This window comes from Strongylocentrotus purpuratus, unplaced genomic scaffold, assembly GCF_000002235.5.
Source record: "Strongylocentrotus purpuratus isolate Spur 01 unplaced genomic scaffold, Spur_5.0 spur5_scaffold_19, whole genome shotgun sequence".
Classification (NCBI taxonomy): Eukaryota; Metazoa; Echinodermata; class Echinoidea; order Camarodonta; family Strongylocentrotidae; genus Strongylocentrotus; species Strongylocentrotus purpuratus.
Window position 1 is genome coordinate 5,584,907 of NW_022145604.1, and position 144,179 is coordinate 5,729,085.

Genomic DNA, 144,179 nt, shown 5'->3' on the forward strand with positions numbered 1-144,179 from the left:
TATTTTGAACCCTTTGGGGCTCTTTTTTTTTTCTTTTACAGGAAGAGAACCGTACATCTTTTGCACACAAGTTTATACAACAGAACCACATATGAAACTGACAATGTGGCAATGTGGCAATGTGGCAATGTGGCAATTAATGAATTATAAGGCATGATAACTCCTACTACTACTACAAAACAATCTTTTTTAATGTACATGATTATATCGTATACTGGCATGTACATGGTACATGTACTATTCAAAGAAAAACATAAAAGGCAAAGTTACCAACTATGAAATTTCAAATTGACACCATCAGTGCTTTAATTTCACATTCATATTTTCCATAAAAGTTAGAGATAAAAAGACACCTACATGTAGGAGTAAGGAAATTAAACAGAAGAAACTAATCATACATAATAAATAGACAAAGAGGACATCTTTAAAGGGGAAGTCCATCCTGAAATTAAGTTAGTTTTAATAGGAGTAGAAAAATGAGAGAAACAAGTCAGTGAAAGTTTGAGCAAATTCCGATTAAAAATAAGGAAGTTAGGATTTTTGAAGTTGTGATCAATCAAACACAAATTGGCAACTCTATGACGTATCATGCGAGCTCAACTTCCATTTGCTCAGTACTAAAAAAATCTGAAATTTTCATTTTCCCTCAAGAAAAATTTCAACCATACATGCACCCTAAATATAATAATTGCAAATATGTTTCTATACTCCCCCTGCAAGGAACAAATATATATTCCGTCATCAATAACGAAGAAAACATGATTTTATGGAATATTATGCACAAAGCAAATGAAGGAGAGCTCGTATGATAAGTCACAGAGTTGCCAATTTGTATTTGATTGATCACAACTTTAATAATTCATAACTTTCTTATTTTCATTCAGAATTTGCTCAAACTTTCACTCACCTGATTTTCTTATTATTCTGCCTCTATCGAAACAAACTTATTTTGGGGGTGGACTTTCCCTTTAAGAAACACATCAGAAAATATACAAAAGCATGATGAAGTACATAATATATCAAGCCGGTGATTGAATATAACACAATAAAAATGTTTGTAAAACAGTTTTAAATTCTGCAGTTCAAGAAAATTCAAATACAGACATGGCTAAGGCACTAAAATCATGTATCATTGAGTTGATTAGTTTAACAGAAGCATTCATCAACGTCTTTGGTCCAACTGCGCAAAGGCCGACACAAGAAAGTTTAAATCTGGGCCCCATTTCACAAACATCATCATCAGTGACAAATGATAGTTTTTGTTATGAGCTAGTGAAATCCTTGCTTCTGATTGGTTATCAGCAGATTTGTCACTGATTTTTGTCATTTGTCATTGAATAAAGGCTTTGTGAAACGGGTCCCTGTTCACTCCTTAAGCATGCAACAACAGTTTGCAAACCACTAAACAGGTTAACAGTACTTACTCCAAACATGAAATAAATAAGACTACTTTCAATGCAAGCTTTACCACATAAAAATGATATCAAAGACAAATATGTTTAAAACATTGCAGCTCGGATGCCATTTGACAAATGGAAACAACATGTGAGCAGCCATTGTGCATATGGACCCAAAGGCATATCATCCTAATCAAAATATACAAAAGCAAATACAAAGCAGTACCAAGTCCTAAACGAGGTATAGTTTGGTTTACCGCACATACTTCTGTGACAACTGCTCCAGAGGCAAGTTTGTACACTAAGCGATATATCCTAACTTCTACTCTGGACCAAACACAACATGTACACATTTATTTTCTTGCAGCATACAAGATTGTGTAATGCCAAGAATATTCAAAAGAGGTGAAAATATTTTGAATTTTCAAATTGGCAACAATGATAAAATCAAAATGTTTACTATCTTTAATAAAACAAACCATAATCTTCGTTCCTATCTCTCCCAGGTAAACAGGTGAAATTTTTCTGTCACACTCGTCACTTAGGGAAAAATACAGCAGTGTTGCCAATTTGATGAAGAAAGGATTATTTATTTAGTCCTTTACAAAATTGGCCACTATGGGACAATAGTTATTTATCAGTTCAAACATTCACAGTGACTTGGTGTGGGACCCCCACTTTTTGCTTAAAATCTTCTAATAAGAAATGAAGAAATACTGTACATAACTAATAGCCTGCAACCTCAAAATACAAATCAAAGTACAGGAGCAGATGTTTGATTGCATATCTTACAGGCATAATGCACTTGAAATGATAAACAATACTAGAATAGCAAATGTACTAATGTGAAGTATGAGTTTTAGGTCAATAAAGCAATTTAGTAACATAAATATAATGGGGAAAAAATATGGCAAAAATGGAAACACAAACTACATGTAAATGGAGAATTACAAATCGCAGAATACAATAATTACAATATAATTGCAATTTAGCATGATCATGAACATGTGTATAAATTGACATATAACTGTACTAATATTTTCCAAACACAGAGATAGAAAAAGAGTATAAAAATACAAGATGAATCTGTGATATATGTTCAAGTTTGATTTGAGTGCTACTCATTAAAAAATGCTATGCAAATTATCAATGTATGGAGATGGCACTAAAGTAATGTTGGACTGAGGTTAAGATGTTTAGGCTAGAAAGAAAAAGATCAGAAAAAATATACAAATTGTGTACATACTGTGTAGAATAAGACCTATCTAGAGCTATTAAAAGAGTCTACCACTGCCCTTTCTTCACCATTACCAGTTTAGCAGGCCAATAATAACCATGTAATTGTAGCATTTTTTGAGAGTCACATTCTTGTATTGGGTGAAAAAAGAAAAGGAGATCTGGCACAGGGCGGCGAAACAGCATTGCGTGTTTGATTTTTAATACCGGTAATCAATAAAAAATAAAATATTAAAAAAAAACCTACCACATCACAACCATCATCTCTTTTCTTCCACCACGCACACACTGCCACACTAATGTTCAACACCAGAAACATACTGTACAATGTACATCTAACTGTATATGTATCTACCAATTTAAGAAAGACATTAAATAATTTTCTTTGAATAAAATCAATGTAAAGCACAAGAAATCATCCTTCTACACGTACATCTACATCTAGAAAGACCAGTGTGCATTCATACACCTCTCCTCTACATCTTATGTCTTAGTTCTACCCATTTTGATTTTTGATGTTTGAAATTTGCTCACACTGGTATAATCTAGTTCATAATACTAGTGACTAAAGAAAGCGTGATAGACTCTATACGTTTTGAATGATATGAAATCTCCCGAACATTGTCAAAAAAATGATATCAAACATCATTAACATAAGAAACAGAAAAGGTGGCCACTGCAGACAGGTGGCCTTTCTAGACAGGTTCTATGACACACACTTCGTTCTCAAGGGAGACAAACTGCATGACCATTCTAAGAAGGTGGCCTTTATGAAGAGGTGGTAACTACGACAGGTATGTACAATCATAAATTCTTCTGAACTTGCTACAATAAATTTTGAAACAAGTTGACGACGGATGATCAAACACATGACAAAAAACGAATATCAAAGACAGAGAAATCGCCCAATAGAAATGGAAATCAAATACCTTAAAACCAAGAAATCTGGCATGCATGAAACTTTCGCAAATTTTACAAGTGGTTTGAATTCAAGAAAGTATCACGCGGTGAAATATCAAAATTAGATCGAGTCACAATGATTGCAACATGCATTCACAGAAGAAGAAAAATTGTGAAAATGGCAATCATTATTCAACGTGGTACAGTTTGATGTTGCAAAACATTCTTGTTTTACAGTTACCCCTGACTAAAGACAAAACAACATAAATTGGAACTTTCTCAAAATGGATGGATAAAGAGCATTCATATTCTATTCATAATCTAAAAAAATACAAAAAAGAATACTACAAAAAATTTAAGTCACATCAGCTGATCATTTGTTGTCTAAAACGAAACCTTATTGCTCTTCTTTACCTTGCCGCGACGACATTCGACAAGTCTAATAAACTAGAATCCATAAAAAGACATCACATGTGCTTGTTTTAGGGTAAATCAAAGGTAGAGATTTATCCCATTGTTCAAGACAACATAAACATCAAATAATTTGATTTATTTGCGGGTTAAATTGATTGTATACATGTACAGTAGCTCTACTAGAGCATCTAAGAACAAATATTACCAAAAGATGATACTCATAAAATAGATTGTTTTTCATAACTCGATGATGTTTGGTAAAATATGGGACACAAAATTACCAAATACCTTCGATTTTGCCAGTTCAACCTCACAGGAAAAAACTTATCGCATAATTGTTAATTGAAAACTCCAAATCGATTAAAAATCATAAAATGCTTTTGTATTGTCTACCTCAGATAGAAACAAAATTGATATATTTATATCCTTGTATTTAGATATCTCATTAAAAGTTTGGGTGCCTCCTTGAGTGTGAAGTCCTGTGTTGATTTTAGGAGGTATTCACAATCAGTTGTCAGAAGCAGCATGTCATACTGTTTCTCATTCAAAACCTTTCACACGTTCTTCAATCAACATTTGGAAAAGGCTATCACTAAAAAAAAATACCACCTCTGCTTTGCCTTAGGTACTCTTAACTTATCAAGTCGAGCGTCTTAAGGTCCCATTTTTGTGACTTCTTTCCGTTGCAAGCCTGAACGCTAGGCTCCTCCTTTGACTTGTCGCTCAGATCAAGGCACAGGCCACTGCTGTGTTTCATCTCTTTCGACTGCAAAACAAAACATTCAGAGAAGAAGAGAAAAGAAATATAAGTGTTATTATTTCAAAGATGCTTAGGAGTGGGCTCTGGAGAATTTGACACCGTTTGGGTTTTTACCCCCAAACGGGTGTTGTCAATAACCAGGATTAGCTATCCACTCCCCCATATGGTAAAAGTTAATATCTTACTTTTCTCTCACCTTAAGACTCTCTGAGAGACTAGGGGTTATTTCTTGAACGGACTAGGGGTTTGCTGTGTGCAGACTTGTAGACCCATTACTGGTATTTCCACCAAGTCTGGTGTCAGCGAATTATAGACTGCTACACATGGCATCTGACAACCATTTCCCTTTTAAAGTTAATCCAAGAATCTTAGAAAGTCCTGACAAAGAATCCTGTGACTGATTCCTTTTGCCTGGCTCGCTCATGATAGGGATTCAAAACGCATGGCTCCAAAAAGAAATGGACAATCGCAATATCTTGCAGGACCACAATGAGAATAACTTTCACCCTAAAATTAATCTCTAAAACCCCACCCCTGAACGATTAATTGTAAACAGGATTGGTGTAAAGACCTATAGTGTTTTACTTGAAACCCAAATAAAGAAATAGGGATTTTTTTTAGCCCTGCTTCATTTGTTTTTAAAGAAAGTCATCTTTGATGCTAACACGTACAGAAGAACCTTGATATAATGGCTTTGGAGATAGTTTAGCCCTTCTATTGGCCTAATTGTCCTTATACATGTTTCTTAAGTTCTTTGAAATGTACATGTAAGGTTAAACCTTTCTGCAGCAGATGCTAATCTCAAAGATTAACACTTTCAATACCAGATCATGCTCTGGTCCTGCTTTTTACGAAACACACAAACAAGTTAATTAATTTTCTTAACACGGTATTACTAAATCATTGGCACATACACAAATACGTTTTTAATAAAGACATTTGAATAAACACGTGGTTACACACTGGATGACAAAATGATAGGGAGGTATTCTAATACATTAACACTTACACATGAACATGTAGAGGAAAAAGTAGTCCGAGGAACATAAAGGAAACATTTTTTAAAACCCATTGTTGATAGAATAAGCACATCTGCATACGTAAGGCTCGTCCAGACATGATGCGGTAAATAAAACCTCCACCAAAAAAAAAAAATTGGTTGAATGTGTGAATATATGGCAAGTACACACAACAAAGGTCCTGCAAGTATTCAGTTAGCTCTGTGTTATAAGGCATGAAGCGTATTATACTTCACGTCATCATTTAAAAAACAAACGCCACGGTTTACAGCTACACATCTAAACAAGGCTTGATAAAGGAAAATGAAGCTTTGGGAGTGAGAGAAAGGAAAATAAACCATTGCAGAGAGAATATATACATGTACCTGTGCATGCTTAGAGAAGGGGGAGGTAGGGGGGGGGGGGGGGTAAAGGCCCTTCTTTTAAACCAAAGACTCCAGATATACTGACAAAAAGAGTAGCAGAAAGCTCAAAAACTATGTTCCCATATAGCGATGTTTCTCATCATATCTAAGCAATGACAGAGTAGGGTTCCAAACTCTGATATTAGACAGTACACCCATGCATCTCTAATGTACAGTGTTTTGTGAATAATACTGTTTTGACAATTACTATCATTTTTCAGAATACCACCCCAGGAGTTGGGAGATGGAACTACAGTATATCTACGATTGCATGCTTTTCTGCAAATAAAGCAGGAATGATGTGAGTTGGGAATCTACTAGAGAGTTAAAGTTCTTTTTGGAAACCTGCGTGAATGTCCAGGATTGACTCAGGTGCTTGAGGTAGGCATTTGGAAAGTAAACAAGCAAAGTATTAAAAAAAAAACGGGTTAGAGTAATCAATGCATCAGGTACGTGTAAAGCCAACCGCACACTATACGAACCTGCCTACGTCCCCATTTGGGAAGATTCTGCAATGAGCATTCATACATGTAAAACATGTACAATCTTAATAATAGAGGTTTGGAATACTTAGTAACAAAGCAAAGTCGGGCTACTGCAAACTTCCTCGAAGGAGAAACCTTGATCGGCACAAAATCTTTGACGCAATTTCGGTTGGACTATCATCTACGATTCGAAACAGATTTGGCTTTTAACCCCAACTACATCATTTGTGATTGTTAGTATTCATAACGTTATTCTGAACCATTACCAGGATATATATTTGTTTAGATTCCCATATCCAAAGCCACAGCAGTTTCTTTGAAAATGAGATTGCAGAAGAATCATATAATTTGCGGTAGGCATAAGAGGTAATAAAAAGTGCAATTATGGAAATGTCTTTTGATATTTAAATCATTGAGGGCCCTTCACATATTATGCAGATAATGCTGTTTAGTTTTATTTATTTATTTTTTTAATATTTTTTTTATTTTTTATTTTTTTATTTTTTTTATTTATTTATTATTATTATTATTATTATTATTATTATTATTATTATTATTATTATTTTTTATTTTTTTTGGGGGGGGGGTTGTATGTGCCTAAATTAATGACAAAAAGGAATTTGAAATAAAAAAGCAGCTTTGCACAAGCAAGGACCAGCATACTCCTTATCTGCATGTTATAAGCTGAAGAAATGTGGGTTGGGGGTTTTCAGCCGCATACCGGTATGTGAACGAGGTATAATGTCAGAATTTTAATAGTAACAGGTGCAACGGTAGGTGGGGCAATTGAGTGCAGGTTACAAAAGTTCAGGGATATTGAAAGAAAGGTATAGACTAGGTGGATTATTACTACATAATAATAAGATTTCAGCTCACTCAACATCAAGCTTCCCATGTGTATATACAATCAAACCTGTACATAGCGACCGCCCAACGGAAACACAAAAAGTGGTCTTTGTAGACAGGTTCCTTTAGTACATGTTTCAATGAGAAACCATTTTCAAGGGGGAAAAAAAATTGTATTTTCTTTGTAGACAGTTGGTCACTAAAGCAGGTTTGACTTTATCAATACAAAATGTAAGTTACTAAAGCTGACCATGAAGTAAAGAAAAATATTTAAAACTCACATTCAAAATGTCTGTATTCAGCATTTGTTCCCCCCCCCCCCCTGCCCCTTCCAATTTCCAAAGCTCATTAGAAGCGCAGGGGAACGTTACATTATAATGTGACATGTGATAAATGAGAGCATTTTTTGTTTACCCAGGGAAGGCTCATCAGCATCAATGCCGTTCTTCCTGAGGGTACTGAACATACTACTACCCCAGTGATTGCCAGGTATCCATTAACACCAGGGGGGGAGTGGCAAATGCGGATTAAAGGTACTATGTCCCTTTTGCAGCCAACCTTAAATGCTGTAGAACTTTGCAGGAATTATGAATATGTCATGTATGTCCTATCTGTGAAATTTAAACGTTAGCAGTGTCCTCATATTCAAATTATGCAAGGAAACCCGTTTACTTGCTAGACTTCGCTGTCAGACACTTGAGTGACTGACTGGCTTTTTTTCTTCTTTGGTAATAACATACATAAAATGAGCTGTAAAGGATACATGAGCATTTGTCTACATCAATAACCCACTTCTTGTGATGGCCAAGATTAAACTGATTGAATCTTTGCGCAGCATAAAACGTATGACCATTCGGTACAATTGTCTGAAAATCAAGACTATTACTTTTGGGCTCTATAGCCCTAAAGTCGATTTGACAACTAATAGTCATTATTTTCCCACTTGAAGACATTTTCAAGCCCCACCTTTTTTAGGGAAGTTCTAAATTAGTATTATCTTTCAAATGCAGTTGGAATTTAACTTTTTCATTTTTTTGGCCTGCAAATGGGACATAGTACCTTTAATGTCTTGATAAAGGACGTTAATGCTGGGCCGAGATAATAAACCATCAACCCTTGGATTGCTAGTCAAGTAAATAAACCACTTAACCACGAAACCTCCAGAGAGAACAAAATATTATTCATCCTTTCATTTTATCATCATTAGCAAGTTTCTTTATAGAAGTTATGAATTCTGAACTTCCTCTGAACTATCTTACCTTTTCATCATAGTTCCAATGTTGATTTCCTCCCTGCATATGGCAGCTCAGCATCATGACGGGTCCTCCTCGCGCTACATCCAGACAAAGATCGTCATGCCTCAACTCGTTGTTCTTGGTAAAGGCCCAAATCTAGACAAAATGGTAAAGAGCGAGAGAAGAAGGGGGGGGGGGGAAGAAAGGAAGAAAGAGAGAGAGAGTGAGAAATAACAATTTAAACTACAGTCAAATCTGCTTTAGAGACCACCTGTCTACAAAGACCACAATTTTTGTTCCCTTGAAAAATGGTTCCTCATTGAAACGTGTACTAAAGGAACCTGTCTACAAAGACCACTTTTTGTGTTTCCCTTGGGGGGTTACTATGGACAGGTTTGACTGTATATCAAAATGCTGTGACACAATTTGCAAATATCATGGAGGAGGGTGTTTACATGATTATTATGCACATCTCACATCTTGTTTTAAACAAACAATTATCACTCTATCGGTGAAAAAAATGGGCAAAATCTAGTCCAACTAAAAAAAAAATTGCATCGCCTAAACTGATAAAGACTGTATGTAAAATGCAGGGGAGGAGAAAGAGGAAGAGCGGGGTGGAAAGAAAGTGATATTGAGAGAGACAGACAGACAGAGAGAGAGAGTGAGAGAGAGAGAGAGAGAGAGAGAGAAAGAGAGACAGAGACAGAGAGAAAGAGAGACAGACAGACAGACAGAGACAGAGAGAGACAGAGAGAGTGAGAGAGAGAGAGAGGGAGAAAGAGAGACAGAGAGAGACAGAGAGAGAGAGAGAGAGACAGACAGACAGAGGCAGAGAGAGAGAGAGAGAGTGAGAGAGAGAGAGAGAGAGAGAGAGACAGAGACAGACAGAGAGAGAGAGATAGAGACAGAAAGACAAATAGAGAGACACAAAGATATATACAGACAAAAGTAAAGACAGAGAGAGAGAGGAGGACAGACAAACCTGTTTTTACCTGGTTTCCTCCTTGCCCATGGCATCCATACAGACCCACTTTATTACCAGCCTCCTTCATCATAGTATCCAGACAGACATGAGCCTCTGTGTTCCTCACCTGATGGAGACAAAGGAGAGGATAGGACATGAAAATAAACATTCATTTCCTTCCCATTGGCAATATGGTTAAAAATTAACAAATAGAACAGAAAAGTAAATAATTTAAAAATCTGAAGGAGGCAAAACCTGGTAAGAAAGCATTTGTGTTGGGAACAAGTTACTGGTTAACCTCACTAAACACTGCACAATGTCAATGCAATGTGACTGTTTAATCTTTCTTTTGTTACAAGTTCCAATTGGCACATCCGCAGGCTTGCCAAATGTGCCAATTGCCACAAACCATTATTGTCTATAAACAAATGGATGGGAGTGTGCACTGCAAAAAGGATTGCATAATGACCCATCTACAGTCTCAAGTGACTACATGACAATCCTTTTATCAATTGTATGTAGTACATGTTGCTTTATCCAGGAATTTAGAAATGAAGTAGAATCTGTTGGTAAAAATATCTCTTAATAAATACCATGTGGCACAGGGATACTGTTGAACCAGCACATACACTATATAGAGTTAAATAGCATAATATCAGGGAGATGACAAATTAAATCATTGATTCTAACCAGAAGTACCCAAGATCTCCCTGATGATGGGTCATTATCGTCAAATGTCCACAACCTTTGACAGACAAAAACATTAAAGACAGACACTCTAAGACCCGTCCCAATCAACCGCCATCCGGGTACTTACTTCACCCATGAACTGGTAGTTGACTGGCCACGATGATTACGGATAGATGTTTTCTAGATACCACTTGAATCTAAGACCCGCCCCAATCAACCAACCTCCGGGTACTTACTTCACCCATAAACTGGTAGTTGACTGGCCATGATGATTCCGGATAGATGTTTTCCAAATACCACTTGAATGACTTGCAGCTCAGGCTCTTCCTTAGGTTCAACCGATCCGAGATATCTCCTGGATCCGTCTTGGCCACAGAGGGCGATATCCTGTAGTAGAAGTTCTTGTACTCGTCCAGCCAGACCTCGGCAAGTCGCTTGTTGTTCTTGTTGACGTAGTTGGTGCCAGGGGGGAAGTGGTAGGGAGACTTCTTGCGGAAAACGTGGCCCACGTGGGAGCAAGGGATGAACTCCAGCTTACCGCCACACATCCACAACTAAGGAAAAGGGAGAAAACAAAAAATAAAAGGGTAAACCATCAACAGAGTTATATAAACCATGCATGCATAGGCTAAAAGCAGTTCCCACTACAATGTACGAACATTGATGCTAATGCCAAGCAAGGGGGACCTGAAAAAAAATACCAAGAATAAATCCCCAAAGATAGTGACAAGGCAACTTCAAAGGCATTAAATGTAAAAAGTTGAGTGTGGCAAATATAATCTAGTATTATTTATATAAGGCTTCCAAGTGGTACAATGAATCAGTGTATTCAATATCTTTAGCACAGTACCCGGACGTCTGTTCAATATTGTTTTCGTATTGCTCAGTCATCCAGTAACTTCGATCATGGATATCGAAATCATACAAAAATAAAGCCACATTTACAGCGGCAATTCAAATTTTGTTATTTCGCTAGTCAGCCTTATATAGATTTTAGTAATAATAACATTATATGGCTTTGTTTTCATAAGATACAAGAACATATTGCTCTCGCTAGGACAATATCGGAATTGTCAACTCGTCCAATATTGTCATAGCTTGAGCAATACATTCTTGTATAGCACTCAAAACCATCCAATATTATATAAATATCTTGCTAAAGGGTATCAGTGCTGTGGCAGCAATTTGAACCAATATCATGTGACCCATTGTCTGACAACTTCTCCACTTTATCCAAGCATCTCTTTTCATACAGGTTTCGGTACCAATAGATAGAAAAAAATTGGATCCAAAAGAAAAAGTGAATAACATCTGCGAATTACTAATAATAATTTTAAAAGTATGACTTACCTTGAAAGACAATTCCAGATTCTCTCCACCCCAGATGTTGAAGCCAGGATCGTACTGTCCTAGCTCCTCAAAGTAGCTCTTGTCTATGGCAAACAGACCACCGGCCATTGTGGGAGACCTGAATAGGAGGGTAATAATCAATGCAAATCAGTGATGTTTAAGCCCATCGAACATTGTTTTTAAAACTAATTCTGATGTACTCCCAGTGAAGCTGCATCTAACAAAAATGTGATCATTTAAAGTTTGGGCCAGCCAATTGAAAAGAAAGTAGCATAGATTTGCTGAAAACCAAATACTGGTAGCCTGAAAGCAAGGAAAGCAAGATACTGTTCATACACTTGTACATATTAAGACAAAAGTATCCTGAACACCATGGCACACCATAGACCCATCATGATAAGTTTTTGATGGATCATGATTGTTTACTACTGCATTCTCAAGTTCCCTATGCTTAATACAGACAGGGATCTCTCAGTTTCCATACATAATGGGTGAAGAAATATCATAGTTTAGGTTATATACCTCATTTTAAGATTCTTTACTAATCCTGTCTTCTGATTGGTTGAAAATGCAGTCATGTTCTTAACCATGCCCGCTAATTGAAATTCATAGTCATTTTTCCCGGCTCTACCGGTTTATATCCATTTTTCATAGCACTTTTTCCATGGCTGTGAAACGTGACGTCATTTTGCTGCGATCCCCAACCATGCCCGCTAATTGAAATTCATAGTCATTTTTCCCGGCTCTACCGGTTTATATCCATTTTTCATAGCACTTTTTCCATGGCTGTGAAACGTGACGTCATTTTGCTGCGATCCCCATTTTGGTTTACGTGTTACCGTATAAGTTTCTTTTGTGCGATGAGATGGAAACCTAAATGGGTGAGTCAACATTTTCCTTTTTTTCGGTATATAAAATATATGTTGACTGCTTTTAATATTCGAGGCATAGTTGTTTCTATAGGGTCTCGGGAAACTCACAACCTGCTATGACCCCGCGGCGCAAGCGCCTTGGGGTCATAGCAGGTTGTGAGTTTCCCTTGACCCTATAGAAACCACTATGCCTCTCAAAGCAGTCAATATATCCTTATGATTGGTTAATAAAAAGCTTTCTGATTTCTTTCTTGATAGATTCCTGTACACTGTGCGCTGATTACGGTTGCCGGAGCTAAAGCTAGGGTAATAATTTCCAAAGCTCTTTGGAAGTGAATAGAGACGTTATATGATGCATATATATTTAATATTATTACCTGACTGGTTCAGTTGGATCTCCTTTCCTCCTGATCTGTTCCCTCTTAGGAACCGGAAACCACTTGAAGAAGAGGGACCAACCAAAGCCGCCCATCTGAGGGTCGTTACCGTGCTGGTACTGAAAGGTGTCATCACTGATCACGTCGATGACCGGGCAAACAGATGTCGTCCTAAAATGATTAGAACAATAGCAATATTGTTAAATAATAATAATAATAATATAATAATATTGGATATTTATATAGCGCACATATCCACCCTGCAAGGTGCTCAAAGCGCTCCAATATTACCCCGGCTCTGCTAGGCTACCGATTTCGGTGCTCACAGCATTCAAGGAATTCCTTCCTACCAGTCCCCATTTACTTCACCTGGGTGGAGTGTGGCAAATGTAGATCAATGTCTTGTCAAAGGACATTAGTGCCGCGGCGGGATTTGAACCGCGGACCTTGTGATCGACAGTCCAGCAACGTATCCACTCGTCCATGACACCTCCAGACTTTGGAAGATTAATATCTTGATGAGAAGTCCTTCCTCCAACCAATCATTGCAGATAATATATGTCAGAAGAGGGGTCAACTGAAACCACCCATCTGAGGGTTGTTACCATGCTGGTACTGAAAGGCATCACCGATCACGAAAATGACCGGGGAAACAGACTGGGTTTTGGATCGGGTGAAACAAGGAGAATAATAATAGAATGAGACTTTAAGCAGATTTTCTCGAAACAATCATTGCAGAAAATTTAGGCATTAAAGCAGAGAGAAAGAGATTTAGAAGAGGGATTTTGAAGAAGAAGAGGAGCCAATCCAAGCCACCAATCTCAGGGTTGTTGCCAGGCTTGTACTGGAAGTGGAAGGTATCATTGCTGATCACATCTACATCTATGTCAAGGCAAAAGGACATTGTCCTGGTATGGACAGAGCAACAACAAAAATTAAATTAGAAGAAGAGTTCTGTCAGACTGAAGATGAAGTTATTGCATGTGAAGAAACTGTGTAGAATTCATTAGGTAAAGCTTACTTAACTTTGATGGCAACGAGTAGTGCAGAGGTCATTTGTTTGTAAGTCATCCATTTGTGATATTGTGAACACTAATATCTTTTATTCTCATAGCTTTTATTAGTGTCCTGCTTCAAGTGACAAATCTTGTTTTGTTTACTTCTAATTATTTTTCTTCACAAGCTTCACAATCTGACAAAATCTGGTGCCGTATTCAATTCAGTATGTGGATTAAGTCAATATGTTGTTCAGCATTTTACTTGGCTAATATAATGGTGCGCAGCTTATGATGACTGTATAAACACCATATCCTTGCCAATCAAGGCCTCACAAATAATTGGCTTAAGTCTGCTAGGGAGCTGTCTTAAATTTAGGGTAATATACTTTAAATTAATATCAAAGTTGGCTTTGTATTTTATCCAAGTCCAAAACTTAGAATTAAACATACTCATATTTCTAACAAAAGTATTGAATATCAGCTATGATGCTCATATTTCTTATTAAAGACACTTTCAAATAATATTAAATACAGAAAACTGTACAAAATCTAAAGTCAGCCTGGCTACACCCAACAGATGGTGTCAGCTACTAGCAGAGAGTAACATGACTAGCCTGTGAGTACATACCACATGTTCTCTATCATACTGTTTGTTTTAAGAGCTAGATAGGCGGTACAAGTACAGTCAAACCTGTCTATAGCGACCGCCCAAGGGAGAAAAAAAAACGGTCTTTGTAGACAGATTTCTTTAGTACATGTTTCAATGAGAAACCATTTTCAAGGGAAACAAAAAATGTGGTCTTTGCAGACAGGTGGTCACTATTAAAAGCATAAAAAAAAACTCATTTGATTTTACACAGGTCTAATGCCCACTTGGCTCCAGAAAGACAATATAATTTTGCATACGTGTACATGTAGAATGAACATGAACATTTCAGTACCGGTGTACATGACATGACTAAAAATGCATGCAAATATGAATACCGATCAATATAATGCAAATATCTATATTCTTTTTCAAATACACAAAATGTGCATGAAATTTCCTGGCTTTATTCTGTAGTAATCAATGAGAATATTAGCAATAAAATGGACAAAGTTTATATGTGTCTCTGAGACAGTTTCAAAAAATTCCCACCATTCGCTTCAGTTTTTTTCTGTAAGGAAACTTGCATCCCATAAAAAAGTTTGGACAATTACTGTTTAAAACAAATTACAGTTAAATTGTCTATTTTATGGGAAGCAAACAGCAAAACTAGACCTGCCTATAAAAGAGATCGGTAATTTGAAAGCACTGTTAATGGATGTGCTTCATATCATCCAGAAAGAAAGCAGGAATACAATAATAATAATAATAGTATCGAAAATGAAAGCAGCGGTCGGTGTTCAGTTTGAGCAGGCCACTCCAGAGTGTCATAGGTAATTATCACATCAGTACGGTGCACTAACTCGCAGCTGGTGCATAAAACTTGACGCAGGTTTCATTACCGGTAATCAGTATTAATGAACGCTGGCATTCAGGAAGTGTCAACTATTTACAAGCATCTGAAAGAAAAAGAAAGTATTATTGATGGAGATGATGACACACAGCATTTCAACATGGCTTCATATTTTTCTATGAATTAAAAAAAAAACTCAAAGGCACTGGATCCTCCAATAAAATCATTACATATATTTTAACATTTCCTGAAATACAATGTACCATAAAACCTACATGTATCATATGATCTAGGAGTTGCAAGTTATATAACACATATGAGTTGTGTTGTGCTTTGTGATGAAATTTGGTAAATTGCAATGCTTGATGTGACAGCGCCTTAATTTTATACTTAAGTACTTTTGAATCAATAGAGAAGTTTTCAGACATGCCTGACTAATAAGTCCTCCGCACACGTGTACAAATGAATATTTTTTAATAGTCAGTCTATTCTCAAGGAGAGAATATAAGCACTACCGTACTGTTGCCCTATGGGGACTGCATCTCTGTAGACTAGTACACTGCATCAAAGTGCTTTGCTCTCCTGACCTTCCATGACACAACAATAGGGGTTATTACATCGACTTCCTGGGACTTCCCCACTGCTCTATTAAAGCCCCACTGCACTACTTATAGCAACTTGCGCCCTCTATATAGCAAACAATGCCTAATCGGTGCCTGTTGGTCCCCCATGACCCCCTTTTTCTTATGTTGAGAGCTGATTTGATGAGATAACCAACTGTCAGTGACCTTGCAGGGAGGTCTAATCCCCCTGGCCAAACTAGTACAGACAAGCTTTAAGGAGAACTGACCCAACAGAATAACTTTCTGAGAGATTTATTGCACTCTTGCCCATCGATCTACAAGATTCCCCACCAAAGTGTACGAGAAAGGCATAAAGCAAGAATAAAGTACAGTTTCTCAGCAAGACATGGGCATCGCCATTTTCTTGATTGCACCATGAAAAAGGACATTACTGTTGAACTATTCGCAAGTGAAATGCAGACATACATGTAGACACAGACACATTCAAAACTCACTACCGTTATTATTAAAAGCACTTGAACCTATCAGTATCAACAGGGATACAAAATATTGTGAAATATTGTGCCACAAAACTTTACACAACACATCCTAACTTGCACCAAACGAACATGTACATATGAAATGTACCCACATCTGTAATGAGTCAGGCCGAGTGAGGGTTCCCTGTTTAGCTTCATGACAAGTGAATTCTTGGAGCTAGGGGGCGGGGTCGGCTTAGGGATTGTTATATGAGCTGTGTGGGTCAATATCTCTGATTTGTTTTCCAGAGTTCAGAGACACTGAATTGAAACAGTAGTGTCTTTGTGAAAGGCATGGAAGCGATACACACTAATTGCCAACTGCATTTATATTCAGCTGTCACTCTTTGACCTCACAAATTTTTGCATTTTTCCACATTCGATGTCATTTGTTCACAAATACAAGTTGAATACATGGTATTCAACACAACATTTTTAAAAATATCACAAGGTGCAAATGTGTTAATTAATAACCAATGAGATTTTTTTTCACGAGAATGTCCTGGGGTGTTGCAAAGACTGGTGTAGACAGTCTACTTTTGTGGAACTAACGCATTTACTGTGAACAGGGAACCCTGGGCTGCAGACCAGAACCATGCCCGTAGGAAATAGGAAGTTAAAGAATGTAATTAGGATGTTTCATTCACAGCAGAACTTGGAAGGTCTATTGCTAATCTTTTGGTCTACAGAAATGTGAAATTTCAGCAAAGATTCTTTGGTTCCAAATAAGAAATTGCAGTTTTTGTGCGTCAAGTAATGCCTGGCTGGAATGCTCCCCAGGGAGTGGAGATTTTGCACACAGTGTGTGCAGGCAAGCACTGAATCCAATGACCGGGGTGATAGTATATCTGTAAAGCGCTTAGAGACATCAGAGATGTATTAAGTGCTATATAAAAGCGAAATATTATTATTTACCACCATTTAACCTTTATAATTAGAATGGGGTCATACTGTACCTGTCTTCAGCGATCCTGGCAAGCATGGGCTCCAACCATCCTTCCGTCACCTCACAATGAGAGTCCAGGAAGGTAAGGACCTGTCCCTTGGCCACGGCTGCCCCTGCCATCCTGGCTCGGATCAGACCAGAGCGGCCCTTCATCTTCACAACGTAGACGGACACGGGTAGCTTGGCGATGTAATCCTCCAGGCTTTTTCCTAGATGTTCTGTGCAAGGAAATAGCAAATTTCATAAAATGAATCGGTACATAATCAAAATCAAAATTGAATTAAAATTTAAATTCTGTGACAATGTCATATATTCAAATTCAAAGTTGAAACTGAAAATGATTTTAAAAGTACTTGTAAATATGAAATTCAAATTACTAAAAAATATTTAAAGACATAGGATCATTCCCTATTATCAATAACTTAAAAATAAAATTTTGAATTTACTGCTTCACAGATGTACATGTACATGTAGGTACTCTAAAATTTTCCTAGAATATTTCAACTCACATCGATTTCTTATTATCACCAATTTAAATATCTATTATTGACCCATTTTTTGTTTTCCTGTAATTTGGTGCCAAGCCGATCATGTATTGAATGGAAATGGAGTGAAGGAGAGAAAAGAGATGGAGAGGGAGAAAGAGAGAGAGAGAGAGAGAGAGAATGGGGTAGACAATGGACAATATCATGTACCCCAGTAGTTCTGTGTTCATTTTGCTGTAATTATATTTTTGTGAGAGGCTGGTTTCACTCTACTTTTTCCTAAATATACTTTCTAATACCATTACCCAATTACCATGCATCCATCACTGCCAAGTCCGGCAGTCCTTTGGCAAGCTTTAGGTTTAATAGCCTGCAGGGACAGACTCTCTGTGATAATGGACAAAATTCACAAAGCCTTGAGCCTATACATGTACATGTAGATCCTAACTTTGCAAGTCAAACTGACTTCCGAAGGAGCAGCCTTTGTACTGGGTGCATTCAACAGTCTTCAAGTTAAGACCCTGTATGAGGCCTAAAAAAAAAATGTTGTATTGCCCTTTACACTGTAGGTGCCTAAACATGGGTCGGTCGGTCGTAATTAAAAAAAAATACTCCCTCTTTGGGCTGATATTTCTCAGTTTTGAATGTTTTTAATACATTTTTTTCCGAAAAAAAATGGTAAAAAAAAAAAAATAAATAAATAAAAAGCCGACCGTAGATTTCAAGATTTTGGGGCCGGTCGCAAAGGGCAAAACAACTTCTTTTTTTTTAGGCCTGATATACATGTACATGGCAATGAAAGACTTATTCACAAATAGAAAGGTGAAATTTGCACTTGGGTTAAGACTAGTAATAAACTGTTATATCTGTCCTATTGTATGGAGCAGAAACATGGACAATAAGCAAGGTCATGGAAAATAGAATAACATCTTTTGAAATGTGGATTTGCAGAAGAATGATGAAAATTTCCTGGAAACGAATGAAAACCAACAAAGAGATATTGCACAAGGCAGGGCGTAAACAAATTGCACTGGTAGGATTGGTTAAGGAGAGAAAAGTCAAATATGTTGGTCATGTTAAAAAGCACCAAAGCCTCTTAAAGGTACTATGTCCCATTTGCAGGCCAAAAAAATGGAAAAGTTAAATTCCAACTGCATTTGAAAGATAATACTAATTTAGAACTTCCCTAAAAAAGGTGGGGCTTGAAAATGTCTTCCAAGTGGGAAAATAATGACTATTAGTTGTCAAAGCGACTTTAGGGCTATAGAGCCCAAAAGTAATAGTCTTGATTTTCAGACAATTGTACCGAATGGTCATACGTTTTATGCTGCGCAAAGATTCAATCAATTAATCTTGGCCATCACAAGAAGTGGGTTATTGATGTAGACAAATGCTAATGTACAGTGTACCCTTTACAATTCTTTCACGTATGTTATTACCAAAGAAGAAAAAAAGCCAGTCAGTCACTCAATAGTGTCTGACAGTGAAGGCTAGCAAGTAAACGGGTTTCCTTGCATAATTTGAATATGAGGACACTGCTAACGTTTACATTTCACAGATAGGACATACATGACATATTCATAATTCCTGCAAAAATCTACAGCATTTGAGGTTGGCTGCAAAAGGGACATACTAGGATGTGTTGAAGGGAAGAGTGGAAGGAACTAGACCGAGAGGGAGACCCAGAATCAACTGGGAAGAGAATGTCAAGAACTGGAGTGGACTAAAACTACAAGAGTGTACCAGAATGGCAGAAGATAGAGTGAAATGGAGAGATCTTGCAATCAACCTCCGAACCGGGAGAAGATATAGATACATGTAGAATTGTAGATACATGTAGATAGAGTAGACCTGTGCTACAATGGACATGGGTTTGTGCTACAAACTACTTGTGGGCCTCCTGAGGTCACCTTCTAATTAGCTTGGTAAATCGTACCATTACATGTTGAGTTGTTCGTAGATTAAGTTACTGTCAGGATATGACTTAATGTGGACCTCTGAGAATTTCCATGTACAATGTACCAGCAAATAACAGGTTACACATCGGTTCTTACTGACTCGATTACAAAATATTTGTCAAAACTTGGCCAGTCTACAGCCTCAGACTTTTGTTACACCTGTAACGTAAGGACTGACACTGGTACTTGATACAGTTTAGATCCACTTGCAAGATAAGTCCCTCGAGGCTTGTTCACACAATGCAGTGAACAGGAAGAAAAAACGTGAAGGCGACAATATAGAAACTATTTTATATTTGAATGGCAGTTGTGAGTGGGGGAGGGAGTAATTAGCTGCACTTGATAATGGCCTCTTAAAGATAAAGGCCAGTTATGGTCTTGCGATTGCATTGTGAAAGAAATGTTGTGGAATCGCTCAGAAAAATTTGATCATCTAGCATAATACTCTAAGTATTGGTGTGTACTGCAAGGTTCTGGAATCATCAAAATGAAATTTGGCCCAGTCTCGGTAAAGTTACAAGCACTGCACACAGAAAGAGGTATATGGGACTACATGTACGTGGCACGTGCGTTATCTATCAGGTCCAAATAGATATAATATTTAACCAAATATATCAATTAGTAGGCGGTTTCTCGGCAAAATTTGTATCATTACATATTAGTCAAAACATATTCTTTCACATGATTGGTAATAAGAGCTTCCATTTCATTTTTTGAGAGGGGGGCGTTTCCAAAACTAGTCTTTACCTTTTAACATATACAGTACTCAAAACTGGTACTTCATACAACTGAAGATAAGTCCTTGAAGGCTTGTTCAAATGATGCAGTAAACCAAAAGAAAAAATGTGGTGATGGCAAAATAAATGGCAAATGCTAATGGGGGGTAATTAGCTACAAATAATAACAGCCCCTTTGAAGGTACCACACTCAGGGTCCTGCGTGCAGAAAGATACTGGTATGTAAAATGCACTACATGAATGCCTACATCGTTGTTTTTTTTGCAGCGAATTTTTATGAGGCTTTGCTACGGCATGTGTCAATTATGACTATGCACTTGTTAAAAATAAAGTGATCATTAAACACTTTGGGGTTTTTCAAGTGTTGCAAAGGAATCTACATCTATAGACTACAACTTGGCACTGCTTGTGATGTTTGTCACATCACGTTAATGATCATTACAGCATTTGGACGCACATGAATATGTATGTGTACACAGCAAGTACATGTACATGTATGTAGTGTTGTCTGAAGTCTACCAAAAGCAGATATTTTGTGTCATATGAAACTATATTACATTTGCTGCATATCACATAGCCTTCACTGTGTAGAGTATATGGCTACTTTAGCTCTAGGTTTCACAAGACAGTTCATAAACTTGAAAGGGAGATGGTGGCCAGTTTCCACGAGCAGTACATGGAGCCCATAACTTTAAAGTTAAATCTATGTCCTGTTTAGCCCCCCCCCCCCCCCCCCCCCCCAACTTTTTGTATATGTTTCTGTCAGAAAATATGCACCCATCTCCCACCCCTCCAACAGAAAGAAAAAAAAGTTTTACTTATAAGCAAAATGCATCAATGTGTGTACTTTTCAGCACTCAATGCATTCGCAACTTTCTACACAACATCTTGATTCGCTTTTAAAAAATCGGAAGGTTCTGAGAGCTTGAGGATGTTCCTTTTCTTAAAATTGCAGCTTTTCTACAAGCAAACATCATTTGCCCCTTTAAAACTGGGAATTAATTCACAAACATTTGAATAAGAGATCAACGCCAATCAATCTCTCTTCTGGCGTTGCGGCTTTACTCAGACTCCCAGAGGAAGTCTTCATATGGAGAGAGAGATAGGCCCATGGGCTAGACATGTCAATCATCCGCCTATTTTTAGATATATATTCAAACACTGAAAGTATGGTTGCTTTAAAAGGACCAATCAAAAATCAAATTTCATTTTTTTTCTCTGAATGTTTTGAACCCAATGCCAGTATGTAAAGCCCGTCTGTACTAGTTTGCCCAGGGGATTAGACCACCCAGCAAGGTCACTGACAGGTTGCTATCTCATCAACTCGGCTCTCAATTAACATAAGAAAAAGAGAATTATGGGGGACCAACGGGCGCCACTTAGGCATTGTTTTTTATATAGAGGGAGCAAGTAGCTACAAGTAGTACAGTGGGGCTTAAAAGGGCCAATCAAAAAACTGTTTTTGTTGTCTTTGTCTGATTGTTTTGAATCCAATGCCAGTATGTTAAATTTGACATGTCAGCTTCAAATATTACTTCTGTAAGTTTCGTAGAGAGAAAAGCAAGCTGAAATACATTCTACACATGTATCCATAAAAGAATGTTAAACCAATGTGTTCTTTGACCTGTTGACGCAATGGACGGATGGTAATTTACACTGTATGTTTGGCTTGGGTTTCGGTGGCAGGATTTTTATATGATAGATCATTTACATCTTTACATACATGTATGTTGTCATACTCCTTAACCATTACCCCATAGACTGCAGGGCGAAGGTTCTTGGGAGTGATTTCATACACAGAAGCTGTAAAATTTTGTTGATATGGTTCAAATGATTTTATTTCTCATGCAAAACATAATACAATGAATAATTATATTACAAAACTATGCAATGAAATGACAAATATGATAGAAAAAGCACAAGAAAAGAGGAACTATTACTAGAAGCAGAGCTTGTTGAAGTGTTAGTTCCTCAGATGCTGTTTAACAAATAACACGAACAAAGTATGATTAGAAAATAAATAAATAGAACAAATATGTAGATAAGAAATTATAGATTTTGGGGGAATAGACAGTTGAATATTAAATATGAGTAAAGATTTGAGTTTTATCCATTGGATCATTTCAGTTTTGTAGATCACCTTTGATCTGCTTTGCTGCTCTATAAATTATTTCAATTTATTTATCGTTAATGGTGATGGGTACTGTTTAACATTATCTTTGAAGTTATTCAGCCAGCCAGCCAAGCTGAAAATTGCCATCTGAGGCCCCTGGATTTCAAGGCGTCAACAAGTTGCTATGACTACAGTAGCTTGTACAAGCAGATCTTATCATCATAATTATGAATTTAGTTTAGAATTACACAATTTTGGCAGTAACTGTTGTGAATGCAGGCAAGACAATAACTGGTTTATTGATGGAAGGTATTATTCATGTAAACAGTTGAATTTCCAGTATATCCAGGAACTGTGCATTTAAAGCCCCTCTAAAGAAAGTGTTGGGGGCCCCACAAATTTAATGGCAAAATTTCACGGAAATTGTATCATAACGTAAAAGAGGACAACATTTAAGGCACATTTCTGCAAGGAATTTCAAAAAAAATGTGTTTGAAGTCGAATATTGATGAATGAATGCAAAATTGAAGTTTTCTGCATACAACAGAAAACCCAAATTATCTATTCTTTTATCAATATTTGTCTTCAAACACATTTTTTTTTTTTTTGGGGGGGGGGGGGGGGGAATATTTGTAGAACTGGGTCTTAAATGACATTCTCTTTTTAATACATTATGATACAATTTAAGTGAAATCTTGCCATCAATTTTTTGGCAAATTAGGGGCTCCCAACACTTTTGAGGGGCTTTCATTTTCAGCATACCCAGAAACTGTGCATTTAATGGTGGGGGGGGGGGGTGGAGGCACAGTGCATCACATACTTGCTTACACCAGCCAGACTGGATGGAATTCTAATCATTTGAATGCACATATTAATCTTGCACGGAACAAAATCTCTCATCCTACTGCCAGGATGATATCGCAATCACAATTTGGGGGGGGGGGGAGATGCCTGCACAGACTGTGGAGCATTCAGTTTGCTTGGAGGATTTTGTTTGCATCCTCCTTGGTACATATATGTGGGGGGGGGGGGGCAGATGAAATGAATTCCTAATAGAAATTTACTCTAATCAGCTTTACTATTCTTTTCACTAAGACTAAATTACGAAGACAGTTCAAACATGAACTTGTATAATATGAAAAGTTGCATTTTGAAGAAATTACAATATCTTTCAAGTATATTGAGAATGAACAATTACTAGTAATAACCTGGGTAAACTATCACACTTTTCCAATTTATAAACACCACTTCACCACTTCAAATTTTATCACTTCCCATATTTTCAAATACCACAATGTATTAAAAGTGTGAACTTTTTGGTAAGGTTTTTAATGAATTAGTGATCATCACTAAGCGTCGGCAAATGGTTCAACTGCTATTTCTGGTGTGTGAGGGCCCTCCCCTCAAAGCCTCTTGATCGCTTGCCCTGGTTACATCTACATGTATGTAGGCTTACATCCATCAAACTATTTATTTTCAATGATGTCATGATCTCTGCATGTCGGCCATTCAAACAAGCTGACTTCATTCGAGAAAGGAGCAATTCCTTTCTCAAATCTGTAACATTTAAAGGAGTAGTCCACCTTCGCAGTAAGTTGATGTTTCAGAAATATCACAGAAATTAGTACTGCAGTTCAGTAATTCTAAATACCGTATAAATTTCATCAGCCAGCCATACAGAAATCATCAGGAGGCGCGATGGCTTAGTGGTAGAGAAGTGGACTCGTAATTCCCGGGTTCAAAACCAAATCGATGCTCTAGTGCCCTTTGGTAAGGCATTAATCGTCATTACCAAGTCATTTTTTAAAGGTATTTAACTGATCATTGCTTTTAATAGACCCAGAATACAATACAAGAGTTTAAGTGCAAGAGAAAGTGACACTTCTGGCACTGACAAACAAATGAATATTTCATACGCCCCTCCAGAACTTCTGGATCAATCTTTTTTCATCTCGGAGAATCATATTGTCAAGTGTCCGTGGCTCTATCATTATCCCCTGAATTGTTAAGTAAGGGATGATTGAATTTTAAGTCCTTAAAACTGACATACCGCAGGGAAACCTTGTTTTTTAAGATGGGTCGAAGAAGGCAGGTCAGGTCTGTCCCCATAGCTGTCTTCCATTAACTAATTCTCAATGAAGCTGTAGTGCCCGCTGCAACACAAAAGTGTTCTCCTGGTTTCTAGAGCGGCATTAACACTGCAAAAATCTATGAAATTTTGGCAGACGTTTCAAAAACCGCACTCGAGAGATGGACGTTCCTATTTCGATTTTTCATTGTGTTTGCCAGTAAAGACAAAACACCAGAATGTGGGAAAAATCAAAGATTGCAATTGTGGGAATGCCTGCATGGAGATATGAGATAGAGATCATTTTCAAGGCAATGACTTTTCAGAAAGATGTGTGTCAAAAGCTCCTTCTGGCCACTCACAAAGTCAATACTACAATCTATATTGACATCAAAACTAATGCACCAAGACATACCGTCATAATTGAGGCAGTCGCCAACCAAATTATTTACAAAAAAATATCCTTACTTCTCTATTTTGATACTGATAACAAGAAATATCTGTCTCACCACTATTTTACCCCTACAGCAAAACTATAATCTATAGTCAAACTTAATTGTGTTATGTCCAGGGTTCGATCCAGGTTAAAGTTTGAGGGTCTGTGTGAGTGGGCCCCCACTATTTAAATTTCAAAATTGGAGGGAGGGGGGTGGGAGGGGTCTGGGCATTACAATTTAGGAGCCCAGTGTGATGGTCTCCTCTTAGTGTTGCACCCTGCCTATGTTGTTTACATGTACATAGATCTGTCAATATTCTATGAGTGTTGAACACTTGTGCTCATACGACACACAGAATAATTCATTAAAAATAAATCAGCAATCACCGATCATTTGGGCAGAGAAAATTATAACAACAAACAGGGGGGGGGGGGCATGGATAATACCAAGAGAAAGCCATACCAGGACTTTGCCAGGATTCACAAAGTCATCTGAATCAAGAGAATACCAAATAATAGGAACAGAGATTGGGCCGCTACCAGTTGTCACACCTTTATTATACGGCGGCCGCCAAAACGGACGGCATTCTTTGGCTATCGGAAAACTGGCAGCTAACTTCATTCTGCCAGTACACGTCTTTCCTAATCACCTATGCTGGGCAGAGTGGACGTGCCTCATCAAGACACTTTTATTTCTTTATTCATGAAGATCAAAACTATCTCACAAACAGGGATTAAGAGTCAAACTTTGCTCTCGAGGGACAGGAATAAGTGATGAAAATCGTGTTTTGAGTGAGAACCTATTTACATCTTCTTACAGGCATCCTGTTTTCTTGATGTAATCCTCTTTAATGGGGGAAATTGCCTCTGGTTTTCTCACAAACTATACAAAATAACAGACAACTTCAACAAATATAAGTGTGATAAGAAATTGTGGGAGGACATCCCAAATGCTATCAGATTACGGTTTAGAGAAGGGTGTTAACTCATATACTCTGACACAGTTAATGCCCCTCTGGCTCCGAGCACTGAGATGAAATAATCTTATGTCTTCAAGTTTTAAAAAAAAAATTCTCATCGACAGCATCAAATAAAACTGTGATGAGAACTTCTGGAGGAGGATGCCACCAGCTATAAGTACTACATGTCTCTTCTTTCTTCAAGATGAAAAAAAATGTTGGTGTAATTTGTACAGCTTTGCCTGGACAATTAAGCCAAGCATGCAAAACATGAAAGCTAACCCATAGGAAAGAAATGAGCCTGCCGCATACTCCTGCGGCAGACTTGCCGCAGATCTGCAGCAGACCTGCCGCAGACAGTCATCTTTTTCACATGCAAATTAGTTTTGCCGCAGACTTGCCGCAGACTTGCCGCATACTCTTTCAGTATGATGAAGAGTCTGCGGCAGGTCTGCCGCAGACTTGCTGCAGACTTGCCGCATACTCTTTCAGTATGATGAAGAGTCTGTGGCAGGTCTGCCGCAGACTTGCTGCAGACCTGCCGCACACTCTTTCAGTATGATGTAGAGTCTGCGGCAGGTCTGCCGCAGACTTGCTGCAGACCTGCCGCACACTCTTTCAGTATGATGAAGAGTCGATCTGCAGCAGGTCTGCCGCAGACTTGCTGCAGACTTGCCGCATACTCTTTCAGTATGATGAAGAGTCTGCGGCAGGTCTGCCGCAGACTTGCCGCAGACTCTTCATCATACTGAAAGAGTATGCGGCAAGTCTGCGGCAAGTCTGCGGCAAAACTAATTTGCATGTGAAAAAGATGACTGTCTGCGGCAGGTCTGCCGCATACTCTTTCAGTATGATGAAGAGTCTGCGGCAGGTCTGCCGCAGACTGCCGCAGACTTGCTGCAGACTTGCCGCTTACTCTTTCAGTATGATGAAGAGTCTGCGGCAGGTCTGCCACAGACTTGCTGCAGACCTGCCGCAGACTCTTCGTCATGAATATTTATATTGGCAATATTATATTGGCAATATCGATATTACCAATTAGGTAATACCAATAGATATCGATATTACCAATTAGGTATATTCTATTCTCAATTGTATTAACTTCATCACATTGATCATTTGAAGTGTATTCAAGAGTAACATTTAAAGTGACACAGGCTCGTACACATATATATACTAAATATGTATATTGTTTCTTGGTTAGTAATCATAGTTTCTTCGTTAGTAATCAATATATCTATTGCTTAAACGTGAATGTAATTGTAACATGATCAGACAAAATAATCTATTTATATAATATTGACTGGCCTTGAGGGGTATATCAGAAATATTGACCAAGCTCAGATCATATTGCCCCGAGTCGTAGACGAGGGCAATATGGTCTTAGCGCGGTCAATATTTCTGATATACCCCGAAAGTTAAGCCAGTCAATATTATTATTGTTATCCAAATCAGACATCTAGAGCAAATACATAACTGAAAATTTAACATCATCTTACCTAATTTGTCATGCTGAACTCTTTGACATAGACTACATGTAGGTTTATCACACATGTACAGTGTACAGGTAAGTAGACATCTCTACTAAAAGTTGTCCAAACGGTAAAGTTTCAAAACTGTCAAAACATCCAAACGAGCAATATCCATAGGAAGAACTTTTCCTGAAAACTAGCGAAACACAGAAATCCAAAACTATGTTCAAACTGTTATAACACTCAACATATGTACATAATCTCCATGCTCAAGTTTAGTCCTTGAAGTAATTGATGGTGACATTGCAGTTATTAAATACAAACGGTGATTGTTGTACCTGCATCCTACTTGATCTGCTACTAGTTGTTATCGTTGATCCCGCGGCAACTTGCTGATTGTCCACAACTGGTTGCAAGACAGCATTTACTGGTGCAGGGACTGCTACTTCATGCTGGATAACGTTGGTTTCTTCACGTTCGAACTCAAAGGACAACTGCGAACACAAGTCAAAGTTAACTTCAAGGTCATCTTCTTCTTCTACTTCTAGTAACAGAGTAGGAACAGCATGTGGAGCTGCAACAGCAAATCTCGTATTGGTAGCATTAGAAGATGAGGCCATATTGACTGTAGCGGGTGGGGGTGGCACTGTTATCGCAGCTCGCAACGGAGTTTCCTTCTTTCCAAGGGCCTGTGCCAGAGTAGACGACATTTCACACTTTCTATCGTTGCTTACACGGCCAGTATATGAAGCCAGACTGCCTTCATTGTTGTGTCCTGACACTTGACAGATATCCCTACTTGCAAATCCTCCAGTATCAAGGATTCTGATACATGTGGCTCTAACACAGTGGTTTGTGTACACTTTAGACAGACCAGCTTTCTTGGAAATGGTTGACATCTTGTTACCGAGACTATTCTTTCCAAGAGGTGTCTTTTTGTACCACGGTCCACAGGATGGAGTAAAAGTTTTTGGGGTCTGGAAAAGTGCGTCACCCCTCTCACTAAGCTTCGAGTGATACTTCTTGAAGGACGCAACAGGGCAATCAGCCCTGCCAGTTGAATACATACGCCCACCATCAGTTCGTGAAGAGAGATTGTCCTCCCGTGTTTTTTCGTCATCTCGTCTACATTTTGAGTGACAAATTCATGTCCATTCTCATCTGTTTCGATCTTGAAATGGTCTTTATTGAGTTCACGCAAATTTTCTCTTCCTCTCCTACAAAAATAAAGAGCAATCTCAAACCAAACCTTAGCTTGTAAGCCACTGGGTGTGTCTTGGTCAAATACAGTTGATGAGTACAGTTTTTGGAGATCCCCAGATGCAATGGAATCATGATGTTGCACAAATCCTTTTCCGATTTTTTTCAGTTCTACTTTGGCAGCTTTGAAAGCAACATTGCAATGTGTAAATTCAATATCTTTGATGATGTCTATAACTTCATGATATTCTGATTTCAAGTATCTGTTTATACCAGCACGAATACTGTGCAGGGAACTTGTTTTGTAGTGAGTTCCGTCGGTTCGTCGTACCTCAACATAAAACTTTGCCAGTAACGCCGCTAATTCACTCTTACCGAGAAGCTGGAAATCTGAATCATGGCCCTTCTCTGCCAAATATTCCCTGAAAACCGTCACCGATGTTTTAGTTGACTTTTTAGTGTTGAACGTATCCTTGTTTTGAAGTAATTGTTCGTATTCCTCTTCTTCTAAACTCGCGAATCTAGTGGAAGTGGAGGCTGCCATGTTTGTTTTTGTTTACCAGGCGAAAGATCGACAATCAGCGAAATAAAGACAGATTCCCACGCAGCGCCAGCTTCGCCGATCAACTCGAGCGAATGAACGTCTGCGCTGCGCTATGATTTTGCGTGTAATCTCTATGGCGATTCACTGAATTGCAAGCCGGCCCGCAGTGTGTGGGAGTAATGATTTCTTTATTTTATTGTCTTTGCCCTCAAGTGCCCGGATGCGAGACCGTGGAAAATACCAAGGTATATTTTCACTCGTCTCTACACGCAAAGTCAATACGAGCAGGGAGACCAAGGAAAATACAAAGAATATACCCCTCCGTTCCCACTGCTAGTGAAAACTAGGGCAATACGGTTTTGTAAATGACCTGCTCAGATGTCTGATACGGGTAATAATGGTTAATAATGGCAAAAGGAAAATAGAAATCACAAAAATGATGTGCATTGTCTTAATTTGCTTAACAAATCATGATAAATGTATTTTTCTGTCACACGTGTAAAGTAATAATGAATATGCATGAGATGATTGGTTTCAATTGGCCCTATTAGACTGTAATGGGATTTCCTGTGGCAGACCTGCCGCAGACTGTTCCTGTGGTGTACTGGTATGCGGCAAGTCTGGAGCAAAGTTTCGCCCTGCCGCAGATCTGCCGCAGACTGTTCCTGTGGCATACTAGTATGCGGCAAGTCTGGAGCAAAGTTTCATCCTGCCGCAGATCTGCCGCAGACTGTTCCTGTGGCATACTAGTATGCGGCAAGTCTGCAGCAAAATTTCATCCTGCCGCAGATCTGCCGCAGACTGTTCCTGTGGCATACTAGTATGCGGCAAGTCTGGAGCAAAGTTTCATCCTGCCGCAGATCTGCCGCAGACTGTTCCTGTGGCATACTAGTATGCGGCAAGTCTGCAGCAAAATTTCATCCTGCCGCAGATCTGCCGCAGACTGTTCCTGTGGCATACTAGTATGCGGCAAGTCTGGAGCAAAGTTTCATCCTGCCGCAGATCTGCCGCAGACTGTTCCTGTGGCATACTAGTATGCGGCAAGTCTGCAGCAAAATTTCATCCTGCCGCAGATCTGCCGCAGACTGTTCCTGTGGCATATGGTATGCGGCAAGTCTGCAGCAAAATTTCTTTCTGCCGCATACTTCGGCATAATCTTTGCCGCAGACTAAAAGTCTGCGGCAGGTCTGCGGCAGATCTGCGGCAGGTCTGCGGCAGGTCTGCGGCATACTTTTCACTTTCCTATGGGAATTTGATAGTGGGTCTATAGAAGTTATGGGAGACAGAAACAGAAATTATTGCAAATTGAATACTAAAAAAATGAAAGACATTGTGCAAGTACAAGTAGGCCGTATATTTAATTTAAATCTTTTAACGAACATACAGTATGGGGAAGCAAAATACCCAACAAAAATGAACGTGCCTAATAAGGAAAGAATTGAGTCTGCCCTTTTATACTCAAGGCTGTCCTTACAATTTATATTAAGCTATTGTATGATCATATGGTATTTAATGAGAAACTTTTTCTGAATGATTGATGAGACTGTTAGGACCAACCCAATGTAAACACAATGATCATAAAAACCAGCTAAAGACCATCTAACTTGAAGTGCACCAACACGAATGTGGACATGTGGGACAGTGTACATGTAGCTAATCAATCATCACCTAGTATGCACACATCATATGCTGAGAGCCAGAAGGGCTTTACCTCTGTAATACAGGCGAGGAGTTAACACCCTTCTCGCTCGAAGCAGACAGTATTGTTGGGTCTCTACAGAGTCTACACTAACAGGCGCACAATGCATATATGGGATCTCGAATTTGGTCTCTGGACCCCAAAATTTGAGAAAAGTTTAACAAGAGACCCTCTTTAGTACAAAGACACTAAGATTCGAACCAGACCCAGAGTAAAAAAGGTCAGTGTTGAACCCTAGCAACCACTTATAATTAGTAATGAAAATTTTCAAAATTCGATATTGCCGTTTTAATTACTGTACCTAAGCATTATGTTTTTCATCAATTCTTTCAACAAAATATTGTGATGGCTCAGTGGTAGATCAGTGGTCTCCTAAAACAGGGGGGTCCCAGGTTCTAAACCAATTTGATACACTAGTGCCCTTTGGTAAGGCATTAAGGCATTGATCCTCATTACCAAGTCCCTTAGGGAGGACTTAAAGCCGTTGGTCCCCTGGTTGCTTACAATATACACATGCTTTCTTTAATTAGCAGTCAGGTAAAACAAACAAACAAACAAACAAATATCACATGTACACGTACATGTACTTCTGTTTTGTTTCGGTTATTATTTTTGTTTTGTTGGTGTACATTCTAAATCCATTTAGTGCCATGGAAGTTCTAATCCTCATTGTAACATATCTGGATAGAAAACAACCCTCACCAAGCTGTACATGTACGTCTGTCAAGAGTAAACAGCTGAAACATGTGCATACATACTGTTCCCCCCACATGATCTATAAATAGCCCAACATGGCAAGGGGTTGAATGAGATCATACATGTGTAATCATGTCGTCTATTGACTGACTGAACATGCATGGGGAGGAACTCTCGGAAAGCTGCGCAAAAGTAAAGGGGGAAGTAGCATGATCACTGTCATCCTGATACGATCTACATCAGTACGTTCTACATGTACATGTATATGTAACCGAGGAACTGAGTCGAAGATTATAATATTAAGCCTCAGACAGACGAGTTTTCCAACCAGAAGGCTCTGAATATCCCATCAAATGTTAGCCTGATATCGATAGGAAAGGGCTCAACTCTACCTCTACTTGCCTGACTAGTGACTAAACCAGTGTTTTGGGTTGAAATAAGAGGTAATCCAAGATTTGCTTCCAGTTTTAATTTAGTTATTCAAAGATAGAGGATTAGGATTTAGGAATAAGGATTTGAACTGGGTTTCAGGTTAGGTTTATTGTTTCCTAGGGCACTTGTCCTGTCCCAGGGTAGAAGTGAGGAGTTTGGATAATGTTCATCTAGAATATTCAATGCTGAGTGGGGGGGGGGGGGGGGGGAGGGCAAGGGTTCCTGGAAAATGTACCGTAGAACAAAAAGAAAAAGTAAAGTTTGCAGTGGTGTGATTTAGAGCTCGAATGCCCAGACAGGAATTACAAGAAGTTTGCCGATTGTCACATTGATTTAGCATTGATGTGGGGGATGTTATGATTCAGCACCATGTCTTTGTTGTCAACTCTTCCTGCCTTATACAAGTATTGGACACATCAGCCTTTTTTATGTGAATTTGTTTGGACCTTGTTTTCTTTTATTTATTTGCCTGCTTGATGCATATTAACTTAAGTCTTCTTTTTTCTTTTTTTCTTTTTTCCCCCCTTTTTTTTTGTTGGGGGGCAACATTATGTACTTACATGTATTTCATTAATGTGAAATTTACTTGTCATTAATTTTCCAAATCTACATACAGTAGTAGACCTTGAGTGTACATCATGGCTTGATACTTACAGTGGCATGTACAAATGTAGTTCAGCCCCCACCAAAAAAAAAAAAAAAAAAAAAAAAAAATAGCCCCCACCCCACCCCTCCTTTAAATTTTAAATTCATACCCCCTTAAAAAATAAAAATGGGGAGGCCTTCCTTGATGTAATATAACGTTTACTATCATATTAAAATGATATGCATACTTTTTATACAAAAGTTATTTTTGACAATCTGAAGGCATGCCTGACATAGCACAAAATAATATATGAGCAGACTTGATTCCAAGTATTTTAGTCCATTCATTTAATAACAGGTTAATGGAATACCTCGTCACTAGGTCGCCAGGAAAAACAACATCCATAAATTTGAATGTTAGTATCAAACCCATCCATAAGTCATGGAAACTAGTTGATAAAAACTCTTCCACACTTTTCAAGCACATCACCACCTTGGTTCTTCCATGTACAGTAATTATATAAACGGCACAAACATGTACATACTATATGCAGGCCCCCATTTGATGAAAATGAAAGTGAATTCAATAGGTTAATGTAATCAGCAGAGGACTGATAATCCTGAAATCAGATACAGACTATCTCGGTTCCTCAGATTTAGTCTGCTTAACCTAGATCAGCCTTACGCGTAGAGCTCTTTAGGATACCCAAGTCTAAAATATCAATCCCTGCACATGGATAGAAAAATGTATGATCTGCCAGTGTAAAAAAGGATGTTCACTAGAGCTACATGTATATTTGGAGTTCCATCACTTTAAGTAAAATTAAATTGTTGTATTTGATATTAGGGGCCGACACATTCAAGAGTATTCTACTGTTTTCCTGTTGGCTCCCTCCACAATAATATAATAAATGTAATTTTTGTTTATATCTTGTTGTAATTTGTTTCCTCATCTGAAATCATTGATGCCATTTACAACACTTTGTCGCACAACAAAAACATGTTTACTCCTAAGTATTTATATTCATCAACTATTGTTTTTCAGAGATCAATAAAATTGCACAGAGCTATTAAAAATTTGCTGGAAACGCATATCACTATGGAAACAACGTGTACGCTACGGAAAAGAGTGCCTGCACTCTGTTTGACTTTTGTAATGTTTTGTTCCATCTCAAAGGATACCACTTGCAGGGAGTTGCAGCTACATTTTATCTCTGCACTTAATAGATTTTTAGGATAATTAAAAGTGGTTCTAAAAGCATTTACTGTATTCATCTATTACACTGATATAAAAGCTAATAAAAGAAACAACATTTTTAAAACAATATAATTATCCTTAATCACATGTAACGTACATGAAGATGAGTATCTTCTGGTTGCATTCAATTTAAAACAAAATCAAACATGAATTTAACTACAGTGAGACAACAAAAATGTGGTGATTGTGGGCAGGTGGTCTTTAAACTGTACATGGTCAACAGGTTTACATTGTGTACAATGTATACAAATAGATTTCCCATGAAACAAATTATGTGTTCTTTGTACGCAGGTGTCTTTCTACACAGGTGGTTGCTAAATTGTCCTTAATTGTAGAAGAACATACATAAGTAAGCTATTTGTAAGTGATTTCCTAGCTTGAGATGTTGAGAGGGAAAAATCAATTGGATCAGTGATCCTGTGATTGAATTGAAGAAAATGTAATATATTATATTTCAATTAGCAACTGATGGTAACACGTGTGAATGAAAATAAACAAGTAGCACAGCTGGAGCACAATAGCGCCATGTGTTTAATTGCCGGCCAGAGAAAAATCAATTTCTGAGCTTCCAATGCAAATATAGCCAGAGCGAAACAAACAATTCTTTCCAATTTCCTCGTCTTTTTAATCAAGGGCATAGAGTGGTGAAGTGTGACGTCATCAAAAACCTATTGTATGTTTAATTTGTATTTCATTCATTTTCCATAGCCATTAACCCATAGAATGACAGATGAATCAGGGATGATCTTTTATATTCTAGCTGTACATTTTTTCCCCCTCTCATGAAAGGTACCTTCACAGGTAGAATGAACAAATCATATAACTGACAACTTCTCATTGTCCATGCTCGCATGTGTATGCATACTGTATAAACGAAAGAGAAACTCCCAACCCAATACATACAAAACACGGTCACAGTCCACCAATGGACAAGAAGGAGTTCCATTCAAAAACAAAACTAACCACAAAACCTGTCTTCATTAGAAGTTGCAAAATAACCAGCTATTTTGATTTTTTTTTTAGCCCGATCTCAAATTAACCAGCTAATTTGCTTCCTAATCAGCCCGCAGATGCAATTAGCGGAGCTACTTGGTTGAGAAAATATCCCAAGAAATATTGGTCTTGTTTCCAAAATAGCCCGCTATTTGGGAAATTGCAGGCTATAGTTGCTTTATAGGCTCAAGGGGATGCAACATCCCTGAGAGCCCATAAAACAACTATTCCTTGAATATTACAGCAGTCATTATATCTTTTATATACTGTAAAAAAAAAGGTCATAGAATACATGTGCGATGTACTAATCATGGTAATCCAGTTTGTTTACGCTATCGAGGTCTGTGTTGACAACTTGCAGGTAGAACTAATCTTAGGGTGTCTGATCGTGCACTAGATTTTGTGTGCAAAAATCCTTCCCATTGAGATCGCACGCATAAATCCCTATGCAGTCTACCGGTATGTGTATTGCGCGATCATGCAAATTCATATTAAATGCATTTATTTCCAAATCGAGATTCAAACCTCTATTGCTTGTGATCCTGAAGGTGATACTCAAAAAATGAGGTGTCATATGAAAGAGCAGGTTTATCTCCATATAGCGTCATCTCGTCATTATATCATTACAATCGAGACCGGCGGTCATCTGCGCTTTGTTTGTAGTGACCAAATTTAACGCACAAGAAACTGTACGGTAGCCGCACTCCGCACAAACTAAGTTTTATCGCAACTATTTTCCTGGTACCCAGTATCTTGCGGGAATATCACTCATGAACTATTGACCATTACTGGCATTGTTCATCTCTTTAAGGGAATGGCTAAAATCACGACTGCAATTTCGACCAATCAGATGGCTAGATTTCTAAAAGAGAGGTATATAATTGTAACTATGCCCCCCATATTAGGAGTTGATGATTGTATCGTATTCGTCATGCCTACCTTGATCGCTGGCATCGTCAACCAGGATGATCTCCGCTAGGAGGTCGTGAGGTGATCGGTTGATGATACTATGAACGTTCCGCAGGAGGGTGCTCCTCGCTTCGTTGTGGTACACCAAAATAACACTGGTGGTTGGAAGTTTCTTGGGATAAACTTTGTTGGCACAACTGCAACAACACAAGAAACAAAGAAATACATGTAAAAAAAAAAATGTTTTGGGAGATTTTTAGATGCAAACATGTACAGAAAACAGTTGTATTTAGTGGTTGCACATACATGTACGTGTACAATGTACTGTATGTGCCAGGAAGATTATTAAAATAAGCTTTCATTGATGATGACAGAAACCAGATTCTCAGAATCAAGGAAAACTTTTATCCCCGTAAGTGTTAAAAACTACATACAATGTAGAAATTGTATCTGCATTTTAACTATTGTGGCAGAAAATGCTTAATAACCGAGTAAATATTAGTTTAAAGAAAATTCCAAGGGAATACTGCTCAACAATCAACAGAGAGTCTCATACAATTTGTTTTCCATTACATTTGTTGTACACAAGACTATGGCGATTTTCTATTAAAGCTTATCTGCCATAGTTTACAGGAGGATTACACCGCCCTGCAAGGTCACTGGACAGGTGGTTATCTCATCAACTCAGCTCTCAGTTAACATAGGAAAAAGAGGATCATGGGGGACCAATGGTCTCCGATTAGGCATTGTTTGTTATATAGAGGGCGCAAGTAGCTTCAAGTAGTGCAGTGGGCCTTTAACTTCTTTGCTGGTCTAAACATCTACATTATGTACTGTACTAAAGGAAAAACATCCCAGAATTGATTTAAGCTATTTTCTCTTTAAGTGAATTTCTGTACCAGAAGTCAACATCGAATATAAATTCTGAAACACCTCATGAAACTTTAGTTACTGAAATCCAGCATCTTAAATTTTGTTAATTTGGTTAGTACATAAACTGCATCACACGGGATAGTCACAGAAGAAATTGCCAGAATGCATACAATCGAGGAACGAAGGTGAATAATATGTGGTCGTTTGGGAGAGTTCATGTATCTGGGTCGAGTAATTTGTCAGCCGCCCGACCCATCGTCTTACCAATGATAACGATGGACTCGCAAATTGGGGCTGAAATGAATGTGCATCATGGCGCACACCTAACGACCTGGGATCAAGAGAGGTTCACATATGGCTGCAGGTTTCACAAACATTTGCAGTAGAGAGGGATGCTCTGAAAGGGTATCATTAAGCTAACAGGCACAAACCCAAATTGTCAGTTGTCCTGTATAAACACTGTCTGCGCTGCGAGACTATGCAGAGGGAATAGCGCATCTTTGGGCTCTGTACTTTAACTGCTCTACTAGACACGGCCAGAGATTGACAGAGCTAGGCTCTGCAAAAGGCTTTTAGGAATTGTGGTAGTGTTAAATTAGGGTCTGTACTAGCAGACTAGTCATCATCTATCATTCAACCTCCCCCCCCCCCCCCCCCCAAAAAAAAAAGTGTCGAATGAGAAATTGAATATTCACCATAGCCCAATTCCATTTTAACAAAATTTGGCTGTCTGAGATCTACTACCAGGGTTTCAATCTTGATTAATTTTGTCTTTTGCCTCTTGGTCTTCGGAATTACTTTGTAATTCAACACTTTTTCTTTAGGCAATGGCTGTCCCCTATTTGTGTCTAGTATCGAGCAGTGTGTCTATTCAATAAAGCACTCATCATTGAAGGCACAGGCAACAAACATTACGCAAATGTTGTAATTTAAAGGCCTACGGATATTGATATGATCCAGAAAGGTTAAAGATAAGAAATGTCTTTTCTCTGAAATTCATTTAGTTTCATCCAAACTTGTGTCCTTGTACATCTTTCTACTATCATACAAATACATGTACATACATGTATGGTTTCAACTACCTAAACAAGCGACAAAACCCTGATGCAAATTTTGTAATTAAGTGGTCTCTTGGCATTGTTGTGTTGCAGGGTGCTTATAAATAGATATGATATGTCCGCAAGGAAGAATTAAGCCTAATCACTCTACCCACCTGCCAGTGCAATCTCTCTGTCATCATTCAAAAATCGCTTCAAACACCCTTTCAGATATTAAAGCAAAATGTAGCTACTGTACATTTACATGTACAGTGTATACAGAAATACATGATTTTTTTCTTGTCTGAAATTCCTTAACCAACAAAAATTCAAACCGCGAAACGGCTTGACCATTATTTTGAACAAATTTTGTATAAAGAATCTGGTTTTGTTATCTGTATAAACATCTTCTAGTGTTAAAGGGATCGTTTAACAATGTTAAATCTGAGATACACGGTCCTACATGTTATCAGTGTCTGTGATATGGTGTAACGTTGAAGCCCTAAAAAAATCGCGCTTCAAAATGATCAAGAAGTGCATGAAAAAAGTAAAAATCTTTGAGTGACCGGTTATACCATACTCGTTTTCCCCAATAGACTGTAGTGTTATGAAAACCGTCAGGCGAACGGTTTTCAAAATTTGTAATACCAATCATAAATATCTTGATAATCGGACAGGCGATCGGCTTGTAAAAGTCATGGGGTTCCTGACTGACCTAAAGGTTTATAATTATCATTGCATCATGAGCTAAATCCAGAATTTTATTTCAGAATCTGAGACAAAGTTACCGGATCCCTTTAAAGACCCCAGAGCAAACTTACAATGGACTCTGGGCCTAATATCAGGTAATGATCTGTTGAGTACTATTCTATCACTGGCCATCAAATTGAATGCATGGATATGCTATAACTGACCATCTCCCAAAAGAATTTATCTGTGTATGACGTTCCGTTATATTCATACCTTGTGAACAACCCTCTCTCGTAAATGTATGATTTTTTGCATTTAAAAAAAAAAAAAAAAATTAAAGGCTGTCTGTACTAGTTTGGCTAGGAGGGATTAGACCACCCAGGGTGGTCACTGACAGGTGGCTATCTCATCAATTCAGCTCTAAATTTACATAAGAAAAAGAGGATCATGGGGGACCAATGGTCACCGATTAGGCATTGTTTTCTATATAGAGGGAGCAAGTAGCTACAAGTAGTACAGTGGGCCTTTAAGTTTTCCTCTGGTGTGAATGACTTTCTTACCCTCTGGGCCTAACATCAGGCAATGATCTGTTGAGTGCTATCCTATCGCTGGCCATCAAGTTGAATTCATTGATGGGCCATAACCGCTCAGACTCCGCTTTCCCCTCCGGTTCTATAATAACGGGTTTGCCCATCTCGCCCGGGCCATCTAAATTTACAGGCTTTGGTATCTCTGAAAGAAGAAATAGGGAGAAAATCAGTTAATAAGCGTATTCTAATATCTCATTCAAAGAATTATGAAATATCATATCAGTCGGAGTCCATAAGGATAATATCCTTCACCAATAAAAATGGAACAAGATTTGTAAAAACAATTAAAACTAAATATTATAACGGATAATAAGAAATGCAACTGACAGTGGCAATGATTTTATAATCGATGATTTAATCCCATTTCTCCTCCCAGGAATAGTTATTCAATATTAAGAAGTTTTTGTTTAAAAATCTACAAATGGAAATTACCGGACTACCCTACCGGTACAGTGTGTCTGCATTTTTCAAATATTACAGTGGTATTGTGAGTCCTCATAATCCAGTAAAACCTGTATATAAAGACCACTCAAAGGAGACAAGAAATACTGTCTTTATATTTATAGGCAGCTGGCCTTTATGTACAGGTTCATTTTGATAATACACATTTCAATGCAACTCTCTATCCAAGGGAAACAGAAAATGTGGGCTTTACAGACAGGTGGGACATGTATGTATTACAGGTGGGCTGTCTATCTACATGTAGGTAGTCAATAAAAGCAGGTTTGATTGTACTACAAAATTGTGCAGGAGTTTCATTGCTAGTGCCGTTTTAATAAGAACATTCCTTCGAGTTCAAATTTGTACAAATCTCATTTGAACAATGTTGAACCTCAAAATAATGCTTGATCACTATTAATTATTTACTCAATAAAACCTCCCATTTAAATTAAGAGCTTCCATGTCCTGTGCTCGCATCACAGAAAATTTATGTCTTTGGTAATAGCACAGCTGTGGTCTTGATAGAGACGTGATGTAGCTAAACCCTTCATGAATGCTTAATCCATTACCATGGTAACCGGTCTGTGTACTTGCGTAAATTGCCATCATGTATCTCTTCTCCCACAAGCCATTGAGCACTGGAGTCTATACATTGATTTTTGATTGCTCGGCAATACAAAGAAGCTTTTAAATAATGCATGAACACAAGCGTACATGTACAACCAACCGAACACAATTTTAGTTTAGTTAGGGTACGAAATGCATGAAGAGGCAGGAGGAAAAAATACAAGGGGGCTCGGGGCGAGTTTGCCCCCGAAATGAAGATGTGTACAATTATAAAAGCAAAAACAAGTTTATACAGGGCACCAATTAATCCCAAAATAGCACTGTTAGAAAACAGAAGTGTATAAATAATGCCTGCGGATGCTTACAGTCAAGTGAGAACATATTGTTTTTAGTTTTTACAGAAGACCAATTATCAAATTATCATATAATTGTAGGAAAATATAAAGAATTCATGACGATGCGTATAATTTAAAGGCAAGAATATTTTGACTTGAGGGTAGCAATCTAAAAACAGTATTATTGTCAGAAAATAGAAGAATGAAGATTCACCCAATGTACCTTGAAACAACTCTACAAGGACAATTTTCAGTTGAAAGCGGAATGATATTAACCAAAACACTCAAGCTGATATTCTAAATTTAGTATAGCAGCATACATGTACAATGTACATGTACATGTAGACCCCTAAAAAAACTTTTTTTTTTCCTTCCATAATTGATTCTCTTCAATTCATCTGCTTTGAAATAGCATACAGAATCTTAAAGCTTTCCTCTTTTTTCTTCAAAATTAAAGATAAAGATCACTTATGGTCATGCGATTGCATTGTGAAAAAAACGTTGTGCAATCTATCAGAAAAGTTTGATCATCTACAGTATAGTATTGGTGTGTACTGCAAGGTTCTGGAATCATCAAAATGATAAGAAATTTGGCCCAGTCCTGGTAAAGTTACAAAGTTACTGTCACAACACATCCCATCCCAGTATAGCTTGGAAAAGCTGCTTCAGGGATTACCTCATCAAGTATCAAGTATCAAGCACTGTACACAGAAAGATGTATATGGGACTACGGGATACGTGCCCGATATCCATCAGGTCCAAATAGATATGATAATTTACCAATTATATCAATTAGTAGGCGTTTTCTCAGCAAAATTTGTATCATCACATACTAGTCAAAACATATTCTCTCACATGATTGGTAATAAGAGCTTCCATTTGATTTTTTAGAGAAGGGGCGTTTCCAAAACTGATCTTTTACCTTTAACATTGCCCTGGCCTTTAAAATCAATTGACCATTCTTTTCATTTCTATTGCATATTCAAAAGTGAAATCAAATTTAATTTCACATTTACATGTACAGGTACGTTTATATCACTTTGGGACAAATAACAATTCACATTTAAACATTGAAATAAAATTGATGATACCTTCTGCTTTTGACATGAAAATTAAACAAGTGTATTGCCAGTTACAAATAAATTTGTGATATTCTAGAATTCTTTTATCCACTAAGAAAATAAATCCTGCATCTTTACAATTTCCCTATGGGGTCAGCTACACTACTGCCTAAAGGTTTTGGCAGCGGGCTGCGGGCGCGGGCAAGCTACTCGCGGGTCGCGTATTTTTTTTGAGTGTCAATTGCCAAAAATGTGAGCAAGTTCGGGCAGATTTCGGGCAGATTTCGGGCAGATTTCGGGCAGATTTCGGGCAGCTTTCGGGCAGCTGAATTGAACGCACGCGCGGAATTTGGGGGAGCGCCCGAACTTCGGGAAGTTCCCGAACTTCGAACTGCTTTGTTTACTTTGTTGCTATGCGCCGTTGCTTTGCGCGCAATGTCTGTGAAAAAAATGCGCATCTGCGTGGAATGCTAGTGCTACGCGGCTTTGTGATGTCATAATGGTTATCTCCAAACGTCACAATAGTCACTCTAACTCGATGTTTTTGTCAAGAAAACAACCATTAAACAGATTTAATTAACATGCAGTGAACGTCTGACGAGTCGGCGTTCTCGAACTCATGTCATTTTGTCCAAGTTAAAATAAACACGATGGAAGGACATAGCTAAAAATTAAATCAATTTACAATTTAAGTATTTAGTGTTGAAGTATTATCACTTATTTTGGTACAGTTGTCGCCTAACTTTTTTTGTCAATTGCGGACTACCGCAGATTTTTTTCTTCTCCAGGCGGCTAATTACAAAATAGACAAAATTAACCGTCTGGTACGAGGATAAATGCTTTGATAAAACCAGGGAGGTGACCCACACGCATCCGGTAACCCTTGCTTCACACGCAAAGGGGGATTGACTGGCGATTTTTACCGGAATCTGGCGAACAGTTTGCCTTTGCTTTTCTTCATCTGGAATCAACCGAAAATATCAAAACATCCAAATAATTATAAAGACTTACTTCAGGGTTCGTACACTTACACATTTTAAAAATTCCATGACTTTTCATGACTTTCCAGAGCAGGATAATGTAAATTTCCATGACCATTTTCAATGATGAACATGTCTTAATTTTAAGCGTACAACTATACATCATCGCAATACTAGAAAGCAAATCACAAAACTATAAGGCGCACCCCTATTTCGAAGATCCCCCCCCCCCAAAAAAAAAAAAAAAAAAAAAAATCAGAAAAAAAAAAAATCTGGAAAAAAAAATCTGTCATCTTTAGTTAAAAAAACAAACATTGTTAGTTGTTACTAGACCTTGGTCTAACTTAATTCACAAGCACTTCAACTGTGCCTCGTATAATGAAAAGTGAAAGTATTTTTCGAACACTGAAATAAGACGCGATCTGATCTGGTTAACAAAAAGCCACCAAAAAAAAGCCAACATTGGTATTTTTGTTAACATCAGATCGGCTCTTATTTCAGTGACAGTGTTAAAAAATACTTTCATTTTATTACGAGGCACGGTTGAAGTGCTTGTGAACTGAGTTAGACCCAGTAACAATGTTGTTTTTAAAACTAAAGATGACAGAATTTTCCTCCGAGTCCAAACAGAAATGTGGACAGGCTAGTTTTCGTGTGGTGATTCGTTATCATACTGCATCATACAGGTGAGTGAGCTGAAGACACGGTAGAGCTTCGGCCGGCAAAGTGCCTTGTGACAGGGCATAATTTATCGAGACTGAAAACAAACTGAAAAAAACCCTCTCTTCCTTTCAAATTAGGAACGTAGTTTAACTTCAAATAGTAGATCCTATTCTTTATTGGCATTATGTAATTCATGTTGAGACACAGAGATTTTTGAAAACCACTAAAAAGTAGCATTTGAGGACTCAAATATCCTGTTCCTGACTATTTAAGGCGCACTCCCGACTTTCGATATTTTGCTGACGGAAAAAAGATGTGCCTTCATTGCGGACGTTAGGGAAAGCAGCAACCACGAGGCTAGGCTAGTTAACTACTGGCTGTATGCTCGTGCTCGCACAATTGACGCCAAATGTGGAATCAAATGCGATTCAGGGTTGCGATATTCGAGTAAAGAGCAACACAATTTTTAAAGGGGTTCTTAAGAAAACACGAGTGGCTCATGATGCATAGTTATTTACATTTAAATTATTGTTTTATGAATATTCTGTGGCCGCTCGCGTGGCCCCTGTCAAATTCCACCAGCCTTCAGCATGGACCTACTACGAACCATCATGATGACAGAGAAAGTGCATGTTACGCAATGTTTACGCCTTTTCTGTTCTTTCTACAAACCGCAGCGGCATGCATGTCTGAAGTGAGAGGGCAACTTCACGAAACAAAGCTTTAGTAAACAAATCAAATTTCTAAAGGGAACCGCTTTGTGTGGAAAAGGAAAGTTATTGCCCAGTCACTGAAGAGATGTTGAGTTGTTCTGATGATACCGATTTATCGATGGTGACCGTAGTGATGATGATGGTGATGATATTGATGGACGATGATGAAAATGCTGACTGTATGTATTGATGGCGATTATAAAAAATGATGATGTAGAGAAACTCCAGCCCCCCCCCCCCCCCACTTCACAAAAATACACACACAAGATAGCATGGCGATAAACAATGAAAATACGTTATAGATGGAAATAAAAATTCGAAAAACGAGTAATACATAAGGAAATAACAAAGAAATACTTGAGGATTGAGGAAAAAATAGAAAATGATTGAAAAAATCTAAGAAATACATAAAGTGAACACATTTACGAAGGAAACCAGAAGAATGATTAATAATTGCTTCATATAGATCTACGTATGGAAAGAAAAAATGATAATCGAAAATACATGATTGATAGAAAGAAAAACATGGGATTAAACAAGGGGGTGATTGTGGAATGGGGTAATTTCCAGGGAAATGTAAATGTCCACGGGGGGGGGGGGGGGGGGGGGGGGGGGGGGGGGGGGGGGGGGGAGTAATTGGCCGGGGTGATTGCCCAAGGGTAATTCTCCTAGAACTAGAACCGTAATGAACAAGAGAAGGGAATATACAAGCATAGAGAGAGAGAGAGAGAGGGAGAGAGAGTGGAACAAAGAATTGCAAAAACAGAAAAGATGATGAGAAAGATTCGAACAAATGCATACGCTTAGTTTTCAGGGCAGAACTGCACTCTCTCTCTCTCTCTCTCTCTCTCTCTCGAAGGTTCAATCATCACTACTAAGATCACGTGATCTTACCGCGCAAACATGATCTGTTTATAAATAACTTTTGAGATAAACGCATGTTGCCAGACACCTTGTCTCCAAAGTACCCTTTGTTTAGAAACACTTTTAACATAATACGAAATATACGCTACGCTAGCTCTCCTCATTCAAACATTCAATTCATTGGTGAACAAATTAAATTTGGAATTGATTAATAAGTTCTCTGCTTGTTTCGTGTGTCTATGTTTGTTCTTATTTTTAGTTAGATTGTCTTCTTTTTCTTCTCCTTCCTTTTCTTCTCCCCCTTCTTCTTATTCCTCTTCCCCTTCTTCTTATTCCTCTCCTTCCTTTTTTTTCTTCCCCCACCCCTCTGCTTCTTCATAGCCACTTCTTCTTTTTCTTCCACCCCCCGGCCCCGCCCCTCTGCTTCTTCACCTACTCTTCTCCCCCCCCCCCCCCCTCTGCTTGTTTATCTCCCCTTCTTCTTTTTCCTCTCCTTCCTTTGTTTTCTTCCCCAATCCCCTCTGCTTCTTCATCTACTCTTCTTCTTTTTCTTTACCCTCACCCCTTTGCTTCTTCATCTATTCTTCTCCCCCCCCCCCCCTCTGCTTCTTTATATCCCCTTCCTTTTTTTCTTCCCCAATCCCCTCTGCTTCTTCATTTTCTTCTCCCCGCCCCCTCTGCTTTTCATCTACTCTTCATCTTTTTCTTCTCCTTCGTTTTCTCCCCCTGCTTCTTCATCTCCCCTTCTTCTTTTTCTTCTCCTTCCTTTTCTTCTCCTTCCTTTTCTTCCCCCTTCTTTTTTTTCCTCTCCTTCCTTTGTTTCCTTCCCCAATTCCCTCTGCTTCTTCATCTACTCTTCTTCATTTTCTTCTCCCCCGCCCCCTCTGCTTTTCATCTACTCTTCTTCTTTTCTTCTCCTTCCTTTTCTTCCCCCCCCCCCTCCCCTCCTTCTACATATTTCCTTTCTTCTTTTTCCTCGCCTTCCTTTTTTTTTTAAGGTCACGAACGTGATGCAAGCAGCGCGAGCATAGGTCCTAAGTTGACCTAGATATCTACGTAAGCTTCGCGTACCACGTGCGTCCAAAATCTAGATCCAGCATGCATAGTGTTATTAGCATAGGCTATGCCTACAGGCTACACAATGAAGCACTATTAGTATTAATTATGACTTAGCTGTTGCAAAGAAAGTATATCTTAATCCTTGGAATTAAAATATGGAAACAGGGACTGATGTGTCATTGGCATAATGTAAGGTGAGACCAAATTGTTCATATCATTAGTCTGATGAATGCTCAATTGAGCCATTTTATTAAGTTTAGGCTAGAGCCTAGGCTAGGCATGACGATGTGGTACGGTAGATCTATGCTAGCGTTTGCCGTCCCCGTTGCCGTCCGGCTAGCGACTGCTAACTTCATGGACCCTGGGCCTAGCTCCTCGAAGATGTTTGGCAGAAAAATATCTAAAGCATACGGTGATCATCCACTCTTAGATCTAAATCAGGGTGTCTAGACTAGACTTTAGGCTGCCTTACTCATATTGCTGTGAGAGTTGGTGAACACCAAAACAAATTAGTGAGCGTCTTTCCTAACATACACTCGACTCTCCCATACACTCTACGTGTATTTGTGTATAATTTTCGTGCGGTGCGATTCATATTTTAACACGCAAATTGTATAGGCAAATTGATCTGCAGTTGAATCGCTCTTCTCGACCAATTTGACTTTTCAACGTGACGTCATCGGGTCTCGTCGCGTGCGAGTCTTAAAAACGCACGACTTCAGCACGCGCATCATTTCAAGGCGAATATAGTACCGGGCAGATTTCGGGCAGATTTCGGGCTGATTTCGGGCTGATTTCGGGCAGATTTCGGGCGCGACTCGAACATCGGGCGCGACCCGAACATCGTTTCTCCAACTACGCGCTTCGGGCATCGGGTCAGCCCGCTGCCAAAACCTTTAGGCAGTAGTGTATATGGGTGACAGGCAGCCATGGGTTCTTCCTGAAACGCTGTGCCAAATATTGATTGTATTGATTTCTTTGGGTAAATAAACTTTACTGGACCGAGGCGGTTTTTCCCTCCTTCTCCAGTATCTCGATTAATGCGCTTTAATACCAAAGGGTTGAACAACAGAGATTGCTCAATCGCCAAGGGCAACTACAAATAATAATTCTTCAGGGTAAGAAAACAAATCCGGAGTAAGTTGAGCACCGGTAGCGAATTTTCATCCTAAATGAATGTCATGAACAGATCCCATGTAAGTAAAAGGGGATTTCCCTTTCTAATTTATTTTCACAATGAAATGAAAAGAGTGAAGAAAAAAAAATCTTGAAAAATGAGGGTGGGGTGAGGCATCTGACTTTTAGGGGCTCTTTTGGGCATTTCGGGGCACATTCGCCCGAGCCCCAGTGTATTTTTTTCCCTGGCTCAAGGCTTCAGAATTCAGTGTCTAATTAATTAGAGTCTGTTTCTGCAGAGTGCATACTACCCTTGTGACCTACATTCCAGCATTTTTTAAAAATTTCCGCTACACTATTATATACACAGCTGTTACCATCACCTAAATATCTGCCCTAATTAATATTTCTTCGACTCTTACTGTTGATAATAATACTATAATAGTCTGTACTCTGTACACAGCTGTATATTTTATGACCTGTAAAACCATCCTTAACACATTATGGACATGCTGTATCTCTCATCACTTTATCAGTTATTAATGAGCTGGTAAGAGGTAAAACGAATATGAATAAATAAAGTAATTCACAAGACCTCTTTCTTTGGGGGAGGAGATTTCTTTTCATTGTCATTGGTGTTTAATAATCTTCTTCTTGTCATAGGTATTGTGACTGATGATTAGTTTTTACCTACAAAATAGAACAAATTTGCTTGTAAGTAAGCCACCAGGGAACGGACGGTTTAGTTCAAGTTCTGTCCAAGGGACTTGGTATTTGGTAATGATGATTATGAATACATTACCAAAGGGTACTACTAGACATGTACATGTACATATACATCTAGCATTCATATCGACGTGGTTATGAACCAGGAATCTCTCAGTCACGAGACCACAGCTCTCTACCACTGAGCCATCGTACCACCAGAGCACTTTGTTAATCTTTTAGGCCTACTGTATTTCAAAGCTTTTCAGAGTAAAGTCACCCACAGCTCCTGAATATACAGTACATGGCTGATTACAATGCTTCATTGCTCCGCTTCTATTTCTACACTCACTGACCTTCACTTTGTAAATCAAATCAAGTCAATGAGGTGGTTGCCATGGTCTGCCAGTCCCACTGCAGGCGGGCCATAACTACCGAAGTCACAGCCTGCATTGATGTAAACCTACGGTACATGTTTATAACTCAATTTGTGTGGGTCTACATGTACGCTCGATCGCTCTCTAAAGGCTCATTCAGATATGATGCATTAAAAAGGCAAATTAAAAAAAAAAAATGTGTAAATGGATAGCAATTGTGCTTGACACAGACGTACAAATGTACCTGTTGTATCAATATATTACATTCCATTTTTTTTTTTCAAGAACAAATGAATCACAATCGACACAGCACTATTATGAATGTACTTTTAATACTTGCAATTCATGACAATTTTTTGCTGTTAAAATGACTGTTTACAGACAACTACATGTAGCAGAAGTTTACTGTCACAAAGGATTCTGGTTGTTAAGTGTTCCCCAAAAAAGAAAGCAAGTATTTTTAGTAGCATGGTTTCATGTGTACATTCTTATCCATGCATGGCATGCTGTTGCGGTTCATTTTCATCTCTCTCTCTCTCTCTCTCTCTCTCTCTCTCCCGTTCTCTCTCTCTCTCTTTCTGCTGGAGCACATGTAACAAAGAACTTCCTGTTGTACGAAAATGTGACTGATTACCAAGAATTCACGACTTCTAAAATCCTATCCCCTAGTGTGTTTGCATTTTTATGAAATGTAGTATTGTTTGTGACTACCCGGTTGCAATTTTTATGATTATGAAAAAACACAATAGAACTTGAGCTGATTTAAGTCTTATTATGTGCTAAGATATATACATGTATATCTTTGGTTTATAATACACATGAAAATTATTTAATTATTTGATATTTGTACCCATGTATACATGTACAGGACATGTACTGGTACCAGGCATATACATGTACATGTATGTAAATGTTCATTTCTTATTTTGCCCTACCTGTTCATGTACAGTATCCCTCCTTTCTTTATAAAGCGCATACATGTATACTGTACATGTAGAAACTTTCTTTAGGTTAGTGATATGCACTATTTATAGAGCTTTCATTTTTATTTCTCAAGTACTAGAAAATAGCCTTTAATTTATGTTCTGACAAGAAATTGGTGAAATGGGTTCCATGTTACTATATACTATGAGCAGGGACTTGATAGAGAAGGACTGAAATCAAGCCGGCGAAACTCTTGTAATTTATTCAACGCATTCGTGAGTTCTAAAGCGTAACAATGGGATGTGTAACATTCCACTTGGCTTTGAAGTTCCATGCGCCACACCGCGCTTCCACTGCGGGGACTTTCGGAAGCCAGGCACCAGCTTTACGTTTATTACAAAATATTAGATTAACGGCAAAATTTCAGTGTAAATCAAAAACTTTATATGGGGATTGTATTGGTAATAGTGCATCAAACACATTTTCAAATTTAGAACTCCGTCCTTCCTATGATTTGTGTGCCAGAGTTGGTAAAAATAAAATGACATCCTGAAAAAAACTCAATAGTTTAGGAAAATGCGCTAAGTTGTGCATGTTTTAATGTCCTGTTATTTGATCCATGATTTACAATCTTCAATAACATTAAGTTTGCTAATGCGTGTTTTTGCGTGTTTTTTTGTATTTTTGAAGTTAAAAAAGGATGAAATTACACAAGTTTGTGTTCGCTTGTTCTACTCTTTACACATTCAACAATGGATGATAAATCATTGAAAGGGACAGCGAACAGTTGCTGCGATACCATTTTCTGATGTAGGAATTCTAAATCCTGAAATTCATGCGCTCTTTTATCTCACGACCTGGTCAGCAGTTGCAGATTAGCGCATAACTTTTCGGCGGCTTGGAGCATGGGGTCAAAGGAGAGCAGCTTGATTCCCGATTGATTCACGTCCCTGCTATGAGCTTCAAATATTTTTATTAAAGTCAGACCTGCTTTAGTGACCACCTGCCTACAAAGACCACATTTTTTGTTTCCCTTGAAAATGGTTTCTCAATGAAACTTGTACTATAGAAACCTGTCTACAAAGACCACTTTAGTGTTTCCAGGGAATAATTTTCCTGGTATCGCATCGCAATTTGCTATGCATTTTTGCATGACTGCTATACAAAATATCTTTTGTGTAGCAGTTTTCTTCCATAGAAATGTACAGAATTTCATTTGAAATATTTATACATCAGCTGAAATTGCTAATCAAAAAATTTGAGGAAAATTATTCCCTGGTTTCCCTTGGGCGGTCGCTATAGACAGGTTTGACTGAACAAAGAGATATACATGTATATTGCAATCAAACACACACCCAGGGAATTGCAAACGCCTTGTTGTGTAGACTACTTGATGCATGCATACACACTGGCATAGAATAGGGCGCACACTGAACCAAAGTCCGACCTGGGTTCCGTGCAAGCCCTATACCCAGGGTTTTCTGTCATTCTACTCTACATTTTCTACACACTCTTTATCCGTTTACCTTCAGAATACAAGACAAAGATTTGTTTAGATTGATTAAATACATTCTATATTTAGCTCAATCAGGTAACCCTGTAAACGATCATCGGATCGGCCGCCAATACCGATCCGATCAGGGGTGATCGGGGAAAAATTTCCGATCGCTGATCAATTAAAATGATCGGAAAAAAATCTGCAATTTTTTTTTTTTTTTTTTTTTTTTGGCGGGGGGAGGGCAAGAGCCCTTCGCCCCCGTTTCCCTCTTTTCTTCTTCTTCCGACGAAAATGACAAAAATTTTCAAGTTTTTGGCTGTCAAATGCTCAAAAAAAGTTCATGGCTGGGATTATTTTGTCATTTGGAGTTGTTGTAGACCATGTTTGTTGATATTTTGTGCCTTTTCATGACTTTGAAATTAATAATATTGGTCTAAGAGCAGAGGCAAAACATGCAGGCCGCCATCTTGAATTATAATGTAGGTATGCATTATAATCCAAGGACCAAGATGGCGGCCCGCATGTTTTGCCTCTGCTCTTAGACCAATATTATTAATTTAAAAGTCATGAAAAGGCACTAAATATCAACAAACATGGTCTACAACAACTCCAAATGACAAAATAATCCCAACCATGAAATTTTTTGAGCATTTGATAGCCCAAAACTTGAAAAAATTTGTCATTTAAAAAAAAAAAAAAAAAAAAAAAAATCAGCAGATTTTTTTTGGTCGATCTTCCGATACGATACCGATCAAAGGTGCGTGGGTGTCGCTCCGATCTTCTTATGGGTACACGTACATGTACAGTACAGTATAGGGCCCTTCTGCAACTGGACCAGCAATATCTTACCCATTTGTTTTCTCTCCTCTGGTAATTCATTCATCCACTTATTAGCTCTGTCAATAATCCTCTTGATGGGGCCCGATCCATCCTCGTTGGTGGGCTGTTGACATTTAGGTCCGACGCAGGGCGCAGTGTAGTACATTAATAAGACAAAGTCCACAAAGATCCAAAATAGCGATGTGGCTATGATAATTTTACATTGTCTTCTTCTAGGCAACATGTTTACAGGTAGTTCTTGTAAGCCTCTTCCGAGTGGCTTATTTCTTTGGAATATGAAATCACCAACGTTGTTGTTTCGCTCGTTGTCATGAACGGGTCATGTTCCACTTCTGTATTTGGATGATCCGGTCTGCTCGTCAATTGGATCTGGATTAAAGAGAGCAATCAACAGCAATAAATATTGAATCATCCTGGTATTTAGACAAGAATAACAATGCAAATACACACAGTGTACTTCGAGCTTCCTTTTTAATACAACACTGGGAAAGGCAAAGACATTACATATTCAGTAGCAAATCTTACTCTGTATTAGGGCTGTACCCGTACTGTTGACAACTACTCGAGTACGATTTCTCCTACTTGAATATTCGGCAAAAAAAAAAAAAAAAAAAAAAAATCCCGGTCACCTGGCACTGTCCAGGCCTACGCTTACCCGTGCCAGGGAGAGCGGCGGCCGCTGGCATGGTACCGTCGGTAAAAATGTTTCCCAACTCATGCACTATCAAACTCACCACTCAGAAACTGGGACCAAATGTCCAGATTTCTGTTTGGACTTGGAGGAAAATGGATTATTCTACCATCTTTGTTTTTAAAACAGCATTGTTTTATTGTTATTATTATCATTAAATCGGCGCCTTCAACTGCAACTCGAAGTAAAATTGCATGCGTTTTCGGCGACGGACCTGGCATAATGCTCCAGTGGTATGGTGGTGGCAAAAAAAAAATCAGAAATCCAAAAAAAAAATCCAAAAAATCCACACAAAAAATCCACAAAAAAAATCCACAAAAATTATTAAAAAACATGGCATCCGAATACTTGAGTATTCGCTTGTAAGCCTGGGCAAGTACTCGGGTACCTCATTACCCTGTTGTGCACAGCCTTACTCTGTATGCACCAAACTGACCTCAAAAATCAACCTGACCTACATGTATCATACCCCACCACACATTAGCCTTCACAAATATGAATAGGAATCGTTTTGATTGCAATATGTGCAGGTACCAGTCTGCTTCTATTGGCACAAATGGAACCACAATAAATTATTCTCTTTATAATTAAAATCATACCTGCACAATAGGCTTTAATACATGTACCCTGTACCTGCACATAAGCAATACATTTACAGTTACATGTATGTAAGACTATAGAAGTGTATTGTTCCTGTATGACTGCAAGCGGATTCAACTCGAGGCAGTGAGGGTAATCAAAATCATTCATGTGAGTGCTTCACTAAGAAGGAAATAAATATTGTTCTTGCCTACAGTGTAGTACATGTAGTTAGGCAAATGCAGCATTCATTCAATTCAAGCTCTCTAAAGTTTCCATGTGTATGATGTCACAGTTCACTATTAACAAGTATAACAATGGAATTAATGGGATGACTCATTAATGTGTGTACAAATGTTGCACGCTGCGAAACTGGTGGTCCACTTGGAAAGGTCTTTGAACATGCATGAAATAGAAAAGCATTTAGTCAAGGTTTAGGCAAGGCTCCAAGACAACATTTTTGGAAGCGGGTCCATATTTGTCTTTTTACAGCATGAGCCCTACGTAAAAACTTCAACATGTCCAGACTTAGATTTTGGGGGTCCAAACTTTGATTTTAGGCGCCCATATCACCCGGGCACCTGTTAAGTCTCAAGCCCTGGTTTAGGTGTGGAATTTGTGATGATGAATATTCTCTATCTGGGTATTTCTAATGAAGTTGGTAGAGGGTGTTAAGCTACGTCACTATGAGACCTATTGACAATGTTAAGGGGTAAAAGTTTGAAGTTTGAACGGTCTTAAATTCCCCTTGGGATATCTAGATTGTACATACATGTCTTTATCAAAAAGATACACGCAATTTTGCATAGGTAATAAACTTATATCCTGTTACAGATTATGAATAGATGAATAAAATCATGGAAACATGTCCTCATCAGAATGTGCAGGTTAGACATGAGTAGCCTTGTGTATATTTGCTTACCATGAAAACAAAACTGTTAGTGCTAGTGCTCAACAAACTTCCTCGTCATAATAAACAAAAAAGTACGTATTGATAAACTATTACATTACGGTATCCTTCAACTAACTTTTGATTCGACTGTCAAAAAAAAAACACTCACCGGTTTTTCTTCAATTTAAGAATCTTTACAGAAATATGCAAATCGTTCAATGATGTAAATATGATAATGATACTATTTATTATTTATTTTAGGAGAATTTATATGTATATATTTCTTTTTGAACAATTTTAGCCCCCAAACTTGTTTTTGGTTATTCTTCATAAATCAAATGGATCGTGACAAAGACTATGTTCTTGAGCTGCTAGTATCGCGATATATCGATATCATGTCTGTCATGGCTTTGTGAAACGGTTTATCCACTTCATGACATCTCCGTAGGTCGGCGACAAAGATATGACTGTCATGGAGTTGGTTTCGAGAAACGGCCCCCTGGTCATGATTTAACGATTAATTTTTTTGTTTGTTATACAATGGTTGTTATTTGTTGCCTCTTATAAAAAAATCCAATGTAGCCTTGATCCTTTTATAAATGAATTAATAGATGGATGGATGAATGAATGGATCAAGGAATGAATAAAGGAAAAAAGGGAGGAAGGAATGAATAAGTGAATGAATCTAAAGAATGAATGGAACAAATGAATAAAAGAATGAATAAATGGAATAAAAAAATGATTTAATGAAAGGAGTGAATGAAAGAATTGATGATTTTGTGCACTTTAATATGCAGTGTGAGATATTTGTTTGTACATGTTTGTACATGTTTGTCGCTCATCAGAGATATACTACATGTAATGTACTGTGCACAGATGGTAACTGTCCCAGGCGGTAATTTCAGTCATTGATAAAAACCGAAAATAAAAACGCTAAACGTCATCCTCGCTAGGTGTTTGTGTACAAATAGTAGTTTACTGTGTAAGAAAATACCATTTTTATTTTCACAGCTGGGTCTTCTTTACACAACGTTTCTCTATAGGAGTTTCGTATAAATTTCCTGCAGTGTAAACAGGCTGTTCCACCACGCTCGACCCATCTCCACAATGAATGAGAGCCTTGAAAGGTGTTATTAAACCTGGATCAGAGTGCGATCACCTCTAGTCCTACGTGTGAACATGTCTTCTCAATTAGTCAGATGACATCAAGAAATGAACTCATGCACATGAACCATTCACACTTGAGCCGAAGGTGCTAAAGTCAAGGGAGACAGAGCTCTATCTTTATCAGGGGTATTACAGAAAGAATCATAGTATATACATCTGTGCAGGTGCCGTGGTTTAGTGGTTCATCTATTTTGACTAAATCCGAGAGTTAGGAGTTCAAATCCCACCCCGATCCTCACATCCCTTGGCAGGACATTAATCCACATTTCCCACTCTTCACCCAGGTGCACATGTAAATGGGTACCTTGCATTTCAGGGGTAATAATAATTGCAGCATTGATGCTGAGTAGGCTTCCCTACTATGTTTACAGATGTATTTTACTTTGTATTCAGGCCTTATCAGTGCAGAGCATAGGCTTTCATGTACCTACAGTACATGTTTAGATTTAATAAGAACAAACCATACAGTGGACTGTAAATTAATTCTGCCATCCACACTCAACAACATTTTTTCCTTTCCATTTTGTAAGAGGGTAGTCAGGGTGCCATTCATTATCAATGGCATCATCTTAAATTCATTGACCTTTAGCATGTGTTGTACATTAGGAGTTGCGAGGTATTACTTGTATGTTATGAGTAATAGGATCTAGGTCAATGTCAAAAGAGAGAGACATGGCTTATTTCCAAAACAAGATACATGATGAACACTGTACTAGCACAAAACGCCACCAAACCCTACATGTACTGTATCACTCAAGTACTGCAGTGGGGGAGCATGGCATTCTGTCTCCTAAGTCTTGTCTAAATGTATTTTACACACCTCAGTACCAGTAAATGTTGCGATCGAAGATTAAAGGGCAAGTCCACTCCAAAAATAACTTACTTCCAATAGAAGCAGAAAAATCAGACAAACCAATCAAAAAAAGTTTGTGCAAAATCGGATAACTAATTATAAGAAAGTTAAGAATTTTTGAAAAAGTATGTAAAACTATGGAACAATGAGAATCAGTACACAAATTGCCAATTTGGTTATCAGTTTGTGACGTCATGTTCTCACTATTTATCAATTGCTTTACATGTATATAGTTTAATCCCATTAATTTCCCTTTTTATCCCCCAAAACTTGATTTCCCCATGCCTTTGCCCAGGTTATATGATTTGTATCATATTGCGTGCATGACATTTCCCAAAAACTTTTATGAGTTTTGAAGAATTGATACTATTTTCTGAATATTGTATTTTATAATTATTGATTTTTATATAAATAGTTTATCAAAATTCATTTTTTCATGATTTAACTGGACAAAAACTACTCTTCATTTGTGCATCCACACAAAAACATATTACTAACAATCTAACTTGGATGCTGGTGTGAAAAAATAAGATTCTTAGGGTGAAAATAGGGAATCTATATTATCAATTTAAAGAAAATAATTAGTGAGGACCATACGTCACAGACTCATGAGTGAGTTGCCAATTTGTGTAGAGATTTTCAAAGTTTTTCATGTCATTAAAAATTCATAACTTTCTGGTTCTATTGAAAGTAAGTTATTTTTGGAGTGGACTTGGGCTTTAAAGGAGCAATTATATAGAGCACAAAGGAGCACCAATCACAACCACTAACCCCCCCCCCCCCCCCAATGCCAAAACAACGTATTCAGAAATAGTTGCAGGTGGCACTTTCAACGCCAACAAAACACTGCACAATCAAACCGCGATCCAAATTTGGGAAGAAAAAAAATCTTACATGGTCATTCACAGATATCATAATCAACATTCTAGTTTATTGTAAGCCTTCTACATGTATTCTAGTTTATTGTATGACTTCTAGTCGGAAGAAGGTTTGATTTGGCTCCGAATCATTGCGATGACGGAGCAGTCCTGCAATTGTCTACCATTTGAAGCTGATTTGGCAATCATTCCAATTGGTAGGCTTACATGTACATGTACCAGAATTGCCAATTTGTGTATAGTTTATCGGAGATGATATTAAAAGTACATGTATCCCAATCACTAAAACATTTTTTGCTGTTAATGTAGAGGGTTCCATGTTGTTACACTGTACCGTATTTGCCAGCGATAAGGCCACAGCGCCGCATAGACCGCTACCCCAACTTTGACATTTCGTAGAGGGAAGAAAAAAAAAAAGAAAAAAAAGAAAAGAAAAAAGAACACTATTTTTTCTACAAACTGATACCAAATTCATCAATTTTCTTATAAATTTACAAGAAGTTTACCTAAAAGATCTAGATCTACATGTAACATAAGTTATGCTGTTTATTTTCGTCTTCATGTCAACAATGCAAGATAAAAAATTGGTCTGTAAGTTGTGTAGAGTTATTCTATAATTGTCCTGTAGGTGGATGGACGTGCTGTTTTGACCCCTGAATTTTGTTGTTGTTGCGCAAAGGCCGCACCCCTACTTTTTGATACGGTATTTACTTTTAATGTCATGAACATGTCATGATGAATGTGTGAATCCTTGTGGAGGTGTGGTTTATATACCCTCAAACTTAATCATTCCTCCTTGGTTATGGGTATTTTCATGCTAGTCAGAACAGGTAAATAAGGATTCACTTCCATTTTTAATTTCATATTGTCATGTCTCTTCATGAACATGAACATGCTGCAAGATTCGTCTTGAACCGTCATGAATGCCGGAGCAGCGTCTCTGAGCTGAGATGATCTCCTATCTGTAATTGGCAACCATTACCATTGGAGTACAGAAGAGCAGCCCAGAGGTTGACTTTCCTCTACAAATCCATCCACAACTTTAATAATTGCTGTTGATACCGACCACTACCAAAACAAATCATCTGGAGTAGGGGTACCTCTGTAGTGATTCAGCCCGAGCCAGTACGGCTCTGGCGTATATAAACGCATATGCGCGCGAGTCCCGCATTTTGCGACACTCGCGGATTGTTCCGTGGCCATATACCCAATACTGGGTATGGCAGATTTGACCAGGAACAGCAAGCTAGCTACAACACGCCTAGTGCTATGTTCCCCTGAATCTCAAATCAACGCTTCAAGTTGAGCTCCACCGTCGGTGACTACAAGTCTTCGAGATATACAGTTCTACAAGCTTATGGTAGGATTTACCCTTACTTGAGCTTAGTTAATGTCTAATCCCTAAGTACTAAGTAGTACGCTCTTCATTTATCATTCAAGAAGTTATCTGCTGTAAAGGACTGTTTTAAACAATCCCTACATGTATATCCTAGGACATTCCCAGAATGGAACTTTCTCTTGACCCATGTTAGTACTGCCCCCACCCTTGGAGCCTTTAAGGACAACTTTCAAAAGCTCAACATGGGCGAAATAATTGCTAGAGCCCACTTTAGAAATTAATTATATTCGGCATATATTACATCCCAGCTGAGGAGATTATGCAATATAGCCCACCAGAAGGCGAGGAGGTGAGTTGGCTTAGTCGGTAAAGTGTCTGCCTGTCGAACCAAAGATCCCAGGTTCAAATCCCACCCAGGCGGATAACTGAAACCTGCGTTGTGTGTTCATAGACGCAGGCTATGTTAAGTGGAAACACTCCGTCCCTCGGATAGGACGTTAAATGGAGGCCTGTGTAGAGAAGAGTCACTACCTTTGCCTGGTAAGAACCCTCTGCACTATTAAAAAGACTAAGAGAAGGGGGGGGAACCCCGGTGTAGTGGTCCATCTGCACAAACCCCAGTATACAGTAGTACGATAAAACTCTGTAAAGAGGTACAATGTACACGTATTAGACCGAATTTTCCGTGTCTTTCTTTCATTAAGTCTCTTATTTGGGTAGGGTCGGCTCTCTCTTTAGAGACTGAAGCCGACTATACGCATTCCCTTGCTAACACCATGGCCATAAATGGCCATATTTTTATGCCCCGAAAATCCCCCCAAATGTCATTTTACCTCGTGCATATCCAATTTAAATCTCATCCCTTCTAGTCTACGCCGAAGGCAAAATGATTATGAAGGAAAAACTGTGCACGAGCTACACGTTCGTAATGGCGTTATCACAGTTTTTCTTCGTAATCATTTTGCCTTCGGCGTAGACTAGAAGGGATGAGATTTAGATGACGTCATGCGCAGGGAGAGTTAAAGATTTTCAACGTGGATGTCGATTTTGACCCATAATTTCCTAAAAAGGGACCATTAAACGGATTATTTCAGTCAAGTTGGTAAGTTGAACCGATGTATTATAGCCTAGACCTAGACTAGGCCTAATTTAAAATGTAACATAAATTGGATATGCACGAGATAAAATTACATTTTGGGGGTTTTTCGGGGCATAAAAATATGGCCATAAATGGCCATGGTGTTAGCAAGGGAATGCGTATACATAGTCTGCTTCTACCTCTAAAGAGAGAGCCGACCCTACCCAAATAAGAGGCTTAACGAACGAAAGAGACGGAAAATTCGGTCTAGTAGACATTGTCTTACAAAGGAGCCCGAAAAGACAGGTGCATACAGGTGAATAGTACATGTATGTACTCAAAATGGAAGAAGAAGAAGAAGAACCAGAAAATGACATTCTTTCGATTAGCCAGCAACTTGCCATGCATTGGCATCACTGGAGAATTAAAGATTATTTAAAGAGTAAATTAGCTAAACTAAACTGCCAAAAAGAAAGGTAAGATATTCTGTATTACAGCGATATATTCATCACTTCTAATTATCAGCACATACACCTATCCAAGCTACTTGTATCATTCAAATTCATGTTCCAACTACCACTAGGCCTACTAGTATCTACTAGACATTGCAACTTCATATAGCCCTAGCTAACGGGCGTCTCTGTCACAGGCCAAAAGTCTCGCCGTCATCATCGGGGTAGACAATATCCAATTTCCGGCTCACATTCTTCTTACAGCTTTATAAAACGAAGGCATTTGTGGCTCTATCACAAATATAAGAAACACACTAACACAACTAGAACCCTAATACAATAGCCAACAATCACTTACCTAATTTCATACACATGAATCAGAAGGTAAAGCAATGAGAGGAAGGTTACTTCTTACGCTAAATCACAACGAGAAGCCACGTAGTTTGTGTACACACCAAGAACGAGGAAATGTTGATTGAACAGCGCATGCGCATAATTACGTCTGAAGCTAGTAAGCCAATTTTTGTTCAGACTTCTTCCCTCATTTCTGTATCTACTAGAGAAGAAAGTGTTCATTATTAAACTAAGTGACAATTGTACATACCTTGAAAATATGCTGTAAATGTAAATTTTGTAATCATTTGTTTTATTTGTTTGCTCCTTTAAGCCTTTATTTGCCCCCAAGGGACTAAAAGGTGTTCCAATAAAGTTCAAACTCGAGTTCAATTCCAGTTCCAGGATCCAGGAAAAGACAAAAACATGACGTAGTCCGATTTCGACTAGATCTTATTTCAATTTCATATCTTTTGTTTCAATATCACTTCATTAACATCGTGATTAATTAACACAGGAGGTAACAGTGCATAAACTTGTATAGATACGTTTAAAAAGGTATATAAAAGTAGAAGAGAGAAAAGGCCAAGGTCAACAAAGCAGGGTTAATAGGCATGTAGGCCTACTTCATATTTTTCATAATGGAATACGTCATACAAAATATACAAACATATTAACGGATACATTGAACATGTCGTATGTTTGGGGTTACAAGGGCGTTAACAAGTGACGTAATGAGCAAGAATGTTTTTTTTTTTTTTTTTTTTTTTTTTTTTTTTTTGGGGGGGGGGGGGGGCATTAACTACTGAAATCCGTATCAGCACCACGTAGATCTGTAGATGCAGGCACCACGAAACAAGTGGGGGGGGGGCTAAAGAATTTACGATCAGGTAGGGTGAAGCAAGTAGAGCGTAATTGGCGTGGGGTCCAGGGGCAAAGCCCCATGAAGCTCAGGGGTTTTAGGCATTTAATTACGGTCAGATGATCATCCAGGGGCCTGCCTAAGGGCCCTGGTGGGGTCAAGGGGGCGGAGCCCCCGGAAGCTCAGGTAAAAATCATGCCATTTCAGCAACATTTGTAAATCACTGGTATCGAATTAGAAATAAACCATGTTTGAATTTTATTTTATTTGAGGTCAACTGCCCCCCCCCCCCCCTCCCATCGGTACGGCCCCATCGGTACGCCAGTGTCGTTAATTCCATCAAATCAGTGCCACTGTGGCTCCAAGCAGACGACGTCACATAAATGCGAAATGGATATTTAGAATTTATAAACAATATAATATGTGACTTAGATGAATTTTTTCTGAACTCTACATCCATACAAAAGCTGTTTGACAAGTATGATTGATTAATATTATTAAGCATAAAAAGAAACAGGAACGAGAGGAACTGGATACGAAGAAGGAGGAGGAGGAAAAGAATGAGAAAAGAGCTTTGGGTGGGTAAAGAATAAGAGAAAGAAAGAGGGGCAGAAGGAGAAAGAGATAAAGAAAATAGAGAGATAGATAGAAAGAATAAGAAGAAAGGAAAAAATGTAATAGTAGGAGAAAAGGAAGAAGGAGGAGAAGGTAAAACAGAAGGAGAAAAAGAAACGAGAGGAGAGCAGGAAATAGAGGAAGAAGACGGCAAGGAAAGAAGGTGAAGACAAAGAAAAGGAATGTGAAATATGCAAGCATTAAAGGTAAAACAAAGTTTTGGTATGGGGTCTTGAATTTTGGTTTAAAAAAACAAGTTGGAAGCAAATGCGATCCTACAATATTCAGTGATCGTTGTCGCTGTTGAGATCGAGTCTAAAGCTATGAAACTGTAAATGATAAACTATTTATGATGTATAGCTCCCTCTCAAGGTCAAGATATTAATTAAGCAATAAAAAAAATGTTTCTTGACTTAAATCGACCGAATAGCTATTCCCGTTTGGAAATTATATATCACAACTACATATTCTGAGATTTTCATGGTCGAAGCTACCATTGTACAGCCGTAGGAGCTATTTGAAATTTATCCAAAAATTTTCTCGAAAGCAGAAGTGTTTCAGGTGCTAACTTTTTTTAGTGCTTATAATAAATCCACATGCCGGCATCCAAATATATCAAAATTGTAAAGAATCACTATCCACCCAATTTTCAAAATTTTCCCAAACTTTGTATTACCTTTAAGACTTCAGAAGGTTGCAGCCCTCCTAGGATGGCTCGTCCTTAGGGCAATATATTGAAAAGGAAGAAGTTATGTACTGCCATCTTTGATATACTGTTCCTAACTTCCCTTAAACCGTTTGATTTTGAATCTAAGAGAAAGAGGAAATATTTTTGTCAATGCTGTATTATCTTGTGAAAAAAATCCCCTAGAATCGATATTTATATCACGTTATAATAGAATACAATTATTTGTGTTGCAATATAGTCAGAAGGTCAAGTCCTCAAATGTTTGTCTATTATCAATATCACCCCCAAAAGCCCTACTCCGACCCCACCCCACCCCCTTGTCCCAAGGCCCTATTTTGCATTCAAAATCGTCTTTCGATCCTATCTGTAATATTAAATTTACTTTCTCTTTCTTTGTATCAGTTGTCATCATTCACTGTCTTGATTCACATTCCTCGGCCGACTCAGCCAGCCGCTGAACACTACATGTACTTGAAAATGTATTCAAATTATGCTAAAAAAAAAAGCTCAATTATGCCAGAATTTTGCTAAAAACAGCCAAATTATGCCAGATACGAAAAGGGTCAAAATAATGCGACGTAGCATAATACTGTTGTCCTATAAGGGGTAGTTGACGGGGGTGGTAATCCGGGGGTGGATGTCCAGGGGGTAGGTGTCCTAGAACCCCTGCTGACATACCATATCCAAGATTTCCTCCCTGATCGCCTTGCGGATGTCATCCAGCATCCATGTTGTCTCCGAGCTCCATCGACAGATGTCCGTCACCGGCTCGCCCCAGAAAGCCCCCTCGTAGAACAGCTGCCTCGATCAGCCCCTTTCTTACCGTGGGTGGGTAGCAGGGGCGGTAGGCTACCATCATGGGAGGGGCGGTGGGGAAGTACTCCTCCAGCCAGCCCCCATTGGGGCAGGGTAAGAAGGCGTACTCTCCCGCGGGGGTGTAGTCCCATTCGAAGGTACCCTTTAGGTCGGTTACGTTCTGTCGCGGGCACAGATCTGGGGAAATAATAATAATAATGATAATAATAATAATTAAAAACCAAACTACGTAAATACATAATAATAATAACCATAACAACACAAACAAGGATAGATAGATTGATAGAATTATGAAATCGACCTAAGAAGAAAGGCCAAATCAAAATTTTAACGCTTCGACTGATCCGTTATTTCTAATCTCTCGAGGGAGAGCATTCCAGAAAATTAGGCCCTCCATGAGCAAAGGTTCACTGCCCCTCCCACCCCCACACTCACACTTTTGAGAAACATTGTGAAAGAAAAAACAAGAACACGGTGTAAATGTCGGCTTCCACAGTGGCGTGGGGTGGGTCCAGATTCTGAGCGGTCATCGGAACTTTTTTTGGTGGGGGGTCACGACTGGTACCCCCTGTTCCCTGATGTATCTGCACCACTGCGTGTACCTTTTATTATATACTTTTGTACAATAAGATTTATTTAATACTTGTATAACGTAATCTTTGAATTATTCAGATTTTTAATTAATATTGTTATCATTGCGTCCCCTATGCCTGGGAGGGGAAAACTTTTATGACCCTTCGGTCTCCCCTCCTGGTAAAACTGATTGGAGATGTGGAGGTGTATAACTACAACGGGGTTTCATACGCGTAATGAGCATATTGGCCCGAATTCACAAAGGAGGTTTAAATTTAACCCGCTTTTTAAACCACCCCTCTGAACAGGCTAAATATATGACGCCTTATGACGCTGTTAAACCGTGGGACAAATCTAAACCTCCTTTGTGAATTGTAAAATGATAACCCATGCTCTAAACCATGGTCTAAAGGAGGCTTAATCCATGGGTTAGATTTATCTCCTTTACCTCCTTTATAAATTCGGGCCAATGTGTTTATCTCGAAAAGCAAATGAAAACTCAAAGGTTACTGAACCCAAATGCAAAGAACACATATGATGATAAGTATCAAAGAAATTGACAGTAGACTTTTATACAAAGGATAACATCCCAAATAAAATTTAAGCATTTTGTATCACTCAATGAGAAGAGTTACCTTTACAAAGGGATGCTAATAGAGTCAAGATTGTAATCATCATATCAAAAAGAGTATCATAAATGTTCGTAGAAATAAGCATTTCCTTGAGTTCGAGTTGATATTGACACCTTTTCTTTCAAATTCCTAATAGTCAATTTATAATAAGTGAGCAATATCATTGTTTTTGGAATGAGATAATACACACATAATGGCTTTTGACTGGAATTCATTGCTTCAGCCCAAACTTACAAGAGGATTTTGACAATACTTTTTGAAAAGCCTGCTGCTCAGTCATCCGTGGCAGCACATTTATGAATATGGCATCATGAGACAGTGTATTAGTTACCTTTACCATGATTAATGATTCAACGTCACATAGGTTATAACCTTGTAATTAGAAGCTACCAAAGTTAGGTACCTTTTTATACGCACTGTATAGAAATCAAGATATTCAATAATGGAGAAATGATTCTACATTGCCTCGGTTTGTTCCCGGGAATTTACTTTTTCTCCAGACTATACGAGGCAAATAAAATGACTAAGCATTTAGTAAAGTACAGTATACAGTTTCCCTTTCCAGCAGGAATAGGATGTTTTTATCGCAGGAAATACGCTGCCTGGATTAAAATATTATTGTTTTGCTCTCAAATCGAAACTGGAGCATTCATCAAAGATGGTTTAACAGGGCGTATAAACTAATGTGCTTTTATGAAGGTCTTCCTGCATCAGTGTAGATTGATTCTTCTCCAAACCAAGTCAGCCGTTATTGCCAGAATCTCCGAGTCCGCAGAAGACCTTTTTGGGAATACTTTATTGACCTTTCTTATAGTTAAGGTAAATATAAAAGTGAAGCGACTCTGACAATAAAAACATTTAAATGAACGATTGAATCTTATTTTCTTACGATTGTTTCTTACCTTGCTGTATGTGAATGAAAAAACGACGTGGAATTACTCAAGGGTTGTGGTCTTTTAAATGCATCGCAACATACCTCTACTCAGGGGCGGATCCAGCCGGCGGCAGGAGGGGGCGGGGGCCCAATTCGTGAGAAAATATATTTAGCGGCGAATCGGCCCCCTATCCCTTGTCAAAACTAATTGGACTCGCAGTGAACGATTAGGGCTGTGTATTAACAGTGCAATATACGCCTTTTCGAAGTATTTGCCTGTTTTCGGTTTTACGAAGATATCTCTGACAGTTTAAAGTGTGATTCTGGTTAAAGAAACGGTAATTGTTAAGTTGCTCTGAACTGTAATACTATTCAATTGCACATAATTCAAGCTTTAGAGAGAAATAATTATCATGACATAAGTGAAGAATACGTTACTAAGCATCAGTAGAATGTATTCGGGTTAGGGTTAGAATTAAGGTCAGTGATATGCCTGTGGTTAGGGTTATAATTGTTGATGTGGAGGTTTGTTTTCTGCAGTTTATCATCTTCTATTTCTATTTCAGACAGGAGTCAGTTAGTATGGCATTCATACGACGAGCACCTCTTCTACGCTGTCTGCCATTGGTTGTATTGTGTATTCTAACCCCGACGCTCATCCAAACCATACACCAAGATGCCATGCTTACTTCTTCTATGATATGTGATTATAATGTCGAGCAGAAGAAAGCTGATTGCCATGATCTTGGGTTGGACTCCATCCCTCAGAATCTTCCAAACGATATTAAAGAACTGGACGTCGGGTCCAACAATATCACTTTCATCTTTAATTCTTCTTTCAAGAGATACCCTTTGATCCAGGTATTGTATCTTAAATCAAACGACATTAGAATGATAGAATCTGCATCCTTTCACCCTCTAAAGGAATTGAATCACTTAGACCTATCATACAACCTTCATCTTGTTCTCCCAGCTACAGACCTGTTCAGGGGGTCTAAGAACCTGTCCATACTGGATCTGATATGTTCGAATCTGAAACTGCTTCCAAACGACACTCTGAAATGGAGCCCGTCTGTGGAGTCTATACACCTTAGCTTCAACGATCTCACTTTCGTTAACATGAGCCTTTGTGGCAGAGTAAAGAACATCGACTTGTCATATAATAGAATCAAGCATCTCACGGCAGAATCTTTCATGTTTGGATGTCAAATTGGTTATGTGAATCTGATAGGGAATCGTATTAATTTAGTAGACCCGAACGTTATTGCATCGTTGCGTGTCCGATCACTGGTCCTTGGGTACAAACCTTTGACACTTGAGATACTGAAGGATATTTTTCGCGGGATCTGTCACTCTGAAATAGTGGAGCTCACTATAGGTTATACCGATATCACAGTCTTGCCACGAGATTTCTTTGGTCACTTACATAATTGCTCTCTTTCTGTGCTTAGATTAACACTGAACCAGGTACAATCTCTCTCTCCGTACGTGTTCTCAAACCTGACAAGACTCGTGAAACTTGATCTATCGCACAACGAAATCCCATCTCTCTCTCCATACGTGTTCTCAAACCTGACAAGACTCGTGGAACTTGATCTATCATACAACGAAATCAAATCCCTCTCTCCATACGTGTTCTCAAACCTGACAAGACTCGTGGAACTTGATCTATCATCAAACGACATCGTCTCTATTGAACCGGTATTCTTTCAAGGCATGCGGGAGTTAAAAGTTTTGAACTTAAACTACAATCAAATAAAATATATAAACCCAAATACTGACGAATGGGCACTTGACTTGAATGAGTTGCACTTACGCTTTAATTCTTTGACAGAAATCTCAAAATTTGCATTTTTCGGTTTGCGAAATCTAACGCTGTTAGATCTGAGCTTGAACGACCTTATTGCCCTGGAAATCACGTCGTTTTCGAAACTGACGGGAATTCAAACCATCGCCATGAACAACATGTATTGCAGTATTGGGTATTTTTACCTGGTAGCCCCGAACTTAACGACCCTTTTCATGAATAACATGAAAAGCCTAGTGCTCGCTATGCGACCTGGAATAGCCTTAAAAGATTTACAAGGCCTTGTAGATTTGGAAATATGTAATTCGGGGCTGGCGATATTTAATCTCTGGGATAGAATCCTGAATGTCTCTCTTTTTGACGGATTGTCAAATCTTATTAATTTGAATCTGAGCCAAAATTATTTAAACCATCACATTCCATCTGAATTTCCAGCTAGGATCTTCGAACAACTCTCTGCTCTTCAGAACCTTAGTTTAGAAGCCTGTCATATTTCATGCCTTAATCCATTAGCTTTTAAGGGATTGGAATCGCTTCGGGTGCTAAATTTACGTGGAAACATAATTCAACAACTTAATTTTGATATATTCAAAATGTTAGATCAAGTGACATTTATCGATCTTGGTGATAACCTTTTGGCATACCTCGGTGAGCAACTATTTTCGAACAATCCCAGACTGACTACTCTTTTGCTATCAAACAATAGATTAACCCGTCTCAACCAAACGACATTTGAACCAATAGAATCTTCGCTTCTATCTCTCGATTTGTCATTGAATCCTATCAGCTGTAACTGCGATCTTCGATGGTTCCGCGATTGGATGAGTGGACATCTTGACGTCATTGACGAGAACAGAACAGTCTGTTCGTCGGCATCTTTAGAGCCTCTTCGCGAGAAACTTTTACTTGATTTTGATCCCAATACACTTTGTGGACTTAACATTGCTCTTGTATGCTTGACTCCTCTCGCCGGCATTTTCTTGGTTGTCATCGTCGTAGTCCTTTATCGCAAACGATGGCAGTTGAAGTACAAACTCTTTCTCATGAAACTAATGGTAATTGGATATAAAGAGATGAGAGACGCCAGGGACCTCAACGACTACGAGTATGATTTGAATATAATCTTCTACGATGACGACGAAGAATGGGCTTGTCAACAACTCCAACCAGCTCTGGAAGAACGGCTTCCACAGTTCCAGAGGAATGTCTTTGGTGATCAAGACCTCATCCCTGGTATGCACTATCTGGACGCTGTCGACTACGTGGTGAGCCATAGTTACAAAACACTCATTCTACTCAGCAGAACCGCCGTGCACGATCGCTGGTTTATGCTCAAATTCCGCACCGCAATGGACCATGTGAGCGACACCGAGACCGAATTTGTAGTCGTGGTCTTTCTCGAAGACATCCCTGACGAGGAGATACCATTCTTGGCAAGGTTATATTTAAGTGACGGCAGACCCTACCTACATTGGACAGAGGACGTGAGAGGACACGATTTTTTCTGGAATAAACTGGTGAAAAGTCTCACTATTAATCTCAAAACCAATGACTTAATCCCAAACGAGTAGTAACGGTCTGACTTATTTTCGTGATAGTGTGATCCATTCTACATTACCGTCCACATCTCAGAGTTTAGTATATCTGAATCATGTATTAAGCTAAGAGCCCTACTGGAGCTTGGATCAGACTAAATATGAAGTTGCAAAAAACATCTGATGTCAATTTATATTTAGAAATTCATAATATGTGGTTATGCATAAATTATGATACACCAGATGGCGAAATACCTTGGTTTTGCTCTTGTGCAGTATACCGGTTGATAGAAGAAATAGCAACTATTACTCTGCATGTTACTCTAGACCAGGGATTCCCAAAGTCCAGACCGCAGGACATGTCAATCCGGACCGCCGGGAGCACTTTTTTGTTTAACCTTAAAAGTGCCAGGTTCAGATTCCACTTTGTCCCTATCTTTTGGGGATCATAATATACGTTCGACCAAAGGGTACCATGGGTACTGCGTAGTGTCAAAAATCATAGCGCTGCCAAAATGAAAATTTCCCTATAAATTATGTTCTGTACAAAATGCAGAATTGTTACTTCTCGGATATGTGAATAGTTAATTTATAATCAATCAAAAGCCATTCGAGACATAGATATGAAATTTCATGGACGTATTCTTTATGAGATACTCTATCAATATTCCAAGTTTAATAATGTTTTGTCATTCCATGGCTGAGATTCCAAGGGGGCTACCACCCCCGCCATCACTCCATTTGTGTCAATTTTTTATGCCTAGGTCACATTTGCTCTACGGATAGGATACGGCGGCCGTACGCCCCCGAAATCGAAAGATACTTGCGACCTCACGGTCACCCGAGGGCGTATCCCTATCTTTACAGGCCGTACGGGTCGCCGTGGGATTAAAACGCGGAGTCATAACTGTTTTTCATTTCTAGGTTCGTCGAAACGGTTAGACACGCCTTATGGAGCTCTCACACTCTGCCGTGTAGGCCTACCGTCCACCTGCCGGGCTATTAAAAAACAACAGAGTCCAGAACGTTGGGTTTTGAGCGAACTTGTCCCCGGCCGCAAAAAAAAAATTCATAAAATTAATCTTTTCACCGTTTCGTTGCCATCTTCTGACCGTTCTCACCGGGCGCATACCGGGTGTTGAACGTGCTTCTACCGTCTTCACCGCCCAGATTGACTTTTGTTGAAAATTTTGGCCGTTTCCATACCGGGCCCATACCGGGTCTCGAACGTGTGCACCGGGTTTGTAGCAGCCACCTACCAGTCACTTAGCGTCCCCTCACCGCTCGGAGCGTCCTGTGAGCGAGTCCCCGGACTGCTGACGTCATGACACGACTGCCATAAATACCCCGATTTTTTTGCCCGTTCATCACCGTTCTGTAACGGGTTATGAGCGTATTGTGAACGTGTTCATACAGTGTGACCGTTTTCATAACGTATTCATACCGTCCTCATACCGTTCAACGTCGTCCTCTTGCCGCTTACTTGCGGCCGGTGCCAGCCGGCCAAAGTTTTGAACATGCCCAAAACTTTCGCCGGGTCCCACCGGGTGTAAATAAGCGCCAACGCCCTATTAACGTGTTGCCCGCTTTGATAACGAACCACCGTGTGCCCTCGTCGTTCTCCACCGTCCGCAGACATTTTCGCGCACGGTGGCACACGGTAGGCCTACACGGCAGAGTGTGAGAGTCACTTTAGACATGCGGTAGAGCTGTTCCACGTCGACCGTACGTCGGTCGTACGATAGTCTTGCGTTTTATATACTCCAGGGATGAAACGGTTACATCAGTCTGGCCGCACGGTCGCCGTATGGTCCCCCTTCAGCCGCCTTACGGGCACCTTGCGGCTAACTTGCGTCTGCCTTAGTATTTGTCAAAAAGCTACAGCGGCCGCAGGGATGCCCTAACGCGACCGTGCGTCATCACTTCAAAGGTCGTACGGCAATCGCAGATTTTCTGTCTCCACAAATTCAAATTACGCCGTGCGGCTACCCTTACATATTATGTGACCGCTACCGTGGGAATGCTGCGGCAGTCCTATAATTACTATTTGCCGTATATATTTTAGACCGCACGGCCGAGGCGGCAAATGTGACCTAGGCATTCGGCAGATGTTTGCCGAAAAACAGTGCTACTTTTCCTACTGATATACCCTACATGTATACTAAAACTTCCACTTTTGACTAGAACTTCCACGTTTGACTGTCTTATATCTTGAAATGAAGGTAGTGTGAAGACGTATGCAAAACACAATTCCGTTCAAAAACACACACCAACACACAGCGAGTTTTTTGCAACGTGACTATTTATCCATGGTAGACTCGATAGCTGTCTACTGCGTTTTATATTCTTTTCTTCTTTCCTTTTTATCTTTGTTCTGTACTAATCTTTAGTTTATGTCTTTCATAAATAATACGTTATTAAAATCCGGGAGTTAAAAATAACGCAGGATTCTATTTCTATCTAAGTTAAGTAGTAATGTTTGATTAGTAGGACTGATTCGAAAGCCAAAGTCTCAAATGCTAAAAACTTGACAGTCATGCTTTTTTTGTTTATAACAATCTGTTTTGGTTTTGATCCAGCTCTCCAACATTCTCATTTAACTCATAGCAGTTCACAGAAACTTTTCTGCAGGTCTAAATGAATCTACTTTTCCTCCTCAAATATGAAACAATTTTTCGTAATTCCCACTCTTTCATTATTGAAAACTAAAAGCTGTGTGAATCAAAATTGCAACAACGAAAATCAACTACAAATTGCCAATTTGAACAAGAAAAAAGTGATTATGAACTTCACTCTCCGTTGCCATTTCAGAGATTTCAAAATAAAAATTAAAGGTCACTTAAAGATGACACTATGAAATGGGTTAATCTCTATTAGCTTTGAAAACAACTAGTCATTGAATACTCGTCATATATTTTTCTGTCTCAATCTATAAAATGTATTTGATAAAAAGATCAATTAAGTTTGTGTTGCGTAAATATCTTAGTGTAGTATCTAAATTGTCTTGATATATGTTATAGGCCTGAAATTTTATTACTAAGATATCATCGAAAATATATTGATAACGTGTATAAGTAGCGATCATCGGCATCTGCAAAGATGTGTTTGATAAAAAGATCAATTAATTTTGTGTTGTGTAAATATCTTAGTGTAGTACCTAAATTGTCCTGATATTGGTTATATTTGATATTTTATTATTAAGATATCATCGAGTATAAGAAACGATCATCGGCATCTGCAAAGGTGTTTTTGATAAAAAGATCATTTAAGTTTTTTCTGTGTAAATATCTTAGTGTAGTATAAAAAAAAGTCTTGATATTGGTTATATTTGAAATATTCATTATTAAGATATCATCGAATATATATTGATAACGTGTATAAACAACGATCATCGGCATCTGCAGAGATGTATTTGATAATAAGATCAATTAATTTTGTGTTGTGTAATTATCTTAGTGTGTATCTAAATTGTCTTGACATTGGTTATATTTGATATTTTATTATTAGGATATCGTAGAATATATATTGATAATAACGTGTATAAACAACGATCATCGGCATCTGCAAAGATGTATTTGATAAAAAGATCATTTAAGTTTTTTCTGTGTAAATATCTTAGTGTAGTATCAAAAAAGTCTTGATATTGGTTATATTTGAAATATTAATTATTAAGATATCATCGAATAAATATTGATAACGTGTATAAACAACGATCATCGGCATCTGCAGAGATGTATTTGATAATAAGATCAATTAATTTTGTGTTGTGTAAATATCTTAGTGTGTATCTAAATTGTCTTGACATGGGTTATATTTGATATTTTATTATTAAGATATCGTAGAATATATATTGATAATAACGTGTATAAACAACGATCATCGGCATCTGCAAAGATGTATTTGATAAAAAGATCATTTTAGTTTTTTCTGTGTAAATATCTTAGTGTAGTATCTAAATTATCTTGACATTGGTTATATTTGATATTTTATTATTAAGATATCATCGAGTATAAGAAACAACCATCGGTATCTGCAAAGGTGTATTTGATAAAAAGATCATTTAAGTTCTTTCTGTGTAAATATCTTAGTGTAGTATCTAAATTGTCATGATATTGGTTATATTTGATATTTTATTATTAAGATATCATCGAATATGTATTGATAACCTGTATAAACAACTATCATCGGCATCTGCAGAGATGTATTTGATAATGAGATCAATTAATTTTGCGTTGTGTAAATATCTTAGTGTAGTATCTAAATTGTCTTGACATTGGTTATATTTGATATTTTATTATTAAGATATCGTCGAATATATTGAGAACGTTTTTAAACAACGATCATCGGCATCTGCAAAGATGTATATGATAAAAAGATAAATTAAGTTTTTGTGTGTAAATATCTTAGTGTAGTATCTTAAGTGTCTTGATATTGATTATATTTCACATATTCATTATTAAGATATCATCTTATATATTAGTAAAGTGTATACGCAACGATCATCGGCACCTGCATACTTTTTTTTGTAATAAATTTTGAATGTTTATTACGGTTGTTTTTGTTTTGTGTAGGCCTATATACGGAATAATGTTATGTCAATATATTTTGTGGTTCTCCTTTGATCCACAGTATATGTGATCTAAACAGTATGAAAGTGAATATGATTGCTTCTAGCTATAGTCACACTGTGATCGTCGCCCGGTGACCACATCATATTTTATATTATGTAATATTATGTTAAATCATATATATGTTATCATTCTGTTACTATTTGTTGTGCATTGAATGAACAATAAAATATCTTTCAAAACAAAAAAACATTTTATCAAAACGTGACGATTAAAACGGTATTTTACCACTGTGTGTGAAGGTGCGATCGTAAAGACTTTCGAGAATCCCATATAAATCATGTTCAGATTACGAAACACGTCATTGTAAAATGTGCAAATTTCAAAGGGCGGTGGACAAGAGTCGAATTGTTGTGTACGACACAATTAAATTGACTAAGGTTGATTTTTTTTTCTCGACAGTCTTTGCGATTATGTTTGTGAGACATTGTCGCCTCTGTTCTACTATATGATTGAAACCCGACGTCAAGCTTAAAGATAAACTTGAGTTCTGGTAAAAAAAGAAAATGAATTCTCACAGAATCTAACGAAACTTACACTGAATGTTCAAGATTAGAAATAAATGTCATGTGCCAAACAATTTGGAAGAAAATGTATACTGGCTGAGTAATGAGCATAGAAAGATAAGGAAATCAGGGTAGTACTAGCCCCGACACCATGTGTGTTGTCCCATATACACCTTTCTGTGTAAGTGATTGTTACTTTACCAAGACTCTGCCAAATTTATGATGATTTTGATGTCTCCAGAACCTTGCATTACACACCATTACTTACATGCTATATGATCAACTTTTCTGATCCATTCCACACCTTTTCTTTCACAATGCAATCGCATTACCAGAACTCAAGTTTATCTTTAAAGGGACTTGGTTAAATATTGTTCAGATGAGAGAAAATCTATTCCATGATGAATAGTAACAAGTTTCCTGTCCAATGGTATCATATTTATATTCTTTCTGCCACGGGTGACTGATCACCAGGGTATTTAAAAAGGGTTGTCAAAATCGCCTTGTACTAAGTTTGGGCGGATGGAACGAGTTCTTTGGTCTTAAATCCATTTAAAAAGTTAAATTATGCCCCGTGCTTCAGTGCTTAATTGTTTAAAATGATGCAATTCAATCCATAGGATGACCTTTATTTATTTTGAACAGCCTACTAACTTCTTGACTCATGATATCTAAGTTCTCTCTGCTCATATGTCTGCTACGCCATTTCACACGCGTAATGAGCATAAGGTGTTTATCTCGAATAGCAAATGAAAACTCAAAGGTTACTAAACCCTATTGCAAGAAGGAACACATAATTATGATGATAAGTATCAAAGAAATTGATAGTAGACTTTCATCAAAAGGATAACATCCCTAATAAACTTTAAACATTTTGTATCACCTCAATGAGAAGGGTTACCTTAAACAAGGGATGCGAATAAAGTCAAGATTGTAATCATCATAACAAAAAAGTATCATAACTTTTGCTAGAAATAAGCATTTCCTTGAGTTCGAATTAATATTAACACCTTTTCCTTTCAACTACCTAATATTCAATGTAAATAGGTGAGAAATATTATTGTATTTGGAATGAGATATTACACACTTTCCCTATAGAACTTAGGAAAAGTACTTAACGACCATCTACAAAAACTTCAAAATAGAGCTCTTCGTTGTGTATTACATGTGGATTGGATGTATCCGTCTGAACTATTATTTACAAAATTAGATGTCAAAAGACTTAAGGAGAGGCGAAATATATACGCACTTTACGTATATTGTACAACATTGCATATGAAATGCCACCAGAGAGTACCTTTAATCAATTTGTTTTGAGTAACAGTAATTAATATGTTTTTCATTCATATTTTTAAATCAAGTACCACCGGTTAAAACTAACTTTTAAAAGAGAAGTCTGCAATACAGAGGAGCAAAACGATGGAATGAATAACCTAATGAATAACCTAATGATGTAAAAGCTTTGAGCTTTTACAGTTTCAAATTGGACATTATACCGTATAGAGTGAAATAGTATAGTGGCTTCTTTTCTCCATCTCTCTTGTTCCCCCTTCTCTCTCTCTCTCTCTCTCTCTCTTCATTTCTCTCTCCCTCACATCTCTCTTTCTCTTTTTCCCTCTCCCTTTCTCTCCATCTATCTCTCTCTCTCTCTCTGTTATGCCTTTTGTTTTCAATCTGTTTAATTATGCTGTGCAATCACACTAGCTGCTTATTCAATATAGTTATACAAAATGTTTGCCAGTATCCTAATTCGCTTGTTTTTCTCGATCTATTGTTATCATAAGGTTTACTCTTTTAAATATATATATCAATTTTAATTTTTTTAAATTTTCAATTCCTAATTTTAACTTAACTTTTACTTTAATTTACTTCATTTTATATTTGTATTTAGTTATTGTTATATTATGTCATTTATCACGCTTGTCACATAATTTGTCTGTGTATTTTATTCAATTGATTTTAAATCCGCTTTCCTTTTACTGTTTTAATTGAATAATTTGTATTGCGTGTTATTTTGAATTGTATATATTTTGTATATGATTCCTTTTTATGTATGAACGGACTTGCAGAAGAACAGCCGTTGGCCTAATCAAGTGATCCGTGTTGAAATAAAATATTATACAAGTACAAAGTACAAACGCTTTCTCTTGAAACTAATGTTAATTGAATATAAAGAGATGAGAGACGCTCGGGTCCACAACGACTACGAGTTTGACTTGAATATCATCTTCTACGACGACGACGAAGAATGGGTTCGTCAACAACTCCAACCAGCTCTGGAAGAACGGCTTCCGCAGTTCCAGAGGAATGTCTGTGGTGATCAAGACCTAATCCTTGGTATGCACTATCTGGACGCCGTCGACTACGTGGTGAGCCATAGTTACAAAACCATCATTCTACTCAGCAGAGCCGCCGTGCACGATCGCTGGTTTATGCTCAAATTCCGCACCGCCATGGACCATGTAAGCGACACCCAGACCGAATTCGTAGTCGTGGTCTTTCTCGAAGACTTCCCTGACGAGGAGCTACCATTCTTGGCAAGGTTATATTTAAGTGACGGCAAACCCTACCTACATTGGACTGAGGACGTGAGAGGACACGATTTTTTCTGGAATAAACTGGTGAAAAATCTCACCATTAATCTTAGGACTAATGACTTGATCCCCAACGAGTAGTAACGGTCTGACTTATTTTCAGGCAGACTCAAGCTAGTTTGTTCCATACATCACTGTCCACATCTCATATTTTAGTATATCTGATTCATGTATTAAGCTAAGAGCTCTAGAGCACGGGTCATATAAGATATGAAGTGTCAAACACATCTGATGTCAATTTATATTACGAAAACCATAATGTGGTCATCCATATAATACACGAAATGACCAAATACCTTGGTTTTGCTCTAATGCAGTATAATGGTTAATGGAAGAAGAAAAAAATCACGATATTCGAGAACTCATGTTTTAGAAATGTAATTATTTGAATTGAATAGCCCGGTCTTTTTAGGATGAAACTCTAACAATTCCCCTTAGAACAGATATAAACATAAACGTTAGCCTCATTTCTTCAGTATACAAGCGCCGTTACTGTACAGTATTATGTTAGGAGTAGATTGTCTGAACATTTTCATTAGCGCCTTCGTCTTTCAATCACTCATGTCTGTGTCAATGTTTAGGCGGTTTATTGCCGGAAAGCACAGTGCTACTTTTCCCACTGATATACCCTACATGTACATGTTCATGTGTAAGTAACACCATAAGAAAACCAAACAAATTATGTTCTATTGTTGTCGGCAACATTTATATTTTTGTATGGGGAAATTAAACTGAATTTGTATTTACTTAATTACAATTTGTTATTTTGTGGTTGATGACGCACACACACATACTCTCTTTTTCTCGATCTTTTTTTTCTTCTCTTCTTTACTCTTCTTCTTCTTCCTTTTATTTTATTCTTCTTCTTCTTCTTCTTCGTTTTCTTCTTTTTTCTAATTCTATTATTTTCTTTTTTTTCCTGTCCTGGTCTCGTCTTTTCTCTCTTTCATCAATTTTCTCAATCTCTCACTCATTCAAATTGTGTCAAACTTTTAAAATGTATTGGACTCTGCGTTATATATTTCTTGTACTCTCATATAGACCCTATAACTATCATTCATACCTTCTTGTTTTCTATTATCACTAATTAAAGTTGAGTAATAATGGTTTTTGAATGATTATTCATGTCTTTTTGTTTGTTTCATGTAATTAAAACGCATCTTTATTATATCACCTTCCAGTTGCGATGATTTTGTAATTAAATGAACCATAATAGACTTATAAAAGTAAAACTCTGACAACAGCCCCCCCCCCCCCAAAAAAAGAGATTAAAAACTGTACATTTCACAAAAATAGCAATGTTTAACAAAGTAGCACACATATCTCGATATTATTTTTAGTCAAATAAAAGTAGCTTCTACTGACAAGGGATATTATAGCAAACAGTGTAAATGAACGAAACCTTTCCCTGTGTGAACAACTATTCTCAAACAATCCCAGACTGACTTCTCCTTTGCTATCAAACAATAAATTAACCCGTCTCAACCAAACGACATTTGAACCGATAGAATCTTCGCTTCTATCTTTCGATTTGTCATTAAACCCTATCGACTGTAACTGCGATCTGCGATGGTTCCGCGATTGAATTGGACATATAGACGTCATTGACGAGGACAGAACCGTCTATTCATTGGCCTCTTTAGAGCCTCTTCGCGGGAAACCTTTGCTTGATTTTGATCCCAATAAACTGTGTGGACTCAACATTGTTCTTGTATGCTTGACTCCTCTCGCCGGCATTTTCTTGGTTGTCATCGTCGTAGTCCTTTATCACAACCGATGGCCGTTGAAGTACAAACTTTTTCTCTTCAAACTAATGGTAATTGGATATAAAGAGATGCGAGACGCCCGGGACCACAACGTCAGAAGCGGATCTAGAGGGGGGGTTGGGGGTTGCAACCCCCCCCCCCCCTTGGGCGGCCCAAAAAAAAAAAAAAGGAAAAAAGGAAAGAAAAAAAAGAAAAAAAAGAAAGAAAAAAAGAAAGAAAAAAGAACGCACGCTGGAGAGAAACCCTTTCAAGTGCAAATATTGTGAGAAGATATTCAACTCATCTGGTAACTTAACCAAACACATGATAACTCTGGATATAACTATGTATTAAACTGTTACTTGATTTAAAAAGACGTTATCATGCACTGCTTTTTATGGTCTCCATTGTGTTAATAGATGCCAGGAAAACATCACTTACGGGGTTCAAATAAACACCCCCCAAAAAATCGGCTCGCCGCTTCGCGGCTCGTGGACGATGCTCCGCATCGTCATTATTTTGGTCAACCCCCCCCCCCCTTAGCAAAAAGCTAGATCCGCCCCTGCGACTACGAATTTGACTTGAATATCATCTTCTACGATGACGACGAAGAATGGGTTCGTCAACGACTCCAACCAGCTCTGGAAGAACGGCTGCCACAGTTCCAGAGGAATGTCTTTGGTGATCAAGACCTCATCCTTGGTATGCACTATCTGGACGCCGTTGACTACGTGGTGAGCCATCGTTACAAAACACTCATTCTACTCAGCAGAGCCGCTGTGCACGATCGCTGGTTCATGCTCAAACTCCGCACCGCCATGGACCATGTGAGCGACACCCAGACCGAATTCGTAGTCGTGGTCTTTCTTGAAGACTTCCCTGATGAGGATATACCATTCTTGGCAAGGTTATATTTAAGTGACGGCAGACCCTACCTACATTGGACCGAGGATGTGAGAGGACACGATTTTTTCTGGAATAAACTGGTGAAAAATCTCACCATTAATCTTAGGACCAATGACTTGATCCCCAACGAGTAGTAACGGTCTGCCTTATTTTCAGGGACACCAAGCTAGTTTGTTCCATACATCACTGTCCAAATCTCATATTTTAGTATATTTGATTGGTGTATTAAGCTAATAGCCCTACTAGAGCACGGATCAGATAAGATATGAAGTGTCAAACACATCTGATGTCAATTTATATTACGAAAACCATAATGTGGTCATCCATATAATACACCAAATGACCAAATACCTTGGTTTTGCTCTTATACAGTATAATGGTTAATGGAAGAAGAAAAGATTCACGATATTCGAGAACTCATGTTTTAGAAATATAATTATTTGAATTGAATAGCCCGGTCTTTTTAGGATGAAACTCTAACAATTCCCCTTAGAACATATATAAACATAAACGTTAGCCTCATTTCTTCAGTATACAAGCGCCATTACTGTACAGTATTATGTTTTTAGGAGTAGATTGTCTGAACATTTTCATTAGCCCCTTCATCTTTCAATCACTCATGTCTGTGTCAATGTTTAGGCGGTTTATTGCCGAAAAGCACAGTGCTACCTTTCCCACTGATAAACGTACCAGCACTTCCACTTTTGACTGTCCTAACTCTTGAGATGAAGGTACGTGTAAAGATACGAATGTATGATATCATAAACCTATATTTATGGAAATAATCGATTAAGAGGACTAAATTTTCCTACTGTGTCCGACCTTTTAGATTTCCTGGAAATCACATTTGGAAAGTCAAGGAAAAAGTAATCGCCGATGGTCCCAAAACCTTAACAATGGATATGGGTTTGGACGCTTCAAACGCACACCCTATCCAAACCAAATCTGAGTACTCCCCCTCCCCCTGGTTCGAAACGTAGCGACAATTAGTGTATATATCTTGTAAATATGCTGTAAATGTAGATTTTGTAATCGTTTGTTTTAATTGTTTGTTCCTTTAAGCTGTTATGCTCCAATGGGAACAAAAGTTGTCACAGTAAAGTTCAGGCTGGAGTTCAATTACAGATCCAAGATCCAGGAAGAGACAGCTAGAAACATGTACATACATAGGCCTACACTGTCTTGTATAGATAATTAAAAACAAGTATATACAAGAAGAAAAGAGAAAAAGCCAAGGTCATGTACTAATATTAACAACAGAGGGCTAATACTTCATATTATTTATAATGGAAAATACGTGATACAAGTCATAATGTACACAAATATTAACGGACACGTTTAACATGTCGTCTGTTTGGATTCACAAGGGCGTTAACTCCATGTCTAGGTAATATGTATCAATGCCATTGTGGCTCCAAACAGACGATGTATAAATGGGAAATGTATATATAGAATTTAGAAGCAATAAATTTGACTGATGTGTAAGTAACATCATAGGAAAAACAAACAAATAATGTTCTATTGTTGTCGGCAACATTGATATTTTTGTATGGGGAAATAAAACTGACTTTGTATTTACTTCATTACAATTTGTTTTTGTTTGTTGTTTTTTTTCAATATTTTTTTTTTATTGATTCCAAACAATACAAATTAATTTTAGAAATTAAATATAGTGGTTGATGAGAATCACACACCAAAACACATACACACATCCTCACGCACACAAACAAACATACTCTCTCTCTCTCTCTCTCGACCTCTTTTTCTTCTCTTCTCTTCTCTCCTCTTCTTCTTCTTCTTTTTCTTCTATTCTTCTTCTTCTTCTTCTGTTTCTTCTATTCTTCTTCTTCTTCTTCTGTTTCTTGTATTCTTCTTCTTCTTATTCCTTTCCTTTTATTTTTCTTCTTCTTCTTCGTTTTCTTTTTTTTCTTCTAATTCTATTATTTTCTCTTTTCTTCTGTCCTATATCTCGTCTTTTCTCTCTTTCATCAATTTTCTCAATCTCTCCCTCATTCAAATTGTGTCAAACTTTTAAAATGTATTGGACTCTGCGTTATATATTTCTTGTACTCTCATATAGACCCTATAACTATCATTCATACCTTCTTGTTTTCTATCATAACTAATTCAAGTTGAGTAATAATGTTTTTTTCAATGATTATTCATGTATTGTTGTCTGTGTCATATAATGTAAAAGCATCTTAATTTGTTCAGCTTTCAGCTGCGATGATTTTTTAAATTAAATGAACCATAATAAACTTATAAACGTGAAACCCTGACAAGGGATATTATTGCAAACAGTGTAGTTGAACGAAGTCTATCCCTGTGTGATTTCAAGTGTCAATTATCATCCCGTAAGTCCAATTCGTTCTACACAGTCTTCGCTGGAATTTTACTTTTTATTTCCTCCTTAACCATATTTCAATGTCTCCAATTTCTATCATGCAGATTTACTTTTGTTAATGATCCGAAACTATTGCAATCGATTAATGGACAGCAACCTAAAGGCTTCATGATAGATTTGCAGGGCGGTTAAATAACGCTGATATATTACACGCCATAATGTTGATTATCCTTCTTCTGAGAATTCTTGTCCAATAATGTCTGCTTTTCCGCATTTCTGTCACTGAAGGGACAAATTTTTATGTTGAAACCAAAAGGAAAAGTGGAAAATTGGACAAGGAAGTACATCAACATGATGATTTATTTAGACACGCAAGGGGGCGCTGTTGATAAATCAATTGCAGATTTAAAGGTATTACAGAGTTTTGGGGAATTTTGAAAATTGGCTGGATATAGTGATTCTTTACAATTTTGAAATATTTGGATGCCCCTATGGGTGTATTATAAGCACTAGAAAATTTAGCCCCTCAAACACTTCTGCTTTCGAAAAAATGGAATATCAACATCCCGGCCCCTCCACTCAGGTTTCAAAATGACCGCATGCGTGTTGCCAAAATGTCCTTTTCGTAACAAAAGAAAAAGGTCGAGCCGTATTGACTTTACACACCGGACTTTTGCTGAAAAGGGGGGGTCGGTTGGAACACGCATATGCGTACCCTAAATAACACTGAGTGGGGGGGCCGGGATCAACATTTACTGGTGCTCCCGGTAAATTTCGCTAATTTTAAAATAGCGCCTATTGCCATACAATGGAAACTGTGACCATGAATATCTCAGAGTATGTAGTTGTGATATTTAATTTCCAAACAGGAATAGCCAATCGGTCGATGTTAGTCAAGAAACATTGTTCTAAATGTGTGTGTGTGTGTATTGGGTTTTTACAGACGTGTATCAATCAGATATGATTATTTACGTCTGGGACCGACCTTTTAACGTCACCATCCGAAAGACGTGACTCAGTTTCGAACCTGCGTCCTCGGCTGAATCAGTTTGTAACTTCCACTTTTTAGCTGGATTACAGGCGCACGCCACAACGCCTAAAGCTAAATTAATATCTTGACCTTGAGAGGGAGCTATGCAACGAAAATAGTTTATTAATTACAGTTTCATCACCTTAGACTCGATTTCAACCGCGATAACGATCACTGAATATTGTAAGATCGCATATGTTTCCAATATGTTCATTTGAAACAAATTCATAACCCCATATCAAAACTTTGTAATACCTTTAATGTATAAAAATGATCCTTCCCATTACGTAAAGGAGAATAATTGACCTATTGCCACTTATTTTCAACGTTTGACGGGCCTTACAAAATAACATGATTATATTGACAGTCACTTTCGTCAGCATGTACTTCATGGCGATTGCCAATTCACAATCAAAAACACAATGCTAAATATATATCCAGGGTATTCCGTTTCTCACACGCATCACGCATGTATGTAGGCCCTGATGCCAACGGTACGGTAATTGTGTAATTGTAAAAACTTTCAATGATAACAACAGCAACAACAATAACATAATATTATGTGTTCTGCATGACACTATATGAATAGTATCTTATTTCTATACTATAAAAGTTCCTAGGTTGACGTTAACCAATAAAACGTACATGTTGCTGTTATATCTACATCACTACAGTCAACGGGTGTTCGTTGCTTAGTCGAAATTCAATTATTCATTGATATCAATTAATTTTCAAGCCAGACACTTAGTAGACCCAATAAATATGGAAGGGGTCAACGATTGCTTTCATTCTATTGAAAGTTTTGTGCTTCATGTGGAATCATAGTTTCAGAAGAAAACTGCTTTGAGGTCGCTCTAATTCCTCACGACCAGCAGTTACTGGGTATGTAATATATACCACCCACCGTACCTTTTATACCACATCGCATCTAGAGTATAAATGGCGTTCAACAACCCTTTAAAAATAGTACAAATATAATTTGTCGAAAATGTCAATAGTACCGACTAAATTCCATTGCCGGTCTTATACTAGTTGCAAACACTCAAGAACAATGTCATAATTGAAGGTCTATAACCGCTAACATTTCGTGCTCAATCGAGTTACCGGGTCGTTTCCCGAACCGGAAGGCACGGTTGGAATGCAACACTCTTCATTGTTGTTACATCAGTAAATGATCGGAGTCACATAGCAGTATGTCGGGTCCTCTTCCCTAATTTTATTGAGTTTGGCAGGTAGTTAACGCGTCGCTAATTTAGCCCTAACCACTGACAGTTCCAGCGGTAGTCCAGTGTCCTGGATAATGACGTTCTCAGAGCGGTCAAGGACACGGTTACAATACATTTTGATTTCCTCTCTGGCGTGAAAGCGGGTATAGAATCGGAGTCACGGTAGCAGGTCCTTTCGTTTAGCTTCACTGACAAATAGATAACCGCGTCGCTTTAGCCCTAACCGCTAACCACATATCTTCGATACCGTCATTCCCCGAACCGGTAGACACGGTGGGAAACATTGTTTCTTCTTTGTTGTGACACCGGTGAATATAGCACTCAGTCAGATCCTGTTCCATAGTTTTACCGATGATGACAGAAGGTTACCGCATCACTTTCTCCCTTACCGCTAACTATTCCTGCTATAACCGCGTAACCTGAATGCCGTCAACTCCCGAACCGGTCGACACGGTTGGAATGCAACTGGATTTCCTCTCATGTCGCCTGCATCTCTTCGGTGTCAGAGTCGTTTTCCATTGTTGCCTAACATCCGGGTATCTTGCACAATGGAAGATAAAAATGAAGAAGCCCTGGAAAGCAACGCTGATTGCAAATAGAGCCTGAGAGAGAGAGAGAGGAACACAAATTAAAGGTTAAAGAAATGTGGGGAAATAGTAGTGGTTTGTTAATATTTTTTCCAAAAGACCACGCTGAACTGACTTTCTTAGTATCGAAGTAGGCCGCATTTGCCTTCTGTAAACAAAAAAATCTTAGGACGGGTCCCAAAAGGGATTTTCTAGAGTCCTCAATAACACCTAAGGATAATAGCTATGATTTTAATTAAACCAGTCGGGTGACCAACATTTCGGAAACAAATACAGCGACCCGAGTGGCAACGTTGACTTTTAGGAGTGATGAAAAAAAATCACTGGAAAAACAAAGCCTACATCTAAAAATAAGAGGGAAACAATACTTCAAGATAACGGATATACAAAGAGAATGTTAAAATAAGAGAGCAAGAGAGAGAGAGAGAGAGAGCGAGATTCTTTTTAAAGGGGAAAAAGGAGGGGGAAAATAAAGAAGAAAGAAACAAAAAAAGATAAAGGATGAAAGGAAAAAATGAAACAGAGAATTAGGGGAAGTGGATTGAAGCAGTAAACAAAGATTTTGTTCTTAAGAGAGAAGGATGGAGAGAGGGGGTCGAGAGGAGAGGAGAGAGAGAAAGAGAGAGAGAGAGAGAGAGAGAGAGTAAGTGGGAGAGAAGGGCGGTTATAAAATGACGATCTACAACGTGAACTGACCTGAAAAATGTTTGCCGTAGCTTGGGGTTCGTATCCTGACGGAACGATTGTGAAGTTGACGGCGGCCGCCGCGCCGAAGATCCATGAGATACCGAGAAGGACTAGGAGAGCAACGGCACCTTTCAACTGATTCAATGGCGTCTTTTTACCATCTAAGAGTGTGAAGGAGAGAGACAATCAAAACTGAATAAAAACAAAGCAAATGAAGTTTTGCTATAAACCTAAATCTAAAGAAATCTGATACACGGTGTTGTCATCAAAATCACACCACTTTAAGCAGCGATTCCTGAAAATGTGATAATCTTTCTTCTTCTTCTTCTTTTATTCTTCTTATTATTATTATTTGTCTTCGTTTTTTCATCTTATTCTTCTTCTTCTTCTTCTTCATCATCTTCTTCTTTTTCTTCTCCCTTTCCTCCTTCTTCTTCTCCTCCTTCTTCTGTTTATTTCGGTTTGTCATGGAATTTCGGACTATTAAATATATGATACTTGTATCCCCTCCCTTACCCCAAGCCCTCCCTTCTCTCTCCGGTCATGGCCTAGATTCACCACCAGAAGAACCAGGGGCGGATCCAGGAATTTCTTCCCGGGGGGCACACGAGGGGGAGGGGGGCACACGGGGGGAGGGGGGCGGGTAAGAGCACATTTTTAAAATTTTTGTTTGATCCCGAATATTTGAAAATCGCGCTGGTCGCAAATTCGGTCAGGGGGGGGGGGGGGGGGGGGGGGGGGGGGGGGGGGGGGGGGGGGGGTAGGGGGGAGTGCACACTAATTTGCTTTTGTTTTTGTTTTTGTTTTTGGGCCGGGGTGGACGTCCCTGTTTGCCAGTACATTTTGGGCGAATTTGGGGCTGATTTTGACATTTTGGGGGGCCGGGGGGCACGTGCCCCCCCCCCCGTCCTGGATCCGTCCCTGAGAACAGACCTAGTTTCATAGGTTACCTGTTTTATATATTTTTCTGATGACCCGGAGAACGAGCCCGAATACGATGCTATTGAAGAGGACGATGATGAGCATCGGTGTTAAGAAGAGACCGTAGAAAGCGACGGTACTCAAACGACAGCTGGGGAATTCAAGAGATAGAACGAGCATGACATCACTAGCTTTTTTTTATTGCATTTTGTATCCTAATATTCATCGCATAAATCTGCCTTGAATCCGAATAGGTTCATGGACATGATTATCTTTCATTCTGAGAGTGCAACTTTGTATATTGCGATACTTTTCTTTGAAATAAAGAAATGATTTCAATAACAACCCTGGGTTGAAAATTATCATTACGATTTAATTCGTCCTTGTTTTCACGAAGTGACGGTAGTGAGGAAAATCGTAACGCAAAGTGAATGCAATTTGTTTTCACTACCGTCACTTCGTGAAAACAGCGACGAATTTTTTCACAAATGAACATGTTTTGTTGTTTAGAACGGGGCACATGTCTGTACTCGGTATCGGAATAATTGGGGGAGCATTGTCCCCTGTACCCCCTGGAGCCGCCACTATAAATGTAGGCCTATATAAATACCAATTGGTATACATCTATAGATCTGGAAAGTAGACTGATTGTCAACTGCCAGTAATGATGTTTGAAGTCACTCGCTCATAAATAAATAAATAATTAAATAAATTACTGAATAAGTAAATAAATAAAATATAGAAACCAAATATTCAGACCTAGGAGTAAAAAAGTAGGACACTCATTCTTACAACCATATTTAAGGCTTTGTAATCATGGTTACCTGAATGTACAATTGATGAGGAACCCGTCGTAGATTTCAATGTTGACTGCAGCTGCTATGAGCACAACGAATAGTGGTATACCTGAAATTTAAAAGAAATAATCGCAAATTAATCAATCATTAAGATTGGGCGACGGAGCATTGACGAGCGGGATACCCAAATATGTAACATTCCTATCAGGCTCGTACGCAGGGGGGGGGGGGGGGGGGGGGGGGGGGGGTTTACCCCCCCCCCCCCCCCCCTGCGTATTGGTATTTTTTATGTGTGTAATTTTGAGGAAACCTCCCCCCCCCCCCCCCCTTTGGTAAATTTTTTTTTTTTTTTTTTTTTTAAATAAAAAAAATTAAAAAAATAATACCAATGGCTAACCTAAAAAAGTGTCCTCTTAACCCCCCCCCCCCTGAGTCACTGCGAAATTTTCGGCCCGATTTAAAAATGTTAACCCCCCCCCCCCCCCCCCCCCTTAAAATAATCCTGCGTACGCGCCTGATTCCTATCCTCATCTAGTGAATTTTTAGGTCGAATGTAAACATGTACCACAACATTATTTTGTTAGTTAGCTTCGCTCGAATATGTGGCAAACTAGAATGTTGATTTTCGGGTAAGAGGCCCCCATGCCCCCCCCCCCCTTCCCCTCTCTCGAGATGTGCCTGCATGTGAACCACTGCTGATGCTCTGAAACCCTTACCCCAAGCCACCAGGCCGGCCTTGAGAACGAAGTACGAAGCGTGGGCGGTAAAGACCTTGACGAGGGTCATGTACATGTGGACGGCCTCGACCCCGTTCCACATCAGCGAGACTAGGATGATGTAGATACGGAAGATGTTGGCGACACGGCACCCCATGACGTTGTTGCAGAAGGCCACGGAAGAGATGAGGAGGACGAGGAGGAGGAGGATGGCCACGCACAGGTTCACGTGGATGAGGGTCGGACGACCCCGCCGCAGCTTTCTACCGGGAGAAAGAAAATCGGATAATTGATAAATGAATGTTAAATATACGTAAATAAATAAATAGATGGATAAAAAGGGAATTTAATGAATGAATATATACATAAATAAATAATAAATAGTTAGATAAATATATAAATAATTGGATGAATATATAAATAAAAATAATAAATTTATAAATGAATTAAATAACACAATAGGATTATTAGAAAATGATGGAATTTCGTTTTTACATCTGACTCTTCACGGTTAAGATACACTCCTATCAAGAGCAGATCCAGGGTTTTATTTTAGGGGGGTTATTGTTCCATTGAGTCAAGAAGTTGAAAGGGGGTCACAAAACACAATAAGGGGCACTTTGGAGGTTTAAAAAGGGCCGGTTACCCCCTTCCTAAATACGCTTTCTGATGAAGATGTGACATAGAGTTCTAAAACGGTATCAAACAGTTCACGAAGAGGTAGGCCTAACTTTCAATTGAATGAAAGAGCTACCTTGATTTCGTGTTGTACGTCTCGGGGAGAAGGCCTATATCTGTCTCAGTAGTTTCGGGAAAGTAATACTTTGGAGAAAGCTGACCATTTCAACAATTAAATGAAAAACTGTATACTTACGGAAAGATAGCGTAGGTTATGATAGTTAGGAGTAGACTGATGATTGATACACTGTAGCCAATGTAGCTTGTTATAGTCAGGCCAAGTGAATTCGGAATTCCCTGGTGAAAAAGGAGAGATACGAATTAGTGGCCATCACACGTTTGCAATCATGAAGACAACTAAAGCATGGTAAACAAACAAAAAGGACGATATTGAATATAATAAAGGCGGGGTTAATGTATAGCCCTACGACTAGAAATGTCAATTTTATATCAGTCTAGGGCAGTTTTAAGATAAATACCCTTGTTTAAATTTTGAAACATTGCACATCAAATGTGGTTATATTGATTAATAAGATATTTGACAGAATATTCTGGCTTTAACCTGATACGGCTGAGTGATATAGATAATTTAGATGTTTTACAGCGTTCATAGCCAGCACTCAAGGTGCTTTAGCTAGCTAGGCTATTCCGATTTCGGTGCTCACAACATTAGGGGATGTCCTACCTACACCTGGGTCTAAAGAGGCAAATGTAAATGAATGCCTTATCACCTCACAATTCTTAACATGAAACAAAATGCTGTCGTAATGTTTGTTTTCTTGGAGGATATAGTTTCTTTTTATTTATTGGAGGAAAACTCTTAACAAAGACGGGACAAGAAAAAGGATGTACTGTTATAAACTTACAATGAATTCAAGTGGTCCGGGTGCTGTTTCTGGTGTGGTCTATACGAAAACAGGCAAAGAAAATAAGAGTTACATTAAGGAAAACTCTAACCAAATACGTCTACTTATTCACTACTTGTTCTCTTCTGGGATTTACTACGAACAATTTCAGAGTTTCTGAAGTGCTTTGGAGAGCATCAAACATATAATTTTTTCTTCAATTGGCAATGGTAACCATCAAAGTGCTTGGATTGACATAGTTATGGTTTATGATGATTAGAATGGCGACGACGACATGGTGGTGACGATTATTTTGCTGGTGATGTGTAGGCCTACGATGGGAGTGGGGCAATAATGATCATGGTTACTAAGATGATGTTGATGTTTATAGTATTAAGGGGTTAGAGTGATAAACGGTTATCTTGCCATTGAGGGTTTTGATAGGAAGATGATGACGTAATGATATTAATTAAAGATTGCTAAATCATTACTTGATATTCAGAGGTAAAACCTACCGGTTCCTGTGTTGGTATTGCATCCTTTATCAGACCAATGATTTCTAAGACGGTACACATACAGACTGTGTAGTTATCATTTGTAAAATTCATCGTGCAGTACGAAGAGTCCCATTCCAGTTCAACTGCCGAGAATGAAAAAAGAAGAAGATATAATACATGAAAGGGAATGGTATATCTTTGTTAATATCATTATTATCAATTATTATTATCATTATCATAAAAAAAAAAACATATAACAGTTTACATACACTATGTGTTTAACACAACAAAACAATAAAAAAGCATAATTCAATATAAGAAAGAATATAGAGCACCTAGAATTTAGACTAGAGACTATAAAAGATCAAACAGAGGCCATTGGCCTCTCAAGGGCTGGTCTCCAGGAATAAATTAAATTTATATAGTTAGGTACAATACATATTTAACTACACAACAAAAGATGACGATCTTACCATGCTGCACAAGATCAGGTACAGGTTCTCTAGAGCTATGGAGTCGAGCTGATCCACAGGCAAATCCAGCCCAGTCTGGTAGATCACCCTAGGAGACGGTTTAGGGGAGGGGGAATATAACAATAATCCACATAACGTTATTAATAAGAGTCTTCATGGTTTGCTCTCATTACAAAAAAATGAAGATCTACTATACTTATTTTACCAGGACCTATAACATACAAGCACTACGTTTTAATAGGTTCCTCACATTCTACTTAATCTATTATATGAATTGACAATCATTGAGACGTGCTCATATATACTACATGTATTGTACAATTTTTATTTTATATGTACCGGTATGTCTATATTTTTGGTAAAATGTGAGACAATAAACTTGAACTTGAACTTGAACGTAATAAATTGAAGCAAAACCAACAAAAAACTTGTGAAATCTCCAAATGAATTTTTGATCGAGCAACATTCCCGATTAACAGAAAATGCCGATTTGATGGCGAAGAAACTACGGAATATACATTTTAGTTGAATGATTGTTCAACAAATTAGCCTTAATATGTACACTTTGAAATGTCCTTTAAATGAAAACAAGCAAATAAGAATCGAAAGGGAACGTTTAATTTCCGGTGTATTCACTCTTTATTGGAGCAGTAGCACAAAATATGTCAGGACTTCAAAATTGCCCCCCTTTTGCCGAAACAATTAGGTTTTTTCTTTCCTTTTTATAAATATATTTAAACAAAATTCTTCCCCTACTTAACATGAGAAAAAAGCAAATGAAAAAACAACAACCTGTTATTACTATTTCAAGGACAATTCATTGTTAAATACCTTACAAAGGCCTACGGAATTTAAAAGAGCGTCTTCGAAACGGACTTGACAATAATTTTCAATGTATATTTTACCCTTATTTTCAGAAGAAACAAAATCATATTTTTAATTTTACATTAAACAGCTGTTTTGCCTAAAAGACCCTCATTATTTATTGAAGTTCCCAGCAAGTAGAGACACGGGCATTTTTTTATTTTTTTTTTCCTTTAAAAAAAGAATTTATCCGGGGGATGTGTATGGTGAGATGAAAACCCCAAAGTTTGATATCCTAGTTACCTGGCCATCAGTCGTATGATAGAAGGTAATGGAGAGCGGTTCGGGGATCTCTTCCAACGGCACACCGTCATTGTATGCCTTGATGTATACCAGCACAGTTTCATCAACGGGGGCGATCTGGGATAACTCGCTCACAAAGAATTTTCCTGTATGACGACGGTGAGTATATTAGAGAAAAAAGAACAAAGGAAATTCATTGAGCTACTAAAACTGGACAAAATAGTTTCATTACAGGAATTGATAATATAGTATTAATGACTGCTTTGACAGAAATAGTTGTTTTTATACGCTCAAGGAAAAGTTACAATTGTGCTATTGCCCGAGGCGTGCCGAGGGCAAAAGCCCAATTGTAACCTTCCCGAGAGCGTATAAAAACAACTATTTCTCGAATATTAAAGCAGTCATTAATACTTTTATATGCCGAAAAAAAAGAGTCAACATATGACACCACCTTGGCCTATCTCTAGTTTATCTGCACGGTTGTTTTTTTATGACTATGACTGGGTGTATCTTTGAGAGTAGACTAGATGTATATTCTAGTCTAAGGAAGATATTTTTACATTTTTGGGGGTGGGCCGGCCCTGTGGGGAATATGGAGAAAAACCTGCTCTTTCATATGACACCTCACTTATTGAGTATCACCTTCAGGATAACGAGCAATATTAGTTTGAATCTCATGAGTGCGCAATGCATAGGGATGTGTGCAATCTCTATCATAGAGATTGCACACATCCCTATGCATTGCGCACTCATTCAAGATTCAAGATTCAATTCAAGATTCAAGATTTTATTGTCCATAATATAATACAGAAATTTGTTTTCCATTGGTATAACATGTAATACATAAAACATAAGACAAAAACATGGTGTCGTGTGCTGAAAGCCAGAAGGGCGTCAAGACTCTATAAGAAAAAGTATGTGAGCAGGTACGGTTCTCTGGCTTTCAGCACAAAACATGACAAGATAGTTATATGACTTATACATAGCAAGAATTTTATATACAATTCTGAATCACATCATGAATAAATTCAGGTATGAATATAGATGTGAATATGAGCAGCATCACAATCGAAATACGAGCAGAAAGATAAAGGAAAAGAGAGCTCAAGCTCGAAGGACTGATAGAAGAGAGAAATATAGGGAAAGTTGGTAGGGGTCCAAAGGAAAATGGGAGAGACAGAGAAGGAGAGATGGCATAATTTCCAATCAGATTATAATGCATGACATAAATATACAACAAAAATCAGCAGCAGAGCTAAACAACGGATGTTTTGACCCCACAAAGGTGATAAGGCGGAAAACTTTCCAACCCAATCCCTACAATTGACTGGGTGGGTAGAAAAAAAGTTAACAAATAATCATAATCGCTATTATTCAGCTTAAAGCTGAGAATTTCGTGTTATTTTTGCATTGTAGATGTGCATGGAATTTGGAATAAAAGAATTTCTGTATCTGGCTCTACGGGTAATTGGTACACGCAGGCGGATTCCTGAGCGGTTAAAAGTAAAACAAGAAAATAGTGGATGTGATGGGTCTTTCATAATAGAAGTTATTTTAGTCAATAAGCGATCTTCAAACAAAACTGATAGGGGTGGTAATTCAATGCCGATAATACGTTGAGCAATTTTCCTAGGACGTTCGAGTTTAGTTTTGTCTGCTTGTGTGAGATTTCCATAAAAACAAATGAGATTGAATAGAAGAACACTTTGAATGATAGACTGATAGAAAAGATGCAAGATCGTCCTGTCAACGTTAAATTTTTTGAGCTTCCTTAGAAAAAACATCCGTTGATTAGCTCTACTGTGTACAGCGTTGATGTTCTTATTAAATCGCAGCTTATCATCAATCAAGGTACCAAGATACTTATATTCATGTACGTGTTCGATTGCCTGTTCATGAATATACAAAGGGGTATGATTTACGTCACCACGTCGAAAGTCTATAATAATCTCTTTGGTTTTTTTAACATTCAAATATAGGTTGTGTCGATCGCACCATTCAACAAACTGATTAACTTGACAAAAATATTCATTCTCACTATTTCCTCCCTTAATGAAACCTGTGATGGCAGTGTCATCAGCATACTTAATAAATGAACAACATTGACTGGTACTAGTGCAATCACTGGTATACAGTGAAAATAACAGGGGAGAAAGGACACACCCTTGTGGAGCTCCTGTATTGGTTACTAAAGTAGGGGATTTAATATTTCCAAGTCTTACTGATTGTTGTCTATTTGTTAGAAAGTTATGAACCCAGAGCACTATTTTAACATCAACCTCCATTTCTATCAGTTTATTTATTAAAAGGTGAGGAGTTATGGTATTAAAAGCACTAGAGAAGTCAACGAAGGTACATCTTACATATGATTTGGGGATATCTAAATGACTATATATTCCATGAAGAAGGACAAGAACAGCGTCCTCAACTCCCCTATTCTGTCTATAAGCAAACTGAAAGGGGTCAATAAATGAGCCAGCTTGACTCAATAGATGTTTCAAAATCAACCTTTCCAAACATTTCATGACATTAGATGTAAGTGCTACAGGGCGAAAGGCATTCAGATCTGTGCTGCTGCATTTCCTATTCCCTTTTGGAACTGGTATAATTGAAGATGTTTTCCATATTTGTGGTATTACACCTAGATCCAAAGTTAACTGATATAATCTCGTAAAAATAGGAGCTAATTGTTGATAACAAGTCTTAAGAACCCGATTTGAGATGCCATCAGGTCCAGTGGCCTTGTTTACCTTTACTCTTCTTAAGATGTTCCTTACATCTAGCTCTGATATTACAATTCCCATGAGAGTCTATGGGAAGGATTTTAGCACTACTACTAGATCTATTTTCAATATATTATGGAGAATTTGACGTACCCTTTTGGCGTTCTTGCTGTCAGCAAGTCTTGCATTTGATCATTATCAAGAAGTTGAAATCTTGGGAGAGTTTCTTCAGCCATTTTTGCCTTGTTTGGAATTCAGTACGATCGAGAATGCCGTATGTACGGTCGTCTGCTCTGTGCTGTATTAAAAATATCGACCAATTCTTCGCACACGTACGGTATGCTCGATCGCTCAAACCAATTTTTAACATGTATACCTATGGGTATTTCACCAAGACTGAACTATGTTGCCCGGTAACTGGAATTTTACCGGGAATTTTACAGGAATAGTTAAAACCATGACTGCAATTTCGACCAATCAGATGGCTGGATTTCTTAAGTGAGGTATATAATAATGTATATAATGTAATCTTAGTTCAAATGAATAATAGATATTTATTCTTCTCAAAGATCTTTCCAAATAAAAGCCTCGAAAGGGAGGGGGTTATTATGAAGTAGTAATTGAAACAGTTGAATTAAAGATCCTTGAGAAATACTATTACCGGTGTCAAATTAATTTATCAGATATTTAATTACTATATACAACGAGATATCTAAATCATCCTCCTCATAACAATAGCACACTCATCATACCTGTATAGTAAACAATAGCGGTGGCCCTTATCATATACGTAGGTACGGCATATGCCTCAGGGTCTCTCCTATTGAACCGATCATCAAAGATAGTCCTGTTCCGTCTGGTTTCGCGATCTCTCTCCCGAATTCTATGAGATCTTCCATCTGTTTGATTTCGTCGTTTTACCGCTGGAATTCAAAAGACAAAATAGGCCTTCTGTTAAATTGAAACTCCTTTTTTGTTTGATATATACTTGTATTCTCATTTTGTTTAATTCGTCTAAAACTATTATGACCAAGATAGCAGGGACTTTCGAAAATCTACTTAAGGGCAAATTGCGTATAGAAATCATCTTCGGAGTAGCCTATGTAATATGTAATTGTTTCTGAAAGCTTAAAATGTACATACCATACATTTCCTGCAGAATGTGTTGTTGTTGTTGTTTTTTGTTTGTGTTGTTTTGTTTTGATGTGGTGCATAATTGAAAAGATAATACAGATACATTGATTGATGTTTACAACTATACAATGTATATATATATATAAGATTTCCGCAATTCCCAATTCTCACCTGCAATTTTTCCCCATGGAAAGTCAATGGAGACTACTGGTTCCGGTTCAGAATTCCCCTCAGTATCTGGCGCCACCACCCACCTGTTGGGTAAATGTTCGACATATTCAGGTGTCGTCTGCTCGACTTCGATGTAAAGATTGCGACCGTTATGCGTCAGTTTGTCGCCGAGCATACCCATCTTGACGCGTCCCGTGTAGATTTCGAGATTATCAGCAATACTAGATATGAAGAAGGAAAATAAAGTTGGAAAATTATTATTATTTTTATTTTTAGCGAAAGGATAATGTTCAGTATATAGGTCACGCGATTACATTGTACAAAAACAGAAGAAAACTGTCTGGAAACGCAACTGTCTATAATGATGACCCATGTTTACCCCCTCCAGAAGGAAATGCGTGTTTTAAAATATGTCTATACTGGCTAATCATGTATGGCCACTTTTTGTTAGTTCTTTTCTCGAACCATGTTGGATTTATTATATGTACTCCGTATGTATTCTACATTTTATAAACAAAGAAATAGTATCAATAACCCTTGAGTAGCCGTAATAGACAGGTTAGACTATACATCACTCAACAAAATAAAGTAGAAAAAACGTCTCATTAATGGATAAGAGTCACGTGATATGATATTGACACTGGGACTTTGTGTCTCAAATATAGAATCAAAATGATCTCTTAATCCGATCAGTAAACCAGCCGCGAAGTGCATGAATTCTTTCAACCTTCACCCGAATACAGATAACAACATTGGTATTGCGTAGAATCTGAAAAAGACCAACATCTCCCTTTATCGCAAAAAGTCCATTAATCTTTCAGAGTTTTTGACCGCGTAGGCCTAAAGCACTTAAACAATCTGATGTAATTGAATTACTCGAAAAGGAGTTGTTTGTGACTTTACATAAAGTACATGAATGCCGATTCCCCCATATGGAAATGTTTGTTTGGATTTGTCTCATAAAAGAAGTTGACCACAAACTGACTCCCACACGGTGTTGAGTGCTCAGGGGTCACGGGCCACTGGCTTCATCGGGCAGGTAGTTTCATTATGTGAATGGGTAAATTAACTATTACAAAATGAGGGGACACATTACATTGTACAATAGGGACACAAATTGATTTTATTGTGCAGAAAATACTCTTTTATTGACTTACTTATTGAATGAAGCTATACAACTAAAATGCATTTTGTATTCTAACAATTGGAGTACAAAGATTAATACCAGGTGAATGAAATGCATAAACACCACAAACACCTGGAAAGGAAGCATTCATGAATTTGAATAATTTAGTTGATAAACGACTCCGCACGTGGACGTTTGGTCGAGCAGAAAGCAGTGGATTCTTAACAACACGAACCCATTTAACAGAATGTCGGAACGTAAATTAAATTTGGCGCGGTTGGAAAATGCATCTTTCTACCCTGCGACTTTAATGGTACGATCCAGTAAATTGAATCAGTAAAACGGCTCTTATTTTATAATTACTCATTAAATAAAACCAAAAACTTCAGTGCTATCAGACAAAATATGTTATATCTTACTAATAATTAAAAAAGATGTAAAGTGTAGCATTTTACGATAAAAGACACCGATTTAGCGAACATGACGTCATTAGACCATGTTTATGTGCGCTTGTATCAGGGAATTCAAGGTCAAATGGTCAATTCAGACGTTGATAAGTTATTGGTCAAGCCTTTTTGTTTCCTTTATTCCGACAAAATTATACAATCAATCAAAACAAGTTTAATACCAGACGAAAGCTAAAGAATAGTATTTTCATTTACCGCTTGCCCCAAAGTCGCTTGACCACACTGAAACGAGTGAGAGCTTGCGAGAGCGGCCAAAGTGTGATTGAAACTCGCTATTTGCTCTTCTCCAACGCAAAAAGAGACGAAATTGTGCTGGATAAACATATTTTTTCCGACATAAGTACAGAAAATTTGCATATGGTCTTTTTATGTTATACTTTATGAAATGTTACCCGAGTGACTTCCGGGCACCCCAATGCTGGAAAGAAACGCACATTTTAGAAAACTTCACTTTTTCATGGAAAAATGCTTATTGTTCTAAGCACGCAAGTCAGATTGAGCGGATGATACAATGTTTTCATATGCCCTACCCCCCCCCCCCAAAAAAAAAAAAAAGATCGTGCGGATTTAATCAATAGCGATGCAATAATTTATCGGTACACCAAGGACGCATATTCTTATGCTAAGGAAGGTTACAACAAGAAAAAAGGTTGCTAAAACTAGTGTATCGTAAATAATTAAAATCACAAATAAGGACTAACGAACAGGCAGAAACACAAAGAAGAGGGCGGAAAGATTCTTGAAGGACGGAAAGGGCAGGTTGGCTGGTCGATGAGAGAGAGAGAGAGAATGTGTGCCGATAGAGACAGTGGTGAAGACATTGAGTGGAGAAAGGGATAATGGATCGAGTGATATCAAAACAGAAAGAAAGACTGATGAGATCACCATTTTTACACGAATCGTTCAGAGCCATCTTTACTTGGTCACAATCAACATGGCGCATGGTCTTGTGGTTGCCCAACATAGCGCTATTCGTCATATTGTGCCCAATTCGAACCGGGTTGGCTAAAGTAACTCTCTTAATCAATGGCTCGATCTCGAATCGTTCGACAATCATGACAAGTGTTATAACAGAAAATCTATTAGCAACTTCTTCTTGTAGGATTATTTGGACACATAAAATTCAATGGGCCTTTTAAATGTCTGGTTATCTGCAATGGGTAAGTCGATCGAACTAGTTTGCAGGCACAAACCCGTGTCATTCCTTGTGCTGGCCTAACAGTGTCTGCACGGCATGTTGCATTCAAAGCTCATTACCGTAGCTGCTCCGGACACTGCCGGAGACTGACAAATCTAGGCTCTGCTCAATTAAAGGTTTTAATAAATTCTGGTAAAATGTCGAATAAGAACCTGGGCCTGCAGAACTTTGAACCTACGTACCTGAGGCAAGAGCTGTGGGCCTTCAGCAGCGTCCAAATATCAATGTCCAGGATGCGGTCTGCAAGGTTGACAACCTCTTGCCCAAGCTCCGAGGTGACGGTGTAGAGTCCCTCGACTCCGGCGCTGACGGAGGTGTCGATCACCGAGGCGACCATGAGCACGTCGACTTCGGTGAGGTAGTCGGTGGGGACAGAGTTGATCAAGAGACTGGCTTCACGGAGGTGGTAGATGATTCGGGTGACGTTGTTACTGTTGAAGTTGTTGCTGGGAGTGTTGCGGATCTAAGGAGATTGACGCAATATAGTGATCGACAAATCTAAGGGAATTGCAGAGGAGGCATACTTGCATGACGTAGGACTTTACCAGTAACTGCTGCGGCCATGTGAAAGTGATACCATTCAAATAACCTCGTGTGCGACAGGCATTTAAGAAAATCATTGTTATATACAAAATACAAAATAAGGTTATTATTATCATTATTATTAATCATAACATTAAAAGGAAACAATTATTATTGCCACACCCTGCTGACCGTATCCAGACACCTACCCCCTGGACAACCACACCCCCCCGGATAACCATCCCCAGTTAACTACCCCCTAGGACAACCACACCCGGACAACTACCCCCTAGGGCAACCACCTTCTGGGACAACTCCCCCCCCCCGGGACAACTACCCCTGGACAACTACCCCCGCACAACTACCCCCAGACAACTTCCCTCTAAGACAACTACCCCCTAGGAAAACTACCCCCTAGGAAAGTTGTCCAGGGCGTAGTTGTCCTAGAGCATGGCTGTCGTAAGAGGTAGTTATCTGGGGGTAGTTGTCCGGGTGGTAGTTGTCCGCGAGGCAGTTGTCCTCGGGGGTAGTTGTCCGGTGGGTAGTTGTCCAGGGAGTAGTTGTCCTAGGGGGTAGCTGTTCTAAGGGATAGTTTACTGGGGAGTAGTTGTCCGGGGGTGGTTGCCCAAGGGGGTAGTTGACTGGGGTGGTTATTTAGGGGGTAGGTGTCCTAGAACCCCTGCTGACATACCATATCCAATATTTCCTCCCTGATCGCCTTGCGGATGTCGTCCAACATCCATGTCGTCTCCGAGCTCCATCGACAGATGTCGGTCACCGGCTCGCCCCAGAAAGCCCCCTCGTAGAACAGCTGCCTCAGCCCCTTTCTTACTGTGGGTGGGTAGCAGGGGCGGTAGGCTACCATCATGGGAGGGGCGGTGGGGAAGTACTCCTCCAGCCAGCCCCCATTAGGGCAGGGTAAGAAGGCGTAATCCCCCGCGGGGGTGTAGTCCCATTCGAAGGTACCCTTTAGGTCGGTTATGTTCTGTCGCGGGCACAGATCTGGGAGAATAATAAAAATAATGAGAAAAATAATGACAATGTTAAGAATAAATAATAATCAGAAGAAAAATAATAATAATAATAATAACATTAATTCCAAAAACAAGGATAGATCGATTAATAGATAGAGAGATAGATACGATTTGTAAGTTACCAAATCCACTTGAAGTTAAATGTTCAAGTCGCGCTCGTGCCCAAAAATAAAACAACATTTTATATACACAAAAGTACCACTTGATTAGGACACGACGTATACGAAATTGACAACAAAAAGAAAAGCACAATTAATTATAAGCCAAGTCAAATTTTTCTAAGATTTTTTTTCAAACATTTCGACTGATCCGATATCTCTCGAGGGAGAGCAAAGGTTCTTCTGTCCCCCTCCCACACACACGCACACACACGCACACATACACACACTTGTTGAGAAACATTGTGAAAGAAGACACAAAAATACGGTGTAAAAAATTAATGTCGGCTTGCACAGTGGCGTAGGGTGGGTCCAGATTCAGAGCGGGCATCAGAACGGGGGCGGGAGGGGGAGGGGTCACGGCAGGTGCCCCCTGTTCCCCGATGTAGCTACGCCACTGATATATACTTCTGTATAGTATACAAATATCGATGTGTTGAGAGGTTCTGGTTAAAACTATGCGCAACAGGTGACTCCAATAGTACTATTTGCTGAGTGGCGCAGCCCCGAAGCAAATAGTACTTTTGGAGTCACCGATGCCCATCGAATAGAAAGCATGGTATATTTTGTTTATATCCTGCATCAAAAATTTATTTTATTTAAAAAAAAAAAAAAAAAAAAACATTTTTGGGAAGAAAAAAAAAATAGAAAAAAAAAATGTCAATTTTTATATATAAAGATTTAAAATGTTTTGTTTTTATTAAATTAAGATTTGAAGAAAAAATGACTCCCTAATAGTACTCCCAAATACTACTCTCATATAGTACTTTCTTAAAATAGTTTAAATATTTCTGGTTATGTGAAGAGCTCTCAACCAAACAAAAGCCAACAATTTTTGATGCAGGATTCAGTGAGTTCAGTCATCCGCCTGGGTGGGACTGTCAACCCACGATCTTTGATTCGACAGGCAGACGCTTTACCAACTGAGCCAACTCGTTCCCTCATTCTGATTCACATTCCTGGTTCGTATGGTAAGGACTTGAAGAAATCAATCTATCAAATAAATTGGGTTGTCCGGACACTTAAAGAAAAACTGCCACATTTTTTCCGTTGGCATTGCATGGAACAAATTCAGGGCATGTGCTTCTTTGGTCTTAAATCCATTTAAAAGTTAAATTATGCCCCGCGCTTCAGTGCATCCTTGTTTAAAGTGACGCAATGAATCTAGACTTTCACAGAGCCTTGTTATTTTGATCAGCCTACTAACTTCTTGTCTCATGATATCTAAGTTCTCTCTGCTCACATGTCCACTGCGCCATTTCACACGCGTAATGAGCATATTGGCCCGAATTCACAAAGGAGGATTACATTTAACCCATGTTTTTTTAAACCATGGGTTAAATTCAACCCGCTGTTTAAACCACCCCTCTGAGCAGGCTAAAAATTAGACGTCATACGACGCTGTTAAACCGTGGGACAAATCTAAACCTCCTTTGAGAATTGTAAAATGATAACACATGGTCTAAAGCATGGTCTAAATGAGGCTTAATCCATGGGCTAGATTTTAACCTCCTTTGTGAATTCAGGCCAATGTGTTTATCTCGAAAAGCAAATGAATATTCAAAGGTTCCAAAACGAAATGCAAGAAAGAACACATATGATGACCATGTATCGAAGAAATTGACAGTAGACTGTTATACAAAGGATAACATTCAAAATAAACTTTAACCATTTTGTATCACTCAATGAGAAGGGTTACCTTAGACAAGGGAGGCTAATAAAGTCAAGATTGTAATCATCATATTAAAAAGAGTATCATAAATGTTGGTAGAAATAAGCATTTCCTTGAGTTCGAGTTGATATTAACACCTTTTCTTTCCAACTTCCTTATGCTCAGTGGCTGCCGGGCTCACGATCAATTGGGCAAAAAGAATTTCCGTTTCGGTTTAATAAAATTTGGAGTGGACTATTAGGCTATTATTATTATTATTATTATTATTATTAAATAAGTGAGCAATATCATTGTTTTTGGAATCAGATAATACAAACATAATGGCTTTTGACTGAAATTCATTGGTTTAGCCCAAACTTACAAGAGGATTTTGACAATACTTTTTGAAAAGCCTGCTGCTCAGTCATCGGTGGCAGCACAATTAGGAATATGGCATCATTAGTCAGCGTATTAGTTACCCTTTACTAATTTGACAAATGATTCAACGTCACATAGGTTATAACTAATTAGAAGTTACCAAAGTTGGATACTCTTTTTTATGCGAACTATATCGATAGAAACTAAGATATTCAATAATGGAGAAATGATTCTACATTGCCTCGGTTTGTTTCCGGGAGTTTACTTTTTCTCCAGACAATACGAGGCAAATAATATGACTAAGCATTTAGTAAAGTACAGTATACAGTTTTACTTTCCAGCAGAAATATATTGTTTTGATCGCAGGAAATGTGCTGCCTGGATTAAAATATTCTTGTTTTGCTCTCAAATCGAAACTGGAGCATTCATCAAGGATGGTTTAACAGCTAGGCTCAAAAGTTAATGAGATTTCGTGAAGCTCTTCCTGCATTAGTGTAGATTGATTCGTCTCCAAACCAAGTCAGCAGTTATTGCCAGATTCTCTGAGTCCGCAGAAGACCTTCTTAACTTGGAATACTCTATTGATCTTTCTTATAGTTAAGGTAAATATAAAAGTGGAGTGAACTCTGACAATAACAAAATTGAAATGAACGTTTTATTCTTATTTTCTTACGATTGTTTCTTACTTTGCTGTATGTGAATGAAAAATGACATGGTATTAGAAGAGGGTTCTGGACTTAACTGATTACACAGATATATTGTTTTACTTATATAAGTATACATCTGGATGGTGTAGACGCCAACAGGAAAATAAAACAAGAAGTCTTTTAAATGGGCTGTTATTTCTCATAAAAACAAAACAAACTTTCTCATTACTCCATTGCCCTCTCCCCCTTGTCAAAACTAGACGGACTCGCACGTAGTGAACGATAAGGGCTCTATATTTACAATGCAGTATTCGCTTTTTTCGAAATATTTACCTATTCTCGGTTTTCCGAAGTTGTCTCTGACTTTTTAAAGTGTAATTCTGGTTAAATAATCGGTACTTGTTTAGTTGCTCGTTAAGATAGATATTTGTGTTCACAAATTACATCAATCCTTAAAACTGTCCCCTTTATTTCCTGGACTAAAGTGACAACAGTCATTGCCATGGCTCTAAACTTTAATACTATTCAATTGCATATAATTCAAGCTTTAGAGAGAAATAACTACCATGACTACGTTAATAAGCATTAGTAGGATGTATTCGGGTTAGTGTAAGAGTTAAGGTCAGTGATAGGCCTGTGATCAGGTTATAATTGTTAATGTGGAGGTTGGTAATCTGCAGTTTATTATCTTCTATTTTCAGACAAGAATCGGTTGTCATGGCATTCATACGACGAGCACCTCTTCTACGCTGTCTGCCATTGGTTGTAGTATGTATTCTAACACCGACGCTCATCCAAACCATACACCAAGATGCCATGTTTACTCCTTCTATGCTATGTCATTATGATGCCGAGGAGAAGATGGCTGATTGCCGTGATCATGGGTTGGACTCCATCCCTCAGAATCTTCCAAATGATATTAACGAACTGGACGTCGCGTTGAACAATATCACTTTCATCTTGAGTTATTCTTTCAAGAAATACCCTTTGATCCAGGTCTTGGATCTTTCCTCAAACGACATCAGAATGATAGAATCTGCATCCTTTTACCCTTTAAAGGGATTGAATCACTTAGACCTATCATTGAACCCTAATCTTGTTCTCCCAGCTGCAGACCTTTTCAGGTGGTCTAAGAACCTGTCCACCCTGGAACTGATGGGCTCGAACCTAAATCTGCTTCCAAATGACACTCTGAAATGGAGCTCGTCTGTAGAGTCTATATTCCTTGAAATCAACAAACTCACTTTCGTTAACATGAGCCTTTGTGGCAGAGCAAAGAAAATTGACTTGGCTTATAATAAAATCGAGCACCTCAACGCAGAATCTTTCATCTTCGGTTGTCGAAGTGATCATGTGGATCTGAGAAAGAATCCTATTAAATCAGTAGACCCGAACGTTATTGCATCGTTGCGTGTCCGATTTTTGTTGCTTGGAGACTACACTATGACACTTAAGACACTGAAGGATATTTTTAGCGGGATCTGTCGCTCTGAAATAGTAAAGCTCGCTATAACTGATGCCAATTTCAGAGTCTTGCCAAGAGATTTCTTTGGTCACTTGCGTAATTGCTCTCTTTCCGTGCTTCAATTCACAGGCAACCAGGTACAATCTCTATCTCCGTACGTGTTCTCAAACTTGACAAGACTCGTGGAACTTGATCTATCGTACAACAGAATTCAATCCCTCTCTCCATATGTGTTCTCAAACTTGACAAGACTCGTGAAACTTGATCTGTCGATAAACAAAATCATCACTGTTGAACCGGTATTCTTTCAAGACATGCGGGAACTAAAAGTTTTGAACTTGAACTCCAATAAAATAAAATATATAAATCCAAATACTGACGTATGGGCACTGGACTTGAATGAGTTGCACTTACGCGGCAATTCTTTGACAAAAATCTCAGCGTTCACATTTTTCGGTATGCCAAATCTAAAGCTGTTAGATCTAAGCTTGAACAAAGCCCTTATCCTGGAAATCAAGTCATTTTCGGAACTGACGGGAATTCAAACCATCGCCTTGAACTATTGCAGTATTTACGGATTTCAACCGGTAGCCCCGAACTTAACAACCCTGTACCTGAATGACATGAACAGCCTAATGGTCTTTAGGCCTAAAATATCCTTCAAAGATTCACAAGGCCTTGTAGATTTGGAAATCCGTAAATCGAAGCTATTGTCCTCTGATCTCTGGGATAAAACCCTGAATATCTCTCTTTTTCACGGATTGTCTAATCTTATTACTTTGGATCTAAGCCACAATTATTTAGACCTTTACGATCCAGAAGACTTCCCAGCTAGGATCTTCGAACAACTCTCTGCTCTTCAGAACCTTAGTTTAAAAGCCTGTCATATTTCACGCCTTCATCATTTAGCTTTTAAGGGATTGGAATCGCTTCGGGTGCTAAATTTACGTGGAAATGTAATTCAACAACTTAATTTCGATATATTCAAAATGTTAGATCAAGTGACAATTATCAATCTTGATGACAACCTTTTGACATACCTCGATGAACAACTATTCTCAAACAATCCCAGACTGACTTCTCTTTTGCTATCAAACAATAGATTAACCCGTCTCAACCAATCGACATTTGAACCGATAGAATCGTCGCTTCTATCTTTAGATTTTTCATTGAACCCTATCAACTGTAACTGCGATCTACAATGGTTCCGTGATTGGATGAGTGGACATATAAACATCATTGACGAGATCAGAACCGTCTGTTCATCGGCATCTTTAGAGCCTCTTCGCGAAAAACCTTTAATTGATTTTAATCCCAGTAAACTTTGTGGATTTAACATTGCTCTTGTATGCTTGACTCCTCTCGCCGGCATTTTCTTGGTTGTCATCGTCGTAGTCCTTTACCACAACCGATGGCAGTTGAAGTACAAATTCTTTCTCTTGAAACTAATGGTAATTGGATATAAAGAGATGCGAGACGCCCGGGACCACAACGACTACGAGTATGATTTGAATATCATCTTCTACGATGACGACGAAGAATGGGTTCGTCACCAACTCCAACCAGCTCTGGAAGAACGGCTTCCGCAGTTCCAGAGGAATGTCTTTGGTGATCAAGACCTCATCATTGGTATGCACTATCTGGACGCCGTCGACTACGTGGTGAGCCATAGTTACAAAACCCTCATTCTACTCAGCAGAGCCGCCGTGCACGATCGTTGGTTCATGCTCAAATTCCGCACCGCCATGGACCATGTGAGCGATACCGAGACCGAATTCGTAGTCGTGGTCTTTCTCGAAGACATCCCTGACGAGGAGATACCATTTTTGGCAAGGTTATATTTAAGCGACGGCAGACCCTACCTACATTGGACCAAGGACGTGAGAGGACACATTTTTTTTTTTAATAAACTGGTGAAAAATCTCACCATTAATCTCAGGACCAATGACTTGATCCCAAACGAGTAGTAACGGTCTGACTTATTTTCGGGCTAGTTTGTACCATTTATTGCTTTCCACATCTCATATTTTAGTATATCTCATTCGTGTATCGAGCTAAGAGCACTACTGGGGCTTGGATCAGACTAAATTTGAAGTGGCAAACACATCTGATGTCAATTTATATTCAGAAATCCGTAATATATTTTGGTCATGCAAATGATACACCAAATGGCGAAATACCCTAGTTTTGTTCTTGTGCAGTATACCGGTTGATGGAAGAAATAGCAAAAATAAATCTTCAAGTTACTTTAGGACCAGGGATCTCCAAAGTCCGGACTGCGGGGCATGTTAATCCGGAACACCGGGGAGAAAATAATTGATTGAGTAAACTTAATTTGCCCATTGTTTCGGACCTTTTAGCTTTCATGGAAATCACATCTGGACCGTCAAAGAAAAAGTTTGAGAACCCCTGCTCTACCAATGAGCCATCGTGCCTCCTAAAAGTGGGCCTATATTATACTCGTATGCAGAACACAATTCTATACAAAAGGTTAGACTCTACTACATTTTAATATGTTGTATTATTTTCTTCTTTCCTTCTTAGCTATGTTCTGTACTAATCTTTACGTCTTTCATAAATAATACCGTTATCAAAAACCGGGAGTTAAAAATAACGCAGATTCTATTTCTATTTAAGTTAAGTAGTTATGTTTGATTAGTAAGACTGATTCGAAAGCCAAAGCCCCAAAATATTGCTAAAAACTTGACAGTCATGCTTTTTTTGTTTATAACAATCTGTTTCGGTTTTGATCCAGCTCTCCAACATTCTCACTTAACTCATAGCAGTTCACAGAAACTTTTCTGCAGGTCTAAATTAATTTACTTTTCCTCCTCAAATATGAAACAATTTTTCGTAATTCCCACTCTTTCATTATTAAAAACTAGAAGCTGTGTGAATCAAAATTGCAACAACAAAAATCAACTACAAATTGCCAATTTCAACAAGAAAGAAGTGATTATGAATTTCACTCTCCTTAGCCATTTCAGAGATTTCAACAAAAAAACAAAAAAAGGTCATTGAAAGATGTCACTATGCTATGGGTTAATCTCTGTTAGATTTGAAAACACCTAGTCATTGAATACTTGGAATATAGTTGTACAAACAAGATTTTTGTTTTAATTTCTATTTCGTATTTTCTGTCTCGATGTATAAGATGTATATGATAAAAAGATCAATTAAGTTGTTGTGTAAATATCTTAGTGTAGTATCTAAATTGTCTTGATTTTGGTTATATTTGAAATTTTATTTTAAGATATAATCGAATATACATTGCTATCGAATATAAGCAACGATCATCGGTATCTGCAAAGGTGTATCTGATAAAAAGATCATTTAAGTTTTTTTCTTTGTAAATATCTTAGTGTAGTATCAAAATTGTCTTGATCTTGGTTATCTTTGAAATATTCATTATTAAGATATCATCGAATATATATTAATAACGTGTATGAGTTACGATCATCGGCATCTGCAGAGATATATTTGATATAAAGATCAATTAAGTTTGTGTTGTGTAAATATCTTAGTGTAATATCTAAAAAGTCTTGATATTGGTTATCTTTGAAATATTCATTATTAAGATATCATCGAATAAATATTGATAACGTGTATAAACAATGATCATCGGCATCTGCAAAGATGTATTTGATAAAAAGACCGATTAAGTTTGTGTTGTGTAAATATCTTAGTGTAGTATCTAAATTGTCTCGATATGCATGGGTTACATATAAAATGTTATCATTATTACAATTTCATCGAATATATATTGACGACGTGTATAAGCAACGATCATCGGCATCTGCAAAGATGTATTTGATAAAAAGACCGATTAAGTTTGTGTTGTGTAAATATCTTAGTGTAGTATCTAATTTGTCTCGATATTGGTTATATTTGAAATGTTATTATTAAGATATCATCGAATATAATTATATTGATAACGTGTATAAACGATGATCATCGGCATCTGCAAAGATGTATTTGATAAAAAGACCGATTAAGTTTGTGTTGTGTAAATATCTTAGTGTAGTATCTAAATTGTCTCGATATGCATGGGTTACATATAAAATGTTATCATTATTACAATTTCATCGAATATATATTGACGACGTGTATAAGCAACGATCATCGGCATCTGCAAAGATGTATTTGATAAAAAGACCGATTAATAAGTTTGTGTTGTGTAAATATCTTAGTGTAGTATCTAATTTGTCTCGATATTGGTTATATTTGAAATTTTATTATTAAGATATCATCGAATATAATTATATTGATAACGTGTATAAACAACGATCATCGGCATCTGCAAAGATGTATTTGTCAAAAAGATACATACATACAATACATATTGATATTTATAGCGCCTTTACATAAATATGCTCAAAGCGCTTTACATTAGTAAATAAAACAAAATAATTATTTTGCTCTCAAAGTGCATACACTGTAAGATCAATTAAGTTTGTGTTGTGAAAATATGATAGTGAAGTATCTAAATTATCTTGATATTGGTTATATATTTGAAAGATTTATTATACAGATACCATCGAATATAATCGATAACGTGTATTAGCAACGATCATCGGCATCTGCAAAGATATATTTGGTAAAAAGATCAATTAAGCTTTTGTTGTGTAAATATCTTAGTGTAGTATCTAAATTTTCTTGATATTGTTATATTTCACATATTCATTATTAAGATATCATCAAATATATTAGTAAAGTGTGGACACAACGATCATCGGCACCTGCATAGTATTTTGGAATAAATTGTGAATGTTTATTAAGTTTTTTTTTTTGTGTGTAGGCTTATATACGTAATAATGTTATTTCAATATATGTTGTGGTTCTCTTTTGGTCCACAGTATATGTGTCTATCTAAACAGTATGAAAGTGCATATGATTGCTTCTAGATATAGTCACACTGTGATCGTCGCCCGGTGACAATTTCTTGTAATATTATGTTAAATCATAATTATATATATATTATCATTCTGTTATTATTTTTGTGCATTGAATTAACAATAAAATATCTTTCCAAAACAAAGAACATTGTATCACAACGTGACGATTAAAACGGTATGTTATCACTGTGTGTGAAGGTGCGATCGCCAAGACTTTCGAGAATCCCATATAAAACATGTTCAGATTACGGGACACGTCATTGTAAAGTGTGCATATTTCAAAGGGTGGTGGACAAGAGTCCAATTGTTGTGTACAAGACAATTAAATTGACTAAGGTTGATTTTTTTTTTCTCGACAGTCTTTGCGATTATGTTTGACGAGACAATAATCGCCCGTGTTCTACTATGATTAAAACCCGACGCCAGGCTTAAAAAAACTTGGTAACATTGTCCAGATGAGAAAAAATGATGCTGAGGTAGTGACGTCAATGCTAGATGTACAATTAAAGATAATCTGGAAGTTTGAGTGAAAACAGACCATTACTAACGATACAAATTTTGAAACACTTCTCTAATCGATTCCTAAATTCTCCCAACTATATTATCATTATTATCATTTAATTTTAGGGGAATGTAAATCGTCACAAAGTAACTAAGTGGCTTTATATTTCCAAACATTTAAGTGTTGACAGATTTTCTAAAGTTTGTTTTATGTCTTATTTTCATGAAAAACGGTTGGGAGAATTCAACAAATTGGTTAGGAGAATTTACTGTTAGAGGGGGTTACACGTTGACGCCTTCATAGATAAATATCTTTGTGGTTTGAGAATTTGATCAGGATTTTTTTCATGTAAGAGGATTAGTACAGTAGACGGAATATAAATAAGTAACATGTCATACAAAAAGAAAAATTATCAACCTTCAACAATGTTACCGGTTCACTTTAAACTTTAGTCCTAAATCGGGTTTAACAAAGGGCAAGTCCACTCCAAAGTTAACTTTCTTTCAATAGAAGCAGGAGAATCAGACAAACCAATGAATTTTTAATGACATGAAAAACTTTGAAAATCTATATTCCATAGTTTTTCATACTTTAACAAAATCATAACTTCCTTATTAATTATCCGATTTTACTCAATTTTGCTTGGCTCTGTTTCTCTTGATTTTCTGCATTTAGTAAAAGCAAATTATTTTGGGAGTAGACTTGGGCTTTAAACGTGATCTTATACTCGGGGTCGGGTTTAACTGATGTGGTGGAATACGGATCTGTTGGTTTGTTTTCGGACAAATTAGCAATGTTTTTGCTCCCATTTCTCTGAATACTTATCTCATCACACCACCGCAGTCAAAATATGCCAAAGCTGTGCGATTAGAATCAAATAAAGCTATTAATTGCCTAAATTTAGCTCCTTCAAATATCTTAATTCAACAATCAAACATATTAACTAGATAAAACTGTACCAGGAAGGCTGGGCTTTTAATCCGTAGTATAGGCCATCGCATTGCGTCACATGGTGACAATATTGGATGTGTTTATCATTAAGGATAAATCGCAAGGTAGAATTTATTAGGCAAGTTCTATATCGAGTTATCACTAATCACATAGTGGCAAAGTTTAAAGTTTTCTCGTCATGGTCATTGGTCACACCCATACATCTTAAGTATTCATATTGTGCAATGCATGAAAAAAGTTTTTTTTTTTTTATAATAAATTTTAACTGTTTGACATTAGCTGCGGGTTTTTTCTGCTTTTGGACCATTACCTAATTTTTGCTATTAATTCGGAAAGGTATACTACGAGTTTGGTCATCTTTTTTCCTTTTTCTAAATTGCCTTGGGAACGTGCGCATTTAACATCAATTTTATAACACTTGAGCGAGACGTCTAAATCATCCTCATAGTTAAGTCAGCAAATCCGTATTGGCGACACATTTGAATATTCTTGATCCTTGTCGCTAATTGCATCAAAATTTGTTATTTTTGGAATGTTTCTTAGACATTCTTTAAATCATTATCAAATGGTTTATCTTTCCTATGAATTTTTGAAGTTGTCATCAGTGAAAAACAAATTGACGACACTGTGACGTATCGATCATGCGAGCTCCCCTCAAATTTGCTCTGTACATGCAGAAGATTATATAACTTTTCATTTTCTTAGTTATTAATGACGGATTCTTTTTTTCATACAGGATTTGTATTTAAAGAACAAACATATTTGTATTAATTGTATTTAGGGTAAATTCATGATTTCAATTTTCTAGAGGGAAATATAGATTTTCGAAGGTTTTTAGGACGCGGAAAATGGGAGGGGACGTCGCAAGACACGTCACAGATTTGTCAATTTGTGTTTGATTGATTCTACTTTAAAAAAATAATAAATTTCTTATCATTAATCGGTTTTTGAGCTAACTTTCACTGACATGTTTCTCTCATTTTTTTTTGCTTCTATCAAACCCAACTTAATATCATTTCAAATGCTAACTGAACGAGTAAGAACTGGATTCGCACATTGAAATCTACCAAGGCCGTCCTAAGGATTGCGAGGGACGAGGGAGCATAGTGAACGAGAGGGGCGAAGGTGACAGAAATGACTACCTCAGGTTTTTCAAATTTTGGTGTATTGAAAAATTACATTCCTTATCAAATCTATAGTATAAAAACGAAATACAGATTTTCTACAATATTTATTTGTACATTTAAAGGATATTATGCGAGGAGCGTAGCGACCGAGCGAGAAGATTGTTGCATTTTTATTAGTCTAAACGCTGCAATCTTGGGCCCTCCAGAGCCTAAAACTGTGTTGCAGTCTTTAGTCGGTATTTGATATACATTTCTTTCTTACTTTTTCAAATCCCCCCCTTACAAAATTGAGGGGGACGTGTCCCCCCCCCCCCCCCCCCGTCCGCCCCGGGATCGCCGCCCCTGGTGACTATTGTATAATCCTTTGATTTCGTTCACGTTCTTCTTGTCATAAATAACCTTTGCTTCAATAGCCACATGTGCCATTCGTGCCGATTTGTACAAATGCAATAGGAGGCATCAATTGGCATGTTTGCTTTGTGCAACATAAAAGCTTTGCAAAGTTACACACTTCTGGTTTCGATTAAAGCTTCATGGTAACCCTTAAAACACCCCCATAGATTAATTTAAAACTGTGAACGTTAAAGACGAACAAATCTTTGGTATAACCTACCACTAGAAATTTAAAAAAAAGCCTCATTTGTTGTTGTCTTCAAAGTTTTGTTGAAGACGCACTTATTTTCAGGAGCTTTTTAATAGTTCTTTTTAAAATTATTATTGTGTGTCAATAAAGCAGCACTATGTTAGTTTTTTTTTCATCACAGCACAGTATTGTATATTTTATGTAGTAGCTGCGCTATACAAGATATTATTATCATTATGTGCATGCACATGTAATCTTTCTATATTAATTGCCACCTAGGCCCACCTATCTTGTTTATATCTTGATCATTGTGATTGTTCATTGATTTTGATTAATAAAAACTTAAATAAAAATTAAACCTTTGGTAAAAACTGTTCCGTGAGAGATGCATAATGGCACAGGGAAATAATTTCTATATTCTATTTCTATGACCGGACATGGAGGCTCAGTGGTTAGAGCGCCCACCTCATGAACGGGAGGTCGTGGGTTCGAACGCCGGCCGAGTCATACCAAAGACTTATAACAATGGGCCCTTTTGCCTTCTAGCTAGGCGCTCAGCATATTAGATTGGAGAAGGGTAGTAATAACATATTATGTTATGCAGGGCCCGCTGGAAAAACAGTTTCATAACTGAAGTGGCTACCCTGGGTAAATAAAACGTTATTATTATTTCTATTATTATCGATGAAGATGGATATCTCACCAGATCTGCATTCGTCGGGTAGTCCCTCATTCTGCTTGCACAGGTCCGCTATGTCCTCGGGATCACCCAAGGGAGGCAAGTCCTCTCCGTAGTTGGTAAAGTTCGGGAAATTAATTCCCCGGGTAAAATTCAGCCTGTCTTGAAAGCGAGAGCGCTCCGTCGCCAGCTGGGCATCCACTGTTCCCGTATCAACATCCGTTTCTATGGTAACCGCATCTTGTCCCTGTTCTATAAGTTCGTTGTCAGGGCAACAATCTGTTGTAGAGTTGCAAGCAACGGTGAGCTGAAGCAATAGAATCAAAATGGTGAAAATGACCCCCATCATACGCCATCGGTCAGAATTTGCTGAGTTCCTCAACATTATTGATCGCTTCGGGGCTCCTTTTCCGTTTTTCTTTTCAAAACTTAGGCACAGCATACTGATCATGTTTTTCTTCTTCACCGGGGATGATAAAGGAATGAAATGCGTAATTATGTTTGATTTAGATGTTACAAAACAATTGCCTGTCTAGCTTTTTATTCTAGCCAGTCTAGCCAGAATTCTAGAAAATGACTCGATGGCAAATCCACAAAAAGCAAACGAAGTAGACTAAACGATTGCACAACTCAACGTAGACATCCACTGGATATTTCTCTCATTACACCTTTGTTTCAAGTAAAGCGTGCATTAAGATTTTCTGTTCAGCTTTGTCCATATCTAATGATGCATTAAAGTGTTAAAGTGAAAAACACAGTCAGTCAAATTTGATGGTTAAAATAACGCTTGCTCTCCTCTTGGTTGACCGTTTCTCAGTTTAAAAAGAAACTTAATTTGTAGGCCATGTGTAGAAAATATAATCGCAGTCCCGTTAACTGCGTTCGGTAGACTCTTCGATGATTGAAAAAAAAATAGTGGGGCCTCTAATGAAGTTATTGAACTGTAATGCCATCTATTCCACAATGTGTAGAGCGTTCCTAATCGAATTCTTTATGAATCCTTTGATGGTAGTTGTTCTAGAATTCCAGTAATCACATCTGACTCTACAGCACACTTCAAGAGTTTGTTATGTTATCAAAACACATGCGAATGATATTGCGTCCATTCCACACGATTGTCGAGCCTCATTTAAAGAAGAGATTTGCTGTCCGCCTTCCCGCGCTCCGTTTCCAATAAATATTGCTTAATTGCTCGCGGTGTAACGTACCCTAGGACCAAAGGAAGCCTTTACAAAATGAATGTTCACTGTTGTATCCTTGAGTTAGGTCCGGTGAAGAAAAGACGACACGAGATGCAGTCAGGAAAACAAGACGAACAAAACACTGGCAATAATATCGGTCACAAATTTGCAAACCCTCTCCAGCTCAAGTCCCAGCACCACTCGACGAGGTTAAACTCAAAATCACGATTCGGTAGAGGCCTATCACCACTAAGTGTACTTAGGGTTAATGTTTAGCCGCGGTGAAAGATAATGGGAAAAAGCTTATTATCTTTGATATCCACGCCAAAAAAAGAACAGAAAAAACAACGAGGAGGTAAAACAATCGAGTTGCAAGGGCGTCTTTATTTGAAGGGTAAGTGTCATGTAATTATCTGATTTCGTCCTAATTGTTGTTTCTGTAGAAAATGGTCGAGAAGAGCATTATTAGGGAAGGTCGTTAGCATGGCCGTAATGAGGCCATTATTTGAAGTGGGGACACTTTTCTGCTCAGTGTAAAGGACAATCTATAACAGTTAAAACAAATAGGAAACAAAAAATGATCCATGTGCCCTACTTCGCATGTTGAATTGAAATAAAAAGTTTCAAATCTAGGTTTTTAGCTTTGCTCGACATTATTGTTATCATTGTTTTTGTTGTTGTTTTTAGTGTTGGTGGTGGTATTGTTGTTTTTATTACTTTGACATTATGTTATATTATATTATATTGTATTGTATTATATTATAATTATTGCAATTATTATCATTACTATTATTGAGATCATTATCTTTATCATTATCATCATCATTACGGTACTTACAGTGTATTATCATCAGTATTAGTAGTAGAAGAAGTAGTAGTAGAAGTAGTAGTAGTAGTAGTAGTAGTAGTAGTAATAGTAGTAGTAGTACGGTTATTGTTCACTTATTATCAGCATATAGGCCTATACGGGGTGTAGTGGGAGTTGTGGGATAAAATGTGTTGACAAGAGAGCAAAAAGTTTGAACATCACTTATAACAAAAAAAGCTCCTCTGATGTTCATATTTACCGACATCGGCAAAAAAAGGGAGGAAGAGGCTGTAATATTTTCAAATTTGCCATATATATATATGATATATATGATGCAGCTGAAGAGCAATTTAAATACCTCTGTCTTGCCAAAATCAATCACATGTTCAGAGAACTTTGTAGGTCATCGTACTATTCGCAAATTCAAATATGCACTTATTCAAGCAGGCAATATAATTATGGGCAATTGAAATTGTCACTAAAAGTATTTGTATTGTTATTGACCTCTACACTATCCCTTTGTGAAATTGATTTAATCCGGTGGAAAAGGATGAAATGTTCATTACGAAGGAAGGAAATGGGATGGATGTTCAAAAGGTATGTCACAAAGTTACCATTTGATGGATTAAAATTTGAGAAATTCATAACTTTCTTTAGTTTTATTGGACTTTCCTCAAGCTTCCTCAGATTTTTTTCCTCTTTTTTATTCTCCATTTTTTGTCTAAACCATTAAAAACCATTAAAATCCCATCAGTGTGAATTCCCCTTTGAAAATGAGTTGTCGCTGGATTAGGTGTCCAAGGTGTAACCATAGAGGGAGTGATCAAATTTTGATTTTCTTCTAAATTTTATAATTTTATTTTGTTTTGCTTCATTTTGTATCTGCTTTGTATATTTGCTAGCGTGGTAGATTATTATTGCTACTGCAGTCAAACCTGGTTTAGCGACCACCTGTCTACATAGACCACAATTTTTCCCCTTTGAAAATGGTTTTTCATTGAAACATGTACTAAAGGAACCTGTACATAAAGACCACCAAATGTAAAGACCACTTTTGTCTCCATTGGGTGGTCTTTATAGACAGGTTTCACTGTAATATTATTTTTCGGGAACAAACTGGAGAATAGTAAGGGAATGGTATCAAATACTTATGACCAAGTTGCCTGCACTACCGTATGTAAAAATGTGTAGAACAGGTGTCACATGCATATTCACCTTTTTACATAATAGCAGTGAAGGGATGTTCCTTTGTCTACCTGAGGAACTGTATATTTGTCCTCTTTCTTTGTCCGTCATATTCATAGTGCTGTTTACCTCCAACAGATATTGATCTTTAAAACATTCTTAACATTGAAAACTTCATCGTGGTAGAATTTGCCTTGAATAATTTTCTGAGGTATGCTTTTGATCTTGTTGTTAATAAACTCAATATGTGGGCTCATCTCAAAACACATATCTATATAATTATACAACAGACTAATATAAGAGAGTAAGACATATTGTTTTCACTTTCAAAATAAAATATGTATTTCATTGTGCACGTACATGTATATATAATACAATATAATAGCTTTGTTATCCAGTACATAATGACAGTACATTATTGGGCACATATGGTGAAGTATCAGCACAGCTGTTACATACATATAGATTTTTCACTAGTTTTTACTTACAAAAGTTGCTCATATGACCTAAATAGCTATAGTTCCTCTTGGTGAAATACCTATTTGAAGTTTCTTTTTGTCTCCTTTTCCACAATGAATGGTTACATAATTATCTTTGAAACTTTCAAATCTGCAAATAAAAGCACTTAAGATTAGATGTATGCGCAATTCAACTGGTATGTCATTTTATTTTATGTTCATTCAGGTGATGTGCCCTTTAATTCATGACAGATGTCGGGTTGGGGCTGCAATATGGTTTATCGTGTATTATAAGATAATGAAGCGGATCCTAATCAAATGATCAGTTGGGAGCGTAGACGTGACCAGGCATTTATTTTCCTAACATGCAATTTTACTAATGACCGGTCATTAGTAAGTACATATGACTGGTCGTTAGTAAAATCATGTTATAAAACATCCTTTTAGAAAACAAATAAAGCATCATCTTATAAAACTAATATCTTGTTCGGGCATTAGTAAAATTACCCATACTCGGTACCTTCGAAACAGTCCAAACATCCTCAGAGACTGTTCCAAAGGTACCTTGTGTGGGTAATTCTTACTAATGCCCTCACTGCTGTATATTATTTGTATACCAATCACCCAAAAAGGATAATTTGTGTATGGCAAGAATGCATGAAATGAACTTTAGACACTGCATTTTATTGACAATAATTGTTTCTCTCAACTGAAGTGTTCTTATTGAGGATGGGTTAGGATGGAATTGCTTTGATGCTAACTGCACTAGTAGGGTAGTGTAATACAGTCAAACCTGCCTATAGTAACCGTCCCATGGGAAACATAAAAATTGGTCTTTGTAGACAGGTTCCTTTAGTACATGTTTCAATGAGAAACCATTTTCAAGGGAAACAACAAATGTGGTCTTTGTAGACAGGTGGTCACTAAAGCAGGTTTGACTGTATTAGCATTTCATACATGAAGGGTGAGGTTCAGTACAAATATTGAATGGATGTCTTCCCCCTGCGTAAAGTGTGGTGGTCTATTGGATACGTCACTGGACTGTAAATCACATGGTTCGCGGTTTGAGTCCCGCTGCGGCACTAACGTTCTTTGGCAAGACATTAATCTACATTTGCCACTCTCCACCCAGGTGTACTGATTGGGTACCCGGTAGGAAGAGATTCCTTGAAATGCTTGAGCCGGGTTCAAAACCATGTCAATGCGCTAGTGCCCTTTGATAAAGGCATTAATCCTCATTACCAGGTCTCTCGGAGAGGACCTAACGCAGTCGACCGTCTGGTTGCTTACTAACAAGCATTTATGCTTTCTTAGTAGTCAGGTAAAATAACCACCACCACTAAAGGCGGGGTAATAATATGATTGCAGGGCCCTCAGGAAGAACAGTATTGATACAGGTGAGGCTGCCCTGGGTAAACAAGACATACTATTATTATTATCATTGTGTTCTTAGTTATATTTATGATACTGTTAACCCCTTACATAGAGTCTACTGGATGCGTTCACATCAGAACATGACAAATTCATCTGATTTTCTCATAATGATGTTCACTCTAATGATGATTTGCTGAGTATGTTAACGCTAGCACTGCCATCTGCAGGTCATGAAGTTCAGACTGCATTCACACTGGAGCCTGAAACGCTTTCAGAGCCGTTCTAGCGATGTTAAAGGTAATACAAAGTTTTGGCATAGGGTCATGAATTTGGTTCAAATAAACATATTGGAAGCATATGGGATCCTACAATATTCAGTGATCGTTGTCGCGGTTGAAATCGAGTGTTAAGTTTTAAAATCGTAAATAATAAACTCCTTATAGCTCTCTCTCATTGTCAATATATTAATTAAGATATAAAAACAATGTTCCTTGACAAAAAAAATCAACCGATTTGCTATTCCCGTTTGGAAATTATATATCACAACTACAAATTCTGAGATTTTCATGGTCGCGCTATTTGAAATTCATCAAAATTTACCGGGAGCACCGGTAAATTTGTATATTCAATTTTTCTCAAAAGCAGAAGTGTTTTAGGGGCTACATTTTGATTTGCTTATAATACATCCACAGGGGCATCCAAATATATCAAAATTGTAAAGAATCACTATCCATCCAATTTTCAAAATTTCCCAAAACTTTGTATTACCTTTAAAGTCCATGATGACTTACGATGTAGCAGTGTTCACACTTCAAATTTAAGTACAGAGTGTTAGGTGTATTCACACTGGCATTCATAGTCCATAGGACAGTACAGGTTGGTTTTGAACCGCTCATGGAAACGTTACAAATGCCCTCCATGGGAACACCATCACAGCTGCGCTATCGCTTTGATGTACAGTTTATGATGACAGGCGATTTCACACTGGCGTCCATAGCCCATAGGGCAGTACAGGTTGGTCCATGGACACGTTGAAAATGCCCTCCATGGGAACACCATCACAGCTGCGTTCATGCTATTGCTTCAGTTTTTAGTTCATGGTGTTAGGTGTATTCACACTGGTGTCCACAGCCTGTAGGGCAGTACTGGTTGGTCTTGAGCCACTCTCGGATGTGTTCTAAATGCCCTCCGTGGGAACACCCCTGACACCATGCGTAAAGGCCTTTCACAGGCAAATGGCTGTCATACATAAAGAGGTTAGGGAGAAGAGAAGAGAAAAGGAAAGAGAGAGAGAGAGAACCAGATGAACATAAATATATTAGAAAATCAGAATATAATATCATTAGTATTCCAAGATGCATGTTTCGTTTCACGCAAGATGTACATGTAAACATCTTTATCAAATTCTATAGAATAAAGAATGTAAAATAATTGTTCCTGTAATTACTTGTGATGACCTAGTGGCAGCAAGACCGTTCAAATACAGTGTGAGTAAAAAAAAAGAGAATTGCTAATTATTTTAAAAATCATCTTTGAACAGTAAATTATTATACAGCTTATGAAAGAGTGTTTTATCCCAAATCATTTGGTATCATTTTTGTGTGGTATGTGTTCACGCTTGGATGAACAGGAGGCATTGTTTGCGAGAGTGCAAAAATTGACTTGCGCCAAAGTGATGCCTACAGCATGTATTATGTTGGGATTAGCAGAGTAAGAGAATAAATTGAATGTATCAAATGAAATGCATTGCATATATATGCTTTTTGCAGAAGCAAAGTCCCACATACACACGCACACACACACATGTTTGTTGATATTTGATATGTGTGGCATGATTAATTTTGTTAGGGATGTTATTTGGATCTGCAAAGACCGAATTAATACCAAAATCCCAATTGTTTTATTCAAACATCACATAAGCAACTTTGGCGCAAGTTGATTTTTGCACTCTCGCAAACAATACATACTACACAGAAATGATATCAAATGATTTGGGATTAAACACTCTTTCATAACATGTTTAATAATTTACTGTTCATAGATGATTCTAAAAATAATTAGCAATTTTCTAAGTGTAAACTTTTTTTTGACTCACACTGTATACATGCATGCATGTAGTTTTGTCATTGAATGTAATCTTATGTAAACATACTTCAGCTTGCTATGCATTGCTTTGTGATTCAGATTCAATCAATATGTATAATAAACTTAATTCACATGTAATTAAAGAGAAGGTTGAGTTCTGGGAAGAGGTGAAAGATAATTTGTGAGCGTTATCATTGTTATTATGCAAGTGTGGAAGAACATCAGATAAAAAATGTTCCCTGAAAAGCATGGCTCTTCAAATGCCTTTATATTTTAAATATAGTATGTAACATCGTAAAAATCGGGACGGATTTTTATGCCACATGCCACATGTGTGTGTAGTCCCATATACATCTTTCTATGTATAGTGCTTGTAACTTTACCAAGACTGGGCCAAAGTTCTTATCATTTTGATGATTCCAGAACCTTGCAGTACACAACAATATTTATATGCTAGATGTTCAACCTTTTCTGATCGATTCCACAAGGTTTCTTTCACAATGCAGTCGCATTAAGACCAGAACTAAACTCTATCTTTAAGCCTATGGAATGTTATATTCAGTATTCTAAATGACCAACTAATACAACATGAAATCAGTCATTTGGAAATTGGTTGTTTGGAAAAGTGGCTAAGCAGGAGAATGGAAGGGATCCGTTGGAGGGACAGGGTCACCTATGAAGAAGAGCTGGGGGATGTTTCACAAAGATCCTAAGTTGGAGTTATCTCTATGTTGGACTTAACAATTATGGAAAGCTGTTAGCATCTATGAAAATATTTTGTAAAATTTAATCTAAAAGGCATAAAATGTTGATTCAATTCATTCATATTTTCTATTATCAAGGAGATTTCATGTTCCTGATGTGGAATTTATAAAAAGTCTTGGATACTTGATTTTTCACTTATGAATACAATTTATTTTAAGGCTACACATGGTTCTCCATATTTTTCAAGTCCAACTTAGAGTTAAGTTTGACTTAGGATCTTTGTGAAACACCCCCCTGGACAAATAGGATGAACACAGGACCTTGAGGAAAACAATCATTCTTCTTCTTTGGGAGGTGGGGGGGGGGGTAAATATTTTAATTTTGATTGATTTTGTTTGAATGTTTGAATAAATACATAAAGTTTTATATAATCAAGACATAAGGAAAAACTGACCATATACTGCATGGATTGGTGAAGCTCTGGCGATTCTTTTGGCAGCACACCCAGGATAGTTTCTCTAGTGTTTGATTGCACCTGTTGCACTTTGTGTAGATTGTTGTGGATTGCTGTAAAAACAAAGACAAGGTTAATGCTTTGGTTGCCACATGTGCATTTTTGCACAAAGCTATAGGCACAAATTGAGGGAAATATTGCTTTGCGCAACACAATGGCTTTCCCGATCTTTATCAGCCCTATGACGGCTGTTTTAATACTGGTATAAATTAATCTTGCACTATCCCGTGATAAATATAGTGTGACGCAGAGAGATCATTTATGTGGCTACAAATAGGTTAAGTTCAGGTAAAGATGAAATACAATTTCAGACCTCTTGCATTCTTTGTATATCAGTTTGGAAAATGTTTTCTGTATTTCATTGTATTGTATTGTTCATTTCTGTGTGCAGTGCATGTATTGTGTCAACTTATTTTATTTTGTCAAAATTTAAAGAATTTGTCATTATTCCAAAAACTTCATAGTATGAATCAATATGTACTGCATATTCAACCTTTTCCTAGGCCATTGAGACTGTTTCTTTGTGTCTTTAAATTACATCCTCTTACACATTGTGATACATTATTTAAGTGAAATTTTGCCATCAGATTTTTGGGGCTCCCAACATTTTAGAGGGGCTTTAACATCATGGAGGCTCAATTCAATTCAAAAAATTCAATTCAATTCAATTCAAAATCATTTGATTCTTGAACATCAAATAAAACATCAGATTGTACATTCGTAAATAATTACATTTGAACAAGAAAAGGAGGCCACAACAAAAAGTATCCACTTGAAAATAGGAAGCCTCCAGATTATTACATTGTGTGTACATGGCTCTGCTCAGCATAACCAAATAAAAACAAACATTGAAAGAAATATCTACATGTACCTGAAAGCATAAGATTTAAAGGGGGTACATACCTGGTTTAAGATCTCAATCGCAGGGTGTTTACTGAGTTTGATGACTTGGTTGGAAACACACCACAGCTTAAATCGACTCAGAAGATCTATACACAGAGGCAAGCAAGGAAACAAGAATATAACTAACATACAATTAACAACTAAATTATTCAAACCCTTACCAAGTTTTGTAATTTTTTAAGTATGTGAAGAAAAAATTCTTCCTGGTTTATATTTCTTGAAAGTGTGACACATTACAGCTTACATCTAAAAGTATTCAACAAAGGCCCTAATTCATCCAGTCCGCCTTTCATTCTTGAGGTACGAAAAACAAAAAAAATCATTAACTTTAACAGGGGTATGCATAATTTAGTTGATAACTGTACATGTACCACTGATAACGAGAACTAAAACCAATTAAAAGCTAATTGGCTCTTCACTCTGACTCGAATGCTCACAGTATTTTGTGCAACTATACTGTTTGGTGACTATCTAGAAATTTGCTCAAGAATTTTCAAATGTTTTTGTTTATAATGAAGATGTGATTTGTTTTCTTTTTAGCACAAGTGTGCATTGAGCATTTGATTTTAAGTGGATTTGGCACCTTCCAAATGTCAATATTATTATAATAAAGACCACCCAAGGGAGACAAGAAAAGTGGTCTTTATAGGCAGGCAGGTGGTCTTTATGTACAGGTTCCTTTAGTACATGTTTCAATGAGAAACCATTTTCAAGGGAGACAAAACATGTGGTTGTTGTAGACAGGTGGTCTTTCTATACAGGTGGTCGCTAAAGCATGTTCGACTGTAGTCGTAGTATCATTATCAATATCATTATTACAATCATTTTTAATATTAGAATCATTATTATCATTATCATATTTATAGATCATGCTAGAGCAATTTCCTTCCACTCAAAATCGGATCACATTCAGATCCCAGTGGAGTAAGTACAACCTCTACATTCTCTTTCTTTTTAGTGAATTCACATAACTCTCTGTTATAAGATACTTAAAAAATCATCATTTTAAAAACTAGCGCTGTTTTGCCACTTCGTATCTGAATGCGGCTTAAGCTTGAACTCTGTTCCAACTAGAACATACAAGGGGATGCTTTAGTTGAGTTCTATCACACAAATATTATTTGTCTACAGAACATTATATAACAAAGAGTTTGGCAGTCTAAGGATAAAGTCCCTTGGCAAGCAAAGGGTTAAAATGAATTTAGTAATCGTAACGAAGTAAATAGATGTACGTACCTATGTATGACATGAACCATTGTTCCTGTATTTCAGAAGAAATTTCGTTGCGTATCTTGCTGTCTAGGACGATGAATGCCGATACTGCCATTTGAACATCACCCTGAGATATGAACAGAAAACAATAGAAGTTGAAGTCACCCTTTGAGATTTACTTAATATTTTTGTAGATATCTCAAATGATAAATCCTATGGGGAGCAAGACTACCAATTAAAAGCATATCTAATGTGAAAAACTTTGCACACATACAAACAAAATCTGATATCTTCATCACCCTCCTCATCATATCATCAATCATCATCAACATGTTTATCATTGTAATCATCATCATCATCATCATCATCATCATCATCATCATCATCATCATCATCATCATCATCACCATCATTATCATCATCATTATCATCATCATCCCCATGCTCATCACTGGAATTATCGTCGTTATCATAATCATCATCCAGACCACCACCACCACCATCATCATCATCATCATCATCATCATCACCACCATCATCATCATCACCACCACCACCACCACCATCATCATCATCATCATCATCATCATCACCATCATCACCATCACCACCACCGCCACCATCATCATCATCATCATCACCATCACCATCATCACCATCACCACCACCATCACCACCACCACCACCACCACCACCACCATCATCATCATCATCATCATCACCACCACCATCACCATCACCATCATCCAAACCCTACTATGACATTACCTGTTCAGCGTAGTCAGAGAGCATGTTAACCACAATGGGAGTGAACTTGATAGAGAGTTGTAACTCCGGGAGCTGCTTGGAGGGGGTCTGGTTCAGGGAACGTGCCGAGGGGAAGAGTTGAGAGTTCATCGTCATGGCGGTGGGTTCGAGATCTAGCAGCGGCCTGGGGAGCAACAAAAAATAAACACTAGTGGCATGAGTCACTCTTAAAGAAACAGTGTTATCCTTAAATTTTATTGAAGAGATTCATCTGGAGAATGATACCTCAGTCAAACAGACTTGAAAGTTACCAATCTTTTGCCTGTGGGAACAATGTAATTTGTGTGTTCATCTGGTGTCAGTCTTGCTGGTTTGGCTGGGGTATTACTTCCTTTTGCACAACTAGACAAAATCACCAATTTATCTTCTTTTTTTTCTTTTCTTTTTTTCTTCTTTTTTTTGTATTGAAAATAAAACTCAATGACATCGCATACAGTAATAACATATCAATAAAGTAAATGGATGTATACAGAACACGGTACAACACAGGACAATATAACACAAAACATCCCCATTTATCAAAGTTAGTGTTCGATTGCTGTGATGTGAAAGCTTCTTCGGAGCTAGCGCCATCTATGATGAGGGTTTGACAAAGATTGAAGAATGCATCCAGTGAAAGCTAACCCGGGGAGTGTTTCACAAAGACTAGGAACGACATTAAGTTGGACTGATAACTATGGCAGGCCGTTCATGCCACTGTTTGCTCTCACCATTTACTGGCGTCAGTCTCTCAAAGGACGTACAAACCATGGTCCCATATCTACAGAATTTACATTTTTTGATAATTCATTATTGAAGGAAAAAAAGTTTTCTAAAGATCATAATGGTGATAGCAAACAGTGGCATGAAAGGCCTGCCATAATTAAGTCCAACTTAAATTCAATCTTAGTCTTTGTGAAACACTCTCCAGACATGTTTACATGTTGGAAAAACAATTTAAAAAGCAATTGCTTTAAGCCGCACTGCATCCAAAAACAATGAATATCAAAATGCAATTGAGATCATGACTAGCAATCTATTAAAATCCAACTTTGGGGGTACTTTGCTCTTAAAAAAAACCTAGAAAACTAGAGAAACATTTATGATGTACCATGTAAAATTTGGAGATCTCAGCTATCAAACACTGATAAACTTCTTAGTCCAAGTTCTTTCAAACTTTCATTTACATGTACCCATTTCTCTCATTTTTCTGCTCTCTCAAAGATTTGCTCTTAAAACAAGTATCATGATAGGCCAATGAAATAATATGGTCTATAGACAAAAAGTCTTCCTTTACAGGTTGTTGCTATGGACGGGCTAGCTGTACCGGTACTCTATTTTAGAATTAATTGTTTTTTCCTTATCTGAGAGTTTTTTCAATGTTTTCAATATGTTAGAATGCATTAAAGTTACTATAAATCGAGACACTGTATATACTTACACAACAGGAGACTCTGGTCGAATCCTATCCTGCAACCTGTCTGGAGAGGGCGGTCTTCAAGAAAGAAATCACAAGCAAAGAGTGAATTTTTTACCAAAAGCAATATCACAGAATTGGTCAAGATGGAGAGGAATTTAACTATATCTGCAGGAAATTGTACTTTTCCAACAATATGGTTATTAAAAAACAAATTCCTGGTGTTAAAAAACAGATTAACCCTCGTACATGCACATATCTTTGTTTGTTTGTTTTATTTATTTCATCACGGTTAAAAGACCTGCTTTCAGCCATGAGGCTGTTTTTCAGCAAGTCCGTTTAAAATATTCATACAATATACATAAACTTAAAGGTAAAGACCAGTATTGGCAACGCCCCAATTTCAAAAAATGAAATGGAAGCTCTCATTACCAATCATGTGAAAGAATATGTTTTGACTAATACATGATGATAAAAAATTTGCCGGGAAACCGCTTACTAATTCATATATTTGGTAAATTTATTTCTCTCATGGTCTGGTGAGAGAGATAGGGTAGTCCCATATACATCTTTCTGTGTATAGTGCTTGTAACTTTACGAAGAATGGGCCAAATTTCTTATCATTTTGATGACTCCAGAACCTTGCAGATGCTAGATGCTAGATGATCAACCTTTTCTGATCGATTCCACAACGTTTCTTTCACAATGCAATCGCATGACCATTACTGGTCTTTACCTTTAACAAAAATATTTCATAATACAAATTGAAATAAAAAGAATACCATGTGTAAATTATTCTTGATTACAATCACACTTTAATTTCAAACATCAGAAACTATGAGGGGAAAAATCACAAGCTCCTTATCATTAAACTAATTATCAGAGGTAGATTGAGCGAAAGAGTGAGGCAGTGAAACTGCAATATGACATTTTTGTAATGTAACCAAATCTGTCTTGGTGAAGAGCCTCGATACAAATCATTTTGTTCACCTGCTACGAATAATAGTGTTTCAATAGTCAGAATACGAATTGAAAATATTACATTCTGTTAGGTAGGGTAAGTCATGTTTGTCCTACCTAGCAAAAACTAATATAGGCAATTTACATTCCGACTATTGAGATACAATTATTCAATTGTTTATATTGTTACATGTATTTATGTAATTATCATTTACTACAAGTGCTTTGGAATAAGTAATGATAATTATAATAATAATATAGGTAAATTAAATCATTTGTATTGAGGCACTTCACCAAGACGATAAATTAAATTTGGTTACATTACAAAAATGGCATTATGAGCTAAAATATTTTCAGACACCTCATGAATTTTGTGGCACTCGAGATATATGTCAATTATAAATGAGTAAATAGAGTAATTAATTGTATTTGTTATTATTTTTCAGGTATACTTTTCGCTTATTACATGATAGGTTCATTTTAAATGGACAGAACAGTTACCAAAATTACAGCTTATTTATTCCATATCTATTGACTCAAAGTCAATTAACTCTTTATATACTACACAAGTATTCTCCCTTTGCATCACTATATTTATCATCAGACGAAAATACCTAAGGCTTCAAGATTGATTATCTGTTTCAAATGCAAGATTAATTTATACCGGTGTTAATAGGGTTGTCATGGAGCTAATCAAGATCAAGACCAGAAATGGTTTATTCCGCTAAGCCATTGTGTTGCACAAAGCTATCCTCCCCTCAATTAGTGCCTATTTTCTGTGCAAAATCGCATGTGTGGCAAAAATGTGTGGCAAAACGAGTCACAATGCAGAGGGGGGAAGAAAGCAACCGAGTTAGTATACAGAAGAACATCTACCTATTACAGAACACAATAGTGAGCAAATTACCTGTCTTGTATTTCATGTCGTTGCCCAAATGCTTCTGTCGGTAGACCGGCGTAGTCATTCCACTCCTGCATCTCGTCGCCATAGCGACCAAACACACCCCCTTCCTCTTCTTCTTCCTCCTCTTCCTCCTCCTCCCCTTCCCCCAGAGGGAAGTAGAAATCCACCGCGCCGTCGTGCGAGCGATGGCGTCGCTTACCGCGCATCGGTGCTCCATAGGAGGGATGATCATGCTCGCTGTCACTGACGATCGACTCGTTGTCGTCGGTTACGCCGGTGGAGTCGATGGCGCTGGATGCAGTAGGATTCAGGAAGTCATGATGGGAGGGGAGGTGGTTAAGAGCAAACTGAGGAGCAGAGATGTCTACAAAATACACAAATATTATAACAATTATAATATTAATAATAATAACAATAACGATAGTAACATTTGTTTAGCCCTTAAAGATAAACTTGAGTTCTGGTAAAAAAAAGAAAATGAATTCTCACAGAATCTAACGAAACTTACACTGAATGTTCAAGATTACAAATAAATGTCATGTGCCAAACAATTTTGGAAGAAAATGTATACTGGCTGAGTAATGAGCATAGAAAGATAAGGAAATCAGGGTAGTACTAGCCCCGACACCATGTGTGTTGTCCCATATACATCTTTCTGTGCAAGTGATAGTTACTTTACCAAGACTCTGCCAAATTTATGATGATTTTGATGACTCCAGAACCTTGCATTACACACCATTACTTACATGCTATATGATCAACTTTTCTGATCCATTCCACACCTTTTCTTTCGCAATGCAATCGCATTACCAGAACTTAAGTTTATCTTTAATACTGCGTTTCTAAGTGCTTAATGTAATTATCATTACCCTGGTCATTCTATTGCTAATCTGCAAATGATAGTGCACACACTCCACTTCCTGGGGATTTTTCCAGCGGGTCACATTACTAAATCATTACTAATGATATTGTGATGTGAAGGATGATCTGACATTTGCTTATTTTGTCAAACATTTATGGTAAGGATTAGAGTTGCAGTTCGGTTTTAGGTAAGGTTTAGTGGTAGGGTTAGGGCTAGATGTAGTATTGAGTCTAGGGTGAAGTTTGGAATTTTATTACTGTAGGAAATTGACTCCATATTAACTGTCACAGGAGTATGTGTCGTACAACCTATATAAAGATTATGTATAACTTACCCTTATCTGAATCATTGGCCTCTGTTGGGGGAATCCCCTTATTGGTATAGACAGGGGGCGTGGCACTGGCGGTGTCTGTGCAGTAGAATAACCTCAACATTCGCCATGTCTGAGCAATCTAGTTATTATGAACAAGGTACAGTCATCACGTGAGTAAAGATGGAAGAGCAGTTTGGTAGAAAGAGAATGCTATTTTTAAGAGGTGATATGGTATTATCGTACTAAATATGATTTAATCGTACTGGTTGGCATCTCTGCTAATATATTGTCAGGGAAAGGCACGTTCCACATAACTTTTACCACATTTTCTTTCTTCTCTATTTCTCCATTATTTCTACCGGGGTATTTGCATATTATTGAATTTTATTGAATCAAATTTTTAATGGATTTTTTAAAACTTTTAAATTGTACATTCATGCTGCTATTTTAATAATAATAATAATAATATTGGATTCTTATATAGCGCACGTATCGACCTTGCAAGGTCCTAAAGACGCTCCAACATTACCCGGCTATGCTAGGCTGCCGAATGTTTTTAATAATAAACTATATCAAATCAAAACTTGTTTGCTAAAATAATAACCCCATTCAGTACTCTTGATAAATGACTGCTATAGTTCTTAGCTCAAAAAATGCCTCTGTTCTCAAGACTCCACCGCTATGTAACTAAACTGATGAACTATGTAAGTAACCTGATGAAATATGTAACTAACCTGATGAACTATTTAACTAACCTGATGAACTATGTAACTAACCTGATGAACTATTTAACTAACCTGATGAACTATTCAAATAACCTGATGAACTATATAACTAACCTGATGAACTATGTAACTAACCTGATGAACTATGTAACTAACCTGATGAACTATGTAACTAACCTGATGAACTATGTAACTAACCTGATGAACTATGTAACTAACCTGATGAACTATGTAACTAACCTGATGAACTATGTAACTAACCTGATGAACTATGTAACTAACCTGATGAACTATGTAACTAACCTGATGAACTATGTAACTAACCTGATGAACTATGTAACTAACCTGATGAACTATGTAACTAACCTGATGAACTATGTATCTAACCTGATGAACTATGTAACTAACCTGATGAACTATGTAACTAACCTGATGAACTATGTAACTAACCTGATGAACTATGTAACTAACCTGATGAACTATGTATCTAACCTGATGAACTATGTAACTAACCTGATGAACTATGTAACTAACCTGATGAACTATTTAACTAACCTGATGAACTATTTAACTAACCTGATGAACTATGTAACTAACCTGATGTCTGCCGAGGTCCATTGCTACCTGTGCGTTGTGTTCACACAGCTCCGGGAAAGGCTTGCCCGTCAAGATGTACCGTTTAGCGCTCTTGATGAAGGACTCGGAAAACTGGAAAAGGTCAGAAAAGCAGAAACCATAAGGATAGCATCCTGATTAGAGCCTTTTTGATGAGTTCGTGAATGGAAGATCCAATGAACTGTCACAGTCATGGGGAAAACATAGTTGTTTTTCATTCATATTATGCTGCTTTGAGTAATCGTGTGTTGTGTGAGGTAAGAGGGTGAATATTAAAACATGCAGAACCCTCTCGTTGTATACCAGTAATCAACTTTATCTGCAAACTTCATTAATAATCTAGATTTATAAAGTGCTTAATACAAAATACCATCTTTATGCACTTTACTGATTTTATTACCCTGGTCATCGGATACATTCACGCACAATGTGCACCATCTCCACTCCCTGGTAGTATTCCTACCATGTGGTCACCGTGAGGGCATATGACAGTTACTAACACAAAGGCTTTCGTCATCCTACCAGGTCCCCATTTCTCTCCTGGGTATGGAGTGGCAAATGTAGAGCAATGCCTTGCCAAAGGACATTCACTGCACATCTTATGATCATTGAGAGCTCACCTTGACCTCCTTCTGCTCATGAACCAACAAGCTGCTCTCGTATCTCTCGTACTGCTCAGAGACCTCCGGAGTCCTGCGGAATCTCATGGGAAAGTTGGTCGAGGCGTAGTTCTGCTGCGACTGCATGCTGGTTCGGGCGGAGCTCTTGTTGAAGGCGTGACAGACATCATCGTAGATGCTCATAGACACTCCTACTGGGTTCTGGAAATGATTCAGCAATACGGCATTGATTGGAATGGTGTTAAAGGTATAGACCACTTTTGGAAACGCTCCCCTCTCAAAATAATGAAATGGGAGCTCTTATTACCAATCATGTGAAATAATATGTTTTGACTAATACGTGATGATACAAATTTTGCCAGGAAACTGCCTACTTACTGATACATTTGGTAAATCATCATATCAATCCGGCCTGATTAGATATCGCGAATACACTTCAACATTGAACATTGTGGCATATATTTCTGCTTTTTTGCAAATTTAGGTTGAAGTTTTGCCATCTAAACCTCTGAAGGCAATATTTAAACTATATCGAATGGATATTTAGCACCCAAATCCTTGAACCACTACCGGTCTATATCTTTAAACTCATTCGTTTGTGTATTATGATAGGGTTTAATATACATCTAAAATCTTACAGCACTCTCAGCAGGTCTCTTGGCATCCTTGAATTTGTGTTGGAAGAGCATCGAGTCTTTGCTTCCACTCAGGAACACATGGGGGTCCTGTCTCCAAGCTATACCTACAGAACAAAACAAAAATATTGACAATTAAAGGCAACGTTTAACAATGTTAAATCTTAGATGCATGGCCCTACGTGTTATCAGTGTCTGTGATTCAAAATGATCATGAAGTGCCTCAAAAAGTAAAAAATTTTGAGTGACCGGTTTTGCCATACTCATTTTCCCCAATAGACTCTAGTGTTATAAAAACCGTCAGGAAAACAAAAAATGAAATTTGAATTTACAATCATAAATATCTTGATAATCAGAAAGGCTTGTAAAAGTCATAGGATACCTGAATGACCTATTAAAAGGTTTATAATTGTGATTGCAGCATAGCTAAATCCGGGATTTCGTTTCAGAATCTGAGGCAATTTTACTGAGTCACTTTAAAGGGACAAGAACACATATTTGAAAGCATTCATCTATGGCTGTACTGTGCATCAATTTATGTTTTGCATGTACCTTTAAAAGGCATGTAGGAGCATCGGATGATATTTCTGTTTCACAGTTTATAAAGTATTGGATACCAAATTGAAATGTTAATTATGCAGCATCTTTCAACCCTGTTTTTAAAAACATTTCCTGTGCCTACCTGTGACAATATCTTTGTGTTCCTCGAAAACAGCGAAAGGCATGTAGGAGCGTCGGACATCCCAAACACAGATGGTGTGATCCACGACCCCGCTGCAGCTGGCTATGTGGTACTTCTTCTCGGGGCGCCACTTGATGTGGTTGACTGAAGCAATGGCGTAGATGGTGTACTCCGGTTCCAGGACATTTCCATGGCCCTCCCATCGCCAAATCTAAAAAGAGAGAGAAATTTCAGAACATGATATTCTGTTCCATTCATACAATAGACCAGTTCACGGTAATTAGAACATGTCCCAAATGACCCTGAATATCAACAGATCTTCAAAACATGAAGAGGTCTCACTTTGTACATTTTGAAATAATCACTCCTACAGCGATAGAGGTGCTACATAAGTAGCATTTGTTTCCCCCTTTCAAAGAATACTTCCACCTGTGCATCATGGAGTGCATTGCTTGTGCATACTGGTAAATGAATAATGATTACATAATTTTCATGAGCATGTATCCAGTATTTTGTCTCTGTGTATTTGACAATTTGGTCTGCAATGACCTTTATCTGCTCATGCTCAGACTGTAACTATGAATTGGCTTATTCTCTACAGTTTGATATAATGTAAATGTTTTTTATGCATTTTCAGGCAATGTGACTCTTGCTCTATGTGACAGAGCAGAATACCTGAAGGCAACAGGATCTGTAATGAACTTCCTTCTCTCAACTTGGCTACCCTATCGGCTTATCTTCCTGGGCCTCGTCCCCCAACCATAGATAGGGAGGAAGTCTACAAACGGCTCAGAAGGTTGAATGCATCAAAGGCTGGACACCCAACTGATGTCCCCATCCGACTCTTAAAGGAGTTTGCGTATGAACTGTCATTGCCCTTGACCATCATCTTCAATAATTGTCTTAACAATGGACACTTTCCAAGCTCTTGGAAAACTGCATCAGTGTGTCCTGTTCCGAAAACATCACCAGTCACTGAATACAATCAGCTTAGACCAATTTCAATCACACCGATCATAGCACGTGTTTTTGAAGGCTTCCTGGCAGAATGGGTGATGGCTGATATCAAACACCAAATCGATCCAAAGCAATTTGGTAATATGAAAGGCAGCTCTGTGTCGCATTACCTAGTCAGCCTGCTTGATGATCTACAGCGGGGCCTGGATAAGCCAAGTCATCATGCAACGATTTGTACAATCGACTTCATGAAGGCCTTTGACCTCATCGACCATACGAAGGCTCTACAGAAGCTGATTCAACTGGATGTCAACCCGGCCATCGTCACAGTGATAGCTAGTTTTCTCACGCAACGTACGCAGACAACTCGATATTGCGGTACATCATCATCTGAGCAAGAGCTATCATGTGGGGTTCCACAGGGAACCAAACTCGGTCCGGTAATCTTCCTAATTATGATCAACGATGCCGCCGAGACTACCTCGAAGAGATGGAAGTATGTTGATGACGTAACTATTGCTGAAGTTATCCATAAAGCAGAGCCAAGTCATCTACAGTCTCATGTGGATGCGCTATCTGCATGGAGTGAGTTGAATTCAATGAAACCAAAACCTGAAAAATGTAAGGTGATGCATGTAAGTTTCCTGCGTAATGGTCCACCTTCACCGGTGATTACTATTGGAAATCAAGTTTTGGAGTCTGTAACGTCGCTTCGCCTGCTTGGTGTTATCATTCAGACAAACCTAAAGTGGGATCTACAAGTGGAACAGGTCATCAAACGTGCATCCAGACGTTTATATATCCTGTGCAAATTGAAGAGGAATGGAGTTCCAACCAGTGATCTTGTGCTCATATACACAATGTATATCCGACCATTGATGGAATATTGTGCACCAGTGTGGAGCAGTAGCCTGACAACACAGCAGTCAGATAGCATAGAGCGGATACAACGTAGATCACTCAGGATGATATCTTACCCTGATCAACAGCACTATGAGGAACTCCTGAGCAGCTTCGGCATTCCCTCCCTTGCCAGGCGAAGAAGTGACTTACTTATCAACTTTGCCAAATCAATCCTTGTCTCCTCGCGACACCGTGATTTGCTTCCGGCAGAACGACAGCATCTCTCGCGAGGTGGACTTAGGAATTCTAACCACCTACACATTCCTTATGCAAGAACTGAACGATATAGAAAATCAAGTGTCCCCACACTTGTCAAACTGGTCAATGCTCAGTTGTAGATCATCTATAGTAATATATCATATTTGTTTTTCTTCTCTTTTTTAATAATATTGGAGTTATTGTTTTGTTACTTTGTTTAATTCAACTCAAGATCGATCCAAAATTCAAAATTCCGTGCACATTTTATTGAGTGCTCTTCATTTTTCTTATGAAGTTGTTCTTAAACCACCGTGTATAATTCTGCTGCAATAACATGATTGTAACTCAACTCCAATTTAAAATTGAATGTGGAAACTCAACAATTATGAGAATTTGTGTATGCTCATGGGCACTATACATCACTTTATATGAAATGCTTTAATGATATATTCTTAATGTAATAATTATATTCAACATAATTTGACCTTACCTGTCACACAACAGACACACCTGCATGTATAATTTTTCAGTCTATGGATCTCATGTTAACAATTGCAATATAATAATTTCCTCTCTCTCTCTCTCTCTCTCCCTCTATATATTATGTATATATTTTTTTTTAAATAGCTGTTAAATTTAAAGATTATTTGTACTTGCAATAACTGGTTCAACATTTATTATCATCCATCTATTATCATTTATTTATATATGTATATAACTTTAGGTATGAGCAATAATTTTAACTTTATCTTTTATCATTTTTATTGTACATTTATATGATCATTCCTGTTTTTATGCACATTTTATGTAAACATTGCATTATTGGCCCCTGGACTACTGCATTGTACATTGTATATGTTGATATTAATAAACCGAAATTGAATTGAATTGAATTGAAAAAAATTGACTCAATTCACTTTTACAGCTTCTGTCAAACATGTTAGATATTTTATTTTTATGTTTATTTGATAAATAAAATGATAATAATGATGATGAAGATGAAGATGAAGATGAAGATGATGATCACTGTTATTATCATCTTCATTGTCATCATAATATTAATTATAACAATAAAATAATCTTAAATTCCAGTAATGACAGAAATTAATTTTTCACAGAATCAAACAAAATTTACACTGACTACGAGCAAAGAGAGATATCAAAATCAAGTTAGCAGTCTCCTTTCCAAGTTAGCAGTCCAACACATGAGCATGCAGTCTCTTATGATCAAAAGTAAACTTCAGTATTAATCCCCAGTCAATTTCCAGTAGAATTACTTGTTTGTTTACATTCTGTTGGTCCAGATTACCCATCAACTGCATGATGTGCAATTTAAAATAACATTAAACCATTTCCAAGAAATTGTGAGTTTGTGGATAACAAGCACACAAACCCAAAGGTCCAAAGCTCATTTTCATAATCACCGTACATAGAATCATTACACATGCAATGGATGAAAAATAAACAAACAAACCTTAATAATCTTATCTCTGCCGCACGTTGCAATCCATTTACTCTCTTCTGGGTGCCAGTCCAGGTTGAAGGCCGGGCCGTTGTGACCAGGGAAATCCAGCAACACCTTGTCTGGAACTCTGTAGTCCCAGAACTACAAGAGAAGGGGGACAAAGATGCAGGACAGTTTAAAGCCTGTCTGCACTAGTTTGGCCATGGGGATAAGACCTCCCTGCAAGGTCACTGACAGGTGGTTATCTCATCAAATCAGCCCTCAATTAACATGAGAAAAAGAGGATCATGGGGGACCAACGGGCACCAATTAGGCATTGTTTGCTATATAGAGGGCACAAGTAGCTGTACATGTAGGTAGTACAGTGGGGCTATAAGAGAAGTGTCCTCAGCATAGTCTTTTATGTCTACATGTATATTTAAAAGTTTTAATAATAATATTAGTGGAGTCTTGTATAGCGCTCATGTCTGGCACATTAACACTCCTGGTGCTCCATTATTATTACCCTGGTTTTTGCATGGCTGCCATTACACCGCTCAAGCATTTCAAGGAATTAATTCCTGCCAGGTACCCATTTACCTCACCTGGGTGGAGTCTGGCAATTGTAGATCAATGTCTTGCCAAAGGACATTAGAGCTACGACAGGGATTCGAACCCCATACCTTGTGGTTCACAGACAGGAGACTTATTCACTGGAGGACAACACCTTTGATATCAACACAACATGAACATAACATAACTGGACTCGACAGACATACCTGTGGATTCTGTACAGTGTAATCTTAGTGGTTGATGGTTTCTGATTACAGTCTTATTTTTCTAGACTCAGTGTCTGTCCTTCTTGTAAGAACCTTCTGGTAGCTCAGAGAACATGGTCATATTTTGAAGACCAAACTCCCTCAGCCATTATACCACGTTTCTGGAATTAGTTATCAGCTCATGTACTGTACACGTTCCTTTCAAACTTTGTATTCTTTTCAATCTCAACCTAACAATATTTCTGTGTAGAGTACACACATTTCAACATTTTCTGTACCGGTATTCCGTTTTTTTTTCTAAACCTCTCAGCTTCGCAATGTACCTATAAAGATTTTGTTTAACACTAGATAGATGGTGCAACATGACTGCCCATGAAAAATGTCCTTCCTACAAAACAAAAGTTAGTCTTATAGGGAGGAACTACACTGACATACCTGTATATGTCCATTGTCCAGCGTGGCCGCCAGTATGAAGTATTGATGTGGACTGCACTGGACATCACGTATGCACTCTGACTGACCGTTCCCGTACGTCGTTTCACATTTATTGCTTCTGAGGTCCTACAAAGCAAAGGAGTATTTAGGAATGTGAAAGACAATGTTAGAGATGATTAACGGGACCACTGAAGAGGTTGAACCACTCTCTGGAATAGCACAAGTACCACACCTCTGTGTGAAACAATGGTCCTAGTCTATACCTTGAGTGTGACAACATCTCTACGATCTAGGCCTTGAGTGCATAACAGTAATCAAAGGCAATGTCAATACAGTCAAACCTGCTTTAGTGACCACCTGTATAGAAAGACCAGCTGTCTACAGAGACCACGTTTTTTTGTTTCCCTTGAAAATGGTTTCTCATTAAAACATGTACTAAAGGAACCTGTACATAAAGACCCCCTGCCTATAAAGACCACTTTTCTTGTCTCCCTCGGGTGGCTTTTATAGACAGGTTTCACTGTACTTACAAAGAACTTCATAGAGCCATCGTTAGACCCACTGAAGAGCATGTATTACTCTCTGGGATAACACAAGTACCAGACCTCTGTGTGAAACAATGGTCCTAGTCTATATCTTGAGTGTGATAATATCTATACGATCTAGGCCTTGAGTGCATAACAGTAATCAAAGGCAATGTCTGACACAGACACCGACTGCGAGTGTGGAACATCCGTGCAATCTATGTCACTCTTTTTTAGATGCCCACTCCTGAATGACCAATACTGACTGGAAGACCAAGTGGCAGGAAATGAGAAGGCTCTTTAGTGTGCAAAAACCTGGCATAACATTTGAGCACAGATGATGGACATGAAAAAAGACAATATCAATACATGTACTTACAAAGAACTTCATAGAGCCATCGTTGGACCCGCTGAAGAGCATGTACCACTCCTTGGGATGGAAGGACACCTTGTGGACAGTTCTCTTGTGATCACTAAAGACCTGGTCCATCTTGTTTCCCTGCGGCTTGTTCAGGTCCCATGTGATAACTGCTCCGTTGGTGGCCCCAGTAGCTATCAACTCATCTGATCAAAAGAGGGAACAAAAATGATTACCACACTGACGTTGTAAACAATGCAATCAAATCAAATCAAATCAATTAAGTACATAATCTGAAAATAAAATATTGTTTTTAAAATAAAAGAGTAAAGAAACGAATTAATTTTGTGAACAAAATAATTTTTGAAAACTGATTGTACAATTATTGGAAAATAACCAAAGATAGACCTAAGATGGAAGAATGTTTTGCTTTCTATCTTACCAATAGATTATTTTCCCCCTCAAAATATAACTTAATTGATTACTCTACTCATTTTCAAACTACTAAGAAATACATGTACATGCAGATTTTAGAACAAGGTTTCCCTGTTGGAGAGAGTACAATTTGCTTTGCTACATCGTTGGAGCTGAAGTTCAGGTTCATTCATACACCCTCAGGCACCTCTCATACACCCCACCCTAAGGTCTCTTTTATCTGCCCTACCCTAACCTCTCTCTGCATCCAATCTCTTCAATATGACTATAGGCACGATGGCTCCGTGGTAGAGCAGTGTTCTCGAAACCAGGTAGATGCTCTACTGCCCTTTGGTAAGGCATTAATCCTCATTACCAAGTCCCTTGGAAAGGACTTAAAGCCATTGATCCCCTGGTTGCTTACTTACAAGCATACACATGCTTTCTTAGCGATCACGTAAAACACAACCAACCGATGACTTACCTTTACTAGGGTGCCAGGCTACATCGTTACAGCTGTAGTTGAGATTCATCCGCCCCACCCTAAGGTCTATCCGCTCTCGGAATCCCATCTCTTCAATGTGGAAGATCTTGAAAACTGAGAAAATAAACAAGATAAAATAATAACAATTAAGACATCATCATTTCAAAGAATTACAACATTATACCAACAATTTGATTTTCAATTTGCCATATAAGGGATGAAGAAATAAACTGTACAACACACAGTTATTTTTCATGAACGTGTACTTCATACAAAATATCGAAGAATTCTGAGGCGACTCTGAGGCGACTATTGCAATTTACAGAGTCAATTTTTTGCTTTATTTCCACGTCTCCATGAATATTTGTCATGATCATATATATCTGGCTGGTTCAAACAGCCCATCTACATGTACAATGTACATGCACTACACGGCGTCTACGGAGTCTACTCCCGTTGGATGCCAGATACATGTAAATGAGACTGCACTCCTAAATGCATCACCAGTACTCAAAATTGGATAATAATAATTGGTGAACTGACTCGCAGCCTCAATTTCAAACAGAGTCTTCTCCTGTTGGATGCCAGATACATGTAAATGAGACTGCACTGTACTGCAAGACGATACATACATCATACTTATATATACATGTAGCTGTGCAAGCCGAGCTTATGGAGTCAAGTCTATTCAATTCCCCTGGTTCCAACAGCACTGTATGATGATGTTATTATTTTTGTTGTCGTTGCTGTATATAAAGCTTCTTTAAAGCCCCACTGCACTACTTACATTGTATAGCTACTTGCGCCCTTTATATAGCAAACAATGCCTTATTGGTGACCATTGATTCCCCATGATCCTCTCTTTCTTATGTTAAGTGAGAGCTGATTTGATGAGATAACCACCCGTCAGTGACCTTGCAGGGTGGTCTATTCCCTCCTGTAAACTAGTACAGATGGGCTTTAACTGTTTTCTTTGGCACAAATAATTTGATACAACCACTCACCTTGCCTGCCAGCAGCTACGACTTGAGTTGCATCCTTGTTGAGACTGATGGCATTGATCCCTCCATCAAGTTTGATCCCCATCGTCTTACTCGCATTGCTCCGAACTGCAAGATAAGAAGACTAAATTAAAACATTGAAATTGGTGCAATTTCTGTACAGTACAACCACTTCCCAAACTGTCTCTGACTCTCAACATGTTCAAGGATTGAAGGATTACAGACCTGTTACAAAATAATACTCAATAAATCTTTGATCACTTACATACATGTATAATCTAGAAGTAAACAGAAGGAAGTAGGCCTTAACATGTTTATAACCCAATGGAAGTGTAATTTGAGTGGACAGAGGGGTCAAAGGTCATTTCACATGTACCACTGTTACATGTAGTTATGAATATGCACATACATGTATGTAGTAAAAGTAGCATGTCCCAACGCTAGTCCAAATAATAAAAGGATCAATAAGACCCAAACAATCCCAAGCAGTAGTAGTCAGTTAATAACAATAATAATAATATTAATTATAACATTGAATATGTTTAGCAATTGGCATACATACATGTATCTTTCACACAATGTGCTCAAGTTAATCTTGGCTCTAGCTAGGCTACTAATTTCCTTGCTGACAGCATTCAAGGAATTCCTCCCTTACATGCACGCCTTACCATTTAACACCTGGGTTGAGAGTGGCAAATGTAGATTAATGTCTTGCTAAAATATATTAGTGCCATGCCAGGGCTTGAACCCACAACCTTCTCATATCCAGTCAAAGTTGAACAACTGGATTGTGACCCATCTACATCAGACTAACTAATATTTAGTAACCAGTGGCATATTAATAGGTTCAAGCACCTATCCTATCTAATACATTCTTTAAGAAATAAAAATAGAAATTATCGATACATATTTGATGCTGATCTCCAACCTAATATCTACTAAAGGAATAGAAATGGCACCAAAGTTTGCATTTCATTGACACTACTCTATTTCATTCGGGCTTGCGCAAGGTCATACAGTCATGTCACCAAAATACTTCCTTTTAATATCCCAATGTCTGTTCTACTAAAATATATAATGTTGTGAAGCAATATTTTCTAGCAACAAAGAATAGGACAGACAGAGAGATGTAGATGGAGAGAGACACACAAAGACAGAGAGTGTGAGGAAGATAGACACATCAGGGGACAGAGAAATCAATTGCTATCTACTTTGTTAGGTATGTAGTAACAAGCTGCATACAAGTGATTAAAGTACATACTGTACATGTAATATGTATCTACCAGAATATTATGTTAGCTCTGTATAGTCATTCTATCCCAGGTTATATGAAGCAACAATATTATTTTAAAAATGAGAGAGGAAATAGCTGTAATGTATTTCAAGAAAAACAACCCACTATTCCATCTCTTTAATTGAAGAACAATCAAATGTGATGCAGAATTTCATCTCAAGTTAAGAATAGTCTAAAATGTTGCAAGATATTCTTGAAAGTCTTATTTATAACCAGGTCTATCATTATGTTACTGTTTTTGAGCATACATGTAGTTTGAGTAACATAAAATGTGCATAGACTGAACACCACCACCGAGCTTTGTACTCACCCCCGGGCCTATAATTTCTTCCTATTTCAAAATAAAAGTGAACATTTTGAATAAAGAATTAAACATAAAACACTCAAGCTACATGGATCTATTCTACTTCTAAAACAACATCCCTGACTGCCACACAAAATAATGAATAATCCTGATAATCATAAATCATGATTACAATAATAATAATAATAATAAAAATGATATCAATCATAATAACAATAACACTAATAATAATGATAAGAATATAAGCATAGTATTGAGAAAGATGAGAATGATGATGATGATGATGATGATGATGATGATGATGATGATGATGATGTTGGTGATGATGATGATGCATGGAAGCATTCAAGCATCAAAACCACAAACATTCATCCACATGCTGAACAGTTTTGATGAGGACAACTGACAAAAAGCAGAAGTACACTACTGATACCCTTCAAACCGGCGAAGAGAAAATACGCACTACCGCGCATGCGTACTTTCTCTTCACCATGTGTACTTTCTCTTCGCCAGTTGAATCGACGATACAACATGGAAGAATCGTTGGGGTAGGACGAAGAGTCACCACATTTTTCCCAGTGAAGACTTCTTCAAATTATAATTTCAAGTTGATGGATAGATGCCCAGAGGAGTCGAGCAACCTAGTAATTCAAAATTGTAATTACTCCCTTCGCATATTTTGAGGCAATGTCGCCCAACCCGCTGTTAGAATTTTTTTTTGATCTTCCCACTCCCAGAGAGTTAAAGAAATATAGATCTAGATCTAGGTCTAACAGTTAGATCTAGGTCTAGAATCTCTAGATCTTTGCTGTCGGCTGATCAGCTATCATAATCATCAGCTCAGTTTCATCATGTTCATATAAGCAAGATCCTAGTCTAAACAGACTCGGTGAAGTGAAGAGCATTAATTGAGACATAATCATCATCAACAACAACAACATCAAACTTCAAAGCACAATTACAATCATCGAAAGCGATATCGACCTCTTCAGTTATCAGTTAACGACTTACACGTATTCCTACGTATCGGACTGAAGTTTATTTATTTCACTGCATAGATTAACCCCTTTCTCGAGCTTGACTAGCTGATGTTCGCAGCACTCACGTCATCAACATTTACTAAAATTACAATCCTCTCTCAAAATCATTACCTCTTTCTTGCGTTCCTCGTGACATGGTTATATATTTGTTAAAGATACAAAAACCATAAGTTGAGTGACATCTGTTCCAGCCTGACTTCAGAAAGTGAATCAAAAAAGACTGTACGTCTGGGCTGGAAAAAGACTAGCAGCGCAGAAGATTGCGAACCGATTGGTATAGCGAACCGATTGGGGGGGGGGGGGTGGATGAACTGGTAGGTAAACTACGAGGGATAAAGTAGCGGTTCTAGAACTACTAGGAAGCTTAGGGAGTCAAATCCCCGCCCCCCCCCCACTTGTTATTTAGGGTACACATATTATGCTTGTTCCCTCTTTTTGAAAGCATCCCTATCTAGGACTGCCACCATTTCCGAACCCCCCCCCCCCCCCTTTCGCGGGCTTTTCGCGGGCTTTTCCTGCCTTGGAGACCCCCCTAAATTATGAAAAATGGTATCCCCCTTAATTCGGAATAATTTCTCAGGAGTCCAAAGAGATGAGAGAAAAAAAGAAAAAACACCCCCTTTTAAAGAAATCTCCGGGTGAAAAGTTAATACACCCCTTTTTTTTTTACAATTCTCGGGCCGGACTTTGTCGCACGAAAAGTACCCCTTTACCGAACATTTTGGTAACACGCATGGGGTCCGTCCGTTCTCGGAGTGGGGGGGGGGGGGCGGGGTCAAGCCACCCCTAGAAACATCATTCAAGCCCCCCAACAATAAAAATGACTAGAGTCTGGTGACTGGAAGGTATCAGGTTCGATACCCAGCTAATGCAACTATTTTCTTCTTTTTTGTTTAACTTAAACAAAAAAAGAATGATTTTAAACCCATTTTTATGTCACCCAGAGCACATATCTATTACTATTATTTTAATTGATCGTCGGATACATGAGCTTACAATGAACTTGTAAACAAAGTAAATTATTATTCGAAGTACATGAAGGACAGCGATTCTGTTTTATCTGTAGTATTTTCCTCATTTCATCTTTCTTTATTTCTCAATTTTATTTGTCACTTAATTTGCAAACCCAATTTGGGAGGACATTGCCCTCCGACATTATGCCAGGCACTGCCACCCCTATATATTTATCAACAAGTGTCAGCATAATGGCTTCAATGTCCCTGTACCTGGTAATCACCAGTGACTCACTCTCCCTTCCCAGAATTGGTATATAGTACCCTCTTTGTTTTATCCTGCCTCCCAAGAAGGATGAAAACAACATCTACTCTCTAACTGTCTTCTCTACCACACTTCTCATAGTTCTTCGATGAAGTAACACGTCAATATGAGAATGTCACCTCTACTTCTACAATTTGCTTCATGCATACACAAGGAGCAAATCCTTCTACAATTCTAACCTCCTGCATTTCAATTGGAGAATTCTCTTCCGTGCCTATCACCTCTTGTATGGCACATCATCTCTTTATCCTGCCGTCTTTAAAGGACTGACAGTCTTGCAGTGGAACGCTTAAATCAGGAACCGACATGGCTCCTGATTCTCCGCTGGGAGCTGCTAGCTTCTTCTTCACACACGAGCTCGATTCACTGTAGCTCGCCTGAACTTTCATCAACGAGTCCATCTCACTGCAACTCGGATGATTTCACGTCAAAGTCCGGCTCATCGATCCAGCATCGAGCGACTCATTGCTCTTCATGATCACCACTATACCGGCTTTGATGTCTACATTTCAACCTGGACCTCCGACATCGAGCGACTCACTGCCTCGTCGTCGAGCGCCACATCTCTTCTCTTTTCTTCTCGCCTGAGCGCTACATTCATCATCATCATGAGCGTCGGCATCGACATCGCGTTCTTCTCGGCTCTTCAGCCACGTCAACGAAGTCGCGTTTCCATCATCAAGCCTCTGCACAATCATCACGTGAGCCCCTTTCTTCGTTTCATCCTTCATCATCTTCATGGACTTTCGACGTCATTTTCTATCAGTCGTAAGCTTTTATTATGTCATTACATTTCATTCAATAATGTCCATTTACCATTTTATGTCATGATGTAGTACATTCACCAATTTTAATTCCATATTGGTGACCCCGCGTTTACTTGGAAGCTTGGTTGTACAATTTTATTATTCCCTGACTTTTTGGACTTAACAATTTCATTTTTGTCTTTCTTCAAATGTATACATCCTGGATTTTGTTTCGAATGTTTTATGCTCTTGCATTCATACACGTTTATTCGATGCATACCATGTCATGTATTACTGTTCTAATCATTACTACTGAAAGCCTTTCACATACCATGCTTGTAACTCGTTCAGGGAGAACAGTACATTTCTCAGATCGCTATGTTCAAGTTTGGCATTTCAAATGAGACTTTCTCATATATTTTCATTCGGAATATTACTTTTTCTCTATTATCGCCCGTTTCCTTCTATTCAACGTTCTAGGAGGGGGCTGATGTAGTATTTTCCTCATTTCATCTTTCTTTATTTCTCAATTTTATTTGTCACTTAATTTGCAAACCCAATTTGGGAGGACATTGCCCTCCGACATTATGCCAGGCACTGCCACCCCTATATATTTATCAACAAGTGTCAGCATAATGGCTTCAATGTCCCTGTACCTGGTAATCACCAGTGACTCACTCTCCCTTCCCAGAATTGGTATATAGTACCCTCTTTGTTTTATCCTGCCTCCCAAGAAGGATGAAAACAACATCTACTCTCTAACTGTCTTCTCTACCACACTTCTCATAGTTCTTCGATGACGTAACACGTCAATATGAGAATGTCACCTCTACTTCTACAATTTGCTTCATGCATACACAAGGAGCAAATCCTTCTACAATTCTAACCTCCTGCATTTCAATTGGAGAATTCTCTTCCGTGCCTATCACCTCTTGTATGGCACATAAACTCTTTATCCTGCCGTCTTCAAAGGACTGGCAGTCTTGCAGTGGAACGCTTAAATCAGGAACCGACATGGCTCCTGATTCTCCACTGGGAGCTGCTAGCTGCTTCGTTCCGGTAGCTCTCTTCACACACGAGCTCGATTCACTGTAGCTCGCCTGAACTTTCATCAACGAGTCCATCTCACTGCAACTCGGAGGATTTCACTTCAAAGTCCGGCTCATCGATCCAGCATCGAGCGACTCACTGCTCTTCACGATCACCACTATACCGGCTTTGATGTCCACATTTCAACCTGGGCCTCTGACATCGAGCGACTCACTGCCTCGTCGTCGAGCGCCACATTTCTTCTCATCTCTTCTCTTCTCTTCTCGCCTGAGCGCTACATTCATCATCATCATGAGCGTCGGCATCGACATCGCGTTCTTCTCGGCTCTTCAGCCACGTCAACGAAGTCG

General features: G+C 37.9%; 5 protein-coding genes across 7 annotated transcripts; 2 read left to right on the top strand and 3 right to left on the bottom strand.

The window, feature by feature from the left end:
• Positions 1 to 1,066: 1,066 nt before the first annotated feature.
• On the bottom strand, positions 1,067 to 59,714 carry LOC755000 (polypeptide N-acetylgalactosaminyltransferase 13). 2 transcript variants are annotated; one of them, XM_030990111.1, is made up of 11 exons: positions 59,602 to 59,714; positions 51,324 to 51,683; positions 39,142 to 39,313; positions 36,012 to 36,178; positions 17,448 to 17,655; positions 12,953 to 13,123; positions 11,704 to 11,821; positions 10,590 to 10,907; positions 9,692 to 9,790; positions 8,721 to 8,852; positions 1,067 to 4,713 (listed from the first exon to the last, which is right to left on the bottom strand). In XM_030990111.1, exons 2-11 carry the CDS (start codon positions 51,535 to 51,537, stop codon positions 4,579 to 4,581), a joined length of 1,734 nt encoding a protein of 577 aa, XP_030845971.1. In that variant the 5' UTR covers positions 51,538 to 51,683; positions 59,602 to 59,714; the 3' UTR covers positions 1,067 to 4,578. The 2 variants fall into 2 exon arrangements, with proteins under 2 accessions (XP_030845971.1, XP_030845970.1); XM_030990110.1 differs by lacking the exon at positions 59,602 to 59,714 and adding an exon at positions 52,422 to 52,504.
• Positions 59,715 to 65,218: 5,504 nt separating this feature from the next.
• On the top strand, positions 65,219 to 75,787 carry LOC115925978 (slit homolog 2 protein-like). Its single transcript, XM_030990109.1, has 2 exons — positions 65,219 to 67,548; positions 75,295 to 75,787. The coding sequence occupies exons 1-2, from the start codon at positions 65,219 to 65,221 to the stop codon at positions 75,785 to 75,787; spliced, it is 2,823 nt and encodes a 940-aa protein (XP_030845969.1).
• A 6,883-nt stretch (positions 75,788 to 82,670) lies between these two features.
• Positions 82,671 to 113,076, bottom strand: LOC100889648. The gene is made up of 15 exons (XM_030990112.1): positions 111,701 to 113,076; positions 98,298 to 98,608; positions 97,267 to 97,547; positions 94,294 to 94,514; positions 93,741 to 93,911; positions 90,266 to 90,411; positions 89,159 to 89,246; positions 88,704 to 88,828; positions 88,210 to 88,248; positions 87,540 to 87,640; positions 86,666 to 86,928; positions 85,977 to 86,058; positions 85,182 to 85,303; positions 84,241 to 84,392; positions 82,671 to 83,559 (listed from the first exon to the last, which is right to left on the bottom strand). Exons 1-15 carry the CDS (start codon positions 112,125 to 112,127, stop codon positions 83,362 to 83,364), a joined length of 2,727 nt encoding a protein of 908 aa, XP_030845972.1. The 5' UTR covers positions 112,128 to 113,076; the 3' UTR covers positions 82,671 to 83,361.
• LOC115925979 (toll-like receptor 3) lies at positions 102,192 to 104,906 on the top strand. Its single transcript, XM_030990113.1, has one exon. It carries the CDS (start codon positions 102,192 to 102,194, stop codon positions 104,904 to 104,906), a length of 2,715 nt encoding a protein of 904 aa, XP_030845973.1.
• Positions 113,077 to 117,626: 4,550 nt separating the features above from the next.
• On the bottom strand, positions 117,627 to 140,995 carry LOC589654 (GATOR complex protein WDR24). Of its 2 annotated transcripts, XM_030990114.1 has the most exons (18): positions 140,867 to 140,995; positions 138,121 to 138,225; positions 137,117 to 137,230; positions 136,240 to 136,424; positions 135,337 to 135,462; positions 134,153 to 134,284; positions 130,621 to 130,831; positions 129,942 to 130,045; positions 129,304 to 129,504; positions 128,666 to 128,776; positions 127,365 to 127,482; positions 126,172 to 126,532; positions 124,329 to 124,382; positions 122,870 to 123,032; positions 122,126 to 122,228; positions 120,890 to 120,975; positions 119,927 to 120,039; positions 117,627 to 117,921 (listed from the first exon to the last, which is right to left on the bottom strand). In XM_030990114.1, the coding sequence occupies exons 1-18, from the start codon at positions 140,889 to 140,891 to the stop codon at positions 117,786 to 117,788; spliced, it is 2,448 nt and encodes an 815-aa protein (XP_030845974.1). In that variant the 5' UTR covers positions 140,892 to 140,995; the 3' UTR covers positions 117,627 to 117,785. The 2 variants fall into 2 exon arrangements, with proteins under 2 accessions (XP_030845974.1, XP_030845975.1); XM_030990115.1 differs by lacking the exons at positions 136,240 to 136,424; positions 137,117 to 137,230; positions 138,121 to 138,225; positions 140,867 to 140,995 and adding an exon at positions 135,867 to 135,910.
• Positions 140,996 to 144,179: the final 3,184 nt, after the last annotated feature.

Excerpts from the sequence above, each read along its gene's own strand:
- LOC115925978 (XM_030990109.1), top strand. The coding sequence starts at position 65,219 with ATGGCATTCATACGACGAGCACCTCTTCTACGCTGTCTGCCATTGGTT. Across the intron at positions 67,549-75,294 it reads AGGGACCTCAACGACTACGA|AGACGCTCGGGTCCACAACG; the intron begins GTATGATTTGAA and ends TAAAGAGATGAG.
- LOC589654 (XM_030990114.1), bottom strand. The coding sequence starts at position 140,891 with ATGTCACGAGGAACGCAAGAAAGAG. Across the intron at positions 136,425-137,116 it reads AGCCTGGCACCCTAGTAAAG|ATGAGTTGATAGCTACTGGG; the intron begins GTAAGTCATCGG and ends TCTTTTGATCAG. Across the intron at positions 120,976-122,125 it reads ATGGTTCATGTCATACATAG|ATCTTCTGAGTCGATTTAAG; the intron begins GTACGTACATCT and ends CTCTGTGTATAG.
- LOC100889648 (XM_030990112.1), bottom strand. The coding sequence starts at position 112,127 with ATGATCAGTATGCTGTGCCTAAGTTTTGAAAAGAAAAACGGAAAAGGA. Across the intron at positions 88,249-88,703 it reads CAATACCAACACAGGAACCG|ACCACACCAGAAACAGCACC; the intron begins GTAGGTTTTACC and ends GTTTTCGTATAG. Across the intron at positions 85,304-85,976 it reads CTCATCAATTGTACATTCAG|CTGTCGTTTGAGTACCGTCG; the intron begins GTAACCATGATT and ends TGAATTCCCCAG.
- LOC755000 (XM_030990111.1), bottom strand. The coding sequence starts at position 51,537 with ATGTTGCCTAGAAGAAGACAATGTAAAATTATCATAGCCACATCGCTA. Across the intron at positions 36,179-39,141 it reads CCTGATGTTAGGCCCAGAGG|TTGTGCCAACAAAGTTTATC; the intron begins GTAAGAAAGTCA and ends GTGTTGTTGCAG. Across the intron at positions 10,908-11,703 it reads ATCTGGAATTGTCTTTCAAG|TTGTGGATGTGTGGCGGTAA; the intron begins GTAAGTCATACT and ends CCTTTTCCTTAG.
- LOC115925979 (XM_030990113.1), top strand. The coding sequence starts at position 102,192 with ATGGCATTCATACGACGAGCACCTCTTCTACGCTGTCTGCCATTGGTT.